General features: G+C 42.8%; 10 protein-coding genes across 11 annotated transcripts in view; 9 read left to right on the top strand and 1 right to left on the bottom strand.

The window, feature by feature from the left end:
- The window catches only part of trim2a (tripartite motif containing 2a), a 21,846-nt gene extending 4,763 nt beyond the window's left edge, over positions 1 to 17,083 (top strand). Inside the window, exons 1-12 of one of the 2 annotated variants that reach the window (XM_080517742.1) lie at positions 1,859 to 1,943; positions 5,632 to 5,810; positions 7,355 to 7,592; positions 8,543 to 8,694; positions 8,861 to 9,041; positions 12,397 to 13,120; positions 13,300 to 13,403; positions 13,504 to 13,671; positions 14,118 to 14,286; positions 14,643 to 14,713; positions 15,261 to 15,401; positions 15,568 to 17,083. In XM_080517742.1, the coding sequence (XP_080373868.1) occupies positions 5,677 to 5,810; positions 7,355 to 7,592; positions 8,543 to 8,694; positions 8,861 to 9,041; positions 12,397 to 13,120; positions 13,300 to 13,403; positions 13,504 to 13,671; positions 14,118 to 14,286; positions 14,643 to 14,713; positions 15,261 to 15,401; positions 15,568 to 15,720 (2,235 nt within the window). In that variant the 5' untranslated portion in view covers positions 1,859 to 1,943; positions 5,632 to 5,676 and the 3' untranslated portion in view covers positions 15,721 to 17,083. Of the gene's footprint in view, positions 1 to 1,858; positions 1,944 to 5,631; positions 5,811 to 7,354; positions 7,593 to 8,542; positions 8,695 to 8,860; positions 9,042 to 12,396; positions 13,121 to 13,299; positions 13,404 to 13,503; positions 13,672 to 14,117; positions 14,287 to 14,642; positions 14,714 to 15,260; positions 15,402 to 15,567 lie in introns of those variants that run through there. The other variant, XM_080517741.1, reaches the window with a different exon arrangement.
- Positions 17,084 to 17,638: 555 nt separating this feature from the next.
- Positions 17,639 to 32,183, top strand: mnd1 (meiotic nuclear divisions 1 homolog; the record flags this gene model as incomplete). The annotated part of the gene is made up of 8 exons (XM_080517813.1): positions 17,639 to 17,770; positions 18,397 to 18,462; positions 20,237 to 20,294; positions 22,177 to 22,325; positions 23,157 to 23,231; positions 23,315 to 23,429; positions 30,034 to 30,078; positions 32,077 to 32,183. Exons 1-8 carry the CDS (start codon positions 17,768 to 17,770, stop codon positions 32,181 to 32,183), a joined length of 618 nt encoding a protein of 205 aa, XP_080373939.1. The 5' UTR covers positions 17,639 to 17,767.
- A 3,348-nt stretch (positions 32,184 to 35,531) lies between these two features.
- On the top strand, positions 35,532 to 64,185 carry tmem131l (transmembrane 131 like). Its single transcript, XM_080517720.1, is given in 35 exon segments — positions 35,532 to 35,706; positions 36,398 to 36,471; positions 40,814 to 40,857; positions 47,961 to 48,032; positions 51,653 to 51,776; positions 51,869 to 51,985; positions 52,478 to 52,582; positions 53,164 to 53,241; positions 54,529 to 54,682; positions 55,531 to 55,589; positions 55,666 to 55,771; positions 55,861 to 55,963; positions 56,096 to 56,240; positions 56,407 to 56,577; positions 56,662 to 56,731; positions 56,826 to 56,949; positions 57,043 to 57,112; positions 57,219 to 57,328; positions 57,439 to 57,508; positions 57,683 to 57,816; positions 58,530 to 58,672; positions 58,788 to 58,974; positions 59,121 to 59,306; positions 59,407 to 59,556; positions 59,660 to 60,206; positions 60,298 to 60,410; positions 60,581 to 60,750; positions 60,828 to 61,034; positions 61,127 to 61,205; positions 61,401 to 61,507; positions 61,589 to 61,721; positions 62,265 to 62,335; positions 62,477 to 62,610; positions 63,583 to 63,731; positions 63,733 to 64,185. Coding segments are annotated over 35 exon segments (4,599 nt in total). The 5' UTR covers positions 35,532 to 35,582; the 3' UTR covers positions 63,902 to 64,185.
- An 877-nt stretch (positions 64,186 to 65,062) lies between these two features.
- LOC308144483 (toll-like receptor 2) lies at positions 65,063 to 68,517 on the top strand (the record flags this gene model as incomplete). Its single annotated transcript, XM_080515606.1, has 2 exons — positions 65,063 to 65,158; positions 66,121 to 68,517. Exon 2 carries the CDS (start codon positions 66,139 to 66,141, stop codon positions 68,515 to 68,517), a length of 2,379 nt encoding a protein of 792 aa, XP_080371732.1. The 5' UTR covers positions 65,063 to 65,158; positions 66,121 to 66,138.
- Positions 68,518 to 71,500: 2,983 nt separating this feature from the next.
- On the top strand, positions 71,501 to 72,361 carry percc1 (proline and glutamate rich with coiled coil 1; the record flags this gene model as incomplete). Its single annotated transcript, XM_080517787.1, has 1 exon — positions 71,501 to 72,361. The coding sequence occupies one exon, from the start codon at positions 71,501 to 71,503 to the stop codon at positions 72,359 to 72,361; it is 861 nt and encodes a 286-aa protein (XP_080373913.1).
- Positions 72,362 to 73,603: 1,242 nt separating this feature from the next.
- pdia2 (protein disulfide isomerase family A, member 2) lies at positions 73,604 to 78,159 on the top strand (the record flags this gene model as incomplete). The annotated part of the gene is made up of 11 exons (XM_080515595.1): positions 73,604 to 73,859; positions 74,424 to 74,630; positions 74,721 to 74,854; positions 74,949 to 75,086; positions 75,585 to 75,701; positions 76,016 to 76,141; positions 76,367 to 76,561; positions 76,656 to 76,776; positions 77,215 to 77,393; positions 77,905 to 78,057; positions 78,106 to 78,159. 11 exons carry the CDS (start codon positions 73,604 to 73,606, stop codon positions 78,157 to 78,159), a joined length of 1,680 nt encoding a protein of 559 aa, XP_080371721.1.
- Positions 78,160 to 80,788: 2,629 nt separating this feature from the next.
- LOC308146133 (uncharacterized protein) lies at positions 80,789 to 83,284 on the top strand (the record flags this gene model as incomplete). Its single annotated transcript, XM_080517801.1, has 4 exons — positions 80,789 to 80,927; positions 81,616 to 81,717; positions 81,823 to 82,027; positions 82,179 to 83,284. 4 exons carry the CDS (start codon positions 80,789 to 80,791, stop codon positions 82,282 to 82,284), a joined length of 552 nt encoding a protein of 183 aa, XP_080373927.1. The 3' UTR covers positions 82,285 to 83,284.
- Positions 83,285 to 85,305: 2,021 nt separating this feature from the next.
- Positions 85,306 to 89,030, top strand: LOC308144463 (protein disulfide-isomerase; the record flags this gene model as incomplete). Its single annotated transcript, XM_080515583.1, has 11 exons — positions 85,306 to 85,507; positions 85,638 to 85,838; positions 86,017 to 86,141; positions 86,220 to 86,357; positions 86,917 to 87,024; positions 87,245 to 87,370; positions 87,528 to 87,725; positions 87,813 to 87,933; positions 88,331 to 88,512; positions 88,739 to 88,828; positions 88,938 to 89,030. The coding sequence occupies 11 exons, from the start codon at positions 85,306 to 85,308 to the stop codon at positions 89,028 to 89,030; spliced, it is 1,584 nt and encodes a 527-aa protein (XP_080371709.1).
- Positions 89,031 to 91,090: 2,060 nt separating this feature from the next.
- Positions 91,091 to 96,820, top strand: LOC308148719 (synaptogyrin-3-like; the record flags this gene model as incomplete). The annotated part of the gene is made up of 4 exons (XM_080520318.1): positions 91,091 to 91,195; positions 92,970 to 93,204; positions 93,971 to 94,116; positions 96,593 to 96,820. 4 exons carry the CDS (start codon positions 91,091 to 91,093, stop codon positions 96,818 to 96,820), a joined length of 714 nt encoding a protein of 237 aa, XP_080376444.1.
- A 2,872-nt stretch (positions 96,821 to 99,692) lies between these two features.
- On the bottom strand, positions 99,693 to 141,420 carry LOC308148872 (voltage-dependent T-type calcium channel subunit alpha-1H-like; the record flags this gene model as incomplete). The annotated part of the gene is made up of 33 exons (XM_080520412.1): positions 99,693 to 100,388; positions 101,384 to 101,937; positions 102,619 to 102,769; positions 102,856 to 103,182; positions 103,554 to 103,675; positions 103,903 to 103,981; positions 108,260 to 108,330; positions 108,422 to 108,555; positions 108,699 to 108,808; positions 108,929 to 109,080; positions 110,727 to 110,919; positions 111,413 to 111,502; positions 111,581 to 111,706; positions 112,689 to 112,815; positions 112,900 to 113,084; positions 113,270 to 113,338; positions 115,362 to 115,485; positions 115,843 to 115,943; positions 116,569 to 116,883; positions 117,734 to 117,924; positions 120,195 to 120,282; positions 121,356 to 121,511; positions 122,067 to 122,184; positions 122,518 to 122,703; positions 123,209 to 123,360; positions 126,710 to 127,086; positions 131,726 to 132,305; positions 132,428 to 132,520; positions 133,740 to 134,052; positions 135,912 to 136,071; positions 140,410 to 140,507; positions 140,965 to 141,098; positions 141,382 to 141,420. The coding sequence occupies 33 exons, from the start codon at positions 141,418 to 141,420 to the stop codon at positions 99,693 to 99,695; spliced, it is 6,411 nt and encodes a 2,136-aa protein (XP_080376538.1).
- Between the last annotated feature and the right edge of the window lie 2,157 nt (positions 141,421 to 143,577).

The raw sequence follows: 143,577 nt of genomic DNA, 5'->3' as shown, positions 1-143,577 counted from the left end.
GGTTTTCTCCTTGATCGAGTATGGAAAAAACATCATAAATGTCATTTTACAAAAAAGAACGAGCTAAATATCTCCATGCATCCATGTTTTTGTATCTGTTGAGTCGATTCCAATTGACACTGGGCCAAAGATGGAGTACAATGTGGAGACACCAAGGGGCAAACTCAACAATAGAAAAGGTTACCGATCCCTTACTACGAGGCCAGAGCACTAACCATTACCAGAATTGCACTACACAAACATTAATCTCCTGAGGTGAAAGTCCTGCTCTAAAGACCTGCCCTCCCCCCACACCCACCCTTGCATTATTGATTTCGTCCTTCTCTAATTTGAGTCATGCCTTCTGTCATATATAAATCACATCTGCTAGAGGAAGACATCAATCTAACCTTATTGCCTCGGCAGGTGCATTTGGGTCTTTTTATCCTAAATAATAAGAATCAGCAATGGCCATTCAATCAAAAACTATTCAGGTCAGCTGAATCATCTCTAATTTGTTTGGTGTCATTGTTTTCATCTTACGGATGAGAAACAAGTCTTCACTCATACACATATAAGTGAGGATTTGTGAGACAAACCTACAACTCTAATGGTTAAATCCACAGTTTAATTTGTGACGGGCCGTAGGAACGTAAGCGGGAAGATCGTGTTGTGGATGATTGTTGCACTAAGCTCTGATTTGTGAACAGCAGAAACAGATGGTCAACAAGCACCAGAACCAAAAGATTATTTAATCAGTGTCAACCAAACCACCATCCTGCCAACTATGCATTATGTCATTAAGGTATTATGTAATGGCCTCATTCAAAAGTTGCTTCTTAATGTTTGATGTATTATTGTACAGGCAGTCAGCTTGATAGAGTCCCTGTATTTTTTTATTTTTTTTTTCAATTATACAGCTGAACTTTATGGCTAAACTTTAGGGATGTACCCATCATTGTATTGATAAAGCCCTTAAAGTAAGGAAAAGGAAAACTTAAATACATGAAGAATGAAAATGAAGCATTAACAACTTACTGATATAATTGAGAAAATTTAAGTAAATAAAGCAGGATTAAAATAGGTTTAAGAAGAGAAACAATATCGAATGACAAGGCAGGTTAAACTAATGTCTAAAAAGATAGAAAAACGAGGATTCCTTTAATCAGAAGATAAAGAAATAACAAGAACATTGATACATGTTTGCTTTTGAATTTACATTTTCACATTGGAATCAGTGGAATATGTGTTCCCTTGTCGTTATGACTGAGGTTGGAAAGATCTGATCATCTCTGTCACATCAGGCAGTAACGTGGTGAGCAGTATCTCTGTCTGTTTCTTTGTAAATGCGCATTTTCGGACGGCATGTGTGCGTGCAGTGTCTCTGTCTTCATCTCCTTCTGAAAGTCTCTATTCATCTTGGCCATGTCTGCATGGTCATGTTTCTCTGTTCACACTATGTGCACATGCACAGTGAGTCAGCAGCCTGCACACACTCCCTCACACAGAAACATCCTTTTGGCTGCGTCGCTATTGGCTGTTGCAGGTGGACTCTTCACCGCTCCCCCCTTTTACACCCCCCCGGCCGTCAGCCAATACTCGCCCATACTCCTGATGCTGCACACGCTCGCTGCAGTGAGGCAGCAGTTACTTCAGTCAGGGAGGAAGGGGGAGAGATGAATGGTGAGGCAGACTTGAACCGGGGGAAGCCAAAGGGAGGGAGGAGAAAGAAATGGATGATGTCAAAACTGAAACAAGCTGGCTAAATCGCCCCTCCTCAACTTTACTTGTGTGTGTGTGTGTATGTGTGTGTGCACACTCTTAAACACACGGTGAAGCTGTCCGGCTCGCACACATTTCTGGCATCTCCTGATGGGGAGGCAGGGATCCATGCCGGTTGAGGGCAGGATGAGAGAAATCCACTGACTGATGACGCCTGTTGATCCCTTCATAAATGCAGCTCTGTAAGTGTCTCTTCGTTTGAAATGCTGTGTTACGATGCAATGAATAGTTTTGTTCCGAGCTCACATCTTATCTTAACTCGTCTCTCCTGCAGTGATTCTTTGCTCATAGAAATAGTCTAATGGACTGACTGGAAGTTCCTGCAGTGATGTTTGATAGTGTCAAGTATACCCTCTTCAGTGTACTAAATGATGGCTCAAATCCTACAGGAATTATTCCGCTCAGCCGGCGCAGATCTGATTATGTAAGAGAAGGGAGCGTTGTGTGGCTGCTGCGACCTTGTGCACTGTCGGCGCAGCACAGCGCTGCTTCTGTTGTGTCTGTCGGCAGGATTTGGGATTTATACTTTCATAATCAGTGCCATATTTGATGCTCCGCTCATCTGCTTAATCTGGGGCCGTGGAGCCGGTAAGGTATTAACATGCAGCCTCGGCGGATCTGAGCTTTACTGTGTTTGTGTATCTCTGTGCAGGCATGTTGTCAGTGAGATGGTTGTTGTTTGTTTCAATTTCCCTGTTTGGAGACGTGTGTGAGGACCGATTGTACTCGCATATGTGAAAAAAAAACATCAGCTGCAGGACAGGTCAGCTATTAGATCCGTTTCTGTTTCTGCAACATTAAATTAAGCTGCTTCATGCATCACATACATTTGTTCTATAACTGCATAAGGGCTCAATAAAAACAGCGATTGTATCTCTGTGTTTGCAGTTGAAGTCGTAGATGCTTTCAGGGGGAGGAAGCAAAGGAAGACACAAGTATAAAAGATAGGGATTAAAGGAAATGGAGGAGAAAGAAGCATGGTCCCCGAGGGGTTCCTCTCAGCAGCAGAGGTGGCCTGTTTCCGTGCCTTGTCTTGAATGAGAGGAGACAATAAAAGCACTGACACACTTTCTGTGTCTAAGTTAGCTGCCAGATTATGTTACTGGAATATCACACGGAGGGAATCGGTCAAAGAAAAGATGTGGGAAATATTCCGTTCTCTATTCTTGGTACTTTATTTTAAGCTTTCTTGAAGTTGACATTCTCACTAATGTGTGCTGAAAGTCAGAGTGCCTGGCTTTCCCTTCATTATCAAATATTCATCACTTAAAGTACCTCTTATCACAAACTGTCAGCACAGCTGCAGGAGTTACACAACCGCTGTTCTGCTGCTGCCGTTTGTCTCTCGCAGAGGGCGGCAAGATGAATACACAAGAAAGCAATGTGTTCCACACAAAGGTGGTATTTTTTTTTTCCCCCTGCATTTTATCAATATTTAATCATGTACAAGGAGCAATGTTTTGACTTCTGTAGATAGAGAACAACGACACCATATCTGGTTGAAGAAGATAATAGAACCAGGTATGGAAAAATTCAAGCGCTGTTTACTGAACAATGATTGACAGGAAGTGGCAATATGTGTTTTGATTTCCGAAATGCTTCATGTTCAGACTGCAAGGGTTTAGAAATGCTCGCTGTCAACACAGAAATGCTGAAATTTAAGGTGTCTTTCTTTCTTTTTTATCCAGATGATGGTGCAGTAAATTTGCACTTCATTGGAGAAGCGCTGTTAAATTCAAAAGAGTGAGCGTGCAGGAGTCCTCCTTTGTTGTTGTCAATCTAGTTTCACAAGTGCAAAACTATTGGCTTTGACAAAATGCAAATGCGCAGCACTGTGGGTTTCAGACTTTTTTTTCTCTCTGTTTACGCTGGGATGAAGTTCGGTGCATTTGGAAAACGTCCCGGCCTGAAAGCTCTTTTCTAAAAAGGGATGTTTTGATGTCTTGATTGCTTCTTTTTTTTTGTCATTTATTACTGCATGAATACGACAGACAGCTCAAACTGCTCATTTTACAATAATGTTCACAAAGAAAATGATGCTCAGTCAAATGTGTCTGACACCTCGTCCACCGATAAAGTCGGCGTCTGTGCTGCAGCCAGCAAGGTGGATGGTAACAGGATATCCCTGTGAACTGTTCCATATGAGGCGTCTATTTGCCTGGATAGGGATCGTTTCTCTGGGGCAACTTGTTTAGCTTGAAATCACAGATGTACTCAGTTGTGGGTCACAAGTAAATGCTGTACTCCAAAGCTCAACAAAGTGGGACACAGATGTAAGATTTATTTATTTTTAATTAAAGAAAATGTCATTTTAATCCAATCAAATCACAAGTTCTTTTTTCTCCCTTTTGCCATCTGTGCTTTTAAAACCATCCCTCAGGTTACATGATTCTTATCCAGATTAAAGTTGCGGGGTGCTGGAGTTTGGTCTTGTTGCCATCACTGGGCTTAAAGCAGAATACACCCCGGACAATTTTCCTACTTCATCCAAATTAAAGTCACCAATGTCAGTGTTGGGAAGGAAAGGGAACCATCGCATGCAGAGGGAAAACCTGCAGACTCTACACAGAAAGGCCCTGCGTACATAGGAGGTTCAAACCAAGAGCCGTTTTGAAGAGTCAGCATTGAACCACCTTCTCAAAGTGAGTTTGAGTCGTGTTGCTGGATAAACAGAGCCAAACCCATTCTCAGCTACAGATCAAAAGGATTATTTAATTCCTTATTTCCTTTTTCAATTTTTAGTTGTCTCGGCAAAAAAAAGAAAGAAAAGAAAAGGCAGGAGCTGAATTTACTTCAAATATAAATAGAAGATCGCACATCACATTGATTTGATCTTTTATTAACTGGTTTTTAATCAAGATACTCCAGTTGCCCAACTGAATTATTATTTTTTTTTCCAAATCCTGAAATCTGGACTGATCAGTGTTTTGTTTGGTAACCGAAGGTGATTGCTCTGCTCTGACTGCTACCAAACCCTACTCTCCATGACGTCTATCGAGCTTTTTAAAAAAGCTACACATCTGTTTATTCCTGCCCATTCCACTTGAGCTGCCTCTTAGGCGCTATGTAATAATGTAAGGCCTTCTTCTGTTGTCTGTTGGCTGTCTTGTGCTGATTCCTGTCATTCTTTCATTATGTTTCATCATTCTGGCCATGTTTTGGTTCAGATCCGCAGTGGTCTGGAGGGTAAATCGTTTTCAAAGTACTTATCAAGTAGACCATGTCACTCAGTTGTAAATAAGAGCTTCAGAAACGGTTGTCTTAACTTTTCCTCCAACAGATTTCTTGATTGTTTTGTTTTGGGGTTTTGTTTTGTTTTTTACACGGGAACCAGAGATTCTAAAACCCTGGCTCAGCTTTGAGGTGTGGACGGCAAAGACTATCATCTGTGGAAAAAAGATTACGTATTCCCCACCAACACCGTGAAGCTACTGATATTAGACAAGACGAAGCAGCAGCATAGCTCTATATAACTCAGCATTATATAGAAATCTATGAGCATGAGTTTATTTCTAAATTCTATATGCCCGGTGTCTTCCCTCGTTTTTGGTATATTGTTAGGCCTCTTGCTGAGCCGTGTTCATAGTGACATGGGGACGGAATGTTTTTTTGAGAACGCCGGGAGAAAAAAAAAAGATCATTTTGGCTTGTGTGGACAAGGCCTAAAAACACGTTCACGGTCACAGTTTCTAATCCCAACACATCTGTGGTTGTAGGTTAAAAGTGAAGCCGATGTTTCTTTGTTGGGTGTTTCCTCTCTCAGTAAGAGGACAGAAGGTATTTAGTTTAGTCCTTGACACAGATTTCTGCTCACCACCGAGACAATGTTGCGTCCTCACTGCCTCCTGTACTCCGTGTGCCTCTCCGCAGGGTGCAGGGTGAGAGGGAGTGGGACTCCTGTGTCAGAGTTTTAGGATGGCCAGTGAAGCCAACACTCTTCCCAGTCCTGTCGTGCGCCAAATTGACAAGCAGTTCCTGATCTGCAGCATATGTCTGGACCGCTACGAGAACCCCAAAGTACTACCCTGTCTGCACACCTTCTGTGAGAGGTGAGTGTTTTTGCAAAATATAGCACGTCAGACTTGTTTCTGTGTGCTTCAGATGGTTTCGTATTGCTGCTGTTGACTTTCCTCTCTGTTATTTGGCCTTTGTTTGTGACACAAAAGAGAAATTGTGGACCGTGCCAGGCTGCCCCTTTGCTCTGGTTGCTTCTGGAGAGTCATTGTTCTGTTACATTTAATCGTTTACTGTTGTTTCCTTTCAATTCATACACATGAATATAGCTGTGATACTGCATTTAGATTATGGATCTCATCAGATCACACTGAAATTATATGAATCTGCTCATATGTATGTTGACTTTCTTTGTTGTATTTAACTATCTTCGTCTTAAAAGGAAACACAGATCAGCCAAATGAAAAATGCCATAATAATTCTGGGATTTACACCCTGTTGAATTATGACACAACTGGCATGTAGGGCATTCCCACACGAGAGGCACGAAGAACTTTGGGAAGAGCATTAAAACAAGACAAATTACAGCTGTTTTGATTTCTCCAGATGTTTTTCATCACTTTGTGGTCATTTTGCAAATTTTCATTGTTGTTTCTTTGCCCACATTTTATACCTTCGGACATTATAATACACTGGAATTTGTTGGTTTGCATCCACATTGTTATTTGTCACATTTTTGGGGCGTTTTGTTGTTTTTCCTCCTTGTGGTTATTTTCAGTTAGGTTGTTTTTTTCTTTCCTATATGTCTCTCAGGGATGCTGTGTTTCATGTCTTGGACATCAGTGTGGTCTCCCTGAAATGCTTTGCTCCTGGACCTTGTTAAAAACTCGTACACACATGCTGGATACTTAATACTCGTATTACTAAGTTGTTAAGTGCTGTCAGTAAAAACGGTGAGACTACATTCATTTCTACACTTCGTTTATGAAGTACAGTTTCCCTGAGACACTCATGATCCCTTCAAAGACGGTTCAAATCTGACCTGAACTAAACAGGAGAGCACATTAAGGATGTTTTAAACTCCATGAACAAATCGTTGGTGTTTCAGGACAAATTTGTAATAAATGTAATTGATCGCAACAGAATAATTGAACCACAGGAGCTTCCCAAAATGCACAATCAAGACTTTTGTTGGGACATATTGAGGTTTTTATTTCACTGAAGCAGTACATCTGTCTTTTAAAAAAAAAATGGTTTCAAACGTTGAACTTGGATTTTTAAAAAAGTTGTTAATTATTATGCTTTTTGGTTTTGAGTTTTATTTATTTCAACATTTCCTATTTGGGATTTTTGTGTAGTTATTTAATTTCTTTTGTGTATTGTTGTGTGTTATATTGCTTATCAATTTAACATTCACCTTATTTTACTAAATTTTAATATTCACTCCCTGGTTTTTGCTTTATTACAGTTTTGTCAATCACACTTTGAATTATTCAGACTTAAATGGCAGACGAAGCTTGATTGATCGGTCGGTCGGTCAGCGGCTTTCTTGGTTTGTTGACGATTGATCTGACCGACACGATCAAATGCAACCATCTTGTTCATCAAACTGAGTAGATGTCCCTTTGCGTCCATCCAGGTGCCTGCAGAACTACATCCCGGCTCACAGCCTCACACTGTCGTGCCCCGTTTGCCGCCAGACCTCGATCCTGCCGGAGAAGGGTGTGGCGGCGTTGCAGAACAACTTCTTCATCACCAACCTGATGGACGTGCTGCAGCGGGTGCCGGACAGCTGCAGCCAGGAGGCCGCCGCTCTCAGCAACATCACCACTGTGGCCACGGGCCAACTGCTCTCCTGCCCCAACCATGGAGGCAGCGTAAGTCTTGCACACTGTTTTCCCTCGGCTTATATCTCACACACTCCCGCGTTTGAGTCTAACCTCAAGCAACGACGCCACACATGTCTAATCATGACAACTGCAGGTTGAACTGTCTGAATTGTGGCGCTTTTCATTGCTTTACCTCTAAATACCCAACTTATTATATTTGAGGTGTATATTTGTCTCTCATATGTCGGTTTATTATTTATTTATTTTTTTTTTTTTAACTGTTTCACCAAATCTGACTCAAAGATTAAGTTAAAGTGAAACCAGGTCGATCTTATCTATCATATTTAGTTTACAGTCCTTAAGGGTCATCAGGTGATTGATGATTGTATTTGCTGATAAACTGACAAAAAGTTGTTTAAAGTATTTATAAAAAATATTTAATCTCAATGTAAACCTATTTTTTATTCAACACCATTACTAAATATATCATGATTGAAACATCACTACATCCTTAAAAACCATTTCCAAACTTTTTCCACATAATCCATCTCTTATATACCGATCGGCCATGACATTATGACCACCTGCCAAGAATAGTTTCCTCCACACATGCACCAAACTGCAATACACTGTGCATTCTGGCAACTTTATAATAGAGCCAACGTTTACGTCCTCAGCACTTTGAGCGGCAGTAACTTGTCTGGATCGATCCAGGCTTCACTCCTAAAGGTTATCGGTGAGCCTTGGCAACCCATGATTCTGTCACGGGTTCCCTGTGTTTCCTTCTTTAGATCACCTTTAATAGATACAGACCCTCAAAGACTGCAGTTTTGGAAATGATATAACCGAGTTGTGCGGCCATCTCATTTTGATCCAAACCAATGAAACCCATGTTAATTAGATAGTCAATGTCTTTTTTTTTTGCTTAGCTTGTCAGTATTCATGATGGTATGGCTAATTTGTTTCTGCTTTCAAACATTACTTTTCCTGTTTGTTAGGTCATGGAGTTTTACTGTCCTCCGTGTGAGACTGCCATGTGTCAGGAGTGTACGAGTGGCGAACATGGAGAACACCCAACGGTGCCTCTCAAAGATGTCGTCGAGCAACACAAAGCCTCATTACAGAACCAGCTAGACGCTGTGAAGAAGAGGTACAGCAGGACCATTGTCCATAATGTCGTATTGCCTCATAGTGCAGCTAATGCACATTAGTCTCTGGAAAAGATTTGTGATTATATGAATTAGGCAAACACAGCCTCCCTTTATGCTCTGTCATATGACTGATAAGCAATTATACGATGATTTCCGCTCTCCTAGGTTACCTGAGATCGACTCGGCCCTGCAGACGCTGTCAGAGATCCTGCAGCAGCTCACCAATCAGAAGAGCTCCATCGAGGATGACATCCATACCACGTTTGATGAGCTGCAGAAGACCCTCAATGTGCGCAAGAGCGTCTTGCTCATGGAGCTGGAGGTCAATTACGGCCTCAAGCAGAAGGTGAAGTAGCATAAAGAGTGAAATGTTTGGTGAAGTCACAATGATGATGGATTATTTTTAATCAGAGTGAAGCATTTTGAACTCCTTTCAGCTTGAACTTAACCCTTCATAGGGTATTCACTGAAATCAAAACATCCGAGACTGTTATCAATGGATTTTCAAACAATTTAAAATAAGTGTGAAACAACTCTTGTGTCCCATTTACTCGTTACAAAATACGTTAAAAAAAAAAATCATCAAACTGGCAAAAATGAAACATTTTACCTTTTGTCGCTTTAAACATCTCCAATTAGAAAACAATCTCTCGGGATCTCTTTTTAAAAACTCCTGCCTGATTAGATTAAATATAGCTTACTAAAAAAATTGTAAGTATTGTTGGCAACTCGCACTAGCTTTGTGTGCACAATTGCTCAGGATCATCTTTTGAAGCATCAATCTGAACTAACTTGAAGGAAGAAAAAAAAAGCTTTACAGGTGCAGTAAGAGCAAAGCATTCTTGCAACAGAAAGTGTCTCAATATTTGATCTTAAACTTAATCATGTGTCATATTATTATCCGTGTACAATTGTTAGTTTGAAAGAAACAGGAAAAGCTACCATATGTGAAGGAGCTGCATGAACTGGTAACACAACATTGTTTTGCGTTGCAGAGGACACATTATAATTAGATATGATCAAGTTCGGCGAGTTTTTAACTTGTGACATGCGGCTTACGACATTGTTTTTGCTGATCTGCAAGTGTAAGGCTCAGCTGGTGATTAACTAGTAGATAGAATGTGGTGGGGGAGTGAGGAGAACCACCCCAACCAGACAACCAATCACTCGGTTGAGTTGAAAGCCTGCTGCCGCTCCCTCGGGGCAGAGTTACGTCACATGAGCGGCTAATAATTTACAATCCAGTGGCTGATGTGCAGTCAAAACAGCGTCCCAGAAGGAGGGAGGAGAGAGGGAGGAGAGAGAAGGGAAAGGGTGGGGGGGGACTCGTGTGACTTGCTGATGCGTCACTGTTGCTGTAGCTAGATGGAGCCACTGTACTGTGTGTACTGTTGGGCTGATTTGGGTGTGTCATGTGCAGAGAAGGGGAATACAGTCCAGCTTTGCTCTGCGTGCGTCAAACACTTGAAGTCTTCTCACGCCGAAGCAGCTCGGTCTCTATTCTTATGTATCTATGGAGAGTAGCTACGGAGGTTTTATAGAGCTGCAGTGTGAGGAGCGACGGCAGGAGTTTGGATGACTCCATCACAAGATTTAAAAAAACAAAAAAACAAAACAAAACAAAGCTCAATGGCCTCTCTTTTGGAGAAAGAAGAGGAGTTGGGTCGTCAGATGAGGGTGAGTTCTGTGTTGCCTCAAAACTTGTATTCCATAACTTGTAATTCTCAAAAAGCTCTGAGAAAATAAGAAGTTACTTGAAATAAGGTTATACTTCCTTGGATTAGTTGCTTGTCATATATAAATATACAAGTCAAACTGTTTCACATATGGATTCATCTTATACGTTTAACACTTAATAATAAATTATCAGCTCATGAGTTGTTCCTTTAAATCAATTCATGATAACTTAAGCAGTAAAACACAAATTTTGAGCTCATGATACTCGCGTGCCTTTCGGAAGCAAGTATCTACAATACGTGTTGCTGCATGATGGAGATGTGTCTCATTGTATCACATTTACCGAACCACTGAAATACAAGTGAAATCAAAAGCAAGTGTTACAAGTTTGAGCATACCTGGCAATGGAAAAAACTAGAAGAACTGGAATCAACACAACTCAAGACAGCTTGAAATATATAGTTTCGTTTTAGCTAGACACATAAATCCTCAAGTGAGCTGTGTTCTGGTAAAACTATTGTATCTTTCAGTGTGTACTGCCACATCTCAAATTCATTTTACTCTGAAAGTTGGAGGTCTTTTATCATGATGTATTTTCTCTGGAATTTTAAAGTCGACAGAAGAAGACTTGAGCTCATCGAAATGGCATTTTTGCCCATCAGTTAGTGCAGTAAACTATGCAATCCTAACTTTCGAGGGTGAATCCTTGCACTCCAGGCAGCTTCTCCTCTTGGTTGTTCTACCATCCTGAAACCATGAGTAATGTTTTTGAATGTGTAGACTGTTGTGAATGTCTACTTGAAATGAGGAATGCACTCGCAGTTTCTAAAAATAACTTTTATCAACTCTTTCCTGCATGAAACCAGTGTTGGCGCTGCAGATCTGCAGTCTCGCTCTATATCCGGCACACTTGACTAACTGCAAGGCTTCCATGGCTGCGGTTTTTCCTCATTTTCTTATTCTTCCAGATAATAGCTAATCTTAGTTTAAGAATGGGCACAAACTGTGATTGACGACAATAGCGAATAGTTTCATCAGGATAGTTTGATGTTGGGCTGGTTCTGAGCAGCTTTTTTACTGGTTCTGTCATCCCTGACTGACCATTTACTTAAGCCTAATCATTTTCCACAGCTGTGGTCTGCAGTCCAAGAAAAGCACTGTTACGTTTCTCCTTAACTGTTATTTATTGCTCCTCAAACAAAACAATCCTCCTGACAACAACATGAAACACAGCTCACCGTTATGATATGGACAATATTCTTCATCCACAGTGCCTGCAATGCATTGGCAACCATAAATATAGGTTAAGCTTACCTTGGTTAAAAAAAATAAAAAAACACAAAAGAACTGTGCTCCTTTTGATTTCTGTTTCCTCGTATTGTCACACGTTAATCAATTAATTTATTTCTATAAGAAAGAAATCTTTCTGTGCCCATCTTCCCCAAAACTGATGCAACTTCTTTATGAGTGAATGAATCAGTCGTCAGATTTACCCACACAATGCTGACTGCTCAGTGAATGTGTCACATCAACTTTCTAATAATACAGCTACTGTGTGTGCACAATGCAGGCCTTTTTTTTATACTGCCAGGTTTATATTCAAATGCTAAACTGTAAACAGAACAAATGCACAGAGGAAGAGAGGTTTAAGTAATGCAACAGTAACGACTTGCTTTTTACCCACGAGACAAAAATGGGTCGAGTGTAAAACTTGTGGTGAGGTCACTGTATGACACAAGCTTGTCCATTAAGGAGTTAATATTCCCTCAATGTCAAGTCACGCTTTAAGCATTATTATCATACTGGTGTAGAAACTTGAAGAAATTATGTTTAAATTATGCTGAATGGGTTTCAATGAGGTTTAACTATGAATGACATAAGCGTATAATAAGAACTTTTTGTAAGGATTCAAATGCTTCCCAGATAAATAAAAAATGTCACATGCTGTATTGATGAAAGTGTGAGTGTAAAAACTTGTCTGGACTCAGCGTCTCTCTGCTGCCCCCTGGTGCGTCCGTGTGTAGGTGCTCCAGGCGCAGCTGGACACCCTGCTGCAGGGTCAGGAGGGGATCATCAGCAGCTGTAACTTCACCGAGCAGGCCCTGAGCCACGGCACCGAGGCCGAGGTGCTGCTGGTGAAGAAGCAGATGGGCGAGCGCCTTGTTGAGCTGGCCAGCCAGGAGCTCCCCCTGCAGCCCGGCGAAAACGACCAGCTGGACTTCCTGGTGGAGACGGAAGGCCTGAAGAAGTCCATCCACGACCTGGGCACCGTCGTAACCACGAACGCAGTGGCCTCCGAGACTGTGGCGACGGGGGAAGGTTTACGGCACTGTGTGGTGGGCGTGCCCATGTCTGTCACCATCACCACTAAGGACAAAGATGGAGAGCTGTGCAAGATGGGTAACGCAGTCATCACAGCCGAGATCTCGTCGCCCGACGGCATCAAAGGGGACGGCGAGATACTGGATAACAAGAACGGCACTTACGAGTTCCTTTTCACAGCTCCCAAGGAGGGCACTTTAAATTTATCACTGCGTCTGTATGACCAGCATATCAAAGGTAGCCCCTTTAACATAAAAGCTACCAAATCCATAGACGTGTCGCCCACGTTGGACGGCATGAAGAAGAGGCTGAAGTCCCCCTGTAGTGGAAACGTCAAGCAGAAGGCCATCAAGAGGCCTGCCAGTATGTACAGCACGGGGAGGAGGAAAGAGAACCCCATCGAGGACGATCTCATCTTCAGAATAGGTAAGCATCACCGATGAATAACTAGAATTTTTTAATGTCTGTACATTACATTAATCATTTTGGTGGGTTTGGTTGTCTGTTCTTCTAAATGCATGTGTCACTGTGCATGTAAAGTGATTACTTAAAAATGAAAAACTAAACAAAGTTCAACAAAAATGTGACTACTTCATGTCGTACAGGCACAAAAGGAAGAAACAAAGGGGAGTTCACTAATCTGCAGGGAGTGGCTGCCTCCTCTCTGGGCAAAGTGCTCATAGCGGACAGCAACAACCAGTGTGTTCAGGTAAACAAAATCATTTCTTGTCGAATGAATGCAACTGCAGACGACTGATGGTGGTCATCATGCAGCAGTCTTTGAAGTTGTATATTTCTCTGGAACCCAGATCTTTTCCAACGAGGGACAGTTTAAAAGTCGTTTTGGTGTCCGAGGCAGAACGCCGGGTCAGCTGCAGAGGCCCACAGGAGTGGCCGTCCACCCCAACGGGGACATCATCATCGCCGACTACGACAACAAATGGGTTAGCATCTTCTCAGGCGAAGGCAAGTTCAAGGTGAGTCAAGTTCTCTTTAGATCTACAGCCTTAAAGGAAAAAAACTATATATTTTGATTTAACTGAGAACAGTCATAATAGGTACGTTATTATGAATTGAATTTTAGACATAGAAAACCCATTTGTCCCTCAAAATCAAGTCAAGGCAACGAAGGGGCAGATATGAGTGATCTTCTCTTCTGCTCCTCTTCATTCAAAATGTATTGAATTTGAAGTTTTGTTGCTAAGACTGTTAATTTTGTTTATTTAAAAACATTTTTTTTAGTTTTGAATGAAATAAAGAATTGCACATCAAATTTGCAAAAGTGCAAAGAGATGCACTCACCTAGTTTTTAACTTCTCTTTTCACTATTTCCATGTTATAAAAAAAGCATCTTATTTGTTAGGGAGTATATGAGAGCAAATACTTTGTCTGTGAAGGTTAAAAACATGTCTCCCCTCTCCAGAATAAGATCGGCTCGGGGAAGCTGATGGGCCCTAAAGGCGTGTCGGTGGACCGGAACGGTCACATCATCGTGGTCGACAACAAGGCCTGCTGTGTCTTCATCTTTCAGGTCAACGGCAAGCTGGTCACCAAGTTCGGTAACCGTGGCAACGGTGACAGGCAATTTGCAGGTACACTCACTGGTCATACTGTGCACTCCCACACCTCAACTTGGCAAATCAACTCACACCTTCATATTGTTAATATCAGAGCCATTAAAAATCAATCTTCCCTGAACTATGGATAAGATGGGAGCTTGAAAATCAGGTGAATGGATCTAACATATTGAAGATTGCAACAATTCTAGCATAAATTAATGAATTGAATGACCCTCAGAACAGCTTCTTTTTTTTTTTTTTTTAATTAGTTTATCAAACTACTTGGTTGCATGTCTTCCTCAAACATCAGTCATCCAGGGCCTTTGAGAAAAAGCCCCAAACTTATTTAAAGACCTGTCTGAAACCTTCCTTTGATTTTTTTTTTCCAGGCCCTCACTTTGCTGCCGTGAACAGCAACAATGAGATCATAGTGACTGATTTCCACAACCACTCAGTGAAGGTAAGTGCAATTCCACGGTGTGTTTCAGCTACATGGGGGGGTTTCCATCGGAAAGAACCAGGGGCGAGTTCACAGCCAGACTTAGCACCACTTCTTTGTCTTTCCAATGCCAAAGCCTAGGCCTATGAGGGGCTAAACCGGTGCTAAGCCGGCCCCACATTGTTGCTGGGCCAGAGCGGAGCCAGAACGGTGCAGGCGAAGGTCTTGAAGAAATCTTGAGTTCCAGATGCTGTTAAAATAAATAATGTAAGAATGGTTTTATAGATGATGGCTTTAATCTAACGCTCCTGTCTGTGCTAAAGCACACAAATGTGGGTAATGTTTTACTTTATGTACATTTTCTATCCTAAATACAGATTGTGTCGAGATTAATTTTGAAATCCCGTTTGAGGTCCTGTTTATGTAGTTGGTTTTCTTTAATATTAAGTGATTGGGATGTTTCACATTATAAGGACGCTTTTCCCATTCACATGTCAGTGTTTAGGTTTTGCATACTTTTAGTTTTCCTTCAGTCATTCTAATGTTTTACCTCTGTTCCCTTCACAAGATCTTTAACACGGAAGGAGAATTCCTGCTGAAGTTTGGCTCCAACGGGGAAGGCAACGGTCAGTTCAACGCTCCCACAGGAGTTGCTGTAGATGTCAATGGAAACATCATAGTTGCAGACTGGGGCAACAGCCGGATACAGGTCGGTGCAAATGTGTCACTTAAACAAATCAAAGGGAACTTTGCCGCAGACCTTTGTACCATTTCAAGCTGTCCAATGGACTTTAACGTCTCAAAATTTAAATAAATAATTGGGCTGTTAGAAGCACAACACTGATGACCCCTCTCTCTCTCTCTCTCGCTCTCAGGTGTTTGACGGCAGCGGCTCGTTCCTGTCGTACATCAACACATCGGCAGACCCTCTGTACGGCCCGCAGGGACTCGCACTCACCTCTGATGGACACGTTGTGGTCGCCGATTCTGGCAACCACTGCTTCAAAGTCTACCGCTACCTGCAGTAGCCCGTCTCCTCTCAACGCACAACCTCGACAGAGTGTAAATCTGACGCACACACATGCAAGTGTGGAGGATCCACCGGAAGATGTTTCTCAGTCACTGTTCCGTTCCATGCTCCAATAGCGCCGTCGTCGTGCCGTCTGTGTGACTACATGTTCGACCCTCCATGATGGGAGCCTTTTGTGCTGTGTGTGAATTGAGATTTTCTCCCTCGTGCACAGATTGCTAGTTCTCATGACCTTGTTCACATTCCATGTTAACGGATTTGGAAAATGAAGCTTTAATATTGTAAATATTGTTCATTCCTTGTCAAATGGGAGGAAACTGGGAAGTAATGTTATTGCACTTGTTCTTAGAAATACTGGTAGACTACTGTGTTTGAAGGAGTTGAATTTCAAGTTGAAAAGTAACTTACCAGAGAGGTAATCCCAAATACCTTCAATAATAAAAGATATCGCAGCTTCCTATAATAAATGCTCTTAGGAGAGCTCACATTTGCCTGTTGAGACAAAAGAAAAGTGTTCCACCTGCTCTCGGGAGCAGAGCATTCTAAAGCATGATTAGGCATCTCTGCATGTTTTACTAATGAACACAAAAAGCTCCTGTGCACAATGTAGGATACAGTTACAAGCGATCAAATATTGACATCATCACAAGAGGCTTTCAGTGGTGGCAAAGTACAAGACCACTTTCTGTATGTGTGATAATAAATATTCATCATAATCTGTGATCACTTTAAAAGACTGTATGCCGGTAATTGAATTGGTTTTTACAAAAACACAGAATGATCTTGTGCGGGCGTGTGTTGTGATAAATTTAAGGTACCAAACATCTGCCACTTGATAAGCTGACTTTCTACTGTGTTTCTGCCTTTTGACATTTCAACTTACAATCTGCTGTGACGATGTGAAAACATCTTAGAAAACTGTTGCTAAAAAAGCTGAAAATAAACCCACTTGCATCCGTCTTCATTTGCAAAGGTTGTCCTTCAAGCTGAAGGATATGATTTTACAAGATCTGATGCAGAACTGCACACCTGTGATTTCCTTTTCTCCCCCCATGTGCTCTTACATCTTTACAAATGTAGAATTAACAGGTTGTACTTTAGCAAAAAAACGAGTCTGTCTTTGCAAAAAAATTAATGAAATGCAATATATATATATAGTTCAACAGTTGAGGTGTGTGATGTGAAGATGAACTATGCTCCTTTTAGAAAGCCTTGCTCAGACATTGTCTTGTCAAGCACATTTTATTTCTTATCCTGGATTTCCATTTTCTACACAGTCTTGTAAAGATACTGTATTTGTTTTCCATCGTCTTGTTTATATTTGTAATGCCAAATGGAATTAAAGTGCCCACAGTAAACAAGCATGTTTTTTTTTCCCCCTTCAGAAATATGTGCATTATTATGGGCTGAATTTATATGAATTGTATTGAAACGAGTGCTGCTGTAATGTATAATGATCAGCAGGGGACGACACAACACCATGAGATCAAGGTCATTACCTATCTAAGAAATTGTGCATTAAATGGTGAACATGAATAGCAAAACTAATGCATGAATACTGATAGAACTGAAAAGACACCACCAACAAAATAATACACGAATAACCCGAGTGTTTTTTTTTTCCCAAGGCGCGTTTGGAATTGACTGGTGCTGCGTTCACTGACACACAGCTAAAGACAGTTTAACGCCCAGGAACAACACACAGTTGAAGGCACAATTATTTGAAAAATAAGTAATATTGAACTGATTATGCTTCATAATGGTAGATTATTGTATTGTCTCTTATGTCAAATACTATTTTCTGACTCGATCGTACTAAGACACAACCCTACATTAGTTTAATGTCCAGTCCCTATGTTTTAGCGAATGGTCTTTTCCGAGGTACAGTGAATGCAGCTTTACGTCAGCCTTTCGCGGGAAATTCAGTCCCATCTTCAACAGTTATGCTCGTTTGGTCTGTTAAACGCAACAAAACCGAGAGATTACGCTCCAGTCACTAAATAGTTGGCGTCGAAGGGTGTTGCTGGTAGAGTTCGCTCTGCAAAATGGTGAGTAGCTGCTCCGTATGAAGTACTCTTCCGTTTGACAGTGCTGTAGAGAATGCTAAGTACATGTTACCACAGGCTGTCATAGCTAGCTGAGTTAGCTCATAGCGAACGCGAATAGTCTGAACAAAACCAGCAGTAAACTAACTCGTTATATGTCGCATTAGAAATACAAAGCGCCGTTTTTAGTCCTATAAATGTAGTGTACCTGCACACCTGCGTCAGCGCGTGCGCTCCAGTGTAATACGTTACGTTACCATTTCGTCAAAATCTCTGCGTTAGACGAATAAACTGTTAAAGAAAATCCACGCTGTTTCCGTAACTTATCTTATTTCTGTTAATGAAACAAATAAATGTCCGAGTAACGCCATACACCCATTTTCTGAGCGTATTACAGCCCAGTGCCGCTCCTGGTGGCTGCATGTCGCATCGCAATAATACTAATGGAGTCGCCTGTGTTATAAGTCTCGCGATAAACAACGCAGGCCTCTCTTATTACTGATCAAATACTTCAGCCATAGTAGACAGTTGTATCTTGAAATGCTGTCGATTGTACTTGCAATAAACTCGTTTCTTGAAATTGCGCCTCAACTGAATGTAACCTATTAATCACACACTTTTTGTTTCAGTCGAAGAAGAAAGGCCTGAGTTTGGAGGAGAAGAGGACACGCATGATGGAGATTTTCTTTGAATCGGTGAAGTTTTCCTCTTTGAGAAAACCTGTTTACGTTGGGCGAGGGCAGGTTACGCCCTGGAGAGGTCACCAGTCCATCACGGGACAAACGCACAAAGACAACTTCACACACTAACATTCACACCCAAAAGCAATTTGTGGTCACCAATGAACCTCACATGCTTTTTTTTTTTTTTGGAACCATGAGGGAGGACACTGAAGACCCACAAACACACAGTGGGAGAACATGCAAACTCCACACAGAACGGCCCGACCGGTGTATTATTACCTTATAGTATTGATAACCTAATCTGAAAAGCAAATCAAATAATGGATACCAACCGATTTTACTTTTGTGGTGGAAAGTGCAGGATTTGTTGAACATTTCATTTCCAATCTCAAACCACCGGAAAGTGGATCAGCTTTCATACAAACTACATCACATGGATTTAATCTTTTTGGTTTTTGGTTTTTTATGGTGTATGGCCTTAACATTTGCAGTCAATCAAATGGTGCAAGGTTTCAAAGGAAAAAGAAAATCTTTTCAGAAGTCACTACTTTCAAGCTATCCATTCGAGGCTTACAAAACATTCAGGGATTCTCATTTTCCTTTCTATTGCAGGTGGGTTTTTTCCCGCATATGTGAAGCAGCTGAACGTATTTGTTTCCTGGGTGTTCAGTATTTTCAAGCTGGCCTATATCAAGCCTTAAACTGATTTAAATCACTTATGTAATATTATTGTCTGTAGTGCACATTTGAATTGTGTATTTGTTTTTAACTCTGCACTGAAATAAAGCTGCTGGTATTGATTTAGGCTGCTATCAAAGATTTTTTTTTTTAAAGGGTGCAAAACAGATTTTATAAATGAAAAACAGGTTATCATTTGATAAAAAGGTCTTGTTTTTCCTTGCGCATGAGCCTTCATTATTTGTAGTGACAATTTAGCTCTTTATTTTTTCTTTCTTTTTTTATTGGATCACAAAGAATTTTAAACTAAGATGATATCAAAATAATGACCAAAAATTCTCTCAGGAGGTTGAAAAACGGAATTCATTGAGTTGTTTATGGAAACATTTTTTTAAAATGTATTTATTTTTCCCAAGATCATTTTAGATGATTGCTTATTTGATGCAATTGAGCAGAACATATTCAATTAAAAAATAAAATAAAAAATATAATCTTGTATTTCTTCTCACATATACATTCAGGAGTAGCACCGCTGGATTTCTTAAACTACTATATTGATCAACGTGATACTTCCCCAGACCAAACATGCATTTGTCAAGCCCCATGACCAAGATACACCCTGATTTTAAAAGATTATCTAATTAAGTTTTAATTTGAGTAGTAACACAAAACATAGAGGACACCTGAACAGTTAACTAAAAGTGAAAAAAATAAGCAGCGTCGTGATGATTTAGTTAAATTTTTAAAGTGCTGTATTAGAGGCTGCACAGTTGTGTTGCGGTTATTGCTTTGTTTGGTAGTGAGTGTCCTGGTTGAACTCTGGGTGGAGCTCCAGAGTCCTCCAGTTTCCTCAGACACACACAAAAGATGTATTTAAGTTGAGGCTAATAGGTGACTCTAAATTGCCTGTTGGTGTGAGTGTGTGTGACGGTCTGCATCCTTTGTTTGTCCTGTGATCGACCTGTCCAAGGTGGACCCTGCCCATCACTACACTCGGCTGCAACGGCTGCTGTTTGAGCTGCATGACCTTCCAGAAATGGTTGGAAATTGAAACTAAAAAGTTGTCGTTTCATTCACTAATTGGGGGAAAACACTTTTTTTTTTCCAGAAAGATGTGTTCCAGCTGAAAGACATTGAGAAGATTGCCCCCAAGACCAAGGGCATATGTGAGTAATGTCATCTGCCTGTATATATATATAATCAATTTTTGTCATGTTTGATTCCTGAATTAAAAGTCCTATATTATACAGTTTTTCAAAGATTTCACACCAGTGTCAGATGTAAAACAATATAGTATCCATAGTGTATTTCTTGAACTCTATCCTTAGTCTGAATTCCAGCCAGTCTACCTGTAAAGAACATCAATGTGAGTATCCACTACCAGAGGTAGTGTTTATAGCCAGATGACGTCATGAAGGGACAATCTCAGATTCGCCTGCATGAGCACACATTCGCTAAAAGGTGGAGCACGCAAGTGAAGTAGATGACAGACTTTTTGTCACTTCTGGAGCTTCATACATGGGCTATGAGGAAATATATTACAGTTAGAAAACCATTATAAAGTGAATTTTGCATAATATGGAACCTTTAAGGCTTGTGCTCACTCAATGCTGTGTATGTTTTAGAGCCAACACTCATGTTTTATGCAATCAGCCAGTATGAATTTAGTCGGTTCTTTAACAGCTTCAAGTATTAAAAATTACGTTTTGATATCAAATGGTGGAATATAATCAAACCAGGAAACTGCTTGAGCGAGAAAGAAATGGAACATAACAGGCATAAATGCGTCAGTGCTTGTTGTTCTTCTTTTTAATTTTAAGATGCCATTAGTTTGTGTCCAGGGACCCTGCAGACTTTAACACTGCTACAAGCGCTGCAACCTCATGCATTCTTGAAAACGGCGGTGACGTGCTTACACGGTTGCCATGGCAACTGGGACTTGCTCCTGCCATCATAACTGTATTTAGACTGTATAAGCAGAACCAAGTCTATCAATAGCAGTAATCTGCCCGTGCAGAAGACTGCTGAAAGCTTTCAGCTCTCATGGTAAACACATTCCCTCAGCGTTGACTGACGTTATCTGTACGCAGGGAATTTTTATTAAAAAAATATATATATATACAAATTAGCCATTTGAGTGCAGCTCTGGCCGAACAAACAAACCTGTGTTGAGTGTGTTTAAGTGACGTGACAAGGTATTTTTGTTTTAAAGTCCGCAAAACATGATTCTGTAGAAAGTGGATCTTGTTGCTGTGATTAAAAGCATATGTTTTCAAACCCCTGTACGTAGGCAGAGAGTCGTTACTGGGTGATGGAGGAGAAGGGGGGGGGGGCAACATTGCATTTTGGGCACGTTTCCCTGAAGAAAGCGAGAAAGAAAGAAAGAAAATATGAGAATAGACGCCAAAGGAAGTGATCTCAGCTATGTTGGGAAAATTTACAGGAGTGGTTATAACATCCTGGCAGCTTTTTAGAAAAAAAAAGCAGCATAGTTTCGAAAGAGCATGTATGGTTAATCCAAATAGAGTGTGTCATATTTGCGTTCCTTGCTGCCAGTCCTATTTTTTGCGGCTGTCCAACGTCCTCCCAGCTCCCAACGCACCAGATAAGCTCTTTCAGTTTTGCCGTGGACCGGCTCAGTAAAGCATGTGGGAGTATCGCATTTCACTGCTGACACTATTGAAGATGTAGCTGCCGCTCTGGTACATCCTCTTCTGCATCGTTCACTCGCATGAAAGAGAAAACGGAGAGGGGCTGCAGATATGTGGATTTACGTTTGAGGATATTTGAGCTGCACTGCTGAGATCTTATAATGACTTGCACTTTTTAAAGGCTTCAGTCGGATGAACTCTTGCATCCAATATCGGATGACTCGTTTTGATTTTCTTGCCTTTTGCAAATCCCAAACTCACAAAATAACTCCACCATGATTCAGTCATCCGTAGACCAAATTATGATTACATAAAAACTGCTCAGCTCCCCCAGGAAGCAATGTTTTGTTAGAAAACACAAGACTGTATTGCTGTTTTCTGTCTCCGTTGCCTTTAGCTCCCATGACTGTGAAAGATGTGCTGCAGAGCCTGGTGGACGACAACATGGTCGACTGCGAGAGAGTCGGTACCTCCAACTATTACTGGGCCTTTCCCAGCAAGGCCTTAAACGCCCGCGAGCACAAACTGGAAGAGCTGCAGAAGCAGGTGAGGACCAATCAGAACGCCACGTTAAAAGTGTGTTTCCACGGCAATCTGTTAAGAAATGAAGGAAAGAAATAGCTTTACAGTTTGGTTGTCGTGTGATGTAGGAAGAGCTCCAGCTCGCTGGGGTTTATAGTAACGAGGCCAATGTGACAAACACGACCCAGAAAAGATTTCTGCTAATAGATGGCAAAAATAAAAATGAGCAGAAAATGCAAACGATGAATGTTAATTACTGTCGATCATCTGCTCGAAGGGTTTCTCCGTCTATTCTTTTTAAGTTTCAGATTTCCGTGATACATTTTCATCATGGGAGAATTCCTCCCAGGTAAAAACTGCTTAAAGTGATAAAGCTTATATTAATTGATGTTTAGTCTCGTTGCATGTTCGTGAAACATTCTCTGCCACAGATTGGTTTTTGTGTGTGAGGCTCTTCATCTGCGGTGACCCACTTCCCTCTGCTGCTACATGGCAGACAGATGGTGTGAGGGTGGCGACTGCAACAAGAACGTCCGCCACCAGATTTCTGGGACAGAAGCTAAATGCTATGAAGCCGCGACCTCTCACAAATAAACGCTTGTTTGTGTGACAGCTGTTCGTCGGGTGATACAGTAAATGGTAACGAAGTGGCCATGCAGCTTGTTTGGTTGATTTTTAGAACTAAAACCACAACTAATGGGTGTTAAGATTGTCCCAGGAGGTTTTAGTGATCAGGCAAAGGAAACAAGCCTATAAATATTTTTGAACCCGTCCAACCATCATCAACAAACTATGCAACTTTTTTGCTGAGTATTTGTTTCGTTACATTATAATTATGTGTCTTCTTGTACCAAGACCTCAGAGGCAAAGCAGCGGAAGGAGTCTCTCCACAAAGCCGTCGAAAAATCTAAAGTGGGACGTCAGGATACAGTAAGGAGATGTTCAAAGTGAGTCTGAATCTTGCGAGCATTTCAGTGAACGCGATTGACGTGATTTGTGTGTAATCGTCGCAGAAAGAACGAAGCTCTTTGCTGAAGGAGCGGCAGGCTCTGAGGGACGAGCGAACGCAGCTGCTGGAGGAGTTGGAGAAGTACCGAGAGTGTGACCCAGAAGTCATTCAAGAGATGAGTGAGTACAGGTCGCGATGCAGCCGCTCTGGTCTGTTCACGTCACAGGAAGCTGTTGGTTACAATATGACTCGGATTCATTTTTACTGATCTTTCAAAACCACACGTGACGAGAACAAAACACAGTTCTCAGGTCATGGTGCAACAAGATAAAAATGTATGAATCGAGATAAGAAAGACGGGATAAAAGTCAAATAGATTGCAACCACAGCTTATGGTGATGGTTCGTGCAACAGTTCTATTAAACTTCAGTGTGAGAGCATAATGACATCGTCTGTAGTTTTCAGGTCACAGTCGTAGTTTCTGATATATTTTCACACGTCTATTGTGGTTCCAAGAGGCCGAGCAACGACGGCACTGAGGTTTAGTTCAATCGAGCTCACACGAGCAATTTTTACTGCAGCGTACCGTATGTCCGGCAACAAATTAAGCGTATAATGGAGTCAGAGGAGGCATTTAAAAGTCGAGAGATATACTTTTCTTTCAGACTTCGTCTGGTTGTTTATTGTGCATCAGGCTGAAGGCGGCAACAGTGAAACTTCCACACGGCTGAACCAAACCAGCTGCCGCACATGTGTTCATTTCAACTGGATTCAACGTGACGAGCGTGTACACACCTTGATTCCTATCATGCCGGGCTGCAGTTTACATCAGTACTGTTTCCTGCAGGCTGTGACGATACGCAAGGATGGCTTGTTTTGATTTGTTGTATCGCAGCAGATTCATTGTGGCACTTGTTTATTGATGAAGGCGTGGAGCTGTAAGGTTCGATCCATTTGTTGGGAGTTCGGGTGTCAACAGGTTGCAAGTCGACCTGTGAGACATTGCAGTCTCTGCTGCAACTGGAGTTCGCACATCAGCTCGTGAGTCCAGACGATCCCATTGAGGAGCTCCTGTTAAAAGGAGAGGCAGAGGAAAGGGTTTGGGCAATGTCCAGGAAGCAAAGCGACGTGTTCAGCCTAATTCGAGCAAGTGGTTTCAACACCAAATAATGGGCACACAAGTGTGCAGCAGGAGCTGGATTAGCTCGGCAGAGCCTCCCACACATTGTCAGACTTGAGGGCCGCTAACAAAAAAGACTCTCGTGCTGTTGGTAACCATGAATAGTTTCTCCCAGATTTTTGTTTCTCCCTTTTTTTTAAGCTTTGTAAGCATTCAACAAAGAGATGTATTTATGGAAGGAGTTTTGGAGACGTCAACAGCTCCGTGCTGCAAGTCAAACACTCACTCGAGTATCATGCAGCCCATTTCAAGGTGGATGCCATAATCTCACAACTGGTTGAGCAAAGAAATGTATTGTGATGTGCTGAAAAAGTGCGAGAAACAGGATCCAACAAATGTAACATGCTACTAAATGCATTTTATTTTCACAAATGCAAAAGTCAGGAGGTGCGTATATCCAGATTGAGTGGTCATAGTTGTCACTCATATAAGAACCTTGTTATTCAGATTAACTGTGGCTGTTTTAAAGGAACGTATTTTTTTTTAATGAAAGATGTCAAACAGGTGCACACACCAGGAGAAGGAGATTCTTAACCTAAACAAGTAGTCATACCACAATGCCGTCTTGGTTATTGTGACAATTATAAAGCAGAACTGTCTCGTGTCAGGATTGTTTTCACTAATTCGGAAAATCCTACATGAGCAACACATATCTTGTTGTTAAACATCACTTCACATATTCTCTGGCATTCCTTTAATAATTTGGGGGCGAAAAAGCAGGAAGAAAATCCAGGAAGTACCAAATCTATTCACTTTATTACTAAAGGGTTGATTAACCAATGTGTTGTTGTCGTCTTCTGCAGGCATTTTCATGAGCCTTGTGTCAAATTACAAGCCCTCTATTCTGCATGTGTGCAATGTTTTTGAAGTATGAGCTTCCTGGAATTTGTATATTTTGTAGGGAATTTGACTTGGTAAATGGTCTAGATTTATATAGCGCCTTCTAACCACACTGAGTGCAGTCCCAAAGCGCTTCACATATCAGTGATTCACCCATTCACGCTCACATTCACACACCAATGGGACAGAGCTGGCATGCAAGGCGCTAGTCGACCACTGGGAGCAATTTAGGGTTCAGTGTCTTGCCCAAGGACACTTCGACTCATAGACCAGTGTAGACTGGGATGGAACCTCCGACCTCTCAGTGCGAAAGACGACCACTCTACCACCTGAGCCACGGTCGCCCCGAACACACACACACACACACACACACACACACACACACACACACACACACACACACACACACACACACACACACACACACACACACACACACACACACACACACACACACACACACACACACACACACACACACACACACACACACACACACACACACACACACACACACACACACACACACACACACACACACACACACACACACACACACACACACACACACACACACACACACACACACACACACACCTCCCCTGAGTGAGCGCTGACTTCAATAGATGGAAGCTCCATAAGCTTATTACAGATCAAAGATGAACTTTAATGAAGGTAGAATTGTTGGAAGTGTAAATTATGAGTTGGAAAGATGTACAAAAGCAAGTTCGTGTGAATCAAATCTTTCTTAACAAACCTCATACAAGGACATTTACACACTGCGTTTAATGTAGTGTGTGCCGTGTGTGGCACAACAGAGCCACACACGGAGCAGGATGTTTTAAGCGCGTGTACCTGTGGGGAGACGGCGATCACTGAACTTTCTCAGCTCGTCCGTTTCCCTGCAGCGTTGTTGATCGTGACCGTCACAGTCCTGCACGAGTCAGGAAGTGAAAACCGAACCTCTATAAACGCGAGGTCGAACCGCAAACCGGGTCAATATCGATACATGACAGGAAATGTGCATCTTCCTGTTCACATAGAGGTGTCTTTTGATGTTTAAATCTGTATCTCGTCACATCTGACCTTTCAGACATTTCACACACCTCTTCTACAAGCAGGCCGTACAATCCACACAGGCATTGGTGGCATTACAAGAATCTGTCACTGCGTTGGGTTTGGAGTTCCAGCCTACCTGTGTTATAGGGGGGGGGTGTGACTTTATGTGGCTATGTGACATGTGTGGTGTCATTAAAAAAAAAAAATTAAAATACCTGGTCTGTTTATCTGCGCCTCCCAAACTCACAGCGTGCCTGCATTTAGTCCGCAAACTGGTTTTTCCACTTCTCCGAGACAATATACTCGTCTCCCAGTTCCAGGCAGTGGAACGCGCAAACTCAGCAAACTATTTTTTTGTGATGCGTTTCTCCTCCCAGCAACAATGTTTATTCTATTGTTATTATTATTATAATGATATAATATGTTTCTTGTTATACAGCATCTAAAAGAAGACTGTATTGACATTTTAATGTACACTGTGATGTACTCAAACATTGCTTTTTTCATATTCGAAAAGCATTTCATGTAGTTGTTTTTAGACTTCACTCATGGACATTTTTAGTATCTGTTATGTAATGCAGAGAACACGATTTCTCCTTGATTTATTGGACAAATTTAGTAACATTTCTTGTTTCTTCAATATTTTATTTTTTTTTACAGTGAATTGATGAGAATCATACAGTAGATATTTACATCAATAACTAAATAATGCTTGACATTATGATGGAAACTGGCAGCCTGAACATAAACACTGGGCCTGTGAAACTGACAGTATGGCCATATTTTAATGTTTTAACATGTCATCCCAATGCTTCTTTTCGGTCGTATTTAGGTAACTTGTTTTTTTTTTTTTTATTATTATTACTATGTGGCGCGGTGGCTTTGAATACCATGTGGACAGAGTTTTACAGAAATCCAGTTACAGAATTATCCTCTTTTTTTTTTTTTGCTACTGCATGATTTTAGGGGAGTTTATGCTTTTCGTTAGGTTTCATAAGGTTAGGTTTCACGTTATCTTTACTCTATTTTTCCAATATTTTAATAATGAGTGCCCTTTAAAGGTTCCAATTTGTTTTGACCAACATTCCATTCCATATTTTGTGCATATGTTTTACAACATCCCTTTGCTGTATTTGTTCTTTATGCTCTTGTTTTCTCACAGCAACTTGTGTTTCCTGCAGTTTGTCTACCTGGTAGAACTGACTGCCAGCTGAATATAATACAGGACATTTTATTCAGTTCAGACTGCATAATATAAATATTAACATCTTAACTGGAGGGATAAAACTGTGCATACACTCAGACTTGATTTTGAAACGTAACCTAATGATACAACAAGAAAAGGTGCTGCATTAATGTTAACACTGAGACCACATTTTTATAGAAATGTACATTAAATGAGCTCAAAACTGTTACCCAACTCGCCTACTAATTGAATTGACTTATGACAAATGAAAATTGCAAAATACTGCTCATCAATATGTTAAATACAGTTATTTTACTGATTAGGTATGGTGTTGATCACTCGCATTAAACACATCAACTTATTAAAGGTTTCTAATTACTCATCTTGGGACAGATGACAGTGTTCTTTCATTTTAGCATCAGTTATATTAGAGTTTTGCTACAATAAACAAAAATATATCTCTTAAAAAAAAAAAAACAAGAAATCTAATATCTGCGTATCATGTGCGTCTGGTGACCCAAGAGCCAATTTCCAAAGTTGAAATACATTATTGGTTTGTTGGGTTAGAGTGGGGGTGGGGGTTTGTCTAACCCCATTTCAACCTGATACACTCTGTGATTACACCAGTAAGTAAGATTTTTATTATTATTATTTCATGAATATAAAAGAAATAATTCCAGTATATCTTGGTTATAATTTAGCTCTTTTGTGGTAAGTAAAACAGGAGTCTGTTTTTACATTTGCTACTGTCTGCACATGCCTACAGGACTTGTGCTTAACACACACACACACACACACACACACACACACACACACACACACACACACACACACACACACACACACACACTGCAGATAAGCATCTCCCCTGAGTGAGCGCTGAGCAGCTATGTGCTGAGTACACGAGTTATGTCTTGCGCTGGAGGGTTGAGCCTGAACATGCAGAATGGGCTCAGACCTGTTCCTGCATAGAGGCGAGACGCGAGCAGGACTCTGGAGTTCATCTCGACATCTGAGGTCTATTCAGATGTCGCCATCGACGACGTCGTCACGCGGCGTGCTAATCCTGTAATCGGACTCTCAGTGAAACGTCTGCATGAGAATAATAGAAACTATTCAGGCGAAGTGAAGTTAAAAATGAGTGAAGTGTCCCTCGGGAATTCTATGCGGTTAGAGTCTTAACCTAACTTGTCTTCAGCCGTGTCTCTTCATGCGTTCACCTCAAGCTTAAAGGTCACAGTCGATAACAAAACAGGAAGAGTTGATCAACTAGATTACAATAAAACTAAGCCTTCCTCTTTTGTCCTGTGCATGCTTGCCATGCTTGCCACGCCCATTAATACCTGCAAACAAGTGATCCAAAACATACAATTTAATAAATACATTTTTGCCGCACCCCAAGTTATGTTGGCGTGGTATAGCAAAAAGGTGGGTTTTAAAAGACAATGATTGAGAAACAATTAACAGCTTCATTTATAAAGAAAATACATTTTGTGATGACTTTTGTTATCCATACATTGTACTGAAATATACAATTTAACTGCATATCCTAAATCCTCGAGCTTTTCAAAATGTCTCAACATCTTTAATTGTCAAATTCCTTCAACTAAAATATTCTTGTTACGGTGAGATTATATATCACCTTTGGGTTAATTGTGTTACTTTTACTCCATTGTCTTGTAAACTTTTACCTCCATGAAACGTGTTTTTGTAAATGTGCTCGTGTGCTAAAATGGCTTGCCTCATCGCACGACACCCCTCCTTACACATTTCTAGTTTTCATGAAGAATAAGATTTGAGAGAAATCCGATATTGCTCCAGTGCATCTGCGATCTGAACCTGGTCTGAGATAAAAAAAATTTAATGACCTGGATTTCCAACATTTCACCTCTAATGAAAAGTAATGTGGTTCCTCCAGGTGCCCGGATAACTTGTGATGTTATCCGAGTTTGATTTAGGACTCCGCTTTATAGGTCACCCGATATTTCTCTCGGCACATTGTTCGGCTCTATTTTGGGTTTTTACTGTCGATGGGCTCTTTGGAGACGGAGCTGCAGGGGAAGCGTGGGCTGAAGTGTCCACTTTTCTTTAATAATAAACCACTTGTTCACTCAGCACAGCTGTACGTACCAACCAGCACATCACCAGAGCTCTGTAATCCTCAAAGTGTTTGCTGGGTTGGTTGCATTTGTGTTTTAGTTCACCAGCTATAAATCAGCGCCAGAAGTTGTTTCTGCTCTACTGGTGTCTCACATTAGCATCGACTGTATGTTCGTTTAGTGTTTGACCAGGCTTAACGTGTGTTTTAAACCGTAAATATTACTAAAACTGAAAAGAAGCTGCAGCCCACAAAAAATCGCCTGTTTGCGACTTTCTTTGGGCAATGTTAAGTATAGCCGATTTTCTTATTGCCTATATGTTCTATTTCTTTAAACCGACCTTCATACCTCTGTGTGTTAATGGATTGCTGTGATTTTTATGTGTGACGCATCGCGAGATCACAACCTTTGTTTTCCAGAAAAGTCCAACGTTGTAGCCAAAGACGCAGTTTCCAGGTGGACGGGTGAGTCTTCTCATCTATTTACAGTCATATGCATCTACTGCACGTTACAGCTACATTCATATTAGACGCTTATTTAATTATTTAGTGCTCATTTGGCACAAATCCAAGATAAATGAATGACAAGCACTTAATCGCAACATAAAGCAAGGTGTTTTGAAAAAAAAAAATGTTGGTATGTTATAGTCTGCTATGTATTGACAGATTAATTAGCTGAATATTGAGAGAAGAAAAGGACTTGCTGCAGCCTTCACTCCGAATGTATCCACAACAGTGTGGAGAAAATGTGCGTTTGAAAAATAATACCAAGTGTCAGGAGCACATTTCATTGATTACCCTTTAGCAGCTCTTAAAATCGACCCAGTGGAGGCAGCAAGGACTCTTTGTGTCCAGCAGTCGCCTCCCGGGAGTCGGCTCAGGCTCACTGTGTGCGTTTGTTGACCTGAGCGGTAACCCTGGACACGGCTGACCTTTGGCCGTCATGGCAACCAGCGGAGCCCGTGGTATTTCCACTTTTCCACACAGCGGTGTCGGTGGCTCCAGCGGACACACTTTCGGTTTGATTTCATAGAATTAAACTCATTTGAGTCATTTATGAGTCATATGCGCTCCAGCAGCAAGTTCTTCCTCGTCCTTCTGGACTGGCAGTGCAAAACAACTGTGCGTGTTGTTTCCAACAACTGAAACGTTTATATCAACCCATGCCAGAGGTTCCTTTTTAGTTTTGTTAACACACCCGTGCCCTCCAGCTCCCCTGGACATCATATATGAGTGGGTTACTCGCCGCAGGACAAACCGAAGCTTCAACACCTGACACGGTCGCTGAGCTCTTTGCTTTTTTTTTAAACTAATGTGCAGCTTTCATCGTTGCCATGTTGCACTGAGACACACCCACACAAGTCCTGACACATTTAATCACCTGTCAAGTCAAAAGCAGCGTGCAGGTGACGTGCATTATTAATGTTGTGATTCAGAGGCTTTTCCAATAAAACAAACCTCAGCCCGACAGGAAGATTCTTGATGTGCTTTTCGATTTGGTGGCTCCAATCACGTTTAAAACATTGCCCTTATATTCTGACATTTATTTACAGTGAAACTGAAATAATTTGGAAGCAGTACAGTCAAATAAATGTTATTTTGTTTTTACTATTTCCTTTTCTAAATTTCATGTTGGCATGTTTCGTTATGAATTGTGCATTAAACAGGGAAGGTTACATAAACTTAAATCGGTGTATATTTATTCTCTTAAGTCACACTGGGTCCAAAAGTCAACGGCGATATCTGGAATCCTAATTGTGGTTTTTATGATTTGCCGCCTGTTGATGTTTGAGATTAATCCAACACAAAGTCACAGACGCAGCAGCCCCTTCAGATTCCCAGCCAGTCAATTGAGATGAGTGATGAAAGCGGTGTCTTTCTTTTTTTTTTTTTAATCTTTGAAAGCATTTTGTCACAGCAGCTGTAGACACAAACTAACGCTGCAGCACGAGTCACTGTAACCTCCATTTGGACAACTCGTGTTGACTTGGATGGGCGATCTTCCAATGTACACAGAGACCGCTGACTGCATATAGATTGACCACTTTCGTGAGCACATTCAGCCGACTCCCAGGATCACTTGTAAACATTTAAGTCGAGCCTCTGCTGATCGGAGCGGGACTCTTGCGTCAACATGACAAGCTGTAGTGTAGAGAACATACAGCAGCCCTAACGTCCTCATTAAATGTTTCCAGGCGCTGTCGATCTTCTCTTCAGTGAAATGATTGCTGTGCTCAGGAAGTAATGGTTAAATCTTCTGCCAGAAGAACTCGACTTTCTCCAAAATAGTATCAAGCTTGTGTTTGGGGGACATGACAGCAGATGCATTATGTTCTTGGACTTTAACGATCTTCTTGTAGCCCAACAATGTTTCCTTCGTCAAAATGACTGCTAATCTGTGTCATAATGAGCAGGCAGATGCCTCAATGTGTTATTTACTTTCATTACTCGTTTCTATTTCAGACAATGTTTTCGCCATAAAGTCCTGGACAAAGAAGAAGTTTTCTTTCGATGACAGCCGCATTAATAAAGCTTTTGGCATCCCTGAGGACTTTGACTACATGGATTAGCATTTTTTTTTTTTGGGGGGGGGGGGTGGGGGAATGTTAGCTTCTTTTTGGACTGGACAGCCATGGGTCCAAGTGGAATCACGATGTTCTCAGTGATTTTCTTTTTTCTTTTTTTTTTTTTGCTGGAGCAGTTGGGCTTTACCAGCAGATGTATTGCTTGGTTGCAACCAGAGAAGCGAGTGGGCCGCGCACTCGTTGGGGGGCTTGGCCATAAACACAACTTAGCAGCCTGACTTTTGAGACACCTGTTAGTTTGAAAACTGAGAGCTCCGAGCTGATGATAGAGGGGAATCAGCACTTGGGGCAACTGTGTTGCAAGTGACTGAATTTATACGGTTAAAACAGATGGTTTGGAATTCAATACTCACCAGGTTCTATCTGCATTTATCCGTCTTTCTTTTTTCTTTTTTTTTTTTTCCAACATAGCTCGCTGTAGAATTGATGGCCGAATCTAAAGGATATGTTGTGTCTACTCTGCTGTGAATGTTTACATTGTGAAGGCCATTCACTTTTTGTTGCATTGTTTTTCTCTTAACAGGGCCATCTGGTATTTTGAATTATTCTCCATATGCATGCATTTACTCCAGCAGCACCCCCTCCTTTTTGTGTTTGCATTTCTTTAGTAATTGCTGCTGGAATGCAGTGAAATTTAACACAAAAGCTGCTTTTTTTTCTCTTTTTTTTTTTGTCTCCATGAACAAAATGACACGTCCAGAATGACTTTCACTCACCTTTTTCACCCCCCTCACTCTTTTCTGTTAGGCTGATGCAAAACAGGTCGGTGTGCATTCTTTGTTAGCTCAACATCCTGGTTGATCAAGTCAGTACAGCTGGCGTTGTTGTTTCATATTTCTGATGCATTTTTTTTTGTGTGTGTGTGCCAATGTTAGATTCTTTCCTGGGAATCAATAGTATGCACATTGTTGTTGCTTCCTCTTGTGTCAGATTATTTTTGTGTTTGAGTTGTTCACAGAAAAAAGTTTAATAAGAGACTGACTGGACAGCTTATCAATTAAATGTTTGAAATATTTTAATGCCTCCTGTTCTCAATTTTTATTTTTAATTAAAGGTATCCGTTAACACATATAGTTTTTATTTTGACAACAATGAGCCCATTGTTGAAAGTGCTCTGATGAATGGCTGACACACCAACGGATGAGTAACCTGAGTGTGTTCGTGTGTGTACCTGCCCAACCCGTCCCGACTATGATTCATGAGCGTGACAGGCAGAGTATCAAAGCCTCATTAAAAGGCCAGCTTGGCTTTTTCTTGCCAACATAAATGGCGTTTAACGGTAAGGGCTTTTGTTGAATGTGCCCTGCCCTCGTAGGACATCAACAATTGACTGAAGATGTGTCGCTTACCCTCAACTTCAAGCCCCTAGTGACACCCAATTAAATGTTTTCTAATTCCCAAATACACGACTGGAATTAAGCATCAAACGTATGTTGCCCTATTTTGAACTCGTGTAATTGCAATGAATTACTTGGTTATTGTGTGAAAGTAGGATTTCCTGCAGTAACTTCCTGTTAAAATGTCATGCGATAAAGAATAATACAGGTTTTGGTTAATGCTAAGTGAAAGCAATTTAATATTTGGTGACCACTGTTTGTCTTACAAATTTTTTTTTTCTCTCAGTGCATTAGTGTGCAGTTTTTTTGTTTTTTTTTGAAGGAACACGACAGATTGTTATCAACTGGTAACAAATCGGACCACAGACATCCCCCCCCAAAAAAAGTCACTTCCTGTAATAAACAAACTCCACCCTGTCAAGATAAACCCTCTGTGGACCCTTTTAGTTCTTCTTTATCGTAAAGACAGTTCCAGACCAGATGAGATGTTTGGCGCAAACAATGCTGTGAAATATATTTAAGCCAAACGGAGTCCTTCCTGATTGTATCGCTTGTTGATTAAGTGCCACGTGTACTCATACCTGCATGAATTTTTTTTATTTTAAAAAAGGGCTCACAAGAGAAAAACACTTCATATATTATCTATTGTGCTCAGATGTGCAGAGACATATAAGTAAATCAATAAAGTAGAATTTACTTGAAGCAAAGAGCGATATTGAATAACAAATATTTACTTCAGGAACAATGTCTTGAGGAAAGCAAAGCAGTTGTAATAAAACCTCACATGTGCCACAGTGTATTGAAATGGTTTTCATCGGTGAAGCAGTAATTCCAGATATGTGATGGAAGAAAATGTTCAAATTGTTGTAAAGTTTAAATATGAAGATGATCAATTATGCGTAGAAGCCACAGTGTGCTCTCTACCTGAGCTTTGACTTACTTCTCAGCAGTGTGTTAAATTGAAGGAGGAGCAGAGTTGTGATAAGTATTTACATACTTTCAGTCAATATGAGCATGTGAAAAGATAATTAAACAACATATGATGTTTCCCATCTTAGTTGAAATAAAGAGGGCACTGAAGATGTTGTGTGTTACTTTATGGTGACAGAATGTAATCGTGTGGGAGTGACAAGGAGGCATCCTCGAGAAGTGGCCTTGGGATCAGAAGCTTGTGAGTTTGAATCCAACAGAGGGCGGGTCGCTGAGCAAGACCTTCAGCCAGGGTGGGCAGCTCCACACTGTCACTGACCATCACTCCTGGAAACAGGTGACGATTTCCCCAGGGGCATTAATAAAATATGATTAGTTTAGTTTGTTGACCTTAAATCAATCAATTAAACTTCATTATGTGACACCTTGTTGCTACTTTTCACTTGTACAATAAATCTGAACCAATATGTATGTATGTTTTAATTTGCTTAAAACAATTATTTGGGTTTTGTTGATGGCAATCAACTGCATTAACATTTCATTCAAAAGTGCACCAGCGAGTGTGTGTTCTTTTTTGACATTCTATTCTATTCTATTCTATTCTTGCCACCAGATTGGTGTAAATCAAAGTGCAGAAAGTATGACAATAATGAAATAGAAATGCAGCACAAATGGAAAATGTAATGATGTTTCTCGACTAGAAGAAGAGATCTGGATTATAAAGCATGAAAAAATATAATATAGCAAGGTCAAACAAATAAAAAAAACATCCATAAGAATATAATTGTTGTTAAAAGAACATCAAAGGTGTGATGTTTAGTGTCCAACCCCATGCACGCTCCTCCTTGTAAATACACCTGTGCATGAGTTCCATCGCGTGCAGAAGACATCATAAACTGTTTTTTTTGTTTTGTTTTTTGCAGGAGATAGAGAGTGTGTTTGAACAGTCTGGGAGTGACAGAGAAGGAGGGAGCTGCTGCTGCTGCTGCTGCCACTGCTCCTCCTCAGCGCGCGCGCGAGAAAGAGAGAGCGAGAGAGAGCGAGAGAGAGAGAGAAGACACGGCCGCCGACCCAGCGGAACACACGGAAGGCTGCTAGCGGAGAGGGCGGCAGCAGCATGGCGGGGCTACACGACTTCCACCACGGCAGCCACTGTCACAGGAAAACGTGGATCAATATACTACTGGGGATACTTCAGCTACTTTTACCCTGCGTGCAGCACGGAGGAGCTCAGCTGCAAGGTCTGTTTCTCGCGTTGTATGTGCCCTCTTCTGGACGTGGACGCCACCGTGGTGCCGGGGAGGGAAGAGGAGAAAAAGGGAAGAAAAAAAAAAACCCTTAAGTTAGCTTGGCTGACTTGACAGTAACACGGGTTAAAATGACAGATAAACAGACTGGGGCTGTGATAACGGATGAGAACTATTCGTGACAAAGTTATTCCAGAGTATTTTTTGTTTTTTTTAATTTGAGCCTCGTTTTGGACCAATGTTTTATCAGCCTGCTAGTTCACGCTAGCTTCCAGTTCCCCTTATTCTCCCTCTTTATTAAATATAACTTGTCCATACAAGAAAGAAGAAAAAGCAGGGGGATTGTCTAGACTTTTAAAGAAGAAAAAAGACCTACATCTGTCGGGGAGGTGTAATAAAATCTAACACATTTATGTAAGTCGTGTATTTAGGGCTCCACACTCGTGTGTTTACTGCAGTGTGTGTTTTCCAACTTGGTTAGCCTCGGTGCTAAGCTACAGGCAGCTAGCGAACAGCCCCTTTGTCAGGCTGCCGAGAACAACTCGTCTCCTCACTCCTCTCTCCCCGATCCCAGATATTTCACCACGCCAGCTCACAGGGTCGCACATGTACATTGAACCCGGTGCCATTCTCTTCCCCCTCCCCAATCCCCACTAACGGTTAATTTCTTGCCCATGTCTTGAAGCTCTGAGTCAGATGTCCACCAGCGTGGTCGAGGTCTGGCAGCCGGAGGAGGCAGAACCTTTAGTCCCGCTCCAGGTAACCCAGCATTCCTGCCTTCACCTTCAGCTTGTACGGCGTTGAAGCCGAAACTAGGGAATATATGCACAAGTAATAGAAATAGCAACAACAACAACAAAAAAAAAAACAACGACCAAGGAAGCGTTGGAAGCATCGGATAAATGAACGGAACACGTGTGGCAGGTCTGGAGCGTCGCTGTTGTTATTGTTGTGTTCTGCAGTTGGTACACAGTTTGTGTTTGTGCAATCGTTATGACTTTGACTTCCACGGTCACGGTTGTTGGTCACCTGCCGTGATCTTTTGGCGCTTTAAGGTCTCATTTATGCGCACGACAACTCCCGATATGAAGGCAAAGCGGGAGGCCACCTGCCATGTGGCTCCTCCTTATTTTTCTTTTGTACATAGTGTCCATTATGGGGTTGAATCTGTGGTCCACAATGAGAGCATGCCTGGAGTGAGGCTATCCCCTCCTGCACACTGCTTTACGACCATACGCTCCTCGTGCGCTTTGTTGAGCAATATTCTCTGAAGTCTAGGAAGTGCTTTACATTTTTGTCACCAAGTAGGCGTCGGTGAGGATTTCAGAATTCTAGAGCAAGGAGAGTGCAAACATCCAGACGGTCAGTATTTACCTAGAACCTGTCCCGAGCTCACCAACTGACTCCTTGTCCTACCTGAGGGCTGTGTGCTACTTTATGTTGGTGAAATTGCACTTTTTTTTAGTACAGATTTAACAACTGAAGCAGGATTGGTTCTCTTTAAAGATACTCTCACACAGATGATTGGGCCATTACATGAAAGGAATGTTTATAAATGCTTACTAATAACAGCCAGAGATGATGCTGTGGCCAAATGTAACACATGAGTCGATGATTCAACATTAAAGATAATTTCTTGGATGAACTAATGGAAATGTATGCATGTTGGGTTTTTTTATGCATCGCGGGCAGATGTCAGTTGTTGACATTGTCAGGTGTCACATTCGGCAGTGAATGGAGGGACTGTCTAAGTTACATGGGCTGTGTGTCAGAGCATGGCGGGGATGTCTTTGCTTTTTATTGTGAGGGTGCAGGCGATCATCTGGTTGAGCTTGAGCATTAACTCACACCTTTAGGTGGAGTGATGCTGTTTGTCACACTTCCCTGTGCAGCACAGGCAACTCGGACAGGTGTGTGAAGTGAGTAAAGAGTGCTTCTCAGCCTTTTCGTGTATGTGAATTGCTACAATTCACGTCGGTTTACTCATTGTCTCATGTTGTGCATTTTCCTGAGAACTATCTGATTAGATTTGGCCCCAAGTCTCAGTTCACTGATTTCCTTGGTATTTAAGATGAGTCGTTCTGGGCACGTATTTGAATTTCGTACACAGACTGGAGTCGCGAATGCTTAATTCCCTCTCGAGTGGACTCGAGTTCATTTACACCCGCTGCAGTGCTCCTGCTGCACCGAGCAACGTTGGCCTGTGTTATTGTTGTGCTTACTCAGCAGGAAAATTATTTTTTGTCTCTTTCTGTCACATTGTTAATGTGTCACTCTTTAAAATGGGCTCAGGGCATTGTAGGATAGGACTCGTGGTGAAACTCGCCTGCATAAACTGGACCATTTCAAGTTGCAACATGCAACTTCCACTGCACAAAGAATGTGTTTTAGTCATTTTGCTTCATAAGCACTTTAACCACATGGATAAATTATTAAATAAAAAAGACCTTTTGTCAGTCAAGTGAACTACGGGACAAGATGCATTATTGCAGTGTTACAAAAGTCCTATAAAAGCAAGATTGTTGTAAATCTGTCCTTCCATTTGATTTTTAGTGATTCCTGCACAGACAAGAATTACTTTACTGTCACTGTTCAACATACTCAGTCACATTTGGACTTCTATGGTGCGGTGCTGCATTAAAAAAAGACTTTGATTTCATTCTAAATGTTTTCCATGGGTCTCGTTTTGTAGCACTATTTGCAGTCACAGTAATGTGTCTGATTGTTCTTGAGGAAACTGCATTTCTGCACTGAAAGTGATCAGAGCTTATCTCTGCTGGCCATGCACGGCACACACAACGACAACTCAGTACTTAACCGGTGAGTCTTACCTGCTTCGTGAGTAAAACTTTACTCCTGTGCAATGTGGGATTGTGTACTTTCTGCATGACTTACTACAAAGTGTGCCGCCAGGTTAAAGTTTCTCTTGGTGTAAACAGCACAAGGGATGCACAGTGCAGTAATCAGGTAATAGCTTTGAGCAGGCACATGGTTTTGAAGTAATGAGACTGCTGCTAACTCCATTTGTTGTGATCCTAAATATATCTGGCACTATTACTGTGCTGTCTGTAGGAAATGTATTAGTACTCCAAAGTGAGACGAAAGCAAAATCCTCCAAAGCAGTGGTTTTCAAAGTGTGGGTTCAATGAGTTGCTCTTTTTCTTGTATAATTTTTATTTATTTTTTCCCCTGATCTTAATTTGTGAGATAAAAATCGAAACAAGCTTAAGATACATTACATGCCGGAGCGGGGCTGGAGGGTACGGTACGGCAAAGCGCGCTTAGGCCCAACTCTGTCGCGCAGCCCCACTGCATAAAGTGCGGATAAGCTGCAGGCCGTAGGTCAGAGTGAAGCCTTGAGCCTCGTCCTCTTGTGACACTGCATAAACTTTCTCATTGTGAATGGCAGCTACCATCTCCCGCTGAGTCTGCACCTCGACCGCAATATTGTGTCACGTGCCAACATTTCAATAAACCCAGTTAACAAAACAGCCCGTGAGCACGAAGCAGCTTCTGTAAACAACAACGGGAGGGTTTACAACCAATGAGATATTTTAATATTGTGGGCAAGTGGAGAGTGACGGTTGTCACGACCAATCAGCAGACGGCTGCGTTGTCGCTCCTCCTCACAGACCCGTTCCTCAGCGCTCGGTACCTCAGCAGAGGGGTGACAGGAAATCGTAGCATGTGGTCGCGGTTCCTTCCGTACCATCCACAACGTTTTCGGTGGGACCGAAGCGAAAAACCCGCGTGGTCCCCACCCTGCCCCGGCACGAAAAGTTACGGTGGGACCGTGGCTTAAGTGAAGAACTACACTCTCATCAGCACTTTATTAAGGACACCTGTTCAACTACTGTTGAATGCAAACGGGTAAAAGCCTCTCATCTTTACACCTGTAAACAGACAATTGTCTAAAATAAGTCATTATCCAGTTTGTAGCTGTTTGCAAAAAATGCCTCGTCCATGCCGTAGTTCGGAGGAGAACGGCCGAACTAAGAAGGCATGAATAACCACTTGTTCAATCAAGAAACGCAGAAGACATTGGACCTTGAAGCTGATGTCGGGTGGCTCCAGAAGAAAGCAATTTATTCCGCTCTGTTTCGCTAAAATCAAAAAACTTGGGGTACAGTTTGTACAAGCTCACCTAAATTTGACATCGGCTGGCCTGATGAGTCTTTATCTTCTGCAACATTAAGATTAGGTCTTGACTGATAAGGGTCTTTTGGGGCCGATTCTGATAGCAGGGAATAACGAGATTGTTCTCTAAGGGCTATAATTGGCAGATTCATTGTCGGCCCTCATTCAGATGGTAGACGACATTAAAGCATCCTGCCCTGTGCCCCTGGTTCAGGCTGCTCGAGATGTGAGGAGTGAAGGATATTTTCTTGGAACACCACAGCCTGTCTGATTGTTGTTGCTGACCATGTCTACTCCTCTATGAAGGAAGCGTACTATTTTTTAATTGACTGCTTCTGGCTTAATAACACATCATGTAACTAAGCTCAAATAATCTTATACTGGTTTCATGAACATGACAATACCATCTTCCCTCACGTTGAGTTAGAGTGTTGATTAATATGATTTCCTTTTTGGCTCTTAAACCTTTCCTGCAGACAGAACAGGGTCGTTTGCCTTTGGGGACCGGCTACCAATTGGGATTTATGCAGCCGTCCTGTGGGAACACAGAGTTCACCGCAGGGTGCTCGTTGCAGCTCTGAGAGCTGTAGTGCTCTCTGCCAACACTGGCACAATTTGCTGCCTGCTGTCTAATTCAGAGCCATGATGCAAAGGATTTAATGCCAGTTTTAGTTTTCCAAGGACTATCCAGTTTCTTCCTAGGATTTGCTGCTTCTGACGCATTGAAATCATATCTGTCAAATTCAGAGAAATAAAGTGCAGACAAATGAAATTCAGCAGTTTATTTTTTATCAATGTGAATTAAGCCTCTTGTTCATGAATATGAGCAGCCAGAAGGCAGTTTGGCATACCAGCACACGCGCATCCCACTCAGCTCACAGATATCATTCTTCTTAAGGTCGTATTGATGATGTTCAATCAACGGGTTTCTGTTTAATGGAATGTCTTGCTTGGTCCTTTTCAGGTTGAAAAGGAGCGAAGAAGAGACGGCCTTCCTCTAGAAGACAGGTAAGAGATTTGTTTAGCTCATCTACCCTGCCGTGAACTTGAAACCGAAACCTCTCTGTGACAGTCGGCAAGCCAGCAGTTTTTCTCGCAAATTCAAGCGTCAGTCGGAGAAACTCACACATACGTTCAGCAATTTTAGAGGTATGTGAAGCTAAAGCAGTTTCCACCTGAGCATGAGTGGCATGCTTATCCCCAAGCTACAGTTTTTATCAACAGATAAACTAAGTCACAGATTGCATCATGCAGACACAACACTACTGTAAGATGGACTGTAACCAGAGCTGCAGCAATGTTGGTTGTTTTTTTTCTTTTTTCTTTTTTCTCGACTGCCCAGATGGAAAAACTATTGTCCACTTCAGTACAGGAAAAAAAACCAGCTCTTTCTATAAAACATTGCTATAATGTACATATTTAACAGCTTCCATGACAGCTCTGTTAAACGGTTTGTGGCTTCACGTCGGTGTGTTCCTGCTCTCGCATAGATAAACGACGCCGTGTGGTTTCAGCGCAACGAGCGAGTGTCACAAGCTTTAAAAAAAACAAAAAAAAACATGCAAAGTATTTTTCCTCTGCAGGCAGACGCTAGTGTTTATGTTGGTGAGTGAGGGGGCGTGTGACTGAGAGAGTTTGGGGGCGTGTGTTAACGGAGGCACAGAACTAAATTCCTGACTAATTTTAGAACTCCTTGAAAGAAAAAAAAGAGGGGTGGTCTGTCTCTCCCAGCTGGTTTTGTTCCTGCACAAAATACTTTGGAAAGTATGTTTTTGTCAGAGGGTCTACAGTTAATGGTATTATTTTCTAGTGCCCTGGTCTTGTTTGTCTAGTCAGAAACTGCAAACGTGATGCTGCTCTCTTGAAATATAGTTGGTTTTTTTTTTGCCACAGATGCTCCATGGAGGCTTTACTTCTGGTTCTTGTTTATGTCTGTGAAGATTAACAAGTAGCAGCAGCCGTGCCAGTAATGTAATGGCATTGGGCTTTTAGGTTGTATACTGAAACTGGATATGATCCATAAACTCTGCTCCCCTGAATAGATGTTTGGACTGCAGCATTTTACAAGTTTCACCTACTTCTTCCTGCAAGATGAGGCCAGTTTGAGCAACGGGATGTCCAATGCCAATAATCCAACGTTATTGCGGTTTTCTTTCAGAGCTGAACCTGGTTTACCCGCCATTTGAATATTGTGTATTTGGTTTGTGACAAAAATGTGTAAAACCAACAGATTGCATATTTCATAGTGCTACTAGAAGTCTTCTATCCAGCAGCTGAAACCATTGAGATCTGAAGAGTTATAATGTATAGAAAGTAAACCTGTTGAAAGGGGTTGAAGTCACAGTGAAGGGGAATTGTGAAACGTTACTATTTTGCAGTCTGGGAAATTTGGTCGACGACTGTGTCCATGCTGGAGTAGCCCCCAAACTTTCTGAATCACTAGAGTGCTCTACAATGGGGAGACTTTTCCAACTGGTCATTGAAAACACAAAAACAAACCATTTTAAATATGTGGTCTGGAAGCAGCTAACCAAGGCAAACCTAAAATGTCATGGCATTGCTTTTATCACTGTATATGGGCTTGCTCTCCATTGGTTATTCTCCTTCATTTAAACACTATAAATCACATTTAGGGCTTTGCCAAGTAATAAGCCGTAAGGATGACCTGGACAGCTGTCTGACACTATCTAAAAGAGAGTCCTGTGGCGGTCATATAAAGGATACAGCTGCCAGATGAGTGATAGTATAATGTGGTTCAACTCGTGACATTTACTATTCCGTTCTACTATACTATACCAAACATTGCACAATAGACCTGAACGATCGTCAATATATTTACCCAGTCACGTACTCCAAAAAAAAAAAAAAAAAAGGAGCTGTCCTCTTAAAGAGAGCCTGGTTTTAAAGTTTACTTGGCTTACGTGCAGCCGACAGTTGCTTGAACAGTGTGGGAATAAAGCTATTTTTAAACCTCAGGAGGTGAGATGCAAGAGAGGCGTTGCAGTGTTGGCTGACCTCAGGACCTCGGGAGCCGTGTGCCGCGAGGCCTCTCGTGCAGGGGTTATCAGCCACTCACCAGGCCCGCCGTCACCTTCTTGCACTCTAAAGAACACCGCAAGCAGCAGATACAGAGGCCGATGATACCCATGTCGAGTTTTGTGTCCTGACGTGTTTGCTTGTGTTGGTTTTTTAAAAATGATGTAGCCTAATCTGTACAGCAGTCATTATTATCATTATGTTTGTTCAAAATATATTTTGTAGTCCCGCATTTCGGAGCCGCTAAACTCCTAATGCTATAACGCGTGGTTTTAATTTCTCGGTCAGTCGTATTGTTTTCCCCGTCTTCCACAACACGTGTGTGAACAATAGTTGCCCTGAAGTCTCTTCTGCTCCCAACCTCTCCCCCTGGACCACGGCTCAGGTCACTGCTTACACCCACTTTATTTGACTTAGATCCAGGGGATCAAATTGCACCAAGCATAACTTGTTATTTTTGTACTGTGGCGGTGGACAGAATCCTCGGAACTACAGCGCAGTGGAGCGCTTGTCGAGCAGCTGAATTTGCAACCGATTCAAAGTTACTATACACTGAAATTTAATTGCCTCAGACAGTTTAGAGTGTGACGCTGCTAATCATCGAAAAAGATTGTGGCGTGTCTTCACACTTTGTTTTAACGTGATGAAACGAATCAATCTATCCCCCCATCACCGAGCCAATGTTCTTTATACGTGTCGTTTCCCTTCCACGACGGATAATGGCGCCACAGAATCGTAGCACTTTTAATTGGGACATGCTGACCTTTAGACAACAATCACACACGACATGAACCCTCATTTCTGCTTCCACATTTGTCCTTTCATGCCCTCGCCCACATGTAGCCTCTTCGGTTTTGAGTAATCCTGCTCCAATGTGCTGTTTGGCAGCTTATGAATTACCCAGCAATAGCAGATGGAGGGATCTTGACGGTGAAGCAGCAGTTATGTAATGTGGCAAACATCAATTGAGACCGAGCTGCCAGTCTATTTAAACTTCTTTGTGATATATGTATATCATTTTTTAAAACCTCAAACTCTTGAAGTGCCAACATTGAGTCATAAAATTACGTGAGAGAAGTTGAATGGTTGAAGCAGTAGAGGCAGGTGGGTGTACGCCTGTGTGAGCACTGAAATTCTTGATAACGATACGCTATATCTTACCCCAAATCTGAATATTGGTGTAAAGATACTCGTTTGTCAATATAAAAGGTGCTTGAGAGCAAATAAGTTATTCACTCACTGTTCATCTGCGCTGATGTGAATGTAAAAATATTGAAATATGCAATTCATGCACATAATTTGGTCTGTCTTCATGTTACAATATTACATACTTCACTGAATTAATGTCAAGTTGCATTTAATTGGTCACTTTGATTCAGCAAAAACACAGAATAAAGTGGATTCACCTTCAACAGGACACATTTGCATCTGTGTCTAATGAGGGAAATCAAAGGATGTTATGCTCTTCATTATTACCAGCTTGTGTGGCCACACGTGTTAATGAGGTCACGCCTCTTGCTTTTCTTGATTCAATGAAATGCAAATTTATTGATTGTGCAGTAATCACAGTTCAGTTCTGTCCCAAACAAAAGAAAGTGATTTATTAATGATACCAAACTAATACAATATGGCTGTGGAGGAGGTTGGGACTGGGGGTTGTCATAACAATTATAAATACAATGTAACGAGGCTTCGCTATCCTTCACCGAAATCAAACAAAACTTAAACAAGAAACCTGGCTAATTTATCCAAGAACAGTGGTTAAATCCAAGTAAATACAATGGTGGCACCAACCGAATACCTACGCGAGTGAAAAGTGTACGGGGCACCCCAACTTACCAAAGTCCTCACCTCATCACACCACAAACCTACAAAACACTCGGGCAAATTGGCAGAGAGCTCAGCGCTCCACACACATCTGACAGGTCAAGTAAAGACGGCCTCTTCCCTGCCGGAGAGGTCCTTTTTTATAAGGAGGGTTGCTGGCCATGATTGGCCAGTTTGGGAGACACAACACGAGTCACAGGTGCAGGCGGTTGCGCTGATCACACCTGAGAGCAGCCGGAGGAGGAGGAGGGAGGGATAATAAACCCACCCACAAACCAAGCTTCACCACTCCATGCTGGGCATGGAACACCATATTTGTAGGCCTGCGCTTGTAATACCGGTTACACTCTGTTGACAATAGCGGAATTTGTATTTGTCTTCATGACATTTCGTCCACGTTACATCACTGCCGGCTTTTGGCGAGGCGGCCTCTGAATAGTAGAATAGATTTATTTATTTTTTTCCACTTCTACTCACATGAGCATGTTCTACATGAAACCATAAGAGGTAAACAAAGCACGGGACAGCTGTTGCAACATATATTTTCTAGAATGTAAGTCGCACTTATTCTAGTTTCTTGGCTGGTCATACAGCTACTATTAAGAAACAAAGTGCCTATCAAAATGTAAAAGTACATACACGTGGAATCGACAAAAGACAGATCAAGTAAAATGTCGCCCAAAGATAAAGCTACACAGCAGAATGACAGAAAAAAGATCAAATATACAGTAGAAAATGCACACCCCACATCAGAAATAGAGTTGAAGAAAGCGGAGCAACTGTCACCGTGAAGGGGGGGAAAGCGAAAGAAGCTGGTAACGGTCTAAAAGTGTGACGGGCAGACCGGAGGAACGAATTCACAGATGGTTCTGTAACAACTGCTGCTGGCCGAGGCTAATTGACGGTGCAGTGACATCTGTGCATGAAAACATAAATATGTCAGACAACAGTGCAAATTGTACATAGACGTCCCTCTTTATGAAGCAGTCTTGACAAAAGCAACTTGTTCTTGTGTGACTTATAGTCCAAAAAAAAATATGGTACGTGGAAACACCATGCATCTCGAATAATTGTGTGGGCTCTTTTTTACCAGCCCATTGAAAATGTTTAAAGGCCCCGTTTAGACGACGGTAAAAACACACAACTTTTTTTGAAGTGTCGGGTGTGCATTTACACAACGGCGCTCGGAGCCACTGAAAATAAAACATTTTTCAAAATGGTTTCCCGAGATGGAGTTTCCAGTTTTTTCAGTGATGGTTGAGTTGACGGGTCGAGAAGAGTTCTATGTTACGCCTTCTTAATACTTTATGAAGATTGTAACTACGCTGCTGCTCATATACAGTGACCTAGATTGGTGAGAAGACGTGTTTATTAGTAGTACCCTGTCATGTCCGGTCTGTAAACGGCTGTCAACGTGTAGTTTATGCTTTATATTAATACAAAGTTAACACATCTTTTTGTAGCCGCCCCTGTTGTTTCTACATTCCAACCCGAAAGCAATGTTAAGACACCAAAAGTCTGAAGAACAAGCTCTCAATTTTGAAATCTGTTAGACTCAAGAAAGCATTTAATCACTCACTTCCGCTCTCCTTGTTGATGAGATTGCCTCTCTCAGCTCTTTTCGACGCCTTTTGTTCCTTCCATGTCAGCAAAATGTGTTTAATCACTTTGTGGGAACAGCACATCAAACAACCCACATGTGAACCAAAATAAAGTGATAGTTTTCAAATGTCTGCACATAAAAAAAAACGTGTTTGACCTGTACTTTCACAACAACATGTTATTTTATCAGCGCTGTAGAGGAAGTTTGATCACTTCACACTGTTTGGTTCATCTCCAACTATAACAATGCAGATAAGAAGCAGACAACATAGACGGTAAGTCAGAGTAGAACTGAGTTATGACATAGGCCAGGATAAATGCAATCATAATCGGTGCAGTTGTTGCGTAAGAACGTGATTTGCCCTCTGGGTGCGTTTTGCTTTCTTACCGAATCATTTATATTTCATGCGGTGTGTTGAAATTATGCAAGATTGCAAGACTGGGCTTGCAGTTTGCGCGTTCAGTGGCACAAGATGTGCAACCGGGGTGTGTTTATGCATACTGGGATAAACCGGAGGTGAACTGCTGCAGTGTACAAACTGATTGTCAACCTGTTTTAAATGTGTGATGATTAGCAATGTGTCTCAGGACAAGGAGCTCAAGTTTCAGTGTCAGACTTGTTGAAGTTTTTTCTCAAAACTGTGGGCACACTGTCAGCTCGGCTCACTTCCTCTGCTGTACCCGAGCAAACGCCACAGTGCTATAGTTTGTGGGGGCAGATGGTGACTCGTATGAGGAACTGTTACTTATGTGAATATTCATTAGTTTATGTGCCGTTTTGCCCAAGAAAGGACGTTTATAGTCCCTCCTTTTGTTGTTGTAGCTGCATTTTGATTAGTTTGCCACAGCAACCTGTGTGTATATGAGCACTTAAACACAAACACATGTGTTGAGCCTTATGTTCTAACATGCACACATAGATGCACATGCAGCCATATATCAGCTGCTGCTTCACAGCTTTAGGGCACCAACTCCCAGTGCTCATTAACACATGATGTCACATACCACCAGCAGTAAAAATGCAGTTGGACTCTAGAAAGATGCTGCGACCGCTAACAATCCACATGTTTCCAAGTTGTGCAAGTGTATTTGACAATGTGTGAGTTGTGTCAGAGCCGCGTTTAGGTTTTGGGTTTGTGAGTTCATGCTTTCATTAGACCTTCAAAGCAAAAAAAAGAAGAAAAAATACATTGCTGATTCAGTTGCACTTTTAATCTATCCTACTCTTCTTTTCATGCATTTATTCTGGCGGGGGTCAAATTTCACAAAAACATTGACAAAGATTCCCCCACAGAATTAAAGCTGCTCGTGGACAGAGTTATTCATTTCCCAACTAATCCAACTGGAGTGTGTGTAATGATTCACCGGTGCAAATGTTATTTTTGTCGTCTATGCCATTGCTTGCAAACCCCCCCCCCATGTCCATTATTTCTCAGTGATTGCAAAGTGCTGCTTGTTTTGTTGAACAGGAAAATAAGTCCTTTGTGACATGGCCGGGGTCAGGAAGAGTGTACAATTACTGCAGTTGTAATGGGGGAAAAAAGCTCATCTCCACGTATAGATATTTTTGATCTCTTTCGGGTTAGTACATATGAGCGCTATGATTTTGACCTAATGTTTTTCTTTCTTTCCCCTCTGTTTAACAGCTCCTCTCCATTTTCACTGGAGAATGGAAAGCCCCTGCATTTTCAGCCTCCAGCATTGGAGTTTGGGATGCAGTAAGTGCTGCTTTCACTTCCTGTTTTTATAAAGCATATCCTCACAAATGCAGACATTTAGGCAAAGATGAATTATAACTCACTTCGACATCTCTTAGTCTTTGGTCAGAATAACAATATTCCACTACATGCCACCAAGTGACCTTCTGCGGCAAGAAAAGCTCCAGAAAGAGATTCCTTCTTAAAGCAAGGGCCCCTTTAACGTTACTAAACAGACAGGATAATATCCAAGTATGGCAGTAAGCTTGCTTCTAGACACATATGGGAGAAGAGTGACCCCAGTCATGAGGGTTAAGAACGTCACTGCGTGCCTCCATAGTCCCAGAGCAGACGTAATACTGTCGCCGAGCAGCAATCTGCATAGCTCCCATTGAAGGTAAACATTCACCAACTGTTTTCTCCCTCATATTTGGTGAAATGCGCAAATAATTGCCAAGTATGTGTAAAGTGAAAATACAATTACCCAATGGAATATTGTAGTTGAGCTTAAAGATGGACTGTGAGCCAAGAGACCCACACACCAGTTTCATTTTTTTATTGGAGAAATGTAAAAATAGTTGTAATATGTTCTACAGTTTTACAGAGTAGTCGAAGATGGTGTTTTCTGCATGGGTGGTCATGATGATTCTCGCTGAAATGTCCAAAATGTGGGGTTTTTTTTGGTGGGGGGTTTTGCACAAGACAGAAACCAGACTGACAGCAGCTCAGAAGCAGTTGAAACGGTGTAATCTGCCATGCCATTAAACTCTGAGCACGCAGTTCAGACAGCTAAAATGAAAGTAAAATCACACTCCAACAGGCAAACAGGAAGTGAAAGGTGAGGTCTCAAATACATTTTCTAATTATACAATGTCGATATGAGGCTACTTTGAGTGTTCAAACTAATGCTTTTTTTAAAAATGTATTTTTCAATCCTGAATACTCTACAATGCAAATGTAAATAACCGTGTGTCGATCTGACATACCTCTTACTACATTTGTCTGAAATGTCAAATTTAATAAAGAATAAAAAGTACTTTCCCATGTAATCTCCTGTGCGAGTCCTGAGCACTAGAAGTGTATCTATTGTTCATGAACTTCTTAGATCGTCAGTTGCTCATGTGTGCACAGACGGCCATTGACTCCACTGTAATTGCATCTGGGTTTTCCTTTAACGAACTTCCTCGTGCTGCTTGGTGACCAGTTTCCACCGTTGAAGCACAACATGCAAACCGACGATCCGATCTTGAACACAAACGGCTCAACAGCATCGACTGAATAGAAAAGACCACAAAGACGACGCGTGTCAAACATTCCTGCCTAAACAGACCACTAAATTAAAACGTCAATTTAAATGATTGTCATTTACATAATCCGTCACAACTTGAAGGTTAGATCTAACTACAAGATAAACTGTGACATGTTGAACCTGCAACTTTAAGGCACAAACCATATGAAGACTGTAAAGTCTTCATAGTGGTATAACTTGGTGCAGGAATACTGTTCATGAATGCTAGAAATATGAATACAGAGACGTGAGGCCCTGGACACACTTTTCATTATGAACTATTGCCTCCCAAACCAAGTGTGATTTATGGAACATCCTTCATGATGAAAGGCTTCAAACGGAGACATGCATTTTAATTAGATTGGAAATATAATTACGGTCTGAAATTAATTAAGTTAAATGCTTGGGCAAAAGGTACCAGAAGAGACATTCATTTTCAGCCTTTGTTTACGTGTCATCAAGCGAAACACGCTGAGAGCCGCTTCAATAGATTGCAATAAAAATGATCGCGCTTACAAGGTAACCTTTATGCCGATGGCACAAAACGCCCTTTCATAGCCAGCCTCCTGTTTTATTTGTATAACTGGCTTGTTTCAGTGTAAAAAAAGAACCGATTGTTATTGTATCGAATGAAAATAGTTGATTTTCCACAACATAGTGATGTAAATGAAAGCACTTCCTGTGTAGTTTAATTATTTCCTCAGGAATCATTATAGGGCATTACTTTATTTTATAAGTGATTTCTTTTCTATTCAATCAATTACGCCTGGATGGGTGTTTATCTCTACTCATTTACATGAAGCCTTAAGTAAGGCTGGGTTATATAGAAAACTTGCGTATGTCGTCTCGTACTCAGATTGCTGTAAACGTGCTCTCCATCTACAGTTTGGATAATGTTACTTGTTAATTTCTTGTAATACCTACTCGTTATTAGAGGGGGTTAATATTAATAGGCCACATAGTGCCACGCCGAGTTGCCGTTGGTGGTAATCTTCATTCAGAGGGCAACAAGGTAGATGATTTAGGTCCTCACAGCTGTTTTCAAGAGCATAAAAGAGCGGGTCACGAGAGTAACTCGACTCCTGCGCTGTGAGCATTCGCTTGACCTTGTGAGTGTGAGAGAGAGCGGCTGTGGTATAAAGAGGGATCAGCGCAGACCAAAGTGCGCTTTCAAGAGGTGTAAAGCGTCCATAAATGTTCCGCTACAGCCGAGGATCCTCGCCAGTAAGTGCCAGAGCAAAATAAATAAACAGTCCAAACTGCTGAGTCGGGTCGCAAAAGGAGGAATCCCATCATTCACGGCTTTTTGCCACCTCCAGAGCGGGCTCAGGAGACGCGGAGAGGTTTTATCGTTCTCTCCAGTTCCAAAGCTGATACATACGGCATCTGTTATTACCCATGTTCTAACTCGTGGCTGCTACGTGTACCTTAAGTGCAATCTCGATGATCTCTTTATTTCCTATGCTCTGGAAGCCATTCACTTTTTCTCTCTTGCGCCCTGGTTAATAGAGGTATAAACGTGTTATGGCCAAACACAGCTCGGTGTGATATCATAATAAATCCATGATTCACTGTGCCGGAGAGGAGCTCCGCTACACTGGCGGCTCGGGATGCACTGTAACGATGCCACTCGGTGCTTGTTAAGTGATTGTTCTCAAAAATGAAAACCTATATCATCTCATATAACAACGTGCACAAAAAGATGTTTGTAGACAATTCCACACAAATTCCCACAACTCTTAAAAACCCCAGGAAACACTTGTGAAGAATGAAACCTTGTACAGCATTTACTGTGTTACGCAAGTAACTGAATGAGACACTATCCTCCTTTATTTTTCTTACATAACTCAGGATATGGCACAAGGAAAGTTCAAGTTGACAACAAAGCTGTTTTTTTTTTTTTTTCAATTAAACTTTATAGACAATAACAACCGATCACACCCATCTCGGCTCTAATGTGTTAAATGCCGCGCAGTGGTGAGCGCTCTCGCCTCAGAGCAAGAAGGTCATGGGTTCAAAAACAGGGCCATTCTGTGTAGAGTTTGCATGTTCTGTGTGTGTGTGTGTGTGTGGGCTCTCCAGGACACACTTGTAAAAGAGATCACTAATCTCAATGTGGTTCTCCTGGCTAAATAAAAGCCTAAAAAAAAAAAATCAAGACAAATATAAATAGGCAGCAGAGAAATCCAGTTTATCAAGGCGGCCACATTATTAAGCTAATCTATCGTTTGATTTATACTAAAGTACCTGGTATCCTCAAATAGTTTTTGAGGTCACCCCCCCTCCCCCCCTTATATAAGCATAAGCACGGTGGAGAATGCGTCTATATGTGATCTTCTGTCTGTCTTTCCAGGCCGCTGGGGCTGCCAAGAGCTGAAACCATATATATACACAACCCCAGCCAGGAAGTTCCTGTGACGCTGCTGTCAATGTTTACATCCAGCAGCCATTTTTACATACCTTCCTTCCACAGAAGAGTAAGTATACACACAAGAAATTACATTTCGGCTCAGCTGTGTTCAGATTCCCGGTGCGTCACATTTATGTCACGTTTTCCTCCCTTTCCCAGGTGATCCCACCCAGAGGGAAGGCATCTTTTAAACTAATTTTCCTCCCGTCCGAGGAGGGCAGTGTAGAAAACACATTATTTATAAACACATCGGCCCATGGGCTGCTGTCATACCAAGTAAGTTTGCTTCAATTTCAGTTTTTATCTTCACACTATATATACATTTTTTTTTGCTTTTTAATACCTTAGTGAAAAGTGGCCAGATTATGGTTTTATTATCATCATATGGGCTCCCAGTATCGGCTTACAGATTCGGCCACGTCCAGATTGTTTTTCTTGAAACGGGTAATTGAGCAGACTGCAGGTGTGAGACACTTTCTTTTGTTTGTTTTGGGGTTTTTTTTGTTTGGTCTTTCCAGCATCCTCATGCTTTGCTTTTCATCCCACATGATTGTCAACAAAAGTGGATAATCCTATTAAAGAGTGAAATCTTGCTTTATTCAGTGTTAACGCAAATGCGTTATTGGATTTCAGTTTGTCAAGCGAGAAAGTTCCCGTGTAATGCAGTCAGTGCACTATCTCTTTGCTTGCTTGTTGACTTCCCAGCCCTAATATCATGCGCATGGTGGTTGAGTCTCTTTTTATAAGTGGCCATTACTTCTTTCCTAGGTATTTGGTGTCGGAGGTCACCAGGGTTCATTACTCTCTGTCCAGAGAAAGGATAGCCTGCTAATATTCCCCCACATCCAGAGCATTAAGCTGACCCAAACTCAGGTATGTATTTTAAATGCTTGTGCAGCGAACAACAGCTCGTCATTGGAACCAGCTGCTTTCCTCTTTCCTGCCTGCCCTGATGAACAGTCTGCTCTGTTCATACACACATAAGCTTTGTCATACACACTGGCAAACTCTGGCTGCCATGAGCATATTGAAAGTGTGTGGGCAGGCAAATTGAATGATCTATTTCTACTCTAATCACCAAAACGCTGTTTGCTTGTTGGTTAAAAAGAAAAAAAAAGTATTTGACTCAATTCTTGTATTTTCTATTCATGAAAACCTGAGAAACACTGATTAACGTGTGCACAGTTTTTGTATGGAGTCGAGGCAGTGAAAGTGTGCGAGACTCATCTGAGAGGAGTCATCGCCTCCACAACAGGAAGTGGGATGGCAGTTGAAAAATGTTACCGTGGCGGAGCGCAGACGAAAACTCTCACAATCACTCTGCCGCTTCATGCATGCATGTTCTGTTTTAATCTTTGTTTCAACAAACACGTCCCACAAAATGTCCATGTCTAACTTTCCCTTTATTGTCTAACGGTGAGAGACCTTGTTGTCCCCCCCCCCCAAACTTGCAGGAAGATGCCTCCAACGTCACTATACTGGGTCTAGTACTGGAGTGCAGCTTACCGAAGACTTTATTAAACAATCCTCAGGTAATCCCTTTTCTCTTTTAAAGCGGTTATCAGGACACTTTCAGTGGACATCCTGTTGAAACTGGTCACACTTGTAGTTTTGAAGCACAGGAACTGAAAGCCTGAGTTACAGAACCTTGAAAGTAGTCTCCTGCCTCCCCCCCCCCCCCCCGGTAACAGTTGAAAAGACGTTTTTATTCCTCCTTTTTCCAGCTCAGTATAGTTTTAACACCATGTAATTCATGAATTCCTCTAAACTCATACTTGTTGATAAAAATGCATTTGCCTAAATTGTTGGCAGTAAACGGCTAAATGTGGAACAAGAAGCGAAGCAGACGTTTGGGAGGAAACATAGAATTTAAAGGAAGGCAGTTCACCACAGACTTTATTTTTATGATGTGTAACCTGACATCATTGATAGTTTGTTCCTACTTTACAAAAACCGAGCCCTGCTTTCGTCACGCCTCCTCCTCTCAAGCAGAAGGCCGGCAAAAAAACTTCAGGTGATAGCTGGCCTTGTCACCCAAGCACCTTCTGTTTTCTCCGCAGCCCCCGAGGAGGCCGCGATCTCTTTCCAGACTCTTAATTGCTTTCTCAAGAGACTTTTTAATTGATGCAGGGCTCTCGGTACTCTTGTGGCACAGTAGACATGAAGCAAGGGGCGATTGCAAAGAACCTGACAATGTTGTCATTATATGAACTGAAGTCGTCCGTGCGTTCTGTTACACGACTGTCCCAGCTTCAGCTTTCGGCTCATTTCCAGGATCAACACCTGCTGCCCAAGTTCTTTTTCAAGTCTTCGACAAACCCGAGAAATGGCCTCTGGTCAGAGTCTGTGATGCCGGCAGATTAAATGAGCCTAACAGGAAGTTAGCAGTTGCCTCAGTTTCAAGGGATTAAATGTGCCATTGCAGGCCTTAAACCCCCCCCCCACACACACACACACACACACACACACACACACACCCGTGGCACAGAGCCAGGGCATCTGTCTGCAGGTTGTCAAGTGGTGATTCACCCTCTGAGACTATCCCTGGTTTTGCTGTGAGATTTGCACTCTCCTTGCACAGATCTGTCAGCTTTAAGAGGCTGTTAGTGTCAGGGTGGAGATAAGAGGTGGAGAGTAGTCGGTAGTAGTCATTTGCATCTCCTTGTTTCAGCTCAAACGTCCCCCCTAAAACTCATGCAGCCTTTTAGTTTGTATTCTTTGTCTTGGCTGTCACATTACTTGCCGTCGTTCTCATGCTTCTCTTGTTTTTTGTCTCCGTTTCTGTGCATGGCTGGTATGCCTTTCCTGTCCCGTCCCAGGGGTCCTGCCTCCAAAGTGAAGAGCGCCTCAGTCTGCAGATTAATCTGTCGGCACGTGGTGACCGGCCCGCTGACCTGGACAAGCTCAAGCCCTACGTCATTGAGCACATTTTGGTCCTGCTGGTCGCCCCGAGTGCTCAACGGTCTGCGATAGGTGAGTGTCCATTGCCTCCATGACCCAGTGGCCTGGACGGGCGCGACGGAGTGGCACTGTAGTAAAACACACAATTTGACCATGACTTATGTGTCGCTTCATAAAACACACACGCAAAGATGTCTCGGGTTTTTGAGCATTGAATGAGCTCATTGAATGTTCTATCTGTGAAAAGCTTGAGATAGTCTGTGTTTACATTCTGATATAGGATGGAGACCTCATCAAAGGTTCTCTGCTTCCTGTTGACGTTCTTCCTTTTTGTTTATGTTTAGTTTACCTCTGGAGATTTAAGATCATTGCTGTTTGACATGAGCTGTCAAATGAGAGATTGTGTGAAAATGACATCAGTTGTGATTTTGGGTTTGTTGTGCTGTATAATGTGGAGGGGAAGACCTCTCGTGACCACAATTATTTTAAGAGGTTTATGAAACCGGTTTCTTGACTTTTTGGACTGGAATTTAATTCTATAAATTATTTCTAGTACGAGATGCCTCAGTTGAGATTTTTTTTTTTCTTTCTTTTTTTTTTACATTCTGTTTTATCAACTAGTGTTGGCCTGGAGGTCAGAGAAGAAAATGTGTCATCAGAAGTTAATATCCAAATGAAACCATTTCTGCTGTGGGTACCCTTGCAAGGCCCCTCGAACCCCTAACTGCTTGAGTTGCATCAGGAAGAACATCCAGTTAAAAAAAAAAAAAAAAACTTTTGCCAAGTCAAACCTGCAAATCACAGAAACTCCATTAAATGCGTCTGTGACCGATGTAAAGAAAATAGTGTAACATTGAAACCTATGCAGTTTAAATCTGCATGAATGCTGTGAGCTGATTTACCTGCACTTCTCTCTACAGGGGAAGCAAAACTAGGAGTTTATATGATCAATTCAGGAGGGAAGAAGCTCTACGTAAAGGTGAGTGTTCCAGTTTTCCTATCGAAGCTCTCGAGTAAACTTATTTCGACTCTAACAAGACGTCTTGTGGCGGCAGGATATGCAAGTGCTGTCAAAAGTTGAGGCGAGCCTCGACTTCAATCAAGTTCTTCTGAGAGCAGAAGCCAAAAACTTCACCGAGGTGGCTTCCATTGCGTGCAGAGGTAAATCCTAATCCCTTCTTGGCTCACAATTACTTTTTTTTTTTGCTGTTCGGTCAAATTTTGAACAGGAGTGTATTTGTTACCACCAGGTTCGTTGCCTGGCCATGGAGCAAAATGCTCAAGCCTTATCAGTTTGAAAATCAAGGGAAACAGGGCAACCCACAGCTTCCTTGGACCACACGTCATGCACAGGTAACGCAGAAACATTGTACCATTTTCTTCGCTCCAGATGTGTATTCTGATGAACACGAACCAAAACAAATCGCAGCATTTCGCCAGTATTGTGGTGTAAATTAGGCATGAATGTCTTGGGGCTTTCTGCAGATGGACACAGGAGGATTCGTTGAGCCTTTTCCAAATAAAGCAAAGAGACAACAACCAGGTGGACCTGTGGTTCACGAACCCGTCCCGGCTGCCCCTCACTGTCCTGAACGCCAGCCTGTCGGAGAAACTGCATGGAGTAATGAAGGTGGGCGCGACTGTGCGGTGTGATAAATTACTACACTTTTTTTTCTTTTCTTTTTTTTAAATAATGACGAGCAAAACATCGATTTTTGAAATAGTGTGCTTTTATGTCGATCACAAATTGTGCGTAAAAACAAGACTGAATATCTACCTCCCCTCCCATCTGTCAGGTGATGAACTTCAGTCGTCCCCTAAGAGTCAGCCAGGGCTGCTGGCATGTCCTGACCCTGGAGTCGCTCAGCAGGACGCTGCCTCTCAAGCAGACCTTCACTCTGAGTCTGGACACCAGCCTCGGCTCCACCCTGCACATTCCACTCTACTTTCATTCTACTTCTTCCAAGGTAAACTGCAAGCCTCCGTAGTGAATTAGTTCCTCTCTTGTTTGAAGAAACTCTGAAGTTGTAACCGCCTGTGGTGGCTGTCAGCAGGGGGATGTGGGCTTTGAAGCTGAACGCGAGTGTGGACGTCCTTGCCCTCTGAGACTCTCTGAGACAGGTGAAGCTCGGCAATATAAAACTTTCCTGATCAGTGAGAAACGAGAGTTTTTTGTTTTTTTTATTGACACACATTTGCCTGAATATCTCATCAGGACGATCAGAGTGGCAGCGCTCGCTGCTTCCTGACTTCTCCTCCTCATCCTGGCCTGTCGATAGCAAACTGGCAGCAGAACTCTGCTCTCGGTGGCAGAATCACAAAGACAAGGTCCCCTGCAGGTAGGTTTTTCTTTCAATAATAACTGACACGTTTCCTGGCCTTGTTGTACCTTGTTAACGTCATCGTCTTTAAACGATGGAAATATGTCTCAGGTGGCCAAGACTCCCTGTAGAGACTTCCTCTCCTTTGGACTTTGGTGCTACGCCTGTCAATGAGAGCAAGGTAAGGACCGCGGATTCGCTGAAAATAGCATTTCTGTGTTCACTGATTGTTTTTTAGTTTTTTATTTGTGGCATTTGTTGTATGAAAATCTACCTTTTGGTTCCAGGTGAAGACTTTCATGCTGAAGAATCCTTCATCTTCAGTGATTTCTGTTGAGGTCAGGATCCTTTCTTTGTACCCTGCTCCATTAGAGGCTCTGGATCTCCTCACTAAATGGTGGGTTGGACCGTTACAAAAAGTGTTTCAATGAGCCTGATGGCTGGAGAGCGATGACTTCAATCCTGCAAGTTAATTTGTGAAAGTGATTCCTTTGGTTTTCTTGGCAGGTTCAATATCAGCCCCATCTCAGTCAACATCAGCACCTCAGAGTTTTCTCTGTTGGCCTCTCCTCACAAGGTACGTCCTGATCCAGCTCCGACAATCGTTTTGCACATTTGCTGTAAATTCTAGTGTGTCGTCATTCAATACATTGCAAAATTTAATTGCCTTTAATTTTTGTGTGTTTTTTTTTTTTTTAATGTTGTTTACCTTCAAAACACTTAGTCCCTCTTTTCCCTGTGTTCATTACAGTTGGGTGAAAGCCTCCAGGGCATTTCAGGAGAGGGTGTCTTGCGTCTATTGCTGCAGCCCTGGGAGGCTCGAGAGGTCGCTGTGGTCTTCACTCCCTCCGAACACAAGCCCACCACGACCATCCTGATTATCAGGTACAGGGGTTGTTATAACAGGACTCGTTTCATCAGGCTCCTTTATCTGTTTCCTATTTGGTGTTTCTGTATAAAGTTCTGTAATTTAAATGATAAATCCCCCTGAGTATCAGCTAGGCACTCTCTCTTAATTATAAACTAAATTATATTAAAATACCTTTTAATTAAAAAAAACAAAAACCTGATGCCTTGTTGACCCTGATTAATGTGAGATCTGTCACATGAAAACTTACAGTACTTCAGAAATGTGACATGTGACAAACCATGGCTGTCGTGTTTCAGTTATCTGGAGAACATACACAGTGACGTAAAACTGAAACTCAATACAGTTTTACGGATTTTTTTAGTGTACATTTAAACAAATTCAATTATATGTAGAAAATTCCTGATTACATTTTGTGTCTCCGCACGCTGCTGACTAGTATCCCCGTCACCAAAATCCCATCCACTTTAATTGGCAATTTTTCTCAGTTTTGTGTGCTTTTTGTTGAAACGCTTTGCCGAATCGTTAACAAAAGAAAAGGAACACTACTCTTGAATTTTGACATTTTGATGTGCTTTTTGTGTACGTGCTCCCAGTAGTGTAGGACTAGTTAAGCGCTGAAAATCCGGCAGACGAAAAAGTTTTGTTTTTTTTAAACAGACATGGAGTCTTTGCACCTTGCCTCCTATAAAAGAAAATATCCAAAATCATGTTGATGATTGTTTCACAGAAACAACTTGACAGTGTTCGACATGGTGACGGTAAAAGGCCACGGGGCCAAAGAGCTTCTCAAAGTCGGAGGCAAACTCCCCGGCCCAGGAGCCTCTCTGCGCTTCAACGTTCCTCAGTCCACTCTGATGGAGTGTCGTGATGGTGAGGTCCATGCTCAAGCTTCATGTGAATGTGTGACAGTTGAATTAGTTTCCCTCCCGGTGTAATTTTAAAAGAAATGTCACAACTGAGTAACACTGCTGTATTTCATCCGCAGGTCTGCGCACCAATAAGCCACTTTTCGCGATCAGAAAGAGCTTCAAGGTGGAGAATGCAGGAGAGCTTCCTCTGACAGTCATGTCAATGAATATAAACGGATATAAATGTCAGGGATTTGGCTTTGAAGTGCTGCAGTGTCGATCCTTCAGCTTAGAACACAACAGCTCCTCTGAGGTCACGATCGCGTAAGTGATGTTTCCTGATACTTAATCATCTTTGTTGTCTTCATATGTCATCAATTTAAATCAGATGGATTATCCAAAGTGTCCTGGTTTCATCTTTCCAGTGTGCATTCACTGTTTTCTGGTTCTTTGCTTGCTTATGTGCTCAGGTTCACCCCAGACTTCACCTCATCGTGGGTGATTCGGGACCTCACCCTGGTGACGTCACGTGGCACCTCGTTCCCTTTCACCCTCAACGTGACGCTGCCACACCACATGCTGCCGCTCTGTGCTCAGGTGGTTCCCGGCCCCAGCTGGGAGGAGACTTTCTGGGTGGTCACGCTGGTCTTTACATGGTTAGTAGCTACGATTCCAGATAGCTGGAGAGGAAGCAGGCGAGGGCCCGCAGATTGTCGGATCATCCCGTCATCACACTTGTGTCTGTTTGTCTTACAGCTTCTCCTTGTTCGGTGTGTGTCTGATGGCTTTTCATCAAGCCCAGTATATTCTGAGTGAATTCTCCTCGCCCAGCATCAGGAGCAACCACAACTCTGTCCTGTCCCGGGAAAATGGCTCGGTCAATAACGTTACTCCCAATGGAGTGAGGTGTGTCCCATCATCTTTGCAGTGACTTTACAGTGACCGCAGATGTATGACGTTGAAAGTCGGGTGTTAATATTCCTCAAATTGTCTTGTTTGTGTTGTGCAGTAAAACTAAGGGCAGCTGTAAGACCTACGTGGACACGTGTCACACATCTGACAAAGGCAAGGGGCGCGGCTCCCCAGCCTTGGCCAACAGCCCCGCCCCTCGCCCTCAATCCACAAAGAAAGGCTCTTCAACCACGCCGTCCCAGCAACCGAAAAAACACAAAGTTTCCCTCTATTACACCAAATACAAGCCCAACTCCTCCACAGCTGCCACTGTGGCGATGGACGAAGAGGTTGAAGACCTGACGGCGGAAGCGCCGCTCACCCCGGACTCCGACATCTTCAACAACAACCAGCCAGCTTTCATCAGCGAGATGGATAAAAAGACTTCCACAGACTTTAAAGAAGGCGTCCGCAACGCTGTAGAGGACAGAGCGCCAGTAGCGGTTATGTTTCCCGTGGAAATGCCTGCTGGGTTCCCAGACAACGTCACACTGTGTCCAGGACCGCGACCAGGCCTGTTGGTGTGCAGTCCTGTAGACAAGAGCTGCGCCGAGCACTACGCCGAGAAGGTGGCTCCGGAGAAAAGGGACACTTCTGAACCAGAGGTGATGAAAGGACTGCACGTGATGATCCGTCTGGGCTTTTTCACTCGCATCTTCTCACGTCTGTTTGTTTGTTTGTTTTGTACCAACTCAGGTCAGAGAAGAGGCCAAAGGCCAGAAAAAGAAAGCACAGACCACAGACACTGGCATCGCACCAGGGAACAATAAGGGAAAGAGGAGTCGCAGGAAGACAGAAAATGTCTCCAGGTGATTGGCAGACTGCTTGACTTATTCTTTTTTTTTGCATTGATTTAGCATTCTTATGTTTTACAGAGAGGTGATTTTCTATTGTTTCATTAGTGCCGTGAAAGCAAACCGGAGCTTAAAAGATGGAACGAAAAGATAACATGTCTTGTTTTCTCTGATGACTACCTCAGTGCTCCTGAGCACAACGTGCTCGTCATGCCGGAGAGGGACAAAGAACCTGATTGGAAAACAGGAGACCGCAATTTAAGTGGGACCCGCAACAGGAACCGCTGTTGCAACGGTTCCAAATCTGAGGCACTTAAACCTGGACAGAGTGCCGAGAGCCCTCTCAAACAGAACGGTGGGTGCACGCCCCCAGCGCAGCTCTTCGTTAAGTGTCTGGTCTGATCTGATCTGATCTGGTTTGGCTTCCGGCAGGGGTTTGCTCAGCTCGCACCCGTCGAAAGTGCGCCACGGAGCGGCGTGTCGGCGGACCGTGCGAGTCGGGCTCCGACTCGGGCAGCTCGTCGGGCAGCGTGAGGGCCAGCAGGGGGAGCTGGGGCAGCTGGAGCAGCGCCAGCAGCATGGAGGGAGACAAGGACCCCGGTGCTCGAACACACGCCTACACTACCTCATCCAGAAAAAGTATGGCGTCCCGCACACAACGTAAACTGATTTACCACTGAGCAGAACTGAGGGTCGCCGTGTTTTGACTCTGGGTTTGTTTTGTTTTCCAGGGGACTCCATGCAGTACAGTGTCTACCCAGCAGAGAGAGACTGCTACCAGGCCGTGAATACAAACTACAAGGCTCTAAGGTAACAAAAAAAAACAAACGCACGGTCCAAGATATGACTCACTGGAATGATTGCATTGGTGTGATTTTAAACCATCTTGAAAAAAATATTTATTTTGTTAATATGAAAGACTTTATCAGCATTGTAATGTAATCTTCAATTTGCTGTTTTAATGTTTCTTTATGTAAATTGCATCTTTCCCTTCCCTCATGTCAGCATGAACAGCTTGTACCACAAAGACTTGTGCCAAAGCCCCGACCCCGCAGCTTCCAGCTTCAACCCCAGTTTTGCCGCCGTTGCCGCGGGAATGGAGAAGAACATTGGTAATGGCAGAAACACAAAATTCTCGAAAGGCCTGTGCATTACTGCAGATTTGTAATGTACATGTTCTGTGCTCTCCCAAGACCTGACGGGTCAGTATCTGCCTGAAGAGACGTGGTCGGCTCCATCCATCCCCCTCACCAACGAGTTCAGATACAACACCACCGAAGCTTTGCCCTACATACCTCAACCACCCCCGGCCGGGCCTTACAATGGGTAGGTCTTACAATGCGCCTGTTTAAAGCTTTATGCTCATTCATTTTACTCTGCATTACAAAATAAGACTTAATAAACGACCTAAATATGGGGAAATGCACCACAGAAATGCTGTAAAAGCTCATGTTGCTGGTCTTCACCCACAACAGAAGCAAATGTGAGATTTTCTGCCCCCTCGTGGTTAACAAAGGCAAGTGGTAGAGAATGAAAGCTCTCTGTCATTTACTTCAAGGGAGTCAAGAACTACAAAAATAAGTCGACTGGAATATATTTTTGATCACTAAGAGTTTTGGGGCCGCGGTGATTTAGAGGTTAGAGCTTTTCAATGGAAACTGATCAAATCAGGTCGGTACTGCAGTGACCTTGGAAGAGAGATCTATGAAGTAGCTTCTTGACAGGATAGTTCCTCAAGTTAAAACGTCTCCTGGTTTGTGTAGCCAGCGTCATTGGTGTAATCTCAGCATTTCTGTTGAGAGCTTGAAGCCACATGTATATCGCACTCCTGTTGCATGAATTCAAATATGTGTTCCTTCTCTCCTGCAGGTTTACATGGAATAGTGCCAACAGCCCCTGCAATAATCCCTACGCCTACTGTGAGGAAGGCAACTATATAGGTAAAACCTATGGAATGGGATATGAGCTCCCAAAAGGATAAAAAAAACATGAAATGATTTGTTACAGATTTTAAATGAGCTAAAACCTTTGATAAAAAGTTGGCGCGTGAAAAGTCTCCTGACAATTGGATCATGTTGCAGGTAACGGAACGTTCCCGAGCGGTTTTCCCAGCCAGGAGAGTCACAACGTGCACGGCAGTCAGAGCAGCTGGTGTGAGGAGCAGCCTCAGGAATCTCCCTCCACCTGGGACACGGCCGCCTGCGTGGGCAGCAAGGTAAACACAGCCGCAAGCAAACTTGACGCCATACAACTCGAGCAGGGGTCGGATCGGTTCTTTTCTTTTTTCTTTTTTTCTTTTCCTGAATATAAACACTCTCCTAGCAATTTCCATAACTTCTGTTTAATGACCTTAACTGTATTTTCTCACTATTATTTAAAGTTTTAGCTATTTAATCAGCCTTGACGTTAGACCATTTTTGAAAATCTGTCGTATGCAAATGAAATAAAAAAATAAGGAACAGGTTTATTTACAAATCATTTCCTGGCAGCCGCTATCGGAGGCTGAAGAGCTGTCGGTTGTAAACCTCTGAACTAAATCAACTGACAATGTCGGCTGCAACGAGCTGCCATTTTCTACTAACCTGCTCTTCTGATTAAACTCTTGCCACGTCTTTGTAGTTTTTGTCAGAGCTTGAGATTGAAAACCTCTGACACGTCATCACGGCGTCACTTCTCTTTTCAACCATTGGCATTTACACATGCACATATTTAAAACGCATGAATAGATCCGAGTAATGTGGGAGAATTGTACGTCACTCTGAATTTTCACCATTTAGATAACTGCCATAGCCTGACCGAGCATATCGTATCGAATATACGACCTGATTGAATCTCTGACATTCAGATTTTCAAACGGTTCATTTCGTCCTTGAGCACAGATTTGCATAAGGTGGTAATAATCTCTGCGTTATTGAATTTGATTGCATTTCGATACAAACGTGGCCCTGCCTACTAGTTAAAGTTTTTGTGGTTTCAACGGGCCGCTTTGTGTTTATGAGCCAAAATGAGGAACAACCAGATCAGACCGCCTGACTTCTCCTCTGCTCCCTGCTTCTGCTTTTTGCTCTGATTTCACCATTGTTATTGGGCAAAGCCATACACACAGCCGACATCAGAAAATAAAAACCCTCCCGTCGTGTCGCTTGTGCTCATGAGCTGGTGTTTGTCCTCCGCTGCTGCTCCACAGCCATACTTCTCGGGGACCCGCAGCCTCTCGCCCATGTCCAGCCTGTTCGGATCCATCTGGACGCCGCAGATCGAGCCCTACCAGAGCCACTTCCAGCCGGAGCGCTCGGCCCCCATGTCCCCCGTCACCCCCATCACTCCCGTCACCCCCCCCCCACTCCCCCTTCACCCGGGAGGCGGAGAGGATCTGCGCGCCCATCCAGTACTCCAGCTTCAACCCGTTCGGCCCGCATATGAACCTGGACATATGGAACTCTTCTTCCAACCGCAGCTCCAACTCGCAGCTTTCCAACGACTCCGGCTACTGCGGAGACGTTTAAAAGTTTCAAACTAAAATTTCGAGAGAGGGGAAAAAAAAAGAAAAAAAGAATTGAAACAAAATGGCAGACCTACCAATAACTGCAAACATATAAACATTGATATGTAAAAGAAAGGAAATAAAAATGAATGTTCTTTTACCATTTATGGGGAAAATGTGAATATTTCTTTTCTTTTATGCTCCCATTTTCAGATGTTAAATGTCGTGACAGGTTAAGCATTTGTTGTATATTTTTCTAGGTGTTTTGCAGTTTTGAACATAGAAAATTAAAAAAAAAAAAGGTTTTGTACTTGAATGAGTCTTTTTTTTTTTTTTTTTTTTTTTTTTAAACACCTTTAAGTTTCTCTTTGATTTGCCTAACTTTCCTCCGTAATGTTTTCATTAGAGCCACATCGGATTGTTTAATCATCTCCAGGTGGGAAACGCGTCACATCACGTCAACATTCCACATGTAGGATATGTTCATGATGTAACGGTTCATTCTCGCCCTCATGTTCCCAGCTCAAGCTCAGGCTCGAGGGTCTTCACGTATAGAGTTTGCATGTTCTTCCAGTGAGTTTTCTTCCAGGATTCCAGCAGGTGTAAATGTGTTGGACCCTGCTTTCGCCCACAGTCGGCAGGGATCGGTTCCTAACGCCACGGGACATTTTAAAAGCAGATCCAAAACACACGGAGATCAACGACTCGTGGCCAGGTTCTCCATTTCATTGAGCTGCAACACAGAATGATGATGGTATTATGTTTTTGGGAATCAACACTGAATCGTTTGACTTGGGCTCTGCTGAGGTGGCCAAAGACGTCAACAAAACTAAAACTTGAAAATTGACACGTAGCATTCTAGAACCCTTTCTTTGAGGTAGTATTCACATATTCAGACCCACATCAGAACTATCATCAGTGTGGATTTACTAGTATAATCAGAAGCAATGACACAGATCAGAATTCATCTTCTCTTACAGTTTTCAGTCTGCCAGTTGATCATTTGGTTTCCTGAATAAAAAAAAAAAAAAAAAGGAAATCAGTTTAAAACCTGGCTGTACTTCATATTAGACTGATTTTATTATGTAGGTTCTCATTTGGTGGCCTATTTGCAGACCCGTTAACTTCCTATCGTTTCTGTGTTTTAATCGTTCTCTCTGCGTCTCTTACTTCCTGCTGTGGACAAATAAACGACGAGAGAAGTCCGTTCATCTTTGTGCTGGACTGCATGAAGGGAGAAACATCTCAGCTGTGAACAACGGCCCTGAGGCTCGGTCAGGTATTTCACCTTCGTTTTTAATTGTGTTGTTTTTCATTTTAGATTTGTGTTGTGCATTTTGTTTTATTGGAGAGAATGTTGCAGAATGACGCATGTAATGACCAGAGTCGGTTTATCCTCTGATTGCCTGACAGGTGAGCATCAACTTTTAGTGGGCAAAACCCCATGGAAACAATGTTGGGCGAGTATTCCTGACACTTGGTCAAACTGTTGAATTATTGAAACCTTTTATCTTGAACATGTCTGATTTTTGCTTGACATGTTGTGCATCCCGGTGGTGTTGCGTAATCCTATAAATCTACATCTATTGGCGTATTTGTTCCCTTTCCTCTCACCAATGTAAGCGAAAGCAGAAGTGTGAAAAACAAAACCACACATGGTTGATTTGGATTTAAAATACTCACGTTGTAATTACTGCTTTATTGTCACAGTTTTTGCATTTCAGTTGTATTTCCCAGTATGTTTTGCTCTTCCTGTGCGCTATAGTTATTTTTTTTTTTTTAACAAAGGAATCCAGGCAGCATTTTTATTCACATAATTTTGACTTCCATCTTTTTGCGATTCATCATGTGATTGTCGGCTTGACGGCCACAACCTACAACTGTGATGCATGTCAAGCAGTCTTATGTCGAATTATCATCATTTTTCAGTCTTCTAGCTTACGGTAATGGGATACTCATTTTTACAGTATAATAGTACGGAAGGAGGCCCTTTGAAAAATTTTTTTAATGAAGGCCAAATATCTTTCTTATTAAAATGTAGTCTGCTTCATGGTTTTGATCAGCTGCTTAGTCTTTGCATCAGTCAGTTTTTTTTTTGTATTCATATCTTTTGCCAGACTTTTGTCATAATGATGTATTAAATTGTAATAGTTTAACATAGCAAGTGAGATTGGTAAAGTGTAAAGGCATCATAAGGAGCAGGAGTGATGGATGGTTTTCTTTTCTTTCTTCATGTTTCAGACCCTCGAGACGAGAGTCATGACGCTTGTTGTGTTCCTGCTCGTCGCTCAGAGCTTCTCACTCGTCGCGTCTCGGTGTCCCCGCTGTGAACGGACATGTCGCTGCTCCAAACTAAACCTGACGAGGGTCCCCGCAGTCCCCTCGCAGCTCGTCTCCGACCTCGATCTCTCCTTCAACCGAATCAAGCAAATACTGAACCCTGACTTTCTGGCGTATGCCGGTTTAAGAGTTTTGGTCATGAACGACAACCCAATCCAAACCATCCAGGAAGACGCGTTCGTCCCCCTGAGTCATTTAGAGAGACTGGACCTGTCCCACAACAATCTGCAGACGTTGTCTCCTCGTTGGCTTCGGGGGCTTTGTTCTCTTCAGTACTTGAACCTTTTAGGGAACAGATACAAAACTCTGGGTGAAGGAAGTCTCTTTCAAACACTGAAGAAGTTGAGGATCTTACACGTGGGGGGAGTTTTTCTCCAGTCCATAAAGATGGGAGACTTTTCAGGCCTCTCTGATGTCTTTGAGCTGTTTCTCGATGGGAAGAATCTGCAAGAGTATGAAGATGGAAGTCTCAAGGAAATGGGACCGATCAGCCACGTGATACTCGATCTCAGCAGAGTGTCTGTGAGTCACCCGCGAATTGTGGAAGCCGTACTGTCGGATGTCGTGAATCCAAACACGACGCTGACCTTCACAGACATGCTCCTCCTGGGGAAAGAACACGCGTCTCTATTCAGGGTCGTCGCCACCCTCGGCGCAACAAGTATCGGTCTGAGAAATGTGAACATGTCACTCCCAGCTGTTGTCGAGGTTCTGAGTTTACTGGCGGGCTCTAATTTAACTTCGCTTACTTTTGACGGCGGACAATTTCTCCTGTTTAATGAGCTTTCCCTTTTGAGTCAACTGCACATGCCCAGGTTAGAGGTCATCTTGTTTAAAGACATCAACATCGCCAGTTTCTACAACTTCCCGGCACTCTTTTTCCTGAAGCCTATAATAAAAACATTACGCAGGGTGTCCCTGCTCAACTCCACGTGGTTTGTGATTCCGTGTGCAACCTTCGCCAAGTTCACAAATCTGCAGTTTTTCGACATCAGCGACAACATATTCACCGATCTCGCTCTGAGCGAAATGATGTGTTACGGCGCAGTCGGCCTGTTGGATCTGCAAACCATCAACATCAGCAGAAATTTCCTGCATTCCATCAACAGCCGGCTCTTCGCGACACTGCCGAAGCTTCAAAACATCGACATGAGCGGAAACATGTTCCAACACATGCCCGAGACTTGTCTCTGGCCAGAGAGTCTCCACTTCCTGAATCTCTCCTCTTCTCATCTCACAAAGGCGACTCGGTGTCTGCCGCCGAGTTTGCGTGTTCTCGACCTATCGAATAATCGGCTGACCGAATTCTACGTTGAATTACCATTCCTCGCACACTTGGACATCTCTGGAAACCTGATCAGGACGCTGCCTGAGGGAAGTTTGTATCCTCGCCTCACGTTTCTCTCCATTCAGAACAACAACTTACATGAGTTCAGCGGCAATGATCTGCAAGTTTTCAAGAGGCTGCAGAAGATGAAGGCTGGTGAAAATCCATATTTCTGTTCGTGTGAGTTTGTTGCTTTTATGACGAGTGGCCCAGCGAATCACGAGGAGACGGTCGGAGCAGAGTTAGACTCTTACATCTGTAACTCCCCTGATGCAGAGCGAGGACGGCCGGTGGCAGACGTGAGGCTGTCGGTGTTCGAATGCCACACAGTTGTGGCTTTTACCGTCCTCTGCTCAGGCTTTCTGGCCGTGTGTCTGCTCATTGCAGCTTTATGCCATAGGTTCAGTGTCATGTGGTACATCAGGATGACCTGCGCCTGGCTGAGAGCCAAAAGAAAGCCCAGGTTGAGGAAGGGCCCGCCGCAGTACGACGCCTTCGTGTCCTACAGCGACATGGATTCCGGCTGGGTGGAGATGCATCTGGTCCCGGAGCTTGAGCAGTCCGATCCCCCGATCCGACTCTGCCTGCACAAGAGGGATTTCCTCCCCGGGGGATGGATCCTCGACAACATCATGGACGCCATCGAGAAGAGCCACAGGACGCTCTTCGTCCTCTCCCGACACTTTGTGAGGAGCGAGTGGTGCAAATACGAACTGGACTACTCCCATTTCAGACTGTTTGATCAGAACGACGACACGGTGGTGCTCATCCTGCTGGAGCCCATCGACAAGAAAACCATCCCCAAGAAGTTCTGCAAGCTGCGGAGAGCCATGAACTCCAGGACATACCTGGAGTGGCCGCACAACGACGGTCAGATCCCTGCTTTCTGGAAGAGTTTGAGAGTGGCAATAAGGAGGCAGGAAACTGTCCCTGAAAGATTTGAGATGCAAACTGTCAACAAGGATGTTTAGGGACTTGTCTTCAAAGATGTATTTTTTTTTTTTTAATTTACAGTTGTTTTGACTGTTTTTGTGTCCAATCATTTCCATAAATCTGTAAAGCATCCATTCACAGCTCTGTATTCTCATTGGTTAGTTTTATATTTTCGCATCTCTACAAAATATATAACATCGAATTATAATTTTCTTAATAAAATTAAACCACAATTTTTCTTTCTAACGTAATGTGCTGTGCTGTCAATGTACTGCATCTTCACGCATCAGCCTTGAAATTATGACCACCGATAGTGTCTCTTCATCATTGCGCCAAGTGACGAGGTCGTCTCGACAGCAAGGGAACATTTTTTTCCGTTGAAGTTGATTTGCATGATGCCGAATAGATGAAAAGTGTAAGGATTTGAATAAATTTAACAGGCCCCAAATTATGATGGATAAACTGGGTCTGAGTGGTTGTTTCAATCAAAAGGGATCTAAGAAAGGAAATGTCAAGTGGCCAAAACTGTTTTTCAAAACTGACTTGATCAATATTAGCCAGGTGGTTGTAATGTTATGACTTGTTTGTACATATGTTGTTTGTTTACCTTCTCAAAAATAACTAATTGAGAATGAACTAACAGTATATTCACGTGTGTTCTTGAGAATTTATAATCTGCATATCAATAAACACAAAAGATAAAAAGGTTTCTTGAAGACAGTTTTCATCTTTGCTCGTGTTTTAAATGATGAATGTGTGTGTGTGTGTGTGTGTGTGTGTGTGTGTGTGTGTGTGTGTGTGTGTGTGTGTGTGTGTGTGTGTGTGTGTGTGTGTGTGTGTGTGTGTGTGTGTGTGTGTGTGTGTGTGTGTGTGTGTGTGTGTGTGTGTGTGTGTGTGTGTGTGTGTGTGTGTGTGTGTGTGTGTCCATGTGCTTGTGTGCCTAAAAGCGTGTGTAATTCATTGTCAGGCTCTTAAGAGCTGACATATTGTTTCTATTGATCTTTGGTCGTAAAACCAACACAGAAGCCTGGATACTGATGACAGGCAGGCCTGGGGAGTCAGGCAGCGCTGATAACACACACACACACACGCAGTTAAAAGTAAATCTATGTTTGCAGTCAATTAACACAATGCATGCTGAAAATAATTCACTTACTTTTTACAGATACTAAAATGTTCCAACTCTACAGAATGCATACATGGATGCATTTAAAAACATCCAAACTTGTGTTGGTTTGAAAATTATACCATTTTGGTTGAAACTAAGCGTGGCTGAAATAAATTTAACAGGAGTCATTCTGAAATTTTAACACAAATTTTAAGTTGGGAATTATTAGAATTCAGGCCTGTTAAACTCTCATGTGCGCAGACAAACTCACTGGTTTCATTTCATATCCAGAAATCTTGTTGGAAAGAATCTCTGCAATATCTACATTCCCTTGTCAATATTCACACCAAAAATCTCAGTTTACATTCTATAGGTTCATCAGTCTTGTCATATATAAAGCTGGTTCCTCATTCTTCACTCCTCAGTTCAGTTTTCTGCTGCAAATACCTGGAATCATCTACAACAGACCTTCAAACGTCCTACTTTTATTCTGCTCTCCTCTTTTACAAACACCATACATCCAATAATGGAGGATCCCTGCATTTACTTTTAGCTTTTATCAATTTGTGTCTCAACATATATTACTGTAAACACTATAAATACTACTTTCTTTTATTAAGGTTGTGTGATACTTACTGTTTGTATGTGTGTATTTCTCTTGGCCAGATCGTCATTCTGAATGAGAACAGGTTCTCAATTGACCTACCTGGCAAAGTAAAGGTGAAAAGAAAAAAGAAAAATGCCGTATTTTGCCAAGTGACCGGATATAACGTAATTATCAGTTTGGTTCAACAAAGTTTGACGCAAAAAACTAATAAATCTTGAAATGTGTATGATATAATTATCGATGTCTGTATCAACTTCAGGTAATTGTGATGTGTTTTAAACTGCAGAGGTAGAAAAATGTTCTAAAATGTGCAACTTTTCTTGGTAAATTTAAGTTTTGATTGTTCAACCATTTTTTTTTCTTTATGTGTACAGAATATGAGCCTTTGCTGTCTTTGTTTATGCAGATTTCCACTGTTACACAGTCATAGGGTTGCCCTGCCGTGTTCCTCCTCCCCCATCCAGTTGTTGTCCGAGGACACTTTGTCCTGTCCTGCTGTCTCATCTGTTGTCTCTCGGGAGGGGGGGGGGGGGGGGCGAGCTGAAAGCCGGACAACTCTGAACAAAGTAACTAAGTTTTGTTCTGGTGTCTTTTTGCTTTCTATGAAACAAGCCATCGGGGTGCATCATGTTGTGAGGGGAGTGGGTCTGGATCAGGGTCAGCTGTATCTGGGTGAGGGTGAGCCGATGTGGGTCCAGAGCGTTCCCCTCGAGAGGTCAAAACAGCATGTGATTCGATTTCATGCTCTTTTTATCCTTTAACTAGCCTGATAACCGCGACGGAAAAAGCAATGGTGTGTGTGTGTGTGTGTGTGTGTGTGTGTGTGTGTGTGTGTGTGTGTGTGTGTGTGTGTGTGTGTGTGTGTGTGTGTGTGTGTGTGTGTGTGTGTGTGTGTGTGTGTGTGTGTGTGTGTGTGTGTGTGTGTGTGTGTTTAGCAGCTCTCCATCGTCCCCTAGCAGGGGATCCATTAGCTCCAGACCCCCTCCCTGGTTACCCAGTGATATAGTAAATAAAGTGTGTTTGACCAGCCCGGCACTCAAATATTTGCTGTGGAAGTTGCCTTCTTCGGCGGGTGAGCCCCGAGGTATAAATACGGTGACACTGCTGCTGGACCAGAGTCATGAGCTCCAACCATCAGAGACGCCTTTTATACAAATCTGACCTCTTGTGCCTCTTCAGGTAATTCAACTTCTCCATCGACTTAATTTTTTTGTTTGTTTGTTTTAGGTTAATTTCTTTTATTGACACGCTCATTTCTCATAAAGTTCTAACTTTGGCTCTCTTCTCTGCAGGGTGACATACCAACATGGCCACAGGCATCATCAGAAACTTCTTCACCCAGACACCAACGCCAGCCTACTTCCCCATGGTCTTCCAGCACTCACACTCCCAGCAAGATGAAGAGCAAAGCCTGGAGGGGAAGCCAGAGGGCAGAAAAGAAAGAGAGGAGGAAGAGGAGGAGGAGGAGGAGGAGGAGGACGATGATGAAGAATCAGAGGTTCAGGAGGAGGAGGAGGAGGAGGAGGAGGAGGAGGAGGAGGAGGAGTGTTTACAAGGAAGTTTCCCTCACTATCCTCATTGTGCTCTGGATGTGACCAAGCAGCTGCTGAGGTTTGCGGACCTCATCAGTCGTGATGTCCAGAGGTATTTTGGTCGCGGCTCCAGTGAACAGGAAGCATGTGACATCTACAGCGACTCCGTCGCCGTCACCACCAGCGGACGTCTGCGATACTACGACGACCTGCTGAGAATCGCCAGATCTGGAAGTCCAGAGCGGCAAGAAAGCAGAGCGCCGCCCTGCGCTGGTGATCGGGAAGTCATGGTTGCTAAGGGCAACGGTGGTTTGGGGCCTCTGGCGGAACTGTTTGACCACCGGGGCCCGAGTAAGGGCCGAGGCCAACCCATGATCAAGCGGCATCTCCCACTCAGTTTCTGGAGCGAGCCGACCCCCTGCTGCTCTCTGGACGGTTTCAGCAGCACAGCAGGCGTCTCACACACACACGGCAGCACACACACGGACAGCGACGCACACTGTGACCTGCTCACGCACCACAACACACACGCCATCGACGGCGGTCAGCCCGACTTCAGCGACCTGCTGGCAAACTGGGACCCCAACCCAGAGCTCACACACACACTGACGGAGAACACACACATGCAGCATTAAACACACACACTGAAGAACAAGAACAAACATACCGTGCACTGTTTGTTTGAAAGAGTCTCTAAATGTAGAAAAAAAAAACAGTCTCCTGTGTTTTATGATTTCTGGACTCACCACTGTATAATAAAGATGAAAACCATGTTGTCATACTCACTTTCTCAACTGTTTTCTAAAACAAGTTCAGAAAAAAAAAAAAAAAAAAAGTTCAGAGATCCAACATCAGGCAGACGTGGGGGAAAATCGCTTTCTTTTGAGAAACAAAGCGAACCCAGTTTTACTATGATTCCAGAGCTTCTTTAATTGGGAGTGTTGTAAATAAAAGACGTAATGGTTTTTGAAGTCGAAACCTAATCTCTCTGGTGATGAAGAGGAGGATGTGAGGAAGCTGAGGCATTGTTAATGTGTGGCCTGATGTGACAGTTCACAGTCTAACCAGAGCCACCAGTGGAGATCTACAAAGGGGGATTTACGCTGTTTACATGTGTCGCCATGTGTCTCTTGTCTGAGACAATCCCCTGATGGGTTTAACAAACACACAGACACCTTTAACAGTTTTTATCTCAGTTGCTATCTTCTTTTTTTTTAATTACCAGATGATTGGAGTGATTTTTGAGATGGTAGTGTACCTGTTTCACTGTTTTTATGAAGCACCGTTAGGGAAAAGGTGATATAGTCAACTGGGGGGGGGGGGGGGGGTCTCTATTAAATCGTATAACAAGAAACATCTTTAACAATATCAGAAGTTACTAAAAGGTTTGATTTGTTTCCTGATGCCAGGAAATACATTTTAACTGCAGTTTTTAAGTGAATGTGGACTGAAGTATCACTGAACTGATCCGTGGTGAATTCTCACTGCATGTCTCGTCACCGATACTGCGACTGTCAAAAGCACGCGGCCCCCAATAACTCCAAGTTTGGTATTTTATCAATACAAACCTCAAGCACAAGTAATGCAGCGTGGAGGAACAGTTTCAAGAGGAGCAGCAGCTGAGAGAAGTGAGTAGTGAATTTCCAAAGCCACCCGGCCCTCGAGCTGCCATTTCCTTCCCGGCTCTCTGACTCGACACGGCACAGCGTGATTGGCTTACATTGGGAAGTGTCTCTCGCAGGTACAACGTCTGATTGGGCCAGAGAGAAGGCCAGTAACATTTTGACACACACTCACCCTCTGAGATAAATAAATGTAGACACAGGTGTTGAAGGTGTCCCACACCAGCTTGGAGCAGATCGGACACTAACGCCGAAATGAGGACGCACAAGCTTCTGCTGGTCGCCCTGCTGGGCCTCCTGCTGTGGGCCGCCTGCAGCCGGGCCGAAGACTCTGAGGACAAGCAGGCAGAGGACGAGTCTCTTGAGGAGGAGGAGGAAGAGGAGAAGGAGGAGGAAGCGCCAAGAAAGGAGAAAACGACAGAAATAGAAGAGGAGAAAGATGTCATGGTTCTCCACATCAACAACTTCGACAGAGCACTCAGCGAGAACAAGTACTTGCTGGTCGAATTCTGTAAGTAATTATAAATCAAAAGTCACTAAAAAAGAAAAAAAAAGGATTCTTTGCATCCAAAAGAATCAACTAAGTCCATACAAAGTGTCCTCTAACTTGTGTTTCTGATTTTTTTTTTTTTTTTTTTTTATAGCATCAGAGAGAGCAGATGGTCATTTAAAATGTAGATTACAAGATAGTGTTGTACTACTCTAATATTTGTGGTTAAAATGATTTTATTGCATACAAAGTGTATTAATTTCACACTAGAGTTTTCAGCATTCAGATGATATGGTCAAAATGTGCTCGCACGTGGCCTGACCTGTCCAGATGTCGCCCTGGTTCAACTCTCCCACAGATAAAAGTCAGTGTTTAAGAGGTCAGAGGTCACAACGCGGACACGAGCAGCAGGGGATGAATGCTGAGACAAATTGCTGTTTCAGCGATCAGCAGCTCGTTTCCATGAGGAGCAGGACCGGAGCTGCTGGTCGCAACGGGACACGGGCCTGCTTTGAATGAAGCCCTTCAGTTTTCTGTGGCACAATCTCATGAGTCTCGTGTGTGTGTGCGTGTATGTGTGTGTAGATGCTCCCTGGTGTGGCCACTGTCGGCAGCTGGAACCTGTTTACGCCGAGGCCGCAGCCACTCTGAAGAAGGAGGGAGAAGGACTGCGTTTGGCCAAAGTGGACGCCACAGAGGAGAAAGAACTGGCCGAGGAGTTCGACGTCGGAAGCTTCCCAACACTGAAACTGTTTGTCAATGGAGACCGCAAGCAGCCTGTTGAATTCACTGGTGTGTGAGAACACACACACACGCACACAAACACACACACACATTGAACAAGCATCGTTTTATAGAGCTGACTAAATGTGTGTTTTCCAGGTAAGAGATCATTAGTGGGAATAACCCAGTGGATGAAGCGTCGCTCCGGTCCAGGAACTCCAACTCTCGACTCTGTGGACTCAGCAGCTCAATTCATCGATTCCCACAATGTGACCATTGTTGGATTCTTTGATGTGAGTTTTTTTGCTTTCTGTCCAATATAACCAGGCTCGCCGGAATCGTCTCCCATGTTTCTGTCCTGAACAATCCTCTCATTCCCTCCTGCAGAGTCTGGACAGTGAGGCGGCGAAGGGACTCAAAGAGTTTGCTCTGGATGTGACTGACACAGAGTTTGCCCTCACAGAGAGCCCTGAGGTTTTTAAGAAGTACGAGGTCAAGGCCAGTTCAGTGGTGCTCTTTAAAAAGGTATGAAAAAGTTAATTAAAGGCAGTGACTGACAAGACACCTTGATGAAGTTAGCTTTGCTGCCATCTACAGGGTACTTTATGTGACATACAGCCCTTTCACTCGAACTGTATCGTTCAGATTCAAGATGATCTGCAAAGTGAAAACAATGTCCATGACATGGAAGTCATGACATCCATTAAAATTATTAGAAAAATAGTTAGTACCAGCCCAACAATAACAATGTTAAGCTTTTAAAGAATGACTGCATAATTCAAAGCTGGTCTACAAAGAAGCTCATTAATGATAATACTGTATATGTACTATGGTGTCATATGCCAACAAGCAAGGGTTTATGTGAAAGAGTCATTTGTTTTGTGAACATTTCATTTTACAATATTTGATATTGATATTACTATCAATTAACTACTCGTGTCACACTAGAAGCAATTGATTTGTTAGGGTTGGTGAAGTAACTGATGAAATAAAAACACGTCCTTCTCCTTCTGTTTGTGACAGTTCGATGACGGCAGAGCAGACTTTCTTCTGCCAGAAGATGGAACACTGGACAAGAACAACTTGACGTCTTTTATTAAGGAAAACAGCTTGGAGCTAATCATCCCCTTCAGCCAGGAGGTAATACACCATAAGACGTCAATCCATCAATCTGCCTACACAGCCTGAGCTGGTCGCCACTCTTTTACACGCAGAAAGGCAGATTCACACACTCACTCCAACAAGCATTGTTTTAGACAATAGATTTAATTTGTATTCATCACAAACACATACAAGTATGACAGTAAAAGGCACTCAAGCTGGATGTAGTCTTGTCGTGTGGCCAAATTGCTGCCCACTCCATCATCATTTGACCCATGTGATTACATTTACAATCAAATATGATATCACACTGAAATAATACAGTGCGTGTGCATTTGTGTTGTTTTGTCCAGTCAGCAGATAAAATCTTCACCTCCAGCATCCGTCTGCACAGCCTGCTGTTCATCAACTCCACTGTGGAGAGTCAGAAACGCCTGCTGGAGGAGTCCAGGACTGTAGCCAAAGAGTTCAAGGGCAAGGTAACGCTGTGCGTGTACGTGTGTGTGTGCGAGTGTGCGTGTGCGTGTGCGTGCGTGCGTGTGTGTGTTGAATAATCATTACATCCCTGGTAGGTCCCCACTGAAACGTACCTTCATCTTACTTTGTGGAGACTTGCCCTCCTTTTGAGACAAAATAACCTAAATCTGAGACTTTGAGGGCTTTTGTGTTGAGAGCACATCTGTCTGGGTGTGTGTTCCATGCAGATGTTGTTCATTGTGATTGACGTGACGGCAGCACTGAGTCATGTGCTTGGTTACTTCGGCGTTTCCGAGAAAGACGCCCCCACAGCTCGCATCATCAACATGGAAACGGGGAAGAAGTTTGCCATCGCCTCTGGAGACCTGACTGCAAACTCACTGCAACAGCTCTGCCAGGATGTGGTGGACGGCACCGCCAAGGTAACACACTTGCTTGGACACACATACACACACACACACACTCATATTTGACAGTCTGTGAGCGGCGTTGAATCTGTGTTGTTGTGTGCTGCAGCCCTACTATCGATCCGAGGAAATCCCAGAGGACTGGGACAAAAATCCAGTCAAAGTTCTCGTGGGCAAAAACTTTGAATCTGTTGCTCTGGATCCAGCAAAAAATGTCTTTGTGGAGTTTTGTAAGTCCGTCTGTGTTGTTGATGCATATGATGTACAAATACTGGTTGATTTGAAGACCATTTTGATCCCAAAATGCAGATAATGGTACTGAATGAAGTGTGTTCAGACACACTGAAAGTGGAAAGTCTCTCTGTTCTCTGGTATAGCCACATCACTGTTTACATACGTTCAAAGCCAATCCTAATCCAGCTTTCCACCAATGTGTGGTAGAAACTTTAAAACTTGACACACTCACACAGAAATGATCTGATACCTTTTCCGTCCATTACACTTGAAATTTTAATTTTAAAAGAAAGAAAGAAACCCCCAGTGGTTTGTCAAACATTCCTGCAGTCTACAGTAGTATGTCTATTTGTATTGTAGAGTTTAGTCCTGCACATGCAGATAAGAATAAAGGTGTTTTTTGAAACGGAGAATACTCGATGATGTCTCTGCAGATGCTCCGTGGTGTGGACACTGTAAAGAACTGAGTCCTATCTGGGACAAACTGGGAGAGAAATACAGTGACCATGCTGACATCATCATCGCAATGATGGACGCCACAGCCAACGAGGTGGAGTCTGCTCCAGTTGATGGATTTCCAACGATCAAGTATTTCCCAGCTGATGGCAAAGAGGTGCCACACACACACACACACACACACACACACACACACACACACACACACACACACACACACACACACACACACACACACACACACACACACACACACACACAGCCTTGCTGCTCTATTTGTATGAGACATATTAATTGATCTAATTGACAAAGTTTTCCCTCCAAATAACTAAGAACTCGATCATTTAATAAGACAGAAAGGGGTTTTGAACTCACAGGAGGAGTGCAGGCTCTGGTTTCAAACCCCACAAACTAGTAAGACAAGGACAGACCCACAACAATATGTTTTCATTCCTTCTTGGAACATTACATTGACTTCCCGTCATTTGCTCTGGACTTTCTCTAAACTGAACCATAACTACCTCTTGCCTAAAATCACCTTTACCTTCGCGAAACTATAACCAACTGAGTGATTTTCTTTCGTGGCCTCGTATTTTATCACATGCGCACAAACGAGATCTGCAGACAGAACAGACAGTCACAGCTTGTCCCTTTTCATTTCTTCCAAGGTGATCACCTACACTGGAGACAGAGACCTGGAGACGTTTTCTAAGTTCCTGGATAACGGAGGAGTGCTGCCTAAAGAGGAAAGCAGTGATGATGAAGACGATGAAGAAGGAGACGATGCAGAGGTATGTGACAATGCCAGTGGCAGCAGCAAGGTTTGTGTTTTTTGGTCTCGAAATGACCCGTTTCTGTTTCTTTTCCAGAAGCCGACTGAGTCTGAAGAGGGAACAACCAACAAAACCAAAGATGAGCTGTGATGTCTCTCTCTCTCTCTCTCTCTCTCTCTCTCTCTCTCTCTCTCTGTCTCTCTCTGTCTTTCCATTTTCTTAATAAAAGTCACACAGGTTCAACGGAGTTGTGTGATCATTACTAATATGGATGGGCTTCATGTTTAAGTCAGAATATAGCGTCACTGTACATAGGGTTGACTGTTCCTCCCTGGCAGGTTGCACCATGAACACGATTCAGTTACACCTGTAAACAAAAAGTCGCCAGAGAATGACTTTGCACTTGCAAAGCTGGCGTCACGAGGTAAACTCATGAGCAAATCGGATGACTCGACGGGAGACAAGCAGGCGTTTTCAGCCTGTGTGAGCTGAAATGTTTTGAATTCCAGCGGGGAACAGGTTCAACAGGTCACAAGGAGTGACGCCAACATGCTGGGTTCTTCCTCAAAGCTCTTCCTCCTCCCAAGGTAAGACCACATCTCTCACAGATCACTCTGTTTAAAGATGTTTATGAGGACCACTAATGCTCCTTACAGGCTGGATTTAGTTTGTGTTAGTTTGTGTGTGGCCATACTGAGTTTGGTTTGGATACCACACCTGAGAAGAGCCTTGTTTACACAAAAGATCCATGTGAGCTCGAGTTACCGCCGGCGTGTTTAATGGCTGATACAGGTGGTTTTAGGTAACATAGAGGCTTGAAAAGGCCACTTCATGGACAAGTGGAATCAGTGTTCAGAGAGATATAAACACTCATGTTTAAACCTGGTGGCGGGATGATACTGATGTTTCAGTAAGGAGAAGATCACTTCGAAAACCTGTCATCTGTGAATAAGTGTTTGATTGGCAATGGGTCGATAATGTATTTTTAGTCTGTGTTTGTGTTTTGTTCATTACCTGTCGGACAGGCACAGTGAAACTCCAGTACCTTCTCTATTGTTAGGCAGCCCGGGAGGAGAGGATAGACTGAACTTTCAGTCACAGCTGCACTCACATGACGTCTTGCTTGATGCTAATTAGAATAATTGGAAGAAGGGTTTGTTTTGTTGTTTTTTTTACCAAGAGTGAATTATGGAAATCCCATTTTGAGTCACAACACAGGCTTCTAGGGACTTTTATAGCTTGAGCCACATAGTATTCATTGTTCTGTGTTATTATTAATCAAAAAGTACTTTCATTTTTTGATGTTGTTGTTTAAATGAGAATTCGTGAAATTTGAACATTCATCTGTTTTTCCCTAAAATTCTTCTCCTTTGATAAAATACTTTTACAATCTACAACTATGCATCAGCTCATATAGTGAAGTTTTTTTTTTTTTTAATAGAACTTTATTTACTTAAAAAAATAAAGCTGAGATAGGGTTCATTTTCAGCCATAATGACCGCAGGTCGTCATTGAAAATGAGAAGCCATTCTTAATAAAATTACTTGGTAAAATAAATAAACATATAAATGAATAAATAGCTTGATGAATAAAAATGATCCACCATAGATGAAGAGGCTCAAATATGTTCATTCACCAAAGTTGCCTTGCATTATTCTGTATTGAAGCAACTATATATACAGTGCTTCATGTCTAAAATAAAACACAACTTGGATTCAGTCACATTGTCACTGCAGCTCTCACACTCTGCCTAGTATAGAAGTTTTGACAACATGGAGAGGTTCACATTTAGAACTCTGTGTCTTCAGAATGACAGTTTCTAATAATTCTATAGGTTCATTTTTGCTATTGTGATTTTTTTTCCCCCTTTGGCTTAATTTTTGTAGTAGCTAGAAGAAAGGCAAACTGTTGATGCTGTTGGTCAGAATCATCTGACCTACTTTGATACGGCTGATAGTTCAATCATGAATCCCCCCCAGACCACCCGGCCATTAACTCACACATGCAGACTCACTGTAGCTTTGTGAGGCATTAATCTCAGACTGTAGCTTAAAGTTAAATTATATTATTGAACACTGTAGTGAAAACACATAGTCATGTAGTTTTCAGTAAATATATTGTAGGTAAGCAGAAAACCTCACTCATTAATACAGTGTCTCAACCATTTTGTAAGTAGATTTCACATAGAATAATTTAACAAAAGGCAAGGAGGTGAAAATACTTAAACTGTTCTCTAAAAAGCCTAGCTATTAATAGCACTTAAAGCAAGTCTGAACTTTTCCACCAACACTAACCCCCAATCTCCAAATACCATACGAACAGCTAACCCTAACCGTAACTCAATGAATATTGATTCATAACGAGAAGAAAGTTTAATTAATTTGTATGTTACTTTAGGGATTTTTGTTTGTTTTGTTTATTTTGCAGGGGTGGAACTTCTATACATTCATTCATTGTAGATATGAAGGTGACTAACAGGGAGTTCTGCTCCGATTACCCATCACATTGACCACCAAAACAAAATCAGGAATTTGTTGGCAAGAATCCATGTCATCCAGTCTTTTGTTGTGATACTCGGCTTATAGACAAAATGACTTAAACGCCATTAACAACCCACTAACAACAAGTATTTTCCATAGCATCGAAATGTACAGATTGTTGTTGAACCATTAATTTGAACTTTAATAATCCCAGAAACCTTCTTTGGACCTGCTTGTTTCCTGGCCTGGCAATTAAATCTCTGTCCACCTTTTGTTTTTATCAGCAGCGTGACCTCCTGATGGACCCGCCTTCATATGAAGAAGCCCGTCTCAACCCTCCTCTTCAGGGCGTACAAACCAACAGGTCCCCTCCTCCCCCAACATACAACGCCTCCTTAGCGTCTCCCCCCACTCCGCCTCCCGCCTATAGAGAAGCAGGTCAGATAAAAAAAACCTCTGCCTTGTCTTGGTAATGGTGCGTCCACCAGCTGTGTGGACCTACTTTGTCCTTTTGTCCTCATAAAGTGACATATAAAGGAGATTTCATATGAAAGTTAAAGAGACGAGAAACGAAACGTGCTTTAAAAAAATGTATTGTACATTCTGAGACAGGTTATAAAAACTCGTGCCTTACCATACTATACACACACGCTGTATTAGTTCCTACATTCCTATTGGAGGTTGAATTGAATTCAACCTGATTTCAATTGAATGGTTGGGTGGGTTCAAATCAGACCTTCCCTGCATGCATCCAAAAGTGTAGAAACGTTGATATGGGATTAATTGTTGTCCGTAAATTGCCTTTAGGTGTGAATGTGTCCATCTCTCTGTATTTCCCTGTAATGGACTGCTGATCTGACCAGGATGAAACCTGCCTTCAATTGTTATATGAGATTAGCTCCCGATAAAGACGTACTGAAGCTGGATGAAGTGAATTGATTCAGATCTCTTTTTTTTCCACTTTTCTTTGGGAAATCAGTACATTTGCCTTTACAGTCACATGACCTTCTCACACCACATGTGAGAAGGTCAAAGAGAAAAAAATGCCAAAAGTTACTTTCCGGCTCACTTTATATGGACTAATTTCAAACGCAGTATAGTTCACATACTCTGCTTTGCTGTGCAGTTACCTTCCCGCAAAACCCTGTCGTCACCCCACCCTCGGTGGCAGCTGTCCAGCCCGTACGTCAACACACAAATGGATCCATCGTCCATCCAATTACTCACGGTAACACATCGGGTTTTTTTTTTTTTTTATCACTTACTAGATCTAAATGCATAGTAATATCAGCAGATTGATAATCCGCCCCCCACCATGTCTTTGTGACACCAGTTGGTGTACGTCAAGCCCGCGTCAACACACATCAGCGGCCGGTGGTCGTGACCCAGCCGATGCCTGTTCCCATCGAGGTGTCGTGTCTGAGAGACTCGTCGGCTCTGATTCGATGCCCGCACTGCCAGCACACCGTCATGACTAAAGTCAAGCTTGTCCCCGGGGACGGTGCCTGGTGCCTGTGTGTCCTCCTTGCACTGATGGGGTGAGTCCAGAGCACGCACGCACACACACACACACACACACACACACACACACACACACACACACACACACACACACACACACACACACACACACACACACACACACACACACTCACAACACCTCATCTGTTGTGTTTTTGTGTGTTTCAGGCTGTTTTGTGGTTTTTGTTTGATTCCACTGATGGCGCGCTCCATGCAGGATGCACATCACTCTTGTCCACGGTGTGGAAACCCTGTACACGTTTACAAGAGATGATCGTCAAAGCACCTCTTTACATATTTTTATACCACAATGTTGAGTAGAGAACAATGATTCCGATATGCAATTCACTGTGACGTAAGACCTCTTTCTGCACCCATGGGTCTAAGGGCATGGACAGAGAGCAGCTTCTGCTGCCGGAGCACTGTTAAAAAAGTAATTCTACTTCAACGATCTGCCGATCTTGGACAAATGTATCCAACTGGAATCAGAATTCACGCTGACAAAATTACCATCCATTCACAACCACTTTAGAAGCCTGCAGGTGAGTAGGAATTTAATCCCGTGCCTTGAGAAACTGAATTTGAATTTGGGTTGGATTGAAGTTGCAGTGGTTTGCACCCTCTCTTAGCAGCAATACCATCCACAGTTCAAGTCTGGAGCTTGGTGGTCTTTCTGCGAGGGAGTCTGAATGTTGTCCCACGGTCCAGATGAATGCTCTCAAGGGTCATTTGTGGATCTGAAATTGGACGTATGGGAATGTTTATAATCATCTCTCTGCAGTTTCCCAGTTTGCCCAGCTTGCACCCAAAGTGGGCTCAAGCAATTTGAAAGACGGATAGTTTGAGATTTACATTTTGAGTTTGGCAATGTCACAATCAGAAATTGACATGATTTAATATGAAATTGCATTTAAAGTTCAAATAAATTTCAGTCAAGTCAATTGCAGATCTTGCAAAATCATTTCAATGTTTGGAATTGAAATTATGTTTTACATTATCGATTGACATTTTTTTTTCCGACTTATATTTTAGCTTTTCCAAATAGACTCCAGTTTCTGATGGCCCAAGATTTATTCCACAAAAATACCAAAAATCATCTGTTTGCTGTGAATAAGGAAATGAGGGGCAAAACAATGTTTGCTCCTTTGATTTGTCTGGAACATAAGAATTTATTATGGTGGATTATGTAATTCCTGTTTTATTGTTTGTTTGTTTGGTTTTTTTAAGAAAACCAACATTTGTAAGTATTTCTGTTAATAAAGAGTTAGTTTTTCCATCCATTGTATTTTCTATCTAAGACCAGTCATATGCAGTATACATTTTTGTTACTTGTTACGTGGCTCTAGTTTGTGTGTAGTTCTGTGATCGAGGAGACTTTCTTCAGATCTGAATATATGAAGAGTTGCTTTGGTAGTTGATGCTGGAGTAAAAAGGTTAAGTATACCGCAATACAGTATGCCATAACGTTCTAACTGAAGTTTTTGCATGGTGAACAACAAACTGCATTCTCCAACATCAGTGTATTACAATATTGTGTCAAAAACTTTAACAGTGTTTCTCCTTCTCGTGATTGTTATTGTTACAGACACTTAAACAGTGATCAAAATTAATCTAATAACAGCTCCTGTCAGGACGTCGTGATGTTTTGATTGCCGTCTCTCTCTCACGCACATTCTGGTTAGGGCGGGGTGTGTGACACATTTACGACCTGATCAGATTCCAACATGTTGCTCCTCCCAGTTTTGACCTGAACAGTCCAGATGAATGAAAGAAAAGGAAAAGCAATGTATGGAAAATATCCAAGACTTCCATCTGGAGGGGATCTGCACTGCTTGTTTTGAATGTGCCTGATTATAATGAATGGCACATTCAACTCCTGCAGAGTTTTATCATTGGAGACAATTTGTGCCTTTGGTTTTTTTAAGTGACATTTGAGTTTTACTCCCTAAATTTCCTCTCAAATATCTTTACTTTTTGGTCAGTCTGAAAACTGCCTTGTAGTTCATTTTACACCATATGAGGACAGCTTGAAATGTGTCAAATCCAACGAGTGTGCAGTTATAAAACATAGATAAGCTTAATGTATTTCACTATAAACCACATCCATTTAAAGTGGATGAAAAAAAATCTCCCAATGTTTGAAGCAGTGGTATGATGAGTGGTCATAGAAGCCTTTACTTTGAATGTATTGGTTTCTCTGTCTTTATTACCTATAATTGTCTGAGGAAAGCTGTGATACATTATGGTCTGTTTTATATCATAGTATTTTAAATTATATAAATAAACTGTTTAACCAGGACTTCTTTGCAATGCTACTGGTTGAGTTGAATCTATGGTGAGAAACAGAATTTAACAAATCAAATCACATTGTGCTGTGTATGTTTCTTATGTGTGTCTTTGTGACTTTTCCTGTCTTATCTTTTGACTGTGATTTGATGTCACTATTGGAAGTGAAACAATCATTAAAACTACAGCGGAAGGGACCGTTTTTTGGCCATCCACGAGTAAACGTGAGATGAATCCTGCTCATATGTCCTATAGGTGAAGAAGTAACGAAGAGTATCGGACTGTTTGACATTTTTTAAACAGATTAGAATCATAAAAATGATCTGCTGACTTTACACACAGTTATCTCCAAATATAAGAAGTTATCAATGTATATATGCTAAACTGCACTAACCAGTGTCCAGACATTGGAGGGGCATCGTTATTTCTGTGTCGTGTTTCACTAATGTACAAACTTCTTGTTGATGTAAAGTTAATGTATATTTTATATGGAAAACAGGGATACGTATATACATACATGAAAGACATGTATCGGTACTGTAAGGACTGTGAAATAAAAACTCCGTCTTTGACAATTTCTTTTGCAAGGTTCTATTCATTCTATTGAATTGAGGGAGAAATAAACATGGGCTTGGTTACATTGATGTTAATAGACACATCTATTTGAAAGCACGCTTCCATTTTGACCTTGTTGAGGTTAATGCCGCGACTAAAAGACCTTTAGATATTAGTGATACACCTGATATGAGCAGCAGCCAATGGCAGCCAGACAGCAGGGCTCAGAGAGAGAAGTTAATCAGCTACAGGCTGCTGGGCCTCGTCGGCAGATAACAAAAGAACACACGCACACACCCACCCACACACACACACGCACACACTCACACACACACACACACACACGCACGCACACACGCACACGCACACGCACACGCACACACACACACGCAGACGGTTGCTTCCTGACTTCCTGTCAAGTTTCTTCTGGTGTTCAGTTTGAGAGCAGACCGTCATGACGAGGCCGTCGCCGCCGCTGCTACTGCTGCTGCTACTGGGTGTGACGGCCTGCCGTCTTGGCACGCTCGTCACTGCTCACACGCAGTCCAGCCAACGGGGAGACCCATCATACCCCAAGAAGGATGGAATCTTACAGCTGGAAAAGGAGACGTTCGAGATGACACTGAGGAAATACAAACAGCTACTCGTGTATTTCTGTAAGTTGCACACAACCTGATGTTAACATTGACCGAATCAAAAATTTACTTTGCAACAGTGGCTGCAAAATCTGCAGATTTTCCCCAAAAAAACAAAAACACTTAATCATTCTGTGTGTGTATCTGTCAGACACTCCTCTGTTTGTGGAGGGCCACCGTGTGTTGGAGGCATTTGAGGGTGCAGCAGCAGAGCTGCAGGGGTCAGAGGTCAAACTGGCAGTGCTCGACATGACAAAGGAGAAGGAGCTGGCCGAAGAGCTCAACGCGACCGATCACCTCACAATCAGACTGTTCCTCTCCGGAGATAAACACAACTCTGTCGTCTGTCCCGGTGAGTGCTGGTGACAATTAATGGTGTGAACTCATGAAACAGCTGAAACACCCAGAAGTGGCTGTTACGTAATGTCGAGCAGCTTGATGATGGATTCTGCTGCATGTGGCCACTTCCTCCATGCATGAACTCACATGAAGTACTGGAGTGATGCGTTTTCCTTTCCATTGTGATGAAGTTCCTCAGAGCTCAGCGTCCATCCCGACCTGGCTGAGAAGGAGGGTGGGATCAGCTGTGGACCTCCTCGCAAACCTCAGTCAAGCAGAGGCCTCTGAGGAGCTGACAGTGCTCGGATTCTTTAAGGTAAATTCATTTTATCTGATGCTGTGTCTCAAACCCCAGCATGCGTGAGTTTTTGGTTGTTGTTGTGTATCTGTGCAGGAGCTGGACCACGAGTACGTGAAGTTGTTCTACTCCGCGGCGCTCGAGCTTCCACACGTGAACTTTGCTGTGACGCAGGATGAAGAAGTCGTCAGCAAATATCATCTCGCACAAGATGCTGTCCTGCTGCTCAAGAAGGTGCGTCACATGCACCACCAGCTCATACAAGCCCACAGGCTTATCGTAATGCAAAGATATGATTTTACATTAAAGAGCAAGAATTTTAAAGCATCAGACAGAAGGCGCGTAAAAGTTAATTCAACTCAAGTAGATTGAAGTAACACTGTTCAGACCATTTGAAGCAACTCAAAGTCCTTCGCAGGAACTTATAAATGTATTAAAATACTACTTTAGAGGAGCATTGAATATTCAAGGAAATATTAAAACAAAAGCAAGACAAGCTAATTCCTGAACGCATCACAGAAATTTACTTTGAAATGCAACTATAGACGATCACAACATTACATCACAGGTTGACTTCCCAAATACGAAAGATAGAAATATGAAGAAATATCTTATTTGATCTCTTAGATGGCAAAAACATAAATACTCTGGTATCGTCACATTTGCATTACATCTAAACTTTTATTTCAATACCACTGAAACTCAGAAAATTCAGATGTTGGTGATCAATTTTGGAATTTGATTGCATTTCTGTACGTTTCTGCATTTTTGTGTGTTTGTGTTTCCGCTGCAGTCCAAACTCATCCAGACCTACAAAATGAGGCCCGACACTTCTGCAGAGGAGCTGATCGTCCTCATCTCTGTTTACAGAATGGACCCAGTCACCGAATATAGCGGACAGGTAACATTTTTCACACATTTATAATTGTGCCAAATATAAATTCATGAAAACAGTGTATTTTGTTGTTTTTGCTTTTTTTGTTCTTGCATTAATTACATGAGCATGTAGGAACATGTATCTACTGAATACAAAAATTGTCTTAGATTGACTGAACTTCCTAAAAAAATAAAAAAATTCAGCGTGTGATTGAAAGTGTTTTATTTCCTCTCTCCTCTGGCAGACGGCCTCTCAGATCTTATCCTCGCCTGTACCGAACCACGCTGTCCTCTTTGTCAACAAAAGTTCTGCCGACTTCAAAGACATTTTCTCTGCTTTTACCGGAGCTGCAGAGGCATTCAGGCTGAAGGTACGCAACACAGGACGTGAGAACCAGTAAACAAATTCTCACGGCGTTTTCCCCCGACTCGGCATCTCGACAGGAACCAGGTCTTCTCGCAGACGTCATCCATCGTGACTGAGCTTACACTTCTTCTTGTCTGATTAATGTTTGTGTCTGTATCCAGATCTTATTCGTGCTGGTTGATGTGACCGAGCCTCGCAATGGCCGTCTCATGGAGTACTTCCTGGTGCGGGACTTCGAGGCTCCTCTCATCCGAATAGTAAATCTCACGAATCACGTGACCTACCACCTGCCATCTGACAACCTCAACGAAGACACCATCAAACGTTTCGCCCAGTCATACCTCGAGGGCAAAGCCAAGGTAACTCAGACTCTTTGTCTCCTGCACGAGAAAAGATTTCGTCCGGTGCAGGTTGTTGGGATGAGTTTAATGCGTTTGGTTGTACAGCCAAAGATGCAGAGTGAGCCGATTCCTGAAGGATGGGAGGAAAAACCCGTGAAGGAGCTGGTGGGAATGACACTGGAGAAAGTGGCCTTTCACCCCAATAAGACTGTTTTTGTCCTGCTCTGTGAGTAACTCTTCATCCCTGCACTCAGCTGAAAGATTCCGTGTCCAAGGAGTTTCAAGAGCTGCTTTTTGGTTTTGGCTCAGTTTCAATTCACAACAGAGATATTTTTGTTGGAAAAACTTACACTGATTATCATGTCAAAAAGGCAAAATAATAATAATAATAATAACAACAACAAAAAAAACCACTGGTTTCAATGAGTTCAGTCTTTGTGGTCCAAAAGCCAATGCAGAAGTTAATGCTGGTTCTAATGGAAAGAAAACTGTGGTCAGGATGTTAATCAACTGCTAGATTCTTATTAGAGCAGATCAAACCTATTATTGCCGTCAATTGCTTCCCGTGCAGAGGCGAAACCATCTTCGTGGCTTCATGATTTGTGTCTATGTGCGTATTTCAGACTTGCCGTACAGCAAAGCGTCCCTGGCTTTGTTCCCGCTGTGGGAAAAACTCGCCGAGACTTTCAAGGAGCGAGAGGACGTGGTTATCGCTCGAATGGACGCCTCAGCCAACGACATCAACATGTCCATGCAAAGAGCTTACCCATCGCTCTGCTTGTTTCCTGCTCTGTATGCGGAAAGGGTATGAAACACTCTGTCTATGGGGTAGAAACACATGCTTGATGTATGCTGTGAGCATTGATACCAACCTATTAGACAATAGTGTGGAAAGTATTTTCAGTCAGAAGGAAATTTACAATTCAGTTAATCTTGAACTGAGTGATTCATGATCTCTTACTGATCTCCAGAGGAAACAGACATTTCACACTGATGACATAATGTCCAGTGTGTTTCTGTGTTGCTGTCAGGTGGTGGTCTACACTGGGAAAAAGAACTTAAACGACCTGGTGAAGTTTGTACATGAAGAGATGGAGGCAGCCAAAGAATACAGAGTGAAGGTACAACAGCTCTCTCGATGGCATCAATCCGTATGTGTGTGTTTTTATTTCAGCCTCTGTTAAAAATAGACTAATTGTGGGTTGTTGTTTTTTTTTTTTATGTTTCCAGGAGGATGAGGACAGGAGGAAGTACGTTGAGGCCTCAAAAGCTGAGGAGGCAAAACAAGCAAACCAATCCTCAGAAACCAGAGACGAGCTTTAATTCAAGTCTGTGTGTGTGTGTGTGTGTGTGTGTGTGTGTGTGTGTGTGTGTGTGTGTGTGTGTGTGTGTGTGTGTGTGTGTGTGTGTGTGTGTGTGTGTGTGTGTGTGTGTGTGTGTGTGTGTGGTTTTACTCGCTGTCATTTACTCTCTGTCCAATTCAATCAAATAAATCTTATAAAGCTGACGTCTGCAAATCTTCCATGGTGAGGAAAGACTGTTACAGGAAACAGCAATACGGTGACGTTCCAAAGGTTCCAGCACTTTGCCATCCATCTTTTATAGCATTCACAATATAATTTTCTGCATGACTGAGTAAGAACTGGAGGTCTAATTCAAGACAATATCTTTAGAACGAATGACATTTTAAATAGAATACGGGGAAATTTGGATTAGGTGCCACCTGACATTGCCGTACAGCCCCAATACTAAGACTCACATACAGTACTTCTCCAGGTCGCAGCTGTCTGGATTGAAGGAGTCTTTATAGCAGAAAATCCGTAAATGAATGATGACAAACATCTAAATTTGTTTTCTGGATGGATTAGTCAAAAACTGAAACTGTTTGGCCCTGAAGACGGTCCCCAACAGACTGAAAATTGAGGGGAGAATTAATGGTCTTTGAAAAACAGTCAGACAGATTTGCAAATTCCACATAGTCCCATCAAGAAAACACAACGTATCTGCAGTATGGAATCACTTAATACACACCCAGGCTCATAACAATTAAAACAAACTCACAACAGTTGTCATTTGTGGGAAACATTAGTACAAAGTTCTCATTAGTACAAAGCCAGTGTGAGAAAAAAGAGACTGAAGCTTGAACATCAGCACTGAGTAGTTTTTGACACTGAACAGACATTAAACACATGAAAACATTGATTGTAAGAAAATATTTATTTAGGTTTTGAAAATTTGGAGTAATCATTGTCAGAGTTGGCATGGATAATAGAAAATAAAATTAATCTCTGGCTGATTCACAGAAGAACTGGAGCACAGTGTACTTGTACTCCTCCAGTCAGAGCAGCCAAAAAATCTAGCCCAGATTAATTGTCACTATTACATTATTTTGTTTTCTCTCCCCTTCCCTTCTGGTTTTTTTTTTTTTTGAGGACCATCTACGTATACGTGTATAGATGCACATATAGATTATGTTTATACCTCATACTATTTTGGTGAGTCAATAGAAGAACATAGATATAGATATAGATATAGATATAGATATAGATATAGATATAGATATTAAATTCGTATCAATCATATTGTTATTTTTCTTTAACCCCCATCCTTTTTCATAAAATCAAATTTTATAAAGAAAAAAAATCATGTCATGATTTTCACAAATGGTAGAACTAACTACAATCAACATGCTGTAAAAAGATCACATCTGTGTGTAGATAATTGTTTCTGGTCTGTGAGCCTTTTGTTTTGTAAATAATGAAAATTAAAATAAACACTTCAAAATAATGATACAATTAAAGCAAACAGTCACAAATTAAAAACTGTTTTGATATTTTGTTTATTTGTGGACTTTTTACTTTGGCTTAATATATAATTAAATAATGAAACAATAAATGAACGTCGTCGTCTGGGACGACTTTAAACCAACATGGTGAGGATTTTAGAGGATTGCTCTTTATTGGGCGAAGGACATAAACACGAAACCTGGTGTTTCTGTACATTAACTTACATTTTTAATATAAAGTTATAATAAACGAATTATAATGGAAAATAATAAATCTGCTGGTTTGATTATTTTTGTTCTTAATAAACAGCGTCTTTTTGTGTGAATGGATCAATACTGAAATGTTGCAATTGAAGTGGAAAACTTGTAAATCAGTGCTGATCACGAAGGAAAGACCGCTGATGTGTTGGATGAGTTTCTGTCGGGGTTATTATTTGTTCGGGTGACGCGCCGTGACTTCACTGCTGGAGGAGGAGGAGGAGGAGGAGGAGGAGGAGGAGGACCGACCAGCAGCCGCCGCCGCCGCCGCCGCGCGCTGCTCCACCGACACGTAGCGTTTCTCTCCGCGGGCGCCAGGCAGCACTAACCCCGGCAGGGAATGGAGTCAGCGGCCGCGTACGGCGCCGCCAAGGCCGGGAGGGTCGCCTTCGATCCGGTCGCCTTCTTCACGCATCCCCGCACCGTCCTCAGACTGATGTCGTGGGTAAGAATCCTCCAACGTGTGCGTCTCCATCAATGGAGGGGCCTGCCTGCTCCCCCCCCCCCCCTCCCTCTGTCTCTCTGTCTCTCTCTGTCTTATCTTCCTTTCACATCGCCTGTCTCTTTCGCCCCCCATCACCATGTGTCATCGCTCCTCGTGTTTTTATTAGTCAGGATGTATTCCCAGTGAACTCGGTGAGGTGCCGCCCTGCTCCCCTCGATCCGCTCACCGGTGATGCAGCTTCTGTTGCACATCTGTTCCCCTGGAGCCTCTTTGTGTCTACACGCAGCTCTGGCTTCCACCGCCTTTGCAGCCTGGGTGTAGCACCTCCACCCTGCACCCTCTGACTCACCACACACAAGGCATGCAAAGTGCACTCAAGAAACCGGGGCCCGTTTTGACGAAAGATATTAAAACATTGCAAATATTGATTACATGTTGATCTTTGAACATTTTACATTGGTATAAATGAAGGCATTACGCAGTGTGATTTCAGCTAATTACAAACAATTGGGCTGTTGTTGAAATTTAAAAGTTATGGATTGTTTCAGTTAGATTTTTTATTTATTTTTTGCTGTATGACAGAGAACCAGTAACTTCACACATGGGACGGTATCAGGAAAACACACACACACACACACACACACACACACACACACACACACACACACACACACACACACACACACACACACACACACACACACACACAAAATGTAAAGATAAATAGTAATAAATAGTCAACAGGGCACAATTTGTTCTATGTATACCCACGTTTACTAGATTTTTTTTTTTTTTTTTTTTACAATCAAATCCAATTTAAATGAATTCACCAACCAGCCAAACACTTAAGAGAGTCTATGGCAGACAATATAATTTAACATTTTATTCACACGTTTTCATTGTTTTGTCAGTTTATTGGTCAAGATGTCGAGTTTCCCCTCTAACATCTACTAATTTGGGGTAAACCAAATATTTGTGATCTTCAAATACAATTTATAAAAGGATATTTATTGGGCAGTGGCACTGATATAAGTCTCTCTCCAAAACATGACTATGGTTTTCACTGTCAACAACCTTCCCACCCTGTGTTTTGATCCTTACTGTTGTTCCTGTCATACAGCCGGGGCCGGAGTGTCAACAAATGGGTAATTATTGTTATCTTCTGTGAGGAAAACATTACGAGGAAGTGAACTTATTTAATTCTGACCTTTTAATAAATAATCGTTCTCAGTCTCTGGACACTTTTACCACGCCTTCACTCCTCCTCGCCAGGGACACAGTCGGCGGCCTGTGACCTGAAGTTGGATAAAAGTGTTTTGGAAGATGAATGGATTTCGGCTTTATCTGACTCGGTGACGGATGAACTTTAGCAGAAGCCTGATTTGAGTTGTCAGTGAAAATAACCCTTTAAAAGTGCTACACGGCTATTGTAGAAGCATGTCTTTGTACCTCGCCTCGACTCTCTCCTCCACATACCCTTCAACATAAGCTGTGTGTGTGTGTGCGTGTGTGTGTGTGTGAGTGTGTGAGTGTGTGTGTGTGTGTGTGTGTGTGTGTGTGTGTGTGTGTGTGTGTGTGTGTGTGTGTGTGTGTGTGTGTGTGTGTGTGTGTGTGTGTGTGTGTCAGCGCTGCCGAGTTTGAGGAATGAAAAGCATTCGTACCAGCCGTGTGAGTTCATTCTCTCCTGCCTGTCAGATAATAAAGCGGCCCACGTGTCTCTCTCTCTCTCGCTCTCTCTCTCTCTCTCTCTCTCTCTCTCTCTCCCCCCTCGCAGGTTTTCTCCATCGTGGTGTTCAGCTGCATCGTTAACGAGGGCTACATCAACATCGGCAGCGAGCGCCTGCTCTGCATCTTCAACAACAACGCGGACGCCTGTAACTACGGCATTACTGTGGGCGTCGCCTGCTTCCTCGGGAGCATCTGCTTTCTCATCCTGGACATTTACTTTCCCACCATGAGCAACGTCAGGGACAGAAGACGTGCCGTCCTGGTGGACCTCATCTTCTCTGGTACGCAAATATCCTCGCTGCCGTCAAAGTGAGGATAAACAGGGCTTGACAAGACGTGAGCGGCTAATTGAAGAGGTTCCAGCGACATTTTTTTGGATTCAATTTTATTTAAGATAAAAATAGAACAATTGAAGGACAGTTTTCTTGAGAAAAACTGTACTATTTCACTTGAGTGGCAAAAGAAAAAGTTTTAGCAGGAAGAAAACTGCAGAATTAGATTCAGAGGTAGAGAGTTTCAGCTGCTGTTGGGGGTTTGAGAATAGAAAAAAAATACATATGTAGGATAGAGACCAACGAGCAACAAACAGATAGTCAAAGGAAGGCAAGCTGAGTCAAAAGAGAGGGAGAGTGAGGACAGGCGACAGGAGAAAGACAAAATGTTCGTGACATGCAATGGTGAAATATGAGAGGAAAGGATGCTCAATGCAGTAAAGGTCTCCCTGCAGTCTAAACCTATAGCAGCTTCACTAGAAAAGGGTGACCTGAACCAGCTGACCTGACAAGCAGATCAATGTCATCTTATTAATATCTATAAATCAATTTGCATTTAGGAGAAAGCTAAAGATCACAAACTACCACATGATGGTGATGCCTTTATCCAGAGGTAGATATTGCATCTAATGTAAGATTAAACTGGAAATCACAATGGTGGAGGTTTGGAATCCAGCCTCACAACACAAATTTCACCCATGATTGAGTCCAAACTCAGGCCCTTTCAGTGTAAAGGTTGCATGTTCTCCCCGAAAGCTCTGTTTCCCTCCTCCAGGTGTTTCCAGTTTCCTGTGGTTTGTGGGTTTCTGTTTTCTGGCCAATCAATGGCAAGCGACCTCCCCAGATGAGCTGCCACTGGCCCAAGGCTCTGACGCCGCCAGAGCCACCATCGCTTTCTGCTTCTTCTCCATCCTCAGCTGGGTCTGTACCTCGTACCTGCTTTATTGATATTGTCACCCGTCTTGTACGTGTCTGTGAGTCTCGTCATCAGCCTCGTCATCACCAGCTGTTTGCTCATGTGTCCGTGTGTTTTAGGGCTATCAGTGTCTGCTGTCCTCGAACACATTTAGGAACATTTCTTTCATGGAAGTCAAGCAGAGTCTGCTGCCCCGGACGCCTCCCACACTCTCTTTAGTCTAACACGGCGTTACTCACCGCTCCAGCGGAGCTGCTGCACTCGGCTGCCTCCGTCTGTCAATCTGTCTTTAACCACCCGTGTGTGTGTGTGTGTGTGTGTGTGTGTGTTTGTGTTTTGTGTTTGTGAACAACAAAAGCTTTCCTGGTTAAATTATTGAACTGAGATTCCACAAAACCTTTCCAGCGGTGGTCATCCGATGAATTCTCCACTGAAGGCTCAGTGGAGCTTGTTAAAACTATCACATCACCAAACCTCCAGCAGCCATTCATCTCACCGCCAGCCCACTGTGGAGAGGTTAAGCTGTAATTGTGTCAAGGATATACAGTTTGTTGTAAAAGATCGTTTTTCTTTCGATAGTCCAGCAGAGAATAATACCGTTGTTCCTCCGTGTGAGATTTATAGCATGTGACAGGAACCCCACTCGACGGTTTAAAGGGTTTTTCACACGTTTTCTTCTGCCGTCAGCTGTTCTTTGCAGAGCTCCACTGAACAGCTTATTAACTTTATCTATTGTGGCCCTGCTCTGAGAAATACTTTCAAGATTTTCTAAACTTTGAGAACGCTCCAACCTTTATTTCTCTGCTCGGAATACATGACACTTTCGTGTAAAACAACGTGTCGATGGCGGCTGAGGATTTGGTGGTGGATTCAGAGCTTTAGATAGTTCTCATGGCTGCATTCATTCCGCTCATTGTTTGTCGCGATCTCCTCTTTCACAAGTGCAATGCGGTGCTGGATGGTGCTGCATTGTGTGAAACAGACTCACCGTTCTCACCCAGGAAGCATCTGTTATTAAAATTAAACTTGCTGCGGCCCTCACAAGGTTTCCACGGTGAGATGTGTGTGAGTGACAGGCAGCCTCATAGCACAGTAATTAAAATCAATGCAACATATGCTGTGCCGCATCAGAGTTGATGGAGCAGATAGTTTGATCACTGGTGAAAAGCAGAGTAAAATACTGTTCAAAAACCTGGTTTACATTTTTTGTAGGACAAAAGTTTGTTGGGATTGTTCAAGTTTCACACGAGGTCTCCCAACAAAGAGACCTATTAGTCTTGTGTATTGCTGACTGTGGCAGAAACGCTGAGCCATTGCTCTACCTTGCAATTATTGATAAAAGGTGCAGAGGTAGAGACACTATTTGGTTCAGGACAGATGTAGTATAGGAAATAGAAAGAAGTCTTGTGACCACCGGCTCCGTTTGCTTTTGCTTTTAGTTACTTTGCTCTCCAGAAACTAATCTGAGATGTCGCACCGACTCAACTCAACTTATTCATTCAATAAAAGCATAAAAATGCAACATCTGAGATGTATCGGCAATGGGAAAGGGGAAAAAAAAAAAAAGGTCTTTAAGTGATGGACAATTCCACCAGTTAAAATAAGACATAATGGGTGGTACTCATTACAACGCGGCAGAGGCTCAAACACAAACATGAAGGGAAAAAGGGGGAAAAGTAATTTTGTGTTATAATCTAAGAAGCAAAGGAAAGAAAAGTCATCATGTAGGAATGAGTGAAACACTAACCATATGCAGTAAGTAAGACTGTGCTCCCTCTTCCTTGTTGATAACGCAGAAACAAGGTCAGACGAGTGTCGGTAAAGAAGATAAAGCTGACATGGCGCTATTATTTGCTGTGCTGTTATGTTATATAACTGAATAGCTTATTTTCTGTCTAAAATCCCAATTCGGATGGCTTAATGCTGCATATGCTGGGACTACAATGAAAAAGGAAACATTATACTTTATATTCTATTTAGCAAAGGTGCCACAAATCATCCTGAATGTGTGTCATATAGCTTTACAGTTGAGCCCCTTTTATGTATTGAATGATTTTGGAGGAATTCATAAGCAAATCAGGTCTTTTGCTTGAGCTTTCTATCCTGTCACCTTTGTTGCGATTATGCTGTGGACCCAAAGAGGTCACCGTGTCTCTTCACGCAGTGCCGGTGTACTTCTGAACCCGACCAAACTAAATTATGTGAGTCATAAAAATTATTTTTCGGAGCTTAACCCAGCGCTGGAATATTTTGACCTCTGCTGCTTTTGGCTCTGATTAGCCTCTTCAAGTCTTTCTAATGTGAGTCTTCAGATAAAAGTAGAATGTTAAATCTCTCCTGGCCTAAACTCGCTGCTTCTCCTGGCGTCCTGCCACTCTGAAGATTGGTGTAATCATGTGTCGTAGTGTGTGATTAATATCCTTTTTTAATGTGTGTGTGTGCGTGCGTGTGTGTGTGTGTGTGTGTGTGTTTTACTAACAGGCTGTGTTAACACTGAGTGCACTCCGTCGCTTCCTGACTGGGAGCAACACAAACTTGTTCACCTGGCAGCACCTGGAACCGGCCGCCTGCAACGCCAGAGCAACGCCGTACCCCATCGCCAACGGTGCCACTATCGTGACAACCAATCCCTACCAAGCCCCGCCTTTCACTGAAACCCTGGACCCCCAGAAACTCACACAGCAGAGACCCATGGCTCCGGCTTTCTAGAGACAGTCACAAACAGATGAAGAGGAAACTATAAAGACAGAATGAGGAGACGTGAGTTGAACAACGCTGCACACGACTCGCGCATGGACAACTACCTGCTTCACTGTTTGATGGTTTTTCATCCTCACCTGGGATTGGCAGGAATTCTTTGGGTCACTTGATGTTTGATCAGTTCTCACCATGGCAACTGCTGGCTGAGCTTAGTTAGTTGTAACTCTCTGTGTCAATGACACTGTCTTCTAATCATACATACACAGACACATATGCACACACACATACACACACACACTTGTGCTGTGGTCACTTACACCTGGTACAGTCCCGCCTGAAAACACATGTACATACACCTGGAAGTACACACGCTCACACCTCGACTGCATGTTCATATGGTGCAGAATAACATAGATATAGATCAGTGATAATGCTCCATCTGCCTTATGAGGGGCTGTAAAAGCTATACTCGAGTAAATGTGGGGAAACGGTGAAGATTCGTTAGTCGGTCTGACCGATTGCAGTCTGCCTCCCTCGGACATGTGGCCTCTCATTGGCTGTAACGCAGGCAGACCGTCAGCTGGACCAACTGATCGTCAGTATCAGAGGGGGCAGAAAAAATGCAACATTTTCTTGGCAGGGGAACAAAGGCAGTGCTGCTTAATGCATTCTGGATGCTATATTGTTTCAGTGTGAAATATTTATGTGGTTGAATATTTTATTGTGATATACTGGAGTGGTGTGATGACAACTGAAAATAAAATCTAACCACCACCACTAAAGCTGCGAGTCTGCCTTTGTTCATAACAACAGCTCTATGAATAATTGCTTCTTGTATTTTGAAAAACACTCTAATATGATTCTGTACTGTGACTGAGGCTGAGGGTTGTGTTAGCACGTGAATAAACATCTGCTGGGAGGCTGTAATTAGATAAAGTTGTGTTTATTTCATCACCAACAGTTGCTGTATTTTTAGATCACCGGCAGCCCTTGCTGTGTGTGTGAGAAGGAAATGACAGAAATAGGGAGTCATCTTGTGGAGTCAAATGAAAGTCAGACAGAAAGTGGTTTTATTCCAGCACTGTCCAATCATGTACCGCTCAATGTGCATCATCCCCTGCCTCCATGATTCTGCAGGAACGTTATACATCAATACAAACATCTTGCATCATCCACAGTCGTCCACACTGCTGTTATAATCAACATCCTCATCATCAAATCCGCATCATCACCCGCAGATAAATTGACATTCAAAAATGTAGAAATTCACCATTGTAGTTCTCGTATCATCCCTGCTGTGTTAATAAAATATAATCTGAGCCTTTTATTTCTAGAAAGTTGCACACACTTTTTGTCACCTGAATAAGCCCTTCAAAACATCGGCTCCAGATTGAAGTTCCCACCCTGCACCCATAAGGTACTTCCTCCTCCAAAGTCAAGAGCAATGGGGGCCAGCTCTGGCTTGAGACAACAGGGGGCACTCTCACTCTGCAAAGCTCTGATCACATGCTTCACACTGGGCTGTGCCTGAACTACCTCTACCCTGAGAATACTAAGACACAGACAAGGGAAGTGGATTTGAAGGGCAGTGACAAACCGAATGTGACAGACCATTTGAGTGGATGGGATCAGGAAAGATCGAGGTAGAAACTACTAAAGCCTAGGTCACACTACATGACGTTAACGCAAAGGTTCAAAGAGCAAATTGATTTTTCCAAAAGGGCAGGGTTGGGAGGATTCAGGCATCGGCAGTATCCCCTGAAAAATCAGCAAGATATCCAACATTTTCTCAAACCGCTGTCTGTGAACGATCCAACCAGCGTCCAGAGGCAGTTTAGTAAAGGTCAAAATTTGAGGAGAAAAGAACTTGATTTATATTGAAAAGCTAGAAGTTGATTAAATATATGATTTTAATTTTGCTCCATGTTCACCAAGCTGCTGTACATTTTTTTCTCTTATAACTGGCATTTTTTTTTTTGAAAAATCCTATAAAAGAAACAATATTAAGGCAACACCATTTATATCGGTGTGCAAATACAAACCTTTTTTTCTCCTAAAAAAGATCTTTATATGATGTTTTCTGTAGGTTTCTGTCTTACAAATGCATTTATTTGTGACACAATTTGCAATTTGTATATTTTTCCTGAAATAACATGGTGTACTCGAAAATGACTGAAGGAGATGCTGATAGCACGATAAAAGCACTTCATGTTTCCAAGCAAAACATTAAATAAATTCAAGCTTAAGCCTTACAGATCGTGTTATTTTATGCTTTTTTTCTTCCGACAGTTTAGTGAATTAAATATTTTGTAGTCGGACTTGTGGTGGAACAAAATTGAAGAAGTGACCCTGGTCCCCATGATGTTTGAAGATCACCAGACTCAGAACATTATTTTATAATAAAAAAATATCTCCGTCTTTAACGCCATCTGTACTGTTCCATCAGAGTCATTTTGGCTTGTATTCTGACCTAGGCTTGAGGCGCAAGGAAAAGAATGAGTGAGGGCAAGAGAAGAGCAAGCAAGGGGGGTGGGTGGGTTAGTGTTGAGAGTAAATATCACTGGGAAGTTGCTACTGAGGCTGAACTAAAGCTAGATCTATGATAGAAGAACCCGGAAAACTTCTTATGTGCATCATCTTGTGTGCAAATTGCACAAAGGGGTCAACGTCTCTGAAAACATACCCATTCATAAACATACAGTCTGACGGAGTTTTGCTCACACACCCTAAGAAAATCTTGTGAGTGGACGAGACGAGGTGCAGGCCAGGAAACTGGTGGTGCCCCTGTTTGGGATTGTAGCCCCTAACCCCTCGGTGGGAGCTGCAGAAGCACATTAAAATTCCTCCACTTTTAATGTGGAGGAATGATTAACCAATCACATCAGTCGTCCACAGAACTTCCCTCCGGCTGATTAGGAGAGAGAGTTGTGGCGTCAAACGACAGAGTCCGCCTCCTCAGCTCAACGCTGCTGTCCATCAACTGGGTTGGCGTTGTGATTGGCTGCTGCTCCGGCGGCGGGCTCACTCTGTGCTTCCTGTTCCTGTCCGACACAGGAGAAACCGAGTGGCTGAGACGACTCCTGTGCTGGCCAGGACTCGGACTAAGCTGTCTGCTTCTGTGCGAGCGGCCGGGAGGAGCTCGTGAGTGCGAGTGACCAGAACTGTTAATGCGACAAACCTCCTCGTCGGCATCGTCTGACTGGGGGCCGAGATCCAAGCTGGGGCCCAGGCCGGACGGTCTGGAGCTGCAGGGTGGGGGCGATAAAGTGGAATCCCCACTGGGGACCTTCCGATTGGACAGGCTCTGCGGGCTGACAGGCCGCTTCTCAACACCTGCTTCTGGCTGCGAGTCGCAGATGGCCTGCTCAGGTGTGTGTTCTTGTGGAGTGGTTTCACTGTGGCTCCGGCTGTGGCTGCTGCATGAGATGACCCTCTGGGGGTGGTTGTACTTCAGTGTGTGTACACTGGACGATCGCTGGCGTGGTGGTGTGGAAGAGGCGGCGGGGACGGCGAGGTGGGGCTCCGCCAGATCATCAGCTGAGCCACTCTGATCCAGAGAGTCGCATCGCACAGCCGCCTGCAAACATAACACATTTCATCGTGTGCTGCACCACACTTATCAAATACTCTCACGGAGAATTTACTGTGGGAGGATTTGGCATTCAAATAGAAGAAGTGATTCATTTGAATCACGAGGGAAATAGCATAGTCACAAAATATTTTTTTTCAAATTTTTTGGCTCATTTGTAGGAGAAAAAAAAATCCAGATTCTAGGCGAGTGTCCAATTAGGGTTTTGTTTTTTGTTTTGTTTTTTACCAGATATACTCTGCTCGTTGTAAGTTCTATATACAAATATAATCAAATATAATATGTAGTTTTGTTACCTAAACTTACAGGACCAAATTATAGATAGACTGATATAGCACAACTAAAATCTTAACTATTACTTTAACAGAATAACAGTGGCTAAAAGTGTGAAGTAACAATGGGGTGCTCGGTCATGTCTAGGTAAAAGTAAGTAATGATGGTGTAATGATGGTGTAATGATGGTGTAATGATTGTGTAATTACAGAATTGTTGCAGTGAAACAAGATTTAAGTAAAGAGTGACAAGGAGAAGCTATTGAGTAAAGATGGTTTGTTGCGGTAATGATACTACCAGGGTGATGTTGGGGTAATGACAATCCTACTGTTGTTATATTGTCATTATGATTGTTACAGAGTGAAAATACAGTCATTATCTTCAGGATCAACAGTGGGTTCAGACAGCAGAGAGACAGTTCATTAATGGGGTAGTGAAGGGATAATGAAGTGGGATCAACTGGGAAAATAAAGACTAACTACTGGGTAATGATGGAATAGTTATGGAATTACAATGGAGGTAGTGATATTGTTATGCTGAAGTTGCAGCGTTATGAAAAGTACAACTCAAGAATGTGTTTTTTTGTTAGTTTTTTTTAAAGTATTCTTTGGTGAGATGTCTTTATGATGGAAGTTGAGCTGTGACTTTTTTTCTTTTTATCAGCATTATTGCAGTTTCGCTTTGACAAAAGAGAAACACTGATCACGCACCTGCCTCCGGAGCTGTCTGCTTGGTGTGCGGAGAGATGCCGGTCGTTTCAAAAGTGAACTATCCGGAACGTAGGAGGGACTCAGCATATTTCTGTCTAAACTGTCTTCAGGACTGAGCCAGTGAGAAGGACGTCTGCTGTGCGTGGGGCTCTGTCTGAGTGACGGGTGTCTGTCTATGCTGTGGCTGTACACGAGCCTCGGCCTGTCTGCGCCGGGATCCGGGTTCAGTCGGTATCCGTCGAAACTGCGCGTCGAGCTGAGCCTGTGTCTGTGGAGCCGGTGGGCCGGGCTGAACCTGTACCCGTCTATACTGTGAGCCGAGTTCAGCCTGTGTCTGTTTATCCTGTGAGCCGGACTACATCTGTATCCCTCCACGCTATCAGCCGGACTGAGTCTGTGCGAGGAGAGTCTGTCCATGTTCTGAGACGTGCTGAGGCAAATCATTGGCCTCGAACTGCGTCCAGAGCCCAGCGAAGCGTGGCTGATGATGGGAAGAGCGCCTGGTACCTGCAGCAGCGAGCCGCCGCCACTGGAGCCCAGAGACGACATGGAGCCTGCAGGAAATGATGTGGTCAAGGTTTATGGGGACAAAGTGATAAAAAAAAGAAAAACATGAAAAAACAGAACAAGGTGAGGTATTTTAATAAGGAAATATAAGGGTAAAACTGGCTTTCCTCACATCCATACGTTCAGCATGTATATCTCCATTTAGCGAATGATAGAAGTGTTTCCAATGTACACATATTTGGGTTTTACCACACTCATTCAGATCTTTAGTCTTGTTCAGTTTTATTCTGGCGAATACAAAATCAAATCAACTTTTTATCAAAATTGTCTTTATTCAATATATACACTATGAATAAGTAGTTAACCTTTTAATTCTCTATCATTTTGGTGCTTATCTGACAATTAACTTTTCTCCAGGATGATGTCACAACCTAACAAGCTGTGATCGGACCGCCTGGCGTGGAAGAAATGTCAGGACTGTCCTCTGCAGGAATACTGTAGTTCGACTAATTTGTTGTGAATCCCCCACCCCACCCACCCACCCACCCAAATGTCCCCCACTTTTTAAGTATCATGATAACAGTGCCTTCTATCGCAGCACATCACATCACATCTCAGCAGCCTTCTCTGCCCTTTATGGAGGCAATCATCTTTACAGCAGTCAGTTAGTGGTTACAGGACAGTAAAAACAGTTCCTTCATTTAATTGGCAATATGCAGCCAAATTACCTGAGTAGCTGTAGCCGGAGAGGGCCTCGTGGCCAATGGGAGGGTATGGTGAGCATCTGAGTGGCTGAACGTAGCTGTCGCTGGGGAGAGAGAGCATGCGTCCCATGCTCAGCAGGTTACCATGGCAACCCCCCTCATCCTCAACTTGCACCTGCCACAGAAGATCATCACCGCTGTCACTGGCGCTGTCACCTCTGCCTCCGCCATCGCATCCGTCCACACACAAACAGACGATACCTGTGCAGGTGCGCCAATGCTCAACTCGGGGTCGCCACCCGCAGACGCCGTGCTGAGGCGTCGCCCGGCCTCCTCCCTCTCCCTCCTCTCCTCCCTCTCCCTCCTCTCCTCTCTCTCCCTCATCTCCTCCCTCTCCTTCCTCTCCTCCATCTCCTCCAGCTGGGCCTCCTTGTTGCTCTCCTCCAGGTGCTTCATCAGAACGGCCACGACCACATTGACCAGCACAAACTGAGCCGTGAGGACGAAGGTGACAAAGTAAATGGGGGAGATCAAGGGCAGGTAGGTGAGGCAGTGGCGATCTTGTGGGCGGCACTCTCGCAGTGTGTCCTGAACGAAGAGTGCAAAAGGAGAGGATATAGATTGTGGAGGAAATAACCGAGGACAGATAAAAGAATTATGGAACGCTATTAAAGACACTTTGCTTTACTTCTTCGTTTCGCCAACAGGGGGAGATGTTGATCCGAGCGTGACAAGACCTTGAGCAAGTCACAGAAGAGTACTGCACACTCCTGCCCCTCTCATGTCAGCAGCTCTTAGTCTGTCATAAAAAACTGCGATCTGCTCTCTGCTTAATGCAGCGGCTTTCTCATAACTACTTACTACGACGTACACATGGGCAGAGACATACGCATGCACTCTGTCGTCTATCCATCTACTTCCAACCTCCCGCAGGGCAGAGGAGAGGAAAAAGAAATAACCTTCATAATCCCATTCCAGTTGTCCCCCGTGGACACCCTGAAGAGTGTGAGGAAAGCCATGCCGAAGTTGTCAAAGGTAGCGTGGCGGCTAAGACCCTCGCATGGGTTCTCGTCTGAACACTCTGAAAGAGGATGAAAAGGGAATTATGGGTGGTAAGTGGGGTGACAGGAAGGCAGAGGAGGGAGAAAACTGCACGCAGATTAGAGCACTGATTCCAAATTGGCATAATTATATAAACAAAATGTATTATATATATGTATATATTTATATAAATATATATGCATATGCACATACCCATGTGCTCGCATGCACACCTTGCACATGCAATGCACGTACACACACACTAACCCAGTTTTCCAAAGAGCTCAACTCCCAGAGCTGCATAGATGAAGAACAGCAACATGAAGAGCAGACCCAGATTCCCCACCTAGACAGACACATCACGGGCACACACACAGATATATACAGTGTATGATACACGGAAAAATAGACATATGCGGTTTACACCGAGAGAGACGCAAACATGCAAACACAGAGAGAGAGAGAGGGAGCCCATAGACAGAGACTGCCAAGCCTTACTGTACTGACGTGTAAATACTACTTAAAAACTAAAAGGAGCTGTCATCATACCTGGAGCGGAATAAAACCTGAGATTTTAGTTTGAGAAACAGAGGGACACTTTCACGGCCTGGACCCAGCACAGATGAATCACAAACATGCTTGTTTATTGTCGTTCCAATGTCACTCACTGACGTGCGGGTAGCACATATAGAGACGTCTAAAGAGATGAGGGACAAGCCGACTAAATAAGGGAAAACACCACTGCACAAAACCTCGGGTTTGATCGTTTGCAGTGAAATTGTCAGTTCAAAGGGAGATTTGTGAGTGGGCAGGAGATAAAGGATCACGGGTAGTTTTCTGCTGAAGAAATTCCCGCTGGTTTTCCTGGTGGCGCAGGAGCTCTATGAGGAATACTGTAAAGCCACATAAATTCAGAATATTGTGAAATATTAAAAAAGGAAGGTCAAAAGTTGAAACGCACCTCGAACAACTTGAAAAGGTCCGCCTGCTCTAGTTTAACGCTCAATGTACTCGCTCCCCCTTCTTTCTTCCCCCCGAGGGTTCCCCGTGCCTGGAGCTTTGCTGGATCCTCCCACAATGTATTAAACAAAGACACGCCGCAGCCATGATGCTCACAGTGAAAACTGTACTCAGGGGCAGCAGTGGTTCCACTTAAAGGCTAATGTCAAATCGCAACATTTACCACCATTTTGATATTTGTGTCAATTTTAAAGGATTGGATAATCCATTCTAATCATTCCAGAGGGAGAAGCTTATTGCTTGTTATCACAAAAACATTGTTATATATCTATATCTATATATGTATATTTACAATCTCAATATTACATGAAACAACTCAATATTCTGTCAATTGTCAGAGGAGTTGTGGCGTGAATTTATTTACTACATATCTACTAACAATTAAATTACAGTTTCCCGGAATCTTGTGTATTAGTGTCAATCTTGAAGGATGGGAGCCATAATCAGTAATCCAGAAGGGTAGGGGGACAGATTAAGATGAGCCACTTATTCAGAATTGCTATTACTACAAAATGAAACATATTGCTTGCTACAACCCATCTAAATCACATTTCTCCATCACTGATGACCCAGGACTTGCAATACTCCAGTTTAGTTTCTATATTTTTTTCTTATAGTCCAAGTTAAACCTTGATATTTTACAGGAAATTGTCAAATATTCAAACCAGGTTGTGCAAAAATATTTGGTATTATAATTGGGGGGTGGGGGGGGGGGGGGGGGGGGGTTTGCACGTTTCATGATAACTGCACGTTCCATGATAACTGTAGGCTGAAATGGAAAGCATAATAAAAGTTTATCTTGCAGAATTCAATTTTACAACCAAATTGTGTGGAATGGGATTCACTAAGGGTAAAAAAAATAAAATAACATGCTGCGGGCGTAATAAAGTAGACCTGAGGCTCAACCGCTCTGGATAGTTGGGCTGCAAAATAGCGGAGGATTAAAAAGCCCCGACAATAATTACCACAACCATACTTGTCAGGGAACAAATCTGTTTTACGACAAGAACTTAAAATAAATAAATAAATAACTGGACTGAATATAGCAAGTTTTAATGTGTAGAGTTATCCAACAGAAGTGAAAGATGCCATATATGCAGAGATGGTTGCTTTTGAAACCATGTTTGTTTTGCTGAATTCAAACTTGGCCAATGATAGGAACAAACCCTGACCTTATGTGAAGGTAAATTCGCTCAGGGTTTGATAGTCGACAAACCTAAAGCCTTTACTGGGAGTAGGTGTGAGATTCCCAAGGACTGCCTTTCAAGTTATTGATTAATTTTTTTCTGTTTGTTTTTAATGTGCCTTTGTTTACCTCGAATGGTGAAAAAATATCTTTGAAGGTTGGGTTTAGCAGTTGTATAATTTAGACTTTGTGAAATTTGACTTAAAATGAAAAAAAAAAAAAAAAGGATCTTGTGGCTCTGGCAGGCAGGACGGAGATACTGTGAATAAGCTGGATGATATAACTGCATTCAGTTTATAACAGCATGTGGAGAGCAGTGCTCCTTTTCACCACTATCCTATCCTCTTACCTTATATTTTATTTTATTTATACACCTTGAATGTCACCAGCACATGTCAACCATGTTATGTACAGTCTGTGCTCGCTCTTCTCTCTTATCTTTCTCTCCCTTCACCAAATCTACAGTGTGCATCAGCTTGCTGTCCTTGTTTGCTTGTTTATTGTTCTCCGTCCTACCCATTTCCCCCCGTACTGTCCTCGAACTCCAATCAGTTCAAGTGAAAATCTGCTACCTCTGGATCGGCTATAACAGAAATAACAGTTTAATTGATTTTTACTATAGTACTACGAGTATGTATTTAGTATGTGTTTAATCTAGTCTAATTTAATCTCATCATGTTATATTATTCGGGGTTTGTTTTTTGGTGGGGTTTTTTTTAAAAACAATAAATTGACTGTTGTATGCATGGCTGAAAATGGGACCTTCCTTTGGGATCAATTACGTATTTCTATATCTAGCAAAAAAAAAACAGTATGTCAACATGGTTGCATTTCTGTGTTTTGTGTGATGATGGCTATTCAGCACAGCAGAAATTAGTAAAGCTGTTCAAATACAAATGAAGCAATTATACTTTGTGTGAATCTTGTACACACACTTTCATTGGATCAATAGTTGCTCATTGGTCGAAAGGGCTGAGTGTGGCTATAATACCCAGCCTTGCACTCGTGTACATTTTGTGTGTATTTTCTTTCCAGGAGAAAGCAATGTTTTCAATTGTGCTTCACAAATCACATTCTATTCAGCTGAACTCCTGTGCAATATGTACTATATATCCTGTTCCTGTTCCAGAGATAAAAGATATTCATCTTTATACTTGAATGTCGAATTGAAGTGGTATTCATTGTCATGTGATATATTCAAAACTGATTTGAATTGACAATAATGTTTCGACGGCCGTCGGGCTACACACCTTTTCCGGACAAAGGTATTTCTTTCAGCACTTTTTATGGTCCTTGGTTGAGAATATCATATTCAGACGGACAATAGCGCTGCAGGTGACATCATCAAGGTCTCCAGAAAATAAGTCTTTCTAAATTATATCCAGTCTTTTGAAACGTGGTGCAGCATGGCCAATCACAAATGCTATTCAACAACTCTGAAATCAAATAGTCTGTGATAAGTTACCTCCCCATCCACTGACGGCTTGCTCATTTAGGATTGTTGCATTTTTTCCCCCCCGAATTTGTATTTGTGTTATGTTGTGACTGGTGCAATACACGTGAATGTCTTGGCATCGTGTTATGACAGTTCATTCTGTGTGTTGAGGCATAAACATTTCCCGGAGACATTTTTAAGCTCTGTTAGATGGTTGAGTCCTTGCTCATGAATATCTTGTTCAAACTGACAGCAGTGTTGCAGGTGACATCATCAAGGTCTCCACAAAACGCATCTGTTTGTGAAAATAAAAGGTGATCTTTCTGAGGCACTGCGCAGCGTGACATCCAGCAACGCTTCACCGTGGCCAATCACATAAGCGCTAATCACAACTTTTGGTACAAAGAAAAAAGAAAAAAAATTTGTTGTGTGTAGATTAGAGCTTTGTGATACATTTATTAGTCACCTTGTAAGCATGAAGCCAGCGGAGAAAATACTGCTGCTGTGATAACAGAGTTTTACAATCCTGTCTCAAAGGAGAATAAAATGCGGTGCGATGTCTTTGTGTGTGATAAGATTTCAGGCCGGAATGTCCTGTATTTATGCATCACATTTTATCTTCTCGCGGATGTGCAGCGGCATCGCATTCCCACCAAAGCAGCCGTGAAGCTATGTGTCATAAAGTTATCATTTAAAAGGGGATTTATCAGTCCAACGACGCAGAATTCAAGGCTCCACAATTAGCCTCTTGTTAAATACGAGTGTGTGCTCACGCTTGTTTGGAGATTATTTTGTGTCACTGGTTAAACACCAGACGGTTGGAGGAATGAGTGATGTTAGTAAATCACGAGGGAGGCGGTCGGCGCCAGGCCTCGTAAATCGCTGTATAAAACAAGCCATCTGTATTTCATCAGATCTGGACACCAGGCTAACAGTTGGAGAGACATCTTTCTTTACTTCACAGTGTCAGAGCCGTGTCTTACCTGAGGCAGCGCCTGCATCACCGTGTCCAACAGCGCTCGCATCCCCGTCGCCATCTTCAGCAGCTTGAGCACTGAAACGTCAGGGCGTGTCACCCCCTCATCAGCCACATGCCGTCACGTTCAGGGATGTTTTTTTGGTGTTCCCGTTTGTGTCATGCGTACCTCGTGCTATCCTCAGGACCCTCATGATGCGTATGATGGTGGGGTTGATGGGGAGGGAGGCGTTCAGGTCTATCTCCTCCAGTGTGATTCCCATGATAGACAGCAGCACAATGGCCAGGTCCAGCTGGTTCCACCTGCAAACACACGCACGCACGCACGCACGCACACACACACACACACACACACACACACACACACACACCCACTTTGGGTTTTTCTCTCAGGTCAGGGCGACACATTTCTGCATGCCATTGTCTTTGTGTGAACGTATGGATACCTCTCTTTGAAGAATCTGCGCAGGCCAAAGGCGACGAGCTTGAGGATGGCCTCGATGACAAAAACCACAGTGAAGACGTAATTGCAGTACTTCAGTATCTCCTCCAGGTACTGCGGGACACACAGACGCACACTTTAAGAAGCCCTCTGCTGCTGCACTGTACCACCGCACACTGCCTTCATTACTATGGTTCTAGGACAGGTGGTGGTGGAAGGTGTTGCCATGGTTACCTGAGGCTGGTTGTAGTGCTCCATGCTCATGGTGAGGAGGTTTGTGAAGATGATGATGGTGATGAAGAGGTCCAGGTAGTGGCTGGTGCACACGGTGTGGATGGATCGACGCAGCGGGGAGTAGTCAGCGTAATACGGTTTCTCCAGGGCCCCTGTGTCAAAGGGACACGCACACGCGCACGCACACGCGCACGCACACGCACACACGCACACACAGTGAGAAATAGAGAGACAGAGAGTCATTAAAATACTTTAAAAAAAATATGATATGAGCGATGAAGTCACTGATGAAGTGGATGCCAAGTGGCACTGTGCTGTGCGCGTGCGTGCGCGTGCGTCTGTGTGGACTAAAAGTGCCACCTCAGGAATACACTCCTATCCATCACACAGACACACACTATGTGGCACCTCAAGGTGTCTTTGGGCACAAACCCTCACAGTCTGTTGCCAGACAGTTAACTGACTCAGGAAAGCACTACAAGAGATTACACTGCAGAGCAAGAGGACAGCGAATGACCAAGACAAGAAATACACTGTGTGTCTGTGTGCACACGTTATAAGAGCGGGGAATGTCTTGCATGATTTGGACTTATTTGGTTCATATTCAAAAAACATTTCATTGCTTTAGCAATACACTAATCCAGACAGTCGTGTGCTCCAACTTTGAAGCATCACTTTAAGCATGAATTTAATCGGAAATGGCCGACTAATTTTTTGCAGAAAGTGCTTGACTGGTCCTTTTTAAAGGGTCATAAACCTCTTATATCTTTCTCTTTCAGAGTGCTCTTCAAGAGTTTGGAGTAGTTTGGGAGTCAATTCGGATTGTTTTTGTTTTTTTGTTTTTTTTATTGTGGCAGAATCAAAACTGGTGCAATCATCTGCAACTCCAGCATTCAAAAAAATGATGACAAGGAAATCAGATCAAAATCACTGACAGTCAGCTGTCCACCAATCCATGCAAAGATAAAAGACCACAGACAAAAGATCGTAAAAGACAACAATAGCAGAGCAGAGCAAATGAGCTGCACATAAACCAAAAGATGTCAAGTCCTGGACTCAGCATGCGCTGACACGCCAGCTGATCATCTTTGACACTGGCGAATAATGAAAGGAAGAAAGGCCTGCAGTCAGGTCCTTGTTTAGTGAGGAATGACAGTTCTACGAAAGCGCAGGTGGCTTCTCGCAGCACATTAATAATGTTCAAGTTGTTATTAAAAATAAATAACGGATGTGTTTTTCTCCTTTGTTTCTCATTACAGATTAGTGTTACTTTATACCACGTCTGAGACACATGACCGAAAGTTAACAATATTAAGATTAAAAAAAAAAAAAAAAAACGTCCTGATGCCCACATGTCTGCACAGACGCCTCCTCTGATGAGGATGTACACGTTGTTTAATGCATCTTCATTCAAAGTTCTAAGTTAGAACAAAGCAGACGCAAAGCTGCTGAAAGGCAGCTTGCAGAGCAACAAACAAAAACTTTCTGTCTGAAAGTTTCAACAACACACTCTCGTTCGGGTCGCCAGCTTACTAAATCTCCAATAATATCCTAACCATCTTCATCAACCAGTTGGACAGTTTTCCCCTCCTTCGTGAACTCCTGAAGTAATATGACAAGCGATAAAGTGCATGATGTGCAAATTGTATGATTATATATAAGCGTTCATACTCCCAGCTCTGATTACACCCGTCGTACTACTGCTTTTGAAAGAATATGTACCGACTGTATTCTTGGTTTGGCCATTAGATGTAAACATATTTGTACACCCCCACACTTTCCCTTAACCGTTTCTTACTTCTCCTCCTCTTCTCCAGCCTCTTCTGTCGTTTCTCCTCCCTGATCCGGGCCTCCTCCTCCTCCTGCTGCTGGCGACACTTGTGAAAGTTTTCCACCACCACACCCACAAACATGTTGAGTACGAAGAAGCTGACAATGAGCAGGAAGGAGATGAAGAACAGCAGCATCCAGGGATTGTTGTTTCTTATTGGCTGCAGCCAGAGAGAGAGAGAGAGAGAGAGAGAGAGAGAGAGAGAGAGAGAGAGAGAGAGAGAGAGAACACAGGGATAAAGGAGAGGAGGTGGCATGGGGACAAGAAAAAAAAATTCCAAAATAGGACGAAAGAGTGATGATAGAGGATGAGGAAGGGAGGGGAGGAAGAAAAGGAGACAGCATAAACAATAAGACAATGTAAGGGCTGAGTCAGCAGTGAAACTGCTAGCAATGTCAACTCACATTTATTCATCTGCCTTTTTTTTTTTTCCCTTTTCCTTACAACCAAGGAACCTCTCCTCTGAAAAATCTCCCCTTTTCTCAGTCAAACAAACGAGATCAAATGTGCCTGAGAGCAGCTCAACACAGAACAAAAACACAGAAAGACACAATGCACACCAGCTTTTTTTTTTTTTAATGCCTTGAAGGTACTCATTCTTGGCTTTTCCACAAGTTCTTTCTTCCGCCGAGTGTCACTGTGTGTCTCCTCACCTGCTGGTCCACTCCAACGGCATCCAGACCGTCGTACATGATGCTGACCCAGCCGTCTTTACACGACAGCACAAAGAGTGACATCAGCGCCTGGGAGGGTGAGTCGCATATAAATCAGTGTCACACTGTCAATGGGGTTGCAGGAGGAGGTGTCGACGTGTGACAAACCTGTCCCAGATTGTCGAAGTTGTATTTCCGACGGACCCAGCGGTAACCCGCCTGCAGACAATGGCTTTTATTGGTGATGTTGCTCACATGGAGGCCCTCGCAGTGGAAGAACTTCCCTTTGAACAGCTGCGCACACAGACAGATGTGTTAAAGCCACAAGAGAACCGCGTAACCTGGAGGTACTGTAAACAAAGCCACGCCAAGCGGAAGTAAGGCCGTCATCGTGGCGTACAGTAAATTAGTCAGCAAGGGCCCACAGGCCCGACACTATCTTACAGCCAAGATAGCTTTGCACCATCTGGTACAGACTGTCTTACATTCATTAGAAGCACGGAAACACTCTCCAGCATGGAGCGCTCTCATTACAAGATGATTCAGTGATGCCGCGTTTTTGAGGAATACATTCACAGGTGGTATTATCAGTTTTAGAGTTTGTTTATTTTTTTTGTACAAACGTTCAATCAAACTATTTGGAAGGAAGACTTCTTACGGTTTCCCATTATGGAAATTGTGCACAACAATGTGTGTACACCAAAATATGTGGGAGCTTCATTTTGTGTTTGGACATCAGTTTGAAATAATTACTTTACACATTTTGTTCCCTTTTTGTAGAGCTGGTTTCTCCTAGTCTCTTAACAATTTCAAATATTTAAACCTGATGATGGGCTGACATTAATACATAATAAATGGTCATCATTAATTAAAATAAAATGAAATAATTTAAAATTCCAGGTGAAAATCCGATTTGAAAAGTACAGTCTCAGCTCAATCCCTCTGTAGAACCATTGTTTTTTTTTTAATTACTTCCAGGGACTCCGGTGCATAATCAGCAGCTCATTTGCATTTCCTCCCAATTTTTCTCTTCGCTTTTTATTACCTGGAGCTCTTTGCGAGCTGTGCCTCGTTTATTTTAAACCACTGGGATCAGTATGACTCCTCACGGCAAAGAAACACAACAAGCTTTGGTGGTTGGGAGGGAAAATTGGGCAAAAACGAGTTAACAGCATATTTTTGTTTGATGAGAGTTGGGGAATAGCACAAAAAAAAAAATCAACAGGCTTATCTTCAAGCAGCAGAGGATGAAGAGGGAATACATGGAAATGTTTACCTGGACTCCCAGAATTCCAAAAACAATGAAAAAAGCACAGCAGATGAGCACGATATTCCCAATCGGTCTGAGGGATGTGATGAGAGTCTCCACCACCAGCTTTAGACCTGGAGCCCGACTTATCACCCTGCAGCACACAGATGCAATCACAACCTAAATCTTGTGAAGTTATCGCGGAGCACACGCGGGAGGAAGCGGTGATCTTCCGTACCTGAGCGGCCGCAGCGTGCGGAGCAGACGGAGGACCCTGAGCATGCCCAAGATCCGATTCCCGCCTGCTGATGCGACGGAGACCAGGATGTCCACCATCGAAACGAACACCAGGAGCCCGTCTAAGACGTTCCAGCTGCTTTGCAGGTACACGCCGTTTCCAAAGTACAGGCCCATAGCCACCACCTTATCACAAACAAGCAGGCACACGCAGCCAAATTACCAAAATAATAAAATAATATGGGGTATAAAATGACGTGGAAAGCTTTTCTGATCCCCACACAGGAAGAAAATGACTCCTTTGTAGGTAAGATGAGAAAATGACTTTGCAGTGAAGTGCTTGTTTAGAAAATGTGTGCTGTTATGGTTACCTTGATCATCATTTCAGCGACGAAGATCACAGTGAAGATGTAATTGGACACGCTAAGGAACACCCGCTCCTGTCACAGACAGACACACACACACACACATATACACACACGTGAAAGTGTGTCCCAGGCAAACAGAGACATGCGTCTGTTAATTTAAGAGCTTTGTGTCCCAGTAGCTTTAGCTTTGATTCTCCACTGCAGTATGTTATGTAATGAGCTAAAAAAAAAAAAAAAAATAGCCGAAGCAAATGTAGCAGAAACAAAACATACTGAGAACAACACGCATTCTTATAGTGACTGAGCGGCTCGCATATCAGCTACGAGCTTATGTGTCAACAGTAGGTGTGTGTGTGTGTGTGTGTGTGAGGAGTAACTGCCTTCACGTCTTCAAAAAGCTGTTAAAGGTTAACAGTCCATGTTAAGTCTATTAAAGATGAGACTTTTCAAAGACAGTTCTGGTATTCATTGTAACACTAAAAGCTGATCTTTTTTGGAGGATGCAGTCGGTGCTCGATGCACCGAATTCATCCCTAAATCCTCAGGGTCTCTGGGAAGCTGCTGCAAACTCTGTTGGATTTCCACCACCTGCTCCATCATTTGAAGTGGAGACTGATGGAAGTTGGTGGCCAGGAAGAACTGCGGGCTTTCTCAGCTTTCATTCCCAGGCTCTGACTCTGGCTAGTCAGTTGACATGCTGCTCAAAAAAATTATAAAAAAAAAACTGAACAAAACATTGGTCTCTTCACTCATGCAGCAAAAAATAGCATCCGAAAATATGGTCGCGGACGACGCTGTGGACAAAATGCTCCGATACTCGGCAGTGATATACAACCGGAACGATGCAGCGGTGAGAGACAACGCTCCGGCTGCATCAGCACTGCAATGAGGTGTGGCCAGTGAGAACCGTCCCGAAACTGAGCCGAGCACAAAACAGTGAGCAAGCATTGACCTCCACAGCTGAAATAAAGTGAATCATAGGGCAGCAATAAGTTGCAGCTTGTGTAAGTTTTGTTGGATTAAGTCCACAGTACCAGCCCTGACACAGCTGCTGTCTGCTGGAAGGTTTTACTCCTCACTTGGACAGTTTAGTTCCTAAAGATGATGCGCTGGAGGAGACAACCAGAGCCATCCCAGTCGAGAGTCCACTACGTGACCACTACAAGCACTGGATTATTTGTTGGGTGGTTTTGGGGAGGGTCGTATCCCCTCCTAGTCTATGTATCCCTTCATTTTGAGCTCACTGATGGGTTGTAAAATGTTTCTCTGCATTAAAGCTCCTTCAACAGTAGAGCGGACAAAACATATCAAACAGTCCTTTAAGATCAAAGTCGAGCAGAGCTGCCAACTCTCAGGAAGGTGTACTGGAACATAGTAGATTAACTTTAAAATCACGCACCCCAAATACTTCAAGATACGTAAATAGTCATTTTTTGTCTAAATGCGATGCCATGTTGATTTTTTAATATATACCTGTAGAGGGGGTTTATTATCAAAGAAGTAAGAATATTATCATCACATTGCGCTCTCTCAAGTCTCATGCAGCTTTGAGTCACACTAACTAATTATTTTTGGTTACTCATGTCACTACCTTGAGTTTTCTTTCTTTTTTTTTTTTACATATTATGTGATATTGTTGCGAACAGCTTTGGGAGCCACGGGCCATGAAATGCACAACTCTAATTTGAAATGTCTGTAAGTTGTTATATGCACTATGCAGTGATTATCACTGCAACACTTTCTCAAGCTCATTATAAATTTGAATTAATCTAATTTACAATTACAACGTGTTCAGTTCAAATGTGTTTTTGTGACATAACTAATATTTTCTCTTTCCCAAGAGAAAATGTAAATCGTGCTAAAAAAAATTAAGCATCACCCCACATTTTGTATTCTCTTATAATATTCTATTATTTTAAGTTATATTACATATTTTTAGGGTTGACGCTGTTTGAATGCTGAACAGTGGTGACCCTCCTCATCATGTGATTTCTCCAAAAAGCACAAACCATGAGTACGAAGAAATGTATTCGCGAACATGCACGTCTGTGTGCATCCGTGTGTGTGTGTGTGTGTGTGTGTGTGTGTATGTTACCGTGCTGTTGGGCTGTATGTCGGGTCTCTCCAGGGCAATGGTGATACAGTTGAGGAAGATGAAAAGGAGGACGACATGATCAAACATCTTGTGACCTATGACCCTTTGACACCACAACCTCAACCTGAGGAGAGAGACAACAAGGAGGGGAATCGTATCAGCGGCTCCTCCACCACTTCTTGTATACCTGGAATTCATCGTCACTGAGTCGCCTGGATCACCTCCGCCGCTGCGTTTGTACACAGAGCCAGCATGTTTACACTTGGCCAGCTTTAATTGATAAAAGGAGAAATTGCTTTGCTGAACTCTTCCTGTAACTTTCACACTTTCGCTGTGAATTTTCACACATGCTGCGCTTTAAGCCACAGAGGCCACTCAGGAGAATATCAGAGGCTGTGTGTGTGTGTGTGTGTGTGTGTGTGTGTGTGTGTGTGTGTGTGTGTGTGTGTGTGTGTGTGTGTGTGTGTGTGTGTGTGTGTACCTGTTTTGTGGAGAGAACACATAGAGGGCCCACTCTTCATGCTCCAGGCACCACTGAGGCTCGTATGGCTCCAGTATCTTCTTGAGCTTCTTACATAAACTCTGAGGAAGGCACACACAAGGACAAGTTTCTAAATGAAAAAGAAAAAGGTCACACTTTCGCAAATTAGCCAGAACATTATGACTACTAAATACCGCTGATCATCTTGTCATCGCTGCACCTATTCGTGGGTGGGATATGTCAGGCATCGAATGAACATTTTGACCTCAAAGTCGACGTGTTGGAAGCAGAAAAACACGAAAGCATGAGAATTACAGGGAGATGACTGGGACTGAATTGTAATGGCTTCCTAACTGGGTCAGGCATCTCGAAAACGGCAACTCTTGTGAGGTGTTCCTGGTCTGCAGCAGTCAGTATTCAACAAAAGTGGTCCAAGAGAGAAAGGGCCCATTTGAAGCTGTTTGTCATTTCATCAAATGCAGGAAAATATTCCAGCATAGCTCAGTTTTATTTCTGTTCAAAATGGTTCTGACTCCTACTTTACATTCAGATCACCTCGGATGATCTTTTAAACATGCCAAAACAAGCCCCTTCATGAAGCATGACACCAACACCTGCCTTTTTACACGGAAAAAAAAAAAAAAAAAAAATGACAAGCACCAATTAAACTGCCATCCAGGTAATTTATCACTTGAAGGACTGAATAAATAGGAAATAATTATTCACCTCCTCGAGCTCTTCCTCCTCCTGATCGCTGTGGTAATGTGAGGTGAGGGCGGCGTCGTCGTAGTGGTCGGGGAGGTGAAAGGTGGTGCCGTTACAGTCCGGAGAGTGGAGCACGGGCACCTGCAGGTAGTCGGCCTGGTCCAGGGACTGCTCCCTGCTGCTGGGGTTGGAGCTGGTGTGTGTGTCAGACAGCAGGGACTCCATCTCTCCGGACTGGCTCTTCCTGTGGAGGCTCGGGGCTCGGCCGATGCTGGTCCAGCTGGAGCGACGGCTCCCCGACCTGCTGTCCCTGTCCCACACCAACTGCGGAGACAACTTTCCAACAACACCGACACCTATTTAAATTTATAACAGATCTTCCCAGTACAAAATACATATATTTCTTCATCTGCAGATTAAATCTCGATTGTAGTAAGGAACTTGCAAGGTTTGGATTTGAGGGATTTGTATGTGTCTTGTGATCCACCAGGGTATCAGGGTATATAGGACCTTTCAGAGGTGACCGATCTGAAGCCAGGATTGTAAAAAAGGATCATTGTTTTGTAGATAATGCAATGGGAAGATAATCCCTGACAATGTTTAAAAATTCACAACTGTTTCCGCCAGGATGCTGGTGCCATATCGAAAGTTAGATAATATTACAGGACATGCTACCTAAAGTCCTGTCAAACAAAATTGACACTTTACTCATATATAACAATACATGTTAAGATATATAGACTCAGCTGATGTTGACAGAGATGAGAGTAAAACTCCCCGGAACAAGAACACCGCCAGCCAAAGCAACGCGTTCTCCAAAATATTTATCTGAGTACCAGTAAATGATTTATGGGACCAGGAATGCTTTCGCCTAATTTTTCAGGTGTGATCACATAATAGATTTGTCAGTAAACAAAGAGTGTAAACAAAATTAAACTCCGCGAGGAGCCTTTAATTGACTGTCATTGTACTCTCTGTTCTCATTTGGATAACGCAACTCTGTGTTAGAATATAGATTATAGCTGCAAAACAGCCTCCAAACTCTTTTGAAAAATGAATACTGGCATCACTCCTTAAGTTTTTCTGAGCCTTGATTTCTTTTGTTCCCCAAAAGTGTTTGACTGCTTCGGTAAAACAATATCATCATTGACAGTTTATGACACAAAATGGTGCGCCCAAGACTCACCGGCAGCCTCTGTTCTTGGCTGTTTATGTCCATGGAGACAGCGCTCGCCCGGCGTGACTGGCCGGAGTTTATGGTGGGCGTGGCGGCAGTGTGTGTGATGACCGGCAGGGGGGGAGGAGGAGGCGGAGGCCTGGAGGCTTTAGGGTTGAGGAGACCATTGGGGCTCAGCATCATGGCCTGGATCTTGAGCTCTGGACGCGCATGCACGCACACACACACACACACACACACACACACACACACACACACACACACACACACACACACACACACACACACACACACACACACACGCGCGCACACACACACAGACACACACACAGTTGACTTTAGTACTGGGAACCATCACAAGTACTAGGAACACTAGAACCAGGGTCTAAACAACATGGAATGTCTATCTATCTATCTATCTATCTATCTATCTATCTGCCTATCCATATATTTATTTACAGTCATCTAACTGTTCTTGTCGCCTTCAACTGGAAACAGATGATCTTTTATTACCTTTTATGACAGACATTGCTGACAATTAATTCCCAATAAACTTTATATGTCACCAAGGAACATTTATCATGCACAAACAAAAGTTCTCAAATCATACATTACATTTTTTTCAGTCTTTATTTTCAATTAGTCTTTTTCTCATAGAATATAAAATACTGCTAGAATGTCTAACAAATCCCAGAATCGCCAATTAAATTTAATTATGAATATGATATTGGATGCTTTCCTGTTTATTGCTGCTCTCTTTTATTTTTCTTGTCTTCATTTGTCCTGCATTTCTGTTTGCTTGTATTCATTGTTACGTTGTAACTTTTACACAGTGTTCTGTCCAATGCTGTTAAATATATTTGTTGCATGGTTTTTGGAGAGTGTAGGATAAAGGAGCTTGTTGAATTGTGTAAGCTTTTATATTTTTTGCAATGAAATGGCAACTATGCTATGAACTGTTTTCCAAAAAAATGACCTAATGTTTTGAAACGTATCCCAATGGGATTTTTTTGGGTTCCAAACAAGCCCAATCTGGCAATCTGTCTCTACTGCTTTTATGGCACCATTGTTGTATAACTGTAGTCTTTTTCTTATTGTCAACAGATAAGGCCTCTTTATTGCACTCAATGATTGCCAGGATTTTTGCAGTTGAGGCATTTATTCAGCATGTAGGAATTTGACGACGTTCCATTGGCGATAAATATTTTAAAGCAATATTGCATTGTGACTTCATTTCGCATTTAGACGAGCGTCTGTTGCATCGAAGCGCGCGCCAAACAAGTTCCCACAACGCTGATTAATTCCTCTACCTCCAGGTGACATTCATGTGCTGGCATGCAGGATGAATGCACACTGGGCATGCTCCGTGGGCAGAGCTCACACCGGCTTTCTATGGGGATGAAATAATTTAATCATGCAGCTCTTTCTGACTTTCCAGATGGGGAGAGACAAAGTGGCCTTGCTAGGATTACACAAGCTCTAAACTCTCCGATGCTGCTGCTGCACGAGGCCTGTGAGTCCCTGTCAGACAACTGGCCTCTATCCCGATCCCTTACCCTCACACAAACCCCAACCTCAACAACGCAACATGAGCACATGTAATCCCTGCAGCAGCATTCAGTCTCTCACTGTTATCGAACCTGAATGGATCCGACGGTGAAAAGAGTCTCCTTTGGAGGGTTGTTTGAAGGTGTTCACAAGAGTTTATCCTCGGTTACAGCTGTGTAAAGCTACAGCAGACACTGAGATACAAGCGCACGCTGACAGTGCTTTTGTAATTACTCTCACTGGGAAAAGAAAACGACAACAGTTCTCTGAAAAAAGTATAAGGCTAAACCTTGTGGGATTTTTTCTTTTTTTTTTTGCTGAATACCAATATTTATTTGAATGACTGGTATTAAACCAGACCAAGATGGGAAAAAAACCCACAAATTGTGATGTTGAGAACTGAGAAATCTCCACAAGTCACTGCTCTTTTGAATGTTTAAAGACTTGGCCGTGTTTTAGGCACCCTTTCTGGTTGCCTCAAGGTGAAAGGGGACACGTGTCTTTGCTGGAGCACAGACTGGTCCAATCAGCCTGACAGAGGGCGTATGATGAGTGAAAGACCGAATCACCCCGTGACCCCAGGTAACATTACTGATGATGTGCCCGAGCACTGAAAAAAAAAAAAAAGGTTGCCTCAAAGTGAACGGGACCATGTTGCTGAGCAAAGGAGCACAACACAATATCAGACACTTCTAATACTAAAGAGTCATTCGTGTTTGCTGTTACTTAAAAAGTATGTCGTTAAAACAGTAAGACTATGCGCCAGCTTGTCTTTCAGCTTTTTAATTGGTGCTGCATTTTTTTTAGACAGATGACCAAGACCACAGAAGCAGGACCCCCGTTGCAATAAACCAAAGTGATTCTTAAAGGTGACTGCGGGCGACTTTGCCTTTTCGTGTCCAGCAGATCTATGAATTTGTACCTGCAGCGTACAGCTCTCTCAACTTCTCCTCGTCCTCGTAACACAGAGATTGTCTCTCGTCATCTGTCTCAGATCTGTTGGCATCACCCTGAAAAAACGCGCACGCACACACACACACACACACACACACACACACACACACACACACACACACACACACACACACACACACACACACACACACACACACACACACACACACACACACACACACACACACACACACACAGAGTAAGACAGAGCAGCCACTGTCATCACAATCTCTCTATCATCATCATCATCATCATCATCATCATCGTCATTTCTTTCCTTTTTGTCAGTCTGTAGTGACAGTGAAAAACACAAGCAAGTCGAGAGGAAGACTGAGAGACGACGGAGGGGAGGCAGACGGGTGGAGGGAATCTCCAGTGTTCTCTAGTTGAGTTATGTGCATGGCTTTGGCAGCGATCTCCTGTAGTCACGCCAATAAAGCTTTACTGAATTTAATTAAAATTCACGCCAGAAAGATGGAGGCAGACAGCTTTGGCAAGGGGTGTGTGAGTGTGTGAGTGTGAGAGAGAGAGAGAGCGAGAGAGAGAGCGAGAGAGAGAGAGAGAGAGAGAGAGTGCTCTCTGATGCCGGAGATAAAAGATGAAAACTAAACAACAAAAGCTCACCAGCTGTGAATGGAAGGCGATATCAAACACAACCCCACCCTGGAGAGTATTGTGCGTGCGTGTGTGTGCGTGTGCGTGTGCGTGTGCCTGTGCGTGTGTGTGTGTGTGTGTGTGTGTGTGTGTGTGTGTGTGTGTGTGTGTGTGTGTGTGTGTGTGTGTGTGTGTGTGTCGGCGAGAGAGAAAGATAGGGGAAGAGAGAAAAGGGGATCAGGAAAGAGCAATAGAAGGGGACAGAACCATAGAGAAAAGAGTGTGGTGGGGAGAGAGAGAGAGAGAGAGAGAGAGAGAGAGAGAGAGAGAGAGAGAGAGAGAGACAGAGAGAGACAGAGAGAGACAGAGAGAGACAGAGCGAGAGCGAGAGACGAGGAAACCACACAGGCAGGATGGTGGAGATTATACCCTCGTAGGCAGCTTTGGTATCATCAGCACAACAGAGCTCAATTAGTCTCGTTCTCGCTGCCCCTGCTCTCTAAGTAGCTCTCATAAAAAGCATCTTTGTCCTTACTTCTGCCTGAAAGCCCTCCACCAATATGGCTACGAGCAAGTTGAAGAGGACGTAGTTGCCAAAGGTCATGAGGGCAACGAAGTAGAGGGCGGCCAGCGGCGTAGTGGAGGCCATCCCGTTATAGAGCACCGCGTTCCAGTCCTCCTGGGTGAGGATCTGCATATTGAAAGAGGTGTGCAGAAAGGGTACAAGAAGTCAAAGCAAGTGGAGATTTAAAGAAAGAAAAAAAAAGGCATCAATTTAAAGTGAAACGCTCCCTGGGACTCTGGCAGGTGCTCTATAATAGGAACAATACAAGAGTATTCCTCCTTTAATATCTCATTGTCAGTTGAACAGTAATGATGCTCATCAGTGTTAAACGAGCTCCTGTGGAGTGTGTGTTTCATTACTCTTCCTCCACCTCCGCTCATGAAGCGTATCTTACCTGCCCACTGGGAGATTTTCTAGATTTTTGCTGAAAACCTGAGCGTGAGCGCTCCCAAATTGGAGCAAATAAAATAACAAAGAGGATCCTCGTGGCTGCTGCGGGAGACAGCAGCAGCTGCCGTTTCAAACTCACCCGCTGTTCCAGTTTAAAATTACACTTTATGCTGATTTCACAAATGGGGAGAATCCATCAAATCCATCAAATAGTGTTGATGTATTTGCACGCACGGTCTGATTCTGCATGTGTGTGTGAGAGAGAGAGAGAGAGTGTTTCTTTCTTTTAACCTGAAAGACAGTTACAGTCGCCCAGAGCAGGGAGTCAAAGTTTTTTCTGTCAGGTAAGGTGTCTCCAGTGTCTTGTCTCAGTCCAAATTTACAGCCGAACAGATGCATCCCCAAGATACTGCAATATACACACAAACAGACACGCACGCGCACACACACACAAACAAACAAAACAAAAACAACAGAAAAACAAAGAGAAAATACTTTAATTACACGGTAATTTAATATGGATATCGCGCAACAAGATGCAGTAATGCAGACTGGGTGAATAATTGGGTTTGTGTGGAGGCCAATAATACGTTTGGTAATCCAGGGAGAGAGGAATAAAAAGGTCAGCAGTAGACTGCATAACTTCTGTGAGCAGTAATCAGTGCGACTAAAAGGCTGAAAGGGCTGAAAGGGCTGAGACGACTTTTTGGCTCGTGAGTCTGGGGCTGTGGGAGGAAAGTACCTGAATATGAATATGAAGAGCATCAACAACATGCAAAACGTGGCCACGTTGTCCATGGTCTTCATCAGGACCACCAGCTGCCTCCTCAGGGCAGGAAGGAAGCGGACCAGCTTCAAAACTCTCAGCAGCCGGAAGGTGCGCAGCACCGACAGGCCCCCCTCGGCCTCACCCACGATCTCCCACACACTAGAACACATGGCGGACGATACAAGGATTAGAGCGACCACAGGCTGAATCTGCATCAAAGCAATCCAGGAATCAATATGTGCTGAAGTTCAGCTGTGGGGTATCTCAGTGCCGATGCGTTTGTCAAAACCCACAGCCGCTCCCCACGTCCTCTGAGGTGCAGTGGGGAGGTATTGAATCTTTTCTTCATGTGGCCACTGGAAGATGGGCGAGAGCTGTGTTCGACTCATCCGCCAACACCGAGACAGAAGTCAGCGTGAACCGGCACAGCAAACAAGCCAGGACTTCAAACGGAGATACATAATTTAGCTTGTAGTACTACATAATGTAGTGAATACAGACCCCGTGAACATTGAGTGCAATCAGTTGGCTCTGATGCCTCAGACGTCCTTGTCGTGACAGTTTGAACGGAGCAAAGCAGATTTTCTGACGTCGGAGAGAATATTTACTTGTTTAACGTGGCGTTTTGGGTTAGGAAGGATTTCCCCCGAACCGCGGGGCCCACCTGATGATGACGATGATGCTGTCGAAGCCGTTGTAAGGGTTCTTTATGTAGCCGAAGAGCCCGAGCGCCAGGAGCTTCAGCAGCATCTCCAGGCCGAAGAGGCTGGTGAACACCATGTTACTGATCTCCAAAACATCTGTCAGCTCCTGCGGCTGGAGAGGGAAGCCGTGTTTGCAGAAAGAGGAGAGGGAGGGATTGATGCACAGAGACGAACGGGCACAGAGAAAAATGAACAAACAGTGACAGACAGTCAGCGTGGAGCACAGTCGACTCGACATGTCAGGAATTTATAAAACGGGGCTTCTGTGTGATGCTACATGAAGCAAATATTTATCAAAGATGTGATGGATTAGTGTGATTTCTTGCTGATATTTTCAATGAAGGGTCCTTATGGGATGATTTGTGCGAGACCGCAGATTGTGGGCTCACACACAACACTTCCTTTTACGTTTGCATTGTTGGTAATATTTTTTCAAGATTTAGTCAGAGTAATACCTAAATACTGAGTGTAAATTGGTCGGAGTTGCTGAGAAAAAACAAACCTCTGATGTTCATCACAAAAACATGGGATAAAACAATCAAGTCATTAAAACTACAATAGCTGCTTCTGAACTGTTAAGTCTAGAGCAGTTTGTGGTGGATTGGAAGTAATAAAAAACCCTATCTCCCCCAGGTCAGTAACTCTAAGATAAAGATGGGGCATCCTCAGTTTTTTGTGACAATTGTCAATTGTTCTCACAGCATGACGTGTATTGACCATATCATTTTCTGACTTGCAATTCTGTCATAAATTGGAAGGAAGAACGATGGAATAATGAGTATTGAGGCAACCGGAACACATCATTAGTGTTGGTAATAAAAGAGTGATTAATAACAACTATTTGAGCAGTCTGCATTCTCATGTGACATGATGTATTTAGCCTAAATGTTTGGGAATGACTGATAACAGGTACAAAACCAGCTATTCACAATCTCAATGTAAAATAAAATACAAATATAAAAAAAAAAATTTTTGTATAAAAAATTACCCCCAGATCAAGTATATGAGTTGCATCACAGGTGGAGACCAACTTAATACAGCCTCTGATTTTTGGGCATTTTGTTGTCGCCAAGATTGGAAGGGCTTCAGAAAGAAAGGCTGTAAACATCTATGAGCAGGGAACAAAAGATTTAAACAATATGACAAACAATTTGGCAAAGCTTTTAAATAATGGCCGATTAGTGAAATATTGACATCGCCAGCAAATTTAGGCTGGAAGACAGTTTCACCAAAACTGAATAACGGAACATATCCATAGATTTAGCTGCAGATGCAAAAGCGCAAGTGTCCACACAGTCAGAAAGACTGTCTCTGAATGATAGGAGTACCACATGAATGACAGTTTCTCAGTGAACAAACACAATTCTTTTGAGAAGCTCTGGTGTGGAGAAATTAATCAAAAACAGAGCTGCTCTGTACGAGTTTGGTGCAGACCTCTAAAGAAAGAAAGCTGGAGATCAGGAGTGTCAAACTCATTTAGTTCAACGGCCACGTACAACACAGTTTCCTCTGAATGGGATCAGAGCAGCAATAAGACAACATAAAATATTTATTGAAAAATGTGTTCTCTGCTATCCTATCTAACACAGTTCTCCTCCATACGATTGTGGAAAACCTGTTGCTTATTCCCTTTTATCCAGCCTTCAATATTTTTTTAAGGCCTCACCTTTATAGGTGTCATCTATGACAAATGTGATATTTATTGAAAAATGTCCGTTAAAGTCTTCTCTGTCCTTCCTACACTGTGCCAGGTCACCCTGTGGGTTGGGGTGAACGCTCTGGTTTTGGCCTGCTGTCGATGTTCTTGGGTGGTTTCACTGCCTCCGGGACTCAGCAGCTTGTAATTATTAGTTCAACGACGAATTCTGCATCTTGTCAACGAGTGCTTGACGACTGTGAGAGGCCATCTGGAGGATGACCTTTCAACAGGATGATAATCCAAAGACGCACACAACATTATTCACCAAGGAACCTCTCAAAAAGCAGAAATGAGGGGTTATAAAATGGCCCGTGTCAAGAAAAAAAAAACAGCCCATAATTAAATTCATTTGAAGTTCTGTAGGGGGATTTGAAAAGGGCAGGACATGCAAGAAAACCACCACAGGTCTTAGAGCTGAAGACATTTTTGCAGTGGCAGGCCTGCAAGGCCTTCTCTATTGTCAAAAAAATTACATGTCTGACTGGAAAAATACTGGATAAAAACAAGCTTTTTGGAGATTTCCCTGTTTGATTTATTACTATTTAATGGTCAAAACAATACTTCAAAGTTCAAGCTCACTTTGCGTAACTGGTCGGGGGAAAGGCTTATGTACTTATTTCAACAAGATCTAAAATAAAACAAAGTACATCTACTGGGAGAAACATATTTTGCAATAATTGTAATATTGCAGCAACGCTTTGCTGTTTCTGAGACTCAAAACCGTGAACAAGTCATGGTTATGTCAATAACGACTCGCGCTGGCATTATCCACAAATCTTAATAACAACTGGTGCTCTGTCTGCATGACCAAAGGCTAAAATGACCTCCCTCGGTGGCCCGGAGCTGCTGTTAACCAAATCCATGACAGTAAAACCACAAGAAGGAAACATATTTCAGCCGCGGATGACAGTTATTCATTACAGCGAACGCAGAGACTGCAGTTTGTTTTTCTCAGCTTGTCAGACCAACAAAGCAGTGTAAACAAGCAAGTGTGCCTCTGCGCATGCTCGGCGACCTCCGTCTGACAGGGAGCTTCTGCCCAGAAATCGAAGGGTCTCGGCCATGTTCCACACTGAGCATCACTGCTCGCACAAATTAAAATATCGATTTTTTTTTTCTCTTTTTCCTTTAAGCTTCAGATTTATGTTATCAAACTCATTCTTATGTCGACACTGTCGATTTCTACACGCAAGTCATGAAAAAGGAGGAAATAGGGCAGCCCTTGTCCTTAAACATTATTCATTGAAGAAGCCGAGCCCATTCTGATCTGTCATATTATGCAGAAAATGGACCAAATGCAATCATCCCTTGCCCTCCGCAGTCCTCCGCGGCCTTTCAGCCAATCACAATGTCAGATCTGTCTTCCTTCTCCGCCTCACTCCATCATTCACTCACTCCTCCCTCTGCCTAGTCTCTGCTCTGCTCGTTCTCTCTCTCCTGTCCCAGGGTCACGCTTTAATTAACACTTCAGGTCTTATGAGTTTCTCCATCTCCTGATACATGCCTGCACACACACACACACACACACACACACACACACACACACACACACACACACACACACACACACACACACACACACACACACACACACACACACACACACACACACAACGATCCCATATGCTGACTGCTGTAAGTGTTGATTGGATTGTAGGTTTATATACTCCAACACAGTGATTAGCACATCAATTTTCAATCAAACCGTAGTCACATCCAATCTGCAAGGGGTGCGCGCGTCACCGCGCGACACATGACATACCTGCTCGTGGTACTCTATGCCCATCGACAGCGTGTTAATAAGGATAGCAATCATAATCCCTCTGCTGAAGTATCTGCTGCCGACAATAAGTTCCAGTTTAGTTCGGGGGGCAGCCCAGCATCGCTCCCACAGCCACTTCTTTGGCTCAGGCGCCTGTGCGTCCCCGCGACAGGGGCTGCTACAGTGGCACGGGCTGTTACTGTGACACGGGCTGTTGCCATGACATGAGTTGCTGTGTCCGTGCTGGTGGTCCTCAGGTGGCTCGTTTACATTTTCACTGTCAGTGAGTTGGCTGTAGTAGATGCAGTACGGGCATACCGAGGACTCTCCAGGGACTTCACCTGGCAACAGCAGCGCAGGATGCCCAGCACACCCACCTGCACAGACATGAGACAGGAGGTGACACAGACATGAGCCACATAAATCATGCACCCGCAAGGGCATGGTTAAAAAGGAGAAGAAGAAAAAAACTACATCTAGAGCATGCACTCATGTAGACATTGTGGCATTAAAAAATAATCATCGCTCTGTAAAGGAGGGGACCTTCTTTTCAAATCGAGGAGACAAAAATTCAATAAAATGGAAACCATTGTGCAGTTGGGACGCTTTTGTGCAGCGGGAGAGCAGTTTTATTAGAACAGGGATGCGCCTGTGTGTGTGATTGTGTGCGTGTGCGTGTGCGTGTGCGTGTGCGTGTGCGGGAGAGACGGAGATGGGGGGGGTTTCAGCAGAATTCATTAGCAAGCCGCTCAGGAGGAGTGCTCCGATGACATAACAACAAACACTAATCTTGCACGAACAGTTCACTTGTCATCACAATTACTACAAATTCATGTTTCACTGGGGACTGATATAGTAAATCCAATCTTGTCAGTCTTCGGTTCGTGTCTATAGATAATTGTGAGACGCAATTCCAGTGAATGTGCAGAAAACACAGTTATCTACAGCCGTGGCCCTTCGTGCATGTAATAGCGTCCTGAATAATACACCGTTCGGTGCGTAGGAAGCACCACCGTTACAATTAAAATTTATTACCCAACTCTATTAAAGTTTGATGTGTGTTTTCTCTGTTACTTAGCCAATTCTACATAACAAGTCCAGTTTGCTCATCATGGGGAGTGTGCGAGGCCTGTACCAACTACCTCCTGAAACAGAGTGAAGCTTTGCAACAACTGAAAACCAGCATACAGATGATGTCAGGATTATCGGGATTATTTCGGTTTGGAGTCAGAGATAACTGAGGGCAAAGAGCTTCAAATATGTTTTCTGGTTTTTTGCAACATGGCTCAAACTAAGAATAAAAACTCATAATATCTGTATGATATTGTAGTGAATTCAAGATGTTTTCAATTTTTTACTGGAACACATATTAGAACTCAGTAACATGTCAAAGCTGATTTCCAGTTGCCTCAGGGCTTGGAAATCCAGACCGGCTCCCTAAGTGATGGTGTCCTGAGGGTTAACTCTGGGATGCTTTTCCAAGATGGCCGTCACATTGTGGAATGCTAAAATACATTTTGTTGTAAAGTTGTCTTTGTAGCTAATGGAAGTTCCTCTACTGTTTCATTGACTCACACAAACAGCTCTGTTGTTGTGGATGAAGAATAGCAGAGTGGCATAAGAGTAGAGTTACACACTTAATGCATGAGAGTATACAGCTGTGACAAACTTACATTTTGAAAATACAATGATTATGAAGAGCTTTTTCCCGGCCTGCGTTAATCACTGAGAGAGGAAGTCTGATTTTAAACCCTCACTCCCAGTGTCATATAAATAAGTGAGTGATGAAAGGATACATAAATCAGAAGGGGTCTTTAAATCCCACATTTAACAATCCTAATAAATCACACTTGGGGATCTTTTTAACCCTTTAATGGACAAGTGACCATATTTGATATCTTTCAGATTTTTTTTCTCTAAACAACTGTAAGATGATGAGTCACATAATGATGATAAATGCTTATCAGGATTTCAAACATTTCAAAAGTGTTTCCAGAAATTGATATTAAGTTTTTTTTTTCTCATTATGACTAATATTGTTGTCGGATGATGGCACACAATGTAAAAAAAAAGTATTAGAAACAATATTGATATATTATAAATGGTTGAAATACAGTACATAGCAGACTTGTGTTGTATGTTTCATGTGTCCGTACCACTGGGTTGTCAATGTTTCAATGTTTTCAGAACGAAAACAGTATGTGGTCTGAATATCAAAACCTGACATTATCTCAGCAAAGACACACTGCTTTGGCTTTCTTGAATGTTTTTTTGGGGTTTGTTTGTTTTTGTTTTCTCATAATGCTATGAGCACTTCTGCACAGTGCGGCACCATAATAAAGAGACATTGTATTACAAGAATAAGGCTTTTCAATCTGCAGTGCAATCAGACGTAATCCAAAGAATATTGTGGAAAGAGCTTCCAGTGTCTTGTTCTAAGTCATTTTTATGATTATCTGCCTTGTATTGCTCCCGCTGACATTTCAGGGAATCAAACATGCAGTACAAGGCACAGGGTGGGTATAAAAGTGTGTAAAACTTTGAGGAGTGTTTTGGATCAATTATGTTTGAACACTTCATACTTGGTCTTGAACAGAGGGGTTCATTTGAGTGTTGATCTTTTATTTGACTTCCTAGATGGTGTTATAAGGGATGACAGTGTTTTGTTGTCCACTCACGGATTGAGATTACAACACTATTGAGCTTTATTATGTATGAAATCTCCAAATCTGTATTGGCCCGGCTGGTTGTAGTATTAATGCACTTTACCTGCCGAGATTTGTGCCGACTTAAGCAAGCAGAACCTTTTCTGTTCATTCCCCAAATAAGGCACATTTAAACTTGCTTTTACTGCATCAAAGGTTACAATAGTCTCATGAATTGAGACGTCGATATACAGTTCAATACATCAGAAAAGAGATCTGCTTATTCCATTTCAACTGAAGGTCAGACCCAAAAGAGTTGACTTAGTATTAAAAATTAAGATTTTTCACAATGAAAATATAAACGTTATCAAAACGACTGTGGCATTCACTGCCTGAAGGACAGCAAATGTTATTAATTTATAAATTTTGTTATTTTGTCAGTTCATGGAATCGTTTGGTGGCGAGAAACTGCCTTATTTAAATAGATGTATTTCTTTGCATGAGCAGAACGCCTCTTGTTGATGAGGTTTCTCTGCAACAGGTTCCCTTCTCATCTCCGTGTCAGTGCACAGTGGGGCAGCGTCACTGGACTTTGTTTGCTGCTCAACAACTGGACAACCACCAAAACCCAACCGCCGATTTAGTCACTGTCGTTTCCTCTCTGATGAACAAGCTGCTCTTATTTATTTTATTTTTTTTTTTTTTTAACTCATCCTAATATTCATAACAATCAGCTGCTGTGTCTTTGGGGACAGAGGCTTGCCCTTGCAGCTATAAATGACTCAGACCCACAGGGACTGTCTGTGTTGTCGGGTACGCTCAGAGCAAATAGAAAAAAACTGAAATAAAAAATAAGCTTATATAATCACAGTGATAATTACACCACAGAAACTAAGGTTGTCCGTTTGATTCATATCCACTGATCAGCCATAACATTGTGACCACGGACAGGTGAAGTGATGGACATCGATCATTATGCGTTAGTGACTGGGATAAATTAGTCACCATGTGAACGTTTGACCTCAAAGATGATGTGCTGGAGGCAGAAAAATGGGCAAGCATGAGCATTCAAGCAAGTTGACTATTTCCAAGGACAAGAGGACAAAAAAACAAAAAAAAAACCAGCATCTGTTGTGAGGTCTTCCCAATCTACAGCGGTCTAAGGTAAAAAAAAAAAAAAAAGAAGCTGTGAACCTATTAGAGAGTCTCAACCTGTGAAATCTCATCGATGCACATGGGAATCGAAAGCTGGCCCGTGTAGTTTGACCCACAAGACAATCTCATGTAGCTGCAGTAGAAGTTAATGCCGGAGCTGAAAGAATACACAGATCACTGCTGTTTTCTGAGTATCGAGCAGCAGAAGTGGGGCCTCCACACTGTTCAGCTGGTGGTGATAATGTTATGACTAACACTTCCAAATCGTGATGAGTAGACAACTACAGTAGAGCATCTACCAAACTGACGCTATTTATCAAAAGTGGTTCAAGGGAAGAAAAGAGGCAAACCAGCAGAGGGTCATGCGTATCTGGTTTGACCCAACAGACTGAAGCTCAGTAATCTGAAGTAATCTGAAGCTGAAATTACTGCAGAACTTAAAAAAAACAAAAAAGAAAGTGAGAATACAAGGCACATATCAGTTTGTTGTCTTTCAGGCTGCACAGAGGAGACCAACGCAATATCAGGCATGTAGTTATACTGCTATGACTGAGGAATATGTAGTGAAAACTGTTAAGGTTGTAGATGTTCCTTGACCTTTTGTCTTGAGTCGTTTCCTCTTCCCTCTTGCCTGACACACCTTTTCAGTTTGCTTGATGTACGGTTTGTTTCTCTGCACCTCAAAACTCTACATCGACTCACTTCCTTTCTATACACTTTCTATATTCCTGAACACTCTATGCTTCTTTAATGACTCTTGTAACTGTGTATATTTGTGTTTGTGACACTTTTCACCACGGGAATCTGACCAGATCATTTGAGGTGACTTCAAACAAAATCCCCTGAAGGACTCAGGCGATATCATGTCATCGACACTGGCATTTATGGACAACCGGGCAGAAAAGATAATGGCTTTGGCCTAAAGGTGTCACCCAGAGAGGCTTAAAAATAGAGGCACATTGAAAAAGTTCTTCATGAAACAGATCAATGGTGCTGATGTGGCTTTCCTAAAACTCAGGGTGCGAACCTGTGTCCTTGGCACACGCACACGCACACGCACACACACACACACACACACACACACACACACACACACACACACACACACACACACACACACACACACACACACACACACACACACACACACACACACACACACACACACACACACACACACACACACACACACACACACACACTCCATCACTCTTACCATGCTCCAGCACCAGCTGTGGCAGTCTGTTGATGGTCTCTGTGGCAACATGCCTCTTCTCACGCCGGTCCTTTGCATCCCGGTGACTGAAGAGAGGTGATATGAAGGGATAATTAAAACCGTTTCCCCCATTACTGACAGCTGGCTCAGCCTGGGGCTGATGAGGCTCGTGATGGTGCTGGTGATGATGATGATAAAGCTGCTGAAGGTGTGACACGTTGTTGGGGGCGTGGCCTGAGTGCCGGTGCGCAAGTCCATTCATCTCCCCCGTGCTGCTCCCCCGGACAGATCCAACACCTTGGGCTTTCCTGCACGCACACGTGCAGTGAAAGCGCGTGCGTGATTGTGCGTAGAGGCGGGACAGACGGCGCCACGCCTTACGGACCAGGTGAGCCAGGTAGCGGATGATCTCCTCGTAGCAGCTTCCTGGTTGGCTGTCACTGGCCAACGTGGAAGCTGATTGGTGGAGATAGCGAGCGTGCTGCTCTGATTTCATTAAGGCGTGCTCTCTCTGCTTTGTCTCGGAAAACTGGGTCGCTATGACAACCAGGCACAGGTTGATCATGAAGAAGGAGCCCACCTGATCGGAAAGACACAGCGTGTAAGTTTGTAGTGGTTGTTTAGCGAAGTGGACATGTTTTCGCCTGTGTGTGTGTGTGTGTGTGTGTGTGTGTGTGTGTGTGTGTGTGTGTGTGTACTCACAATAATGAGGAAAATGAAGTAAATGAAGTTGTAGAAGGAATGAGCATCCATGACATAGTACATGATGTCTACCCAACCTTCGAGGGTAATTACCTGAGTGGAAACAGGCAACATATCAGTGAGAGTCTCTGTGATGTCTCACGAACATTTCAGGGTAACCATTAAGGGAACAATGTGTAACGTCTGTGTAATGCCACTGTTGCGAATTGATGTTGTTCAGCCTCCAGTCTGGCCCAGTCTCCTTGGGGTATCATTTCCCGAGATATTAGATTAATAGATTTCATTTTTTTTTGCAGGTGACTCACTCAGAGAAACACCAAGTGACATCACACACAATTCTCAGTTTTCCGTTTTCGGTGTTTGTGCATTAAACCTTGAAACTGTTAATATTGATTACGTGCCTGTTTGCTTGGGCACAAAATTTGATTTGTCCTTGTTTTTATGAGTTTTAGCAGATCAGGCCGCTGGTTGTCTGGAACTTTAACCAGATCTGATTTGGATTAATCTTTGCTCGTGTTTCTGCTATAATGACTCATTACACCCTCTTGTGGTTAAAAAATTGCAAGACTAAATGTGCTTTGCCTACATTGACAGGTTGCAGCTGGAAAAATACACCAGATAAAATAACTAAAACCACACTATGAGAATAATGCTCAGGGCAAAATGTATAAACACTAAATATCTTATGAGCAAGAACAAAAGAAATGTAAGCATAATTCCTTAAAATATGTATTTCTACGGAGTAATTCTGATGCTCCCCCACCACAATATGTTACTTATAAAGAAGCGCAAGCTAATGCAAATTTTTGGATGGCGAAGACGTCAAAATAATAAACATTTAGGATTACCATGGCAACTGAAGGCTCATATCACACACTCAGCGAGTGGATTAGTTTGCCTTCTCACGAAAATCTGTTTGTTTGTTTAATGCTCTCTGTCCCCATCCTAACCTTTTCTCTCACTCTATCCCCAAACCCCGACTGGAAAGACTCCACCTCTATCGAGTTCTGCAGGCTTCTTCCTGATAAAAGGGAGTTTTCCCTTTAAGCCGTCACCTCTACTTGCTCATGTGAAATAGTTCCAATTCTTCTCTGCAAAAGTGCCTTGAGATGATTGCGTTGTCCCTGGCTCTATATGAAACTAAACTGAATCAAAAAGGTGGATGAACCCCAGAATATTAGTGTAACTTTACTCAAACATGCAGAGGGGGAAAAATTATGTGTTCTCTGTATACTCTTGCTTTAAACAATACAAACAATGAACCTTTGATCGTTTAAAGATGTATTTCCATACAGCAAATCCTGCTGCTTACCTGAAAAATGGCAATCCATGCATATCCAATGTTATCGAAGTTAATAGCTCCTTTGTGCGGATTTATCTCTCCCGCCCGACACTCGTTGTAATACTGATACCAGTTCACACAGGACACTGGCTCATCCACTCTGAGTCCTGTCTCTTGATGGGCGTCCTCAGCGCCGAGGACGCAGGGAGTCCTGCCTACACGGCGCCGAGGCACGTCAGAGCACCGAAGCATCCCGTTTTCTCTCTCCGTAGAGCAGATAAACGGGTGGTCGTCTGTGCCATCGGGTCGATAGTAGCCGTTCAGAAAGGATATGTTATATCTCCTGGAAGAAGGGAAAAACAAAAAACAAAAACAAGTTTTGCAGTGCTTCAGTGTACACTCTACATGCATTTGTATCACAGGCTTTAAACAGTATTGATTATTAGATTTGTACCTTGAATTTGTTTCTTTAAAAAAAAAAAAAATCTAAGAAAAAAAAAAAAAAAACACCATTGTGCTTTGACCATTTCCCTGCCTTGTCTGTGGCTCTGAGCCCCCAGACACTGTTGTCCTCATCAAGCCAGAAATGTCCCACAAAAAAGAAATAGGGCACTGAGGTGTCCAACAAATGTTACTAAAACACAAATGAACTCTGCATTCCACGACAACTATTTTAGCCTGCAAATGAATGGATATTTGACGTGGCAGGGGGTATTAACGATATGCCGCACCGATTACGCAAAGGAATATGAAGGCGCTTTAGTATTCATTACGGCTCATTGATGTTTTCTTTCTAATTTCATCAAATTAATTTTGGACAATGGCCGAAGAAACACGCTTTGTTAGGCTTCTGCGACACAGATAATACTTGTTAGTCAGACTGACTAAGGATATAAAAAGCCTCAAGCTTCCGGGAGGCCAAATATGGAATGAACCCCGTGTACAAAGAGCGACTTTCTGGATGTAGTCGAGTAAAGTCGATTCTCAGAGAGATAAATCAATTTGTTAAAGGTCTGTTTTCTGGAAGAGAAACAGAAAGACAGTGTAAGATACACAAGGGTGCTGAAGAAGGAAATGAGGAAACAGAGAGAGAAACATAGATGAAGGGAAAAGAATGAAACAGAGGGAAGGTGCAGAGGAGAGATAAGCAATCAATCATCTGCGGTGTAGAGAGAGGTCGCAGGGGGGAGCTGCTGCTACCGCGCTTCTTATTAAGGAAGGTCATTTGGTTGTTTATGAAGCAGAAAAGAATTGCTACAGAATTGCCAAATTGCTACAGCCAAACAGAAAATGTAGGGACGGGTAAGTTCTGAGTAAACGGGCGTATGATATTGTCTTTGCTGCTACATCTGGGGTATGCAAATATAAAATAACTGCAATCCGAGACTTACGCCTCGTTTGACAAAGTCAAAGAAAAGAAAAAGTTTCTGCTGTCGTTTTCAGGGGAATTCGCCGATGGAGCCTCTGGAGGTGCAACAAACTGACCTGTGACTATGCGGCTGCCTCCAAAGTGACAACAGACAAGCACTTGTTTTGTTTACCTCACTGAAGTTGCTGCTTCAGAATAGCTTGCTAATATTAGTTTAGTTGAAAGTGCATATTCATTTTAAGCCACTGATTCCTCACATCTGGCTGATGTAGAACAGCAACAACCCAACACAGCACATCAGTGATTATTACCTAAGTGGGTCAGATGAGCAGATGTGAGGTCAGAGGGTGAGAATGATAATATGAGATATTATGCGACCATGGTTGAACACGTGAGCCCGAGCTGGGAGGGAGGGTGATGATACTGGCATCCGGCAAACAGTTGATCGAGCATGACATGCAGGATCATACGAGAAGAGAATCGGCGGGACAGTGAAGCAGCGGCAGAAGGTTTTTCTCTGGAAATGGCCATCGGGAGTCAACCCCTGAGTAACGGCACGCTAAATTCATTTAGCCCTCTTAATCCCTTGATTTGTGATCTCTGATGCTTAAAGGGTCCAGAAGGAGACGCATTTACACATTTGCTGCCTCCCAGACGGAGCTGATTAGAGTACAAACAAGATCAGACTATCTGTGCTATCGATCCTCGCTTAGAAATAATAGCCGGGTGAAAGAAGCTAATCAGTTGCAAGCAAAGTTTTGACACGGCGTTCCGAGTAATGAGGCTGGCACAACCCTTTGTTGTGACATCTGTCTGTTACCATAGTAACTCACATTTTGACATCATCTCCCATGAAACAGCGGTTTCTCAGTAGACCAGCCCAGAGTTGCACGCCGACAATGCCAAAGATGAAGAAGACAAAGAAGCACAGGGCCAACACGTTGCCCAGCATTGGGAGTGTGTCGAGCAGGAGGGTCACGAGGATGCGCATACCTGCAAAAGTACACACACACACACACACAATTATCATACAAATTAATATAAACCAAAGAGAGCAATATTAAAACAGTATAACAGTTTAGGAAACAGGTGTGTTTGTTTAGTCTACAGCCAGCTACAGCAATATGAAGCCTATTAAAACCTATCGAAAATAACAACTTCATGCTTTTAGCTTAGTTTTAAAGCAATGCCTCCCAGTGTTGCACAAATGTTTCCCTCCATAAAAATGTTAAAAGCGTGGTACTTTTTGGTGGCTGAAGATTTAACAAGTTTTCACAAACTGTTTGACCGTGGAGGATAGAATTGACATCAATTAAAGAGGTCATATTAAACAACTTTTTAACACTTTCACATGGTCTCGTTGGTCCAAAAACATTGTATTCAAAGTTTATTTTCCCAAATCCAGCTTTTCCTTGATTTTCAGCCATTTGAATATTGGATCGTATGAGCTGCATTCAGAATCTGATGTGTCTATGCTGTACTGGCCAGAGGCTGCCCAATAGTGGGAAGGTCAAAGGGAGGGCCGACCTTGTTTGGGATTGGCTAAACCCCTGATGACACTATAAAAGGGTTTGATTTTAGATTTTTTTACACTTTTAAAATTTTTTTAACAAATCCGGGGAGTAGATGACAGACTTTCTTCACTTCTGGGGTGGCATTCCATGTATGGTTGCATAATACATTTGCTTTAACGTAACTTCTAATTTTTCATATGTACACTCGGTTGCAGGAGTGGTTAGGTTTCTGGTCTCACAGGGAGGTGGAGTTGGTTGAGGTCAGGCTTTGAGGTCTTTCTGTGCAGAGATTCTCTGTTGTCTCTAGTAGGTCTCAGAGCACTCAGATTCCCTCCCACATTTCAGAAATGACGCATTTGAGGGCCTCTAAGTTGCCGGTAGGTGTGAATGTCATTGTGCGTGGGGTCGGCTCTAATACCACTTGATAAGCTGGATAAAGCAGTTTATAAGATGGAGGAATATTTACACAGTGTAAATTCATTCTGTATTGGACCATTTGGCGGGTCTGCAATTAGCCTGCAGCCTGCATTTTGAAAACGTAGATTGCTCAAATAAATTGCATGTTCTCCCTGTGCCTGTGTGGATTGTCTCCAACTACAGCAGCTTGTTAAGTTACATTGCTAACTTTAAATAGAATGTGTGTGTCCAGTTCTCTGTGTTTGCCCTAACACTGTTCCACATTGTACCCTTCTTAACTGAATGGATGACAATCAACACCAAGGTCCCGTTAACAAACAATGACTTTCAAAGCAAATTAATCACTACAGAGAGCACGGTGGAGGGTGATTTCTTTACACACTTTCTTCTGCTCAGATTAGAGGCTCTGTGCACATTAAGAAAATGAAGTGAATCATTAGTCGATATCAGACACAAAAAATTATTTTCTAGACAGAAGAAATATCTAAATCTATTCTGCACAAAGCTGAAGCAGAGCGGTTAGTTGGATGGAGAACAATTGGAGCTCAAACAATATTAATTGGCCTCCACTTCACTCCACTGAAGAGCAAACATCCAAACTCCTCCTGCAGACTGATTTTCAGATTCTGGCTACTTCAAACACACAAAATGTTTTACAAGAACATACTCTGAGCTTGCCAAGGTCACAGAGCATCGTGAAATATAAATATATAAAGTTGGTTGGCCACTTTGTGTGGTGAGCGAAGAGCAACATGAGAGTGCCGATGATTTTCATGACTGTGTTCATTGTGTCCTGAATTGTTTACGTTCAGGATTTAACTGATATGTAGCTCAATAGGTTCAAGGAGTGAAGAGAGATTTACGGTGTAGCATGAAAGCATAAGGGTGGCGAAGCATTTTTCATTGTCTGGGTCTGTGGCTAATGAGGATGCTGACTTTCAGCCGACCATATTTCCGCATGTGATGAACAGGGGAAGAACCGGTCTAATTAATGTGCAGCGACAGTTGATTGGACGACTCTCGCACAGTCATCATATTTAATATTTTCTTCAGTGGCTTTCTGAAGACTTCAATGTACCGGCATCAGCAAACTCTTGGTTTCTTTTCTGCTGATGCGTTGCCGACGCTGAAGCGACTTCTTGCTCCTCGCTTTGGGTTCATGCCTTTAATCTGAATTCCAGCAAGTCAAAGATTTCACCGCTTGGACCACAGTCAGGTCGATGACCTGTTCAGACAAGCTGTTTTCACAGTGTGAACATTAAACGTTTCGTTTGCTTTCTTTTCTTTATGATCTTTGACCTGCCGCAAGTCGGGAGAGGCCTCCATTCGTCACCTGCCTAGTCAGCACTTTGTTCGGGGGGGGGGGGGGGGGTCCAACTCAACATCACTGTATTATTTACAATCAGGAGGTGGTTTGTGAAAAGGCCAGAGAGGCCAGTGTTCCTCCCTTTTTTAACATGCCTTCGTGTAGATTTTAGAATAAGAAATATCCATCCATTGATTTATTGTTCTGCTTCATTCAATTTGGTCCTGAAGATCAGGAGCTGATTCTCACTGCCTATGTATGACTGCAGGGTACACCTCTGACAGGTCACCACCCATAACACGTAAGTGGAATGAAGCGAAGTTCACATGAAATCTAACGTGTGATATTTGCAGGCTACATAACAGACTTTTAATTAGCTTTAGTCAGAAATACAGTATTTCTATGGCTCAACTGATAAAATAACATCCAGCATGAAGCATGCAAAATTGTCTGTTCATGCAAAAGGATTGCGCTTTCAAATTGCATGCATATCGCATGTCTGATAAACTAAGAATAACACAATATTCAAAAGGGGGGGGGAGTTTGCATGCTGTTTACGCAAGAACGATCGAGTGACAACAGTTTTGTGTCAGTTTGTTTGCTTGCTAATGCCGTGGAGTGCTGCGTGCTGATCCTCCACCTACACAAACGTGAAGTGATACGTTGGACGCTAGTTTTGAAAAAAAGTTATCAAACAAATCAGAGCCTTTGAAAAAGTCAATCTGAATTCAGCAAAGAAAAAGAAATCAAAGATCAAAGTCAAAAGGAGATTAACCATCGAGATAAAGAAAAGATTGCAAGACGTAAGAGGTGATACAACAATACAATATCTGGTCATGAAGCCCACAAATTCAAGTTACGGGGGAGCCAGGAAACCCCTCTTACTCTCGTGTGTCTCTCTCTCTCTCTCTCTCTCTCTCTCTCTTCTCTGTATAATTGATCTGGTGGGAACACTAGATGTTGTTCCATATTCATGAAGGAAAATGGGCTTCATCGATTGTGCCTGTTGTTTTGTGTGTCTCTGTGACCCTGTTAGTAGATCAGCTTCCACATGTGCATCAATGCAATATCAGGTTTGAACTGATTATGTTCAAACTAGTAGATTTACTGTATACATTTTATAATCCAAGACAATCCATACTTAATGTGAGGCAAAACAAAGCCTGTGCAGTATAGTATGCAAGTTGAAGCGATGACAGTCATTTAACCCGTATTTGCAGGTCTATAATTCTTTAAAAATAGCTTTGATTGTGTCTAACATATTTATCAAATAATTTGCCCTTTCTCCAGAGAACTTGTATATTGTAGTAGTGTTGTATGCGGTGTCGGGGTGTAGCAATGGAGGTAGTACTTTTGTTTCAGCCACATCCTCTTGATGGACTCCTCGCATAAGACCTCATTGCCGACCCAGCTCCAAGAACAACATATTTACAGTGACTCTTTGGTAAGTTTGTGTTTTATTACATGTTAAACTTTGTCCGTCAAAGAAGGATCCACAGGCTTCTATGTTGATAACTAACCTCTGAGAAAAATATATCGAAGCAGATTTTCACAATCGAAGAAAGGAATGTCAATATTGTAAACATAAAATGTGGACTTTTGGTCAGATAATGTTAGAGAAGTTTGTTGCATTAAAAATAGGGTGATATTAATTTATTACATGTATATTCAATTGTCTGAACAAAAGTAATTGAAAAGAAGTCGTTTCTTGTGCTTTGAACTTTGTCTTCATGGTGCCAAAAAATTGGCAGGAGAGGCTGCGGGAGGTGAAGCAGACAGACACGAAATAGGGAAACGTAGCAACGCTGAAACTACTAACTAATAACTAATATTTCATCTCGGAAAGTTATATTGGTATCGGCAATATTGTATTTTTTTAATATCAAATTTAAAGAAAATATAAAACTAATATTTTAACACAAAAACCTATATCATATAAACATATTTGAGAAACTAGAGGAAAAATATTGATACATCGTTAAGTATCGCACAGTGCGCTGCTGCAAGCCATTGTGCTGTGATGAAGAGTACGCCAATATAAAATAATGTCCTGAGCATGAGTGGGACGAACATGAAGGGGGGGGGGGAACTCACTGGGAACTCTGTTGATGGCTCGCAGTGGGCGGAGAACCCGGACAGTCCGGATGGCCGATAGGCTGACGTTGTGCCCGTCCAGTGAGTACTCCAGCATTCTGCAGGAGAGAGGGAAAGCCACTGTGGTGTCATGGGCTTCCCGATCAGTCCGACCTTGGCAAACCCAAAACACCTTCTGGGAATCCAGCATGAACGCAGTCCCCGGGATGCGTAGCCTTTTAAATACCAATCACCGAGGTCCTTGTCCCTCAGGACCGAATGATACGATTGTCATTCTGTAAAGCTACAGACACACAAACACGCACACACACATACACACACTTTTGCCGGTGCATCGAAGCAAGGGCGCGCACACACGCACGCACATATACACACACGCGCACACACACACACACACACACACACACACACACACGCTTGACATTTAACTGGCATTAAACAAGTGTCTAAGCTTTACACAAAACACACACATGCACACACACTTTTGGCTCATATTTAATGTCAGACACGAGTGTGTTTTGCGCACGCGGGTGTGTGTGCCCGTCAAACACTCACCCCACAATAACAATGAAGAAATCCAATCTGTTCCATGTGTCGCCTAGGTAACCACTCTGACCTATGACCCCCAGAGCCACCATCTTCACCACCATTTCTCCGGCGAAAAACACAAAGATCCCATCATCCAGAGCCTGCATGCAGAGACACACACACAGACACACACATGGGCACACACAGATATGCGCACACCCAGAGGATTAGTGTAAACTGATTAAGTGGGGGGGGAAAAAAATTAAAGCAAAAACTTCTCAGACCCTTGATAATAAAGTCACACAGCTGAACATAATTAGTTTGTAATTCCAGATGTGTGTGTGTGTGTGTGTGTGTGTGTGTGTGTGTGTGTGTGTGTGTGTGTGTGTGTGTGTGTGTGTGGGTGGGTGTGTGCGTGCGTGCGTGCGTGCGTGCGTGCGTTACCTGCAGCAGGAAGGGGGTGTGGTCACACGGCTGGAACATCCCAAGGGTCACACAGTTCAGCAGGATGGCCAGAATGCTAACGCGCTCAAACCATGTGAACCAAGGTTAAGGAGGTGTTCGACAAATTTCACAGCAGTTAGAATGCACAGCAATAAAATCCAACATGGCAAAAAGCTGAACTTTTCGTTCTGCAGGTTGATTGACGCATATGTCGCCCAATCGCTATGCGCCAGAGAGATAAGGCGATTACTGTCTGCTCGTTCGGTTTCGCCTTCACCCAGGTCTCCCTCGCTTTTCCAAAATTAGACTTCCTGGGCTGTCACTTGTCAAGATGTCGGTACACAGCAAATTTAATTCCAAGCTTTTTAAAATATCATCGGAAACAAATGTGTTTTGCATCCTTCAGAGTTCACTGGGTGTTAAGAGTCTCAATTTGAGTAAAAAGCTTGGACATCACATGCTGCCCCAACAGCTTCAGTCTTACTTGTCATGTTGTGAATTTTGAGTTGTTTAAGGCTCTACTGTTATATAGATATCAGTTCATTGCTCGTTTCGATTACAATGCAGCGATGATAGGATGATGGTAACACATCCACCCCATAGTGTCCAGTTGAAGCCTTGGAAGGCTGAAAGCATATGATTCATATTATTTTCATACTCATCACACCATTCAGTGACCCCTTTTGCCCCGCGCAGAATCATCTGCATGCATTATCTTCTTCCTCTCATTTACTGGAGTTTTTCCTGCAGTCCATCTGCCCTACGCATCCAGCCGATTGGGATGTCCATAACAACCCAGAGGAAATGCTGAGGTAGCTGACGAATCCAATTTAAAGGTCCGGCCATGTCTATCTTGCAGTGTACAAAATATTACCAGACTGAACTTGCAATGTATCTGTCTGAGAGCTGGATGCACTCTAATACTGTGCTTTGCAGCTTAAACTCACATTTACCCTCCTAGAACTGAGTGTGCGAAACTAAAAAAAAAAAAACATTTTATGAGGCCAGGAAGTTGCAATAATAAGCTTAAATGTGTCAGCTTTCATTTATGAGCGCAACTTCTGACGAGACATTTTGACATGTTTAATATTCACAACTACAAAAGCCAGCGAGCTACCATGAAAGACCCAGTGAGACATTTGAAGTCAGTCTAAGTGTAAACTTGTGTATGGCGTGTTTCTGAGCATCTGTGTTTCTTGCAAGCTGTCAAATCAGGAACTGAGCATGTATCACAAGTGAAAAGCAGTGAGGTTTAAAAAAGGGGGGAAAACAGTTTGAAGTAGACAGTTAAAGGGAAACAGCGTGTTGGATTTCCACAAACGCAGGCACACATGCACAACAGCGCGCATGTGAAAACTGCTGAATGGATGACAGGAGAGCATTGAAGAGCCAAGGACGCATGCATAACAAAGCCTGGAGCATGGACACACACCCACACGTGTGTGAACATACACACAGGCGTACGCACAGAATCCCCTTCCTGGACACTTTGCTCTCGAAAGGGCGGAAAAATTAATGAGAGTACAATCCTTTATCACCCTTGAGACAAGAGAGAGAGAGAGAGAGAGAGAGAGAGAGATGAGAGAGAGAGAGAGAGAGAGAATGAAGGAAAGAGGGAGAGAGAGAGACAGAGTGAGGGTAATCCAGTGTCCTCCCTTTGCTGCGGTTGCCATGGGAAACCCCCATCTCACCGTGGGAACTGACTTCTGAGTTTCACGATCCGCTTGCATCCTGTCTGGACTGGAAAACACAATTAATACACACCGACACACACACACACACTGACACACACAGACACACACACACACACCGACACACACACACACAAAACAGAAAACAGTGTCCCTCAGCACAGCTCCTGCTGAAGCATCCTTGATTTCCTTCAAAGCTTGAGGAGGATGCTTTTAATCCTGTACCATCTGTATGAGTTACAGTATCTTAAATGAAGCCGCCTGCACGTGTGTGTGTGTGTGTGTGTGAGAGAGAGAGAGAGAGAGAGAGAGAGAGAGAGAGAGAGAGAGAGAGAGAGAGAGAGAGAGAGAGCTGAGAGAGAGAGAGAGAGAGAGAGAGAGAGCTAGAGAAAGAGAGAGAGTTAAACAAGCAACGGGGCAGGGTCAAGGTGTGAGTGATGGATGAGATGGGAGTATTTCCACGGTTGGCACATCATTCAACATCAGCGACGAAACACAGAGGGGA

Source organism: Blennius ocellaris (genome assembly GCF_963422515.1).
Source record: "Blennius ocellaris genome assembly, chromosome: 3".
NCBI classification, from domain to species: domain Eukaryota; kingdom Metazoa; phylum Chordata; class Actinopteri; order Blenniiformes; family Blenniidae; genus Blennius; species Blennius ocellaris.
Note: the sequence above shows the minus strand (reverse complement) of the source record. Positions and strands in the feature narration are given on the sequence as shown.